The following is a 144179-nucleotide window of genomic DNA, read 5'->3' on the forward strand; positions in this document are numbered from 1 at the left end:
GGCCATTTCTTACCCCTGGAACTTACCCATAACTCCACACTACCTAGATGGTAGACCTGGGAGGCTGACATCCCTCGGTACTGAAAATGTTCAATGACTTGGTTCTACTTTTAGCTGCACCATGTACCACTAGATTACATCACAGGGCATATAAAAAACAAATTTCATGGAACAAAAGTTTGCAAAAGTCACATGCTTTGTCACAAAATTCTCTACCTTGGGTGCCAAGGATGCTGACGCCTCTGTACGTCAGTTGGCTAGCAACTGTCAGGTTCAGTCACTTCCCAAAAGCATGATGTGTCAGGGTGCCATTACTAGTGGGGGAAGCCATGTGGAACTACCCAAGTCATTTAGTGTAAATGAGCAGTACTGTCAGTTGGGGGAAGACTCATCTCAATCCCGGTCACCAAAGTTAACAAGCATCAGATGTATCATTTCAGAACCAGAAAGGCTATTAAAGTGTTTGTGGTTCCCGGACCTTCTCAGTCTATCTGAAAACTGGAAACCAGAGTGCTGTGGGTGAACATCCATCCTCACCTAATGGAACCAGTGTGAGAAACCCACATCCTGACAAGTGCCACCTCTCAGCCAAATACACACTAGACCTAAGAAGGGAGATTTTAAGAGTAGATCTCTGCACAAAAACAACAATAACCAAAAAAAAAAAACTCCAAAACCATAGACAAAACCTAAGAAACAGTGTTTGGGGTAACCATAGTGAGGTTTCCATACAGCATAATAAGGGAACCCCCTCAAATTACATATAATGTCACATCATGTGTACTTAACAGCCCTTAGCCCACCATGCCAGTTAAAATAAGTAATAAAGTCCCTCATATATTTATTGTTTGGGTTTCACAGCTAAAGCTTTTTCTGACTTAATACTAATTTTTTTCAACTTAATAGGGTAAGTCATTTAACTATCCTCATAAAAGCTCTTAACATATCAAAAGGATCTCCCAGAAAAAGTTTTCCTACGAAACAACAACAAAACCAAAGATTATTAATTTGCAGGCACAAAACTGCAACATCTAAGAATGAGAACTGGCATTAGTTTGATAAACAAGTAGTTTTCAAGGACTATTATATAACCCGAACATAAGAAGACATGATAAATGGGCATTTACTAATTAACACTTTGTTTAAACTGTATAAACTTAACCAGAGTGACTATTTTCATGAATCACAAAAGCATCCAAGTAGACAGATTACCCACAGGAAGAGATTCTGAGCCTAAATCACCATCATCACCACCACCATCACCATCATCCTCATCCTCATCACCTTCACTACCCCCACCACCACCATCATCATGACCACCAACATCATCATCACTATCACCACCACCATCATCATCATCACCGTCATCATCATAATCCTCATCACTTTCACCACCTCCACCGTCATCACCACCACCATCATCACCGACACCACTATCACCATCATCATTACCACCATCATCATATCACCACCGTCATCATCACCACCACTGCCATCCTTCTCACCTTATTGAACATTTACTATGTACCAGGAACTCATAGCAGCTCTACTTAGTAGACATTGTTATTATCGCTATTATACAGATGAGGAAACTAAGGCCCAGTGTGGTAAAAATAATTTATATAAGTAGTAGATGGCAAAGCTAAGATCAATCTGACACCAACTCCTATGCTTTCCACCACCAATCTTTAAAGACCAGAACACTCCACTGTCATTTCCACACTTAATCCACCCCCCACCCATCTGATTTCCATCGCCACCCTCTGACCACCAGGCCATCTCTGGTGTCCTCTGTCTCCTTACAGAAGAGTTCAGATGTCCCTCTGCTTACACAGTTCCCATCAACCAGCAAATGTCACCCCAGGTGACAGTAGGGCCCCCAGAGTTGGAGGAACAGTAAGGCGCTCTGGTTGTCAAACCCTGATTGGCACCTCAGAGACGTCTAGGGGTTGCTCTCAGGATGGGTAACCCTAGGAGAAATTTGAAACCCATTCCTCTTGAAGGTCTTCACTGGGCCAGATTAGGAAAGGGTAAATATCTTGCAAGACTAGCTTTCACTTTCACTGCATGGAAATCCAGCTCTAAGTTCTCCTGCTGAGGATGGACCTCTTAGCCAGGCTTCACTTATGCTCTGGGGAGAAATCCACTATATATCCTTGGGGCTACCCTTCATCCTTCTCACCGTGGTTGGAAAGATCTTGACCCAGACAGTCTGGGACACTGTTCTGGGCACTGAGGACACCACAGCAACTAAGTCAAGCACAAGCCATAGAGTCCACTAGACCACTATTGCAGTCTGAGCTGAGATCACCTCTCCACCTGCTTGGAGACCATGTGTGGTCTGAGGCACCTCACCAGGACTGGGGCTCACACAGGGCCTGGGGCTGAAGGGCCCTGGCCTGATTCTCCCTGGGGAGGATACTAGCCCTCAGAAGGCCTTTCAAACACGCATCTCGCCTCATCGCCACTGCAGGCCATATTATGCAGATCTACCTTCCATAGGGAGTCATTGGGGTTCTTGAGAGACATTCCTGATCACCTGCTGGGCATGGAGGCAGAGAAGAGATGGAGAACACTTGAGGACTGTCAATCAAGGTCATGAGCACGGAGTCTGTGCTCAGAATGATCCCCAGCATCCCTCTGCCCAGGACGGGCACCAGGCAGGGTGTGTAGCATTCACACAGAGACCCATTCTTCTGTAAGGAAATGACTACCCTGCCAGGATCGCAAAGAAAACATGTAGCAAAGCCAGGACCAGACCTTTGTCTGTCTGTCTCCAGAGACCATTCCCCACACTGCTTTGAATATGCCTCCTGTCATTTGGTTTAATTAAGCAAACCGAGCATCTTCTTCCCCGTATGCTTTTCTGGGAGGAGAGACAGGCTGAGTCTGATAAAACAGAGTATTTTCCACATTGCTGCTTCTACCGAGCCGATTTAGCTTGTTTCCGCTGTCATTTAACGTTCTCTTAGTTAAACACCAGCGCCCTCATCAACAGGATCTAATCAGCAATGTCCCAAGAGGCATCTGGTAGCAGAACAGCCACCATCACCCCCTGCAGCCAGCAGGAAGCAGCTGATGGCCGGTCAGTTCCGTGACTCCCCGGCAGATGAAGTGAGGGCCGGACGGCTGCCCCAGGTGTGTTTCAAGCTTCCTCCAGCCCCTGCTCATCTCCCAGGAACAGAGCTCGGGCCCGGGAATGACCTCCAGAGACACACAGAGAGCAGCTCAGAAGGCAGCACAGCCCAAATGGGGAGGCCCTTGATACCCTGGATGACCCGTGGACGGAGGCTCATCCTCAGCCCTCAAGGCTGTTCCGGGGCAGAAACGGAGAGTGAAGGGAGGCTCTTCTCTCTCTGGTCCTGCCTCCATGGGGTGCAGGGGCTTTGGTCTGGAGGACACTAAGTACAGTTGGTGCAGGAACCAGCTGTAACCATACTTTCAGTCTCAGGATGAAAAGGTCTGGCAGGTCATGAGTGTGGCCTCTGTAAAGTTAAGGAGATTTCAGAGCTGACGGGAAGCAACTGGGTGGGTGCGGAGATGGGGCGGAGAAAGGGGCAGTGTTCAGAGCTCCACTCGCTTACTTGGGAATTCCACCCATTACGCTAAATGAAGTAAGTCAGAGAAAAACCAATACTGTATCATCTCACTTGTATGAGGAATCTAAGAAAACCAATGAAGAGCAAAAAACCCAGCTCACAGGTACAGAGAACAGCCTGGTGGTTACCAGAGGCAAGACGTGGAGCGGGCTGTGAAACAAGTGAAGGGGTCCAAAGCCACAAACTTCCCGTTATACAATAATAGGTCATGGGATGTAACGGACAGCATGGGGACTTAATAATCCTGTGCTGCGTATTTGAAAGTTGCTAAGGAGAGTAGATCTTAAAAATTCTCATCACAAGAGAAAACATTATAACTATGTGTAGTGATGGATGTGAACTAGACATTGCGGACATTGTTTTGCAATACCTACAAACAGCAAATCATTATGTTGTACACCTGAAACCAATATAATGTTTTATGTCTATTATATCTCAATTATTAAAAAAGAAAAAAAAAGAGCTGTCTGGGCACATTAGGTCTTCAGTGCCTATTCCACACCAGATGGAAACATCCACAACCTGTGGGACTGTCTGGACAGGTGTCAGCAAGCTTTCTCTGTAAAGGTTCAGACAGTCAGTACTTGAGGCTTTGTGAGCATACAGCCTCTGTTACAGCTACTCCACTGTGCCCTGGAGAGTGAAAACCACCATAGACAGTATGTCATTGAGTGAGCAGGGCTGTGTTTCAATACAATTACATTGACAGAAAGAGGCAGTGGCTGGATTTGAACTGTGGGCTGTGGGCCCTTGGTCTAGAGGTGGTGGTCAAGGGCACAGCTGAAGGTCGGCAGCCTCTAGCTGGCATTTAAAGCTGTGAGCTGTAGAGATGGCCCAGGCAGGGGGGCAGAGAAGGGTCCCCAGGATGGAACCGGCTTCTAGCCTTCAGGGGTAGGGTGGGGCCTGGGTCGGGGGGGAGGGATGGTAATGACATGACCCCCGTGGTCAGCAAGGTGGGAGCCCGGCGGGCGTGCAGAGTTAGGGAGGGCACACTCCCAGACTCGCAGCGTCTCTGGCTCAGTAGCTTGGCGTGGTGTTGTAGGTGGAATTGTGTCCCCCAAAAGGTTTTACTCTAAGTCCCTGTGAATGTGACCTGATTTGGAAACAGGGTCTTTGCAGATGTAATTAAGTTAAAACAAGGCCAGACTCGGTTAGGGTGGGCGGGTGTTGATCCAGTGACGGGTGGGCGCTAATCCAATGACTGGTGGCCTTATAAAAAGTGGGAAGTGTGGACACAGACACACAGAAGGAAGCCGGCCATGTGGTGACAGAGGCAGACGGAGGGAGGCTGCCACAAGCCAAGGAACGCCAAGGATTGCTGGCAACCACCAGGAGCTCGGAGAGGTGAGGAAGCACCCTCCCCTGGAGGCTTCAGAGGGGGCGTGGCCCTGCACCCTCCCCTGGAGGCTTCGGAGGGGGCGTGGCCCTGCTGACACAGCGATTTCAAACGTCTGGCCGCCCGAACTGCGAGGGAATACATGTCATTTGCTTGAAGCCATCCAGATAATTTGTTACAGCAATCACATGAAACTAATACAGGTTCAGCCTGAGAAGGTGTATTTCTGAAAATTTTCCAAGTGCTGCTGATGCTCCCTGTCCCGGGAACCCAGGCCCTTCAAGCACCATTGCTTTATGCAACCGCAGAGAGCCATCTGCCAGCTCAGGGAGGACACGAGGGTTGCCCAAATCTCTCTCGAGTCACCTGGCCGGAGTCCAGGACTAGGAATGTATAGAGTTAGAGAACCACAGGCTGGGGCTCAGGACGGGCCCAGCGCCTGCACAGCAGTGGGAGGGAAGGCAGGCAGGGGTGGCTTTTTCGACCCCCAACCTATGGCCTTTCACCCTACAGAGGGCATCAGGCACTTCAACCAGGGGAGGCCCATTCCAATGTAGTTTGGTCAGGAAGGACATCGAGTCTGCACCTTTCAATGATCACTCAGGTTAGAAGGTAAAAACTGGTGCCCCAACCCCCAGGGGCAGGGCGTGAAAGGGCCATGGGATGGCTAAGGGACTCCTTTGCTGGGGAACGGGGACATTCTGCAACCTTCCTCACTGTAGGGTGACAGCTTCCCCATCACAACCCATGTGCCCGAACCCTCTTGTCTCTGATGGCCCAGAGAGGGGCCTTCCTGGTCCAGCTTCTCCACTCAGCTCTTGGCCCTAATAAAGCTTCTAAGAGCTCATGAAAAATTGATGTCATGCCCTTGCAGCTACCTGACTTCTTGATTTTGTGTCATGCTTTTGAAATAGCAAGGTGGATTTGAGTTTCATTTATATACTTACAATTTCTTTTATCCAGGAAAATGTATTAACATCTTGTTAGGTTTGGGGGTTGAGAGAGAGCAGTAATGAGCTTGGGCAGGATGACCAGGCAGATGACGTCGAGTGGGCAGGGGGGCTGCCCCATGCTTGTGATCGGCTGCCCCTGGCACTGGGAGCTGCGGTTGAGCTAACAATTTACCTGAGCGATCCGCACATCAAAGTTGGTTTTGCCGGCAGACTAGGGGTTTTCAGGCCACCTTTCACGTCCCTGGCTGGAAACCAGCCAGGTTATCATCAAGGGAGACAGCCGGAGTGACCTGTTGCGAGCCAGTGACCACGTGAAGGGCTGCTTGCAGAAGCCCTCGAGGTCCTCAAGGGCAACGCTCTTGACCACACGACTGCCCAGTGCAGATGCACTGCTCTTGGGGCCGGGCCGCCGGACGGGAAGATCATCCGTCCATCTGTGCTCCTCAGAGTCTCAGGGCTCTCCATGCAGGTCCAGTCGGGGGAATAAAGACCACCTCCCTCACTTTTCATGTCAATGCTCAGATTTTCTTTCTTTTTTTTGGCCGTACCTCTTGGACTGCAGGATCTCAGCTCCCCAACCAGGGATCGAACCTGGGCCTACTGCTGTGGAAGCGCGGACCGACAGGTACGTCCCTAGTTCTCCGATTTTCTAATAAGGACAGTTCCTTGTATATTACCTTCACATCATTTGTCTTTCACAACAATAAATACAAATAATCTCCAATCTTGGCCTAGAACAAAACTTTATTTAAAATTTGACATCCTATGTAGGTCCTTAATAATTATGATTCTAGATGAGTAGAATTTAATGACTAAAATTATGGTTTTTAACGTGTCAGACTTCAGATTTTTCAAATGCTGAACAAAACTTCCCAAATAAATAGGAGCTGTTTGTCTTCAGTCCCATCAAAGATTACTGAAAAGATGAATTGTGTATGAATGTCTTTTTAAAAAGTAGCCACAAATCATTAGATAAAACTATAGAAGAAAAATGTTGATTTGGGGTAGGAAAGGCCTTCTTAAATAAGAAATGCAAATATAAACTAAAAAGTTTGGCAAGTTTGACTAAATCAAAATTTAAGACTTTTACACACGATACCTTAAAGATAAGTGATAAAATGGGAGAAAAAAATGCAGTATGTGTCAAAGAACTGACTCAAAATTTATAGCAAACTCCGGTAAATCAGCAAAAATGACACCAAAGGGTAATTTTTTAAAAATGAGAAACAGATATATATAGCAAATTTTTAAAACAGGAAATAAAAATGGTCAAAAGACACATGAAAAGATGTTCTACTTCACCAGTAACTCAGGCAATTAAAACGAGATACAATTTCATAACCGTCAGACTGGCAAACAGCAAGTGCTGCTGCAGGGGGAAAGGGGCCTCTTTTGTCCATTGCCGACAGGTGAATATGCAGCAGGCTTTGAAAAGGGCAACACAGCAGTGACTACTGAAATAAAACTCGTCTTCCCTTCTAGCGGCAAGTCCCACTTCTACACGCTTGTCTTAGAGAAACATTCACTTGTGTATACAAATAGGTAAGTCAGATGAAGGCTCTTCATTACGTACAAGTGGTGAGAACTGAAAATACTGTCATAGTCCGTCATGAGGTCATGGTTAAATGTACCACAGTGCAGCTCTCCTGAGGAACACTACACAGCAATCAACAAGAACACTGGGTGAGACTGTATATACCACACTGTACCTCACACGAAGAGGAGAAAACATTAACAATATATTTCATCACACAAAGGGAGAAAACATTAACAATATATTTCTATGTCAAACAGAGAAAAGACAAATATCATGATATCACTTATATATGGAGCCTAAAAAAAATGATACAAATGAACTTATTTACAGAACAGAAATGGACCCACAGACATGGAAGACAAACGTATGGTTACTAAAGGGGAAGGAGGCAGAGGGAGAAGTTAGGAGCTTGGGATTAACGGATACAAACTGCTACATATAAAACAGATGAACAACCAGGACCTACTGTAGAGCCCAGGGAACTGTATCTTGTAATAACCTATAAGGGAAAAGAATCTGAAAAAGTATATGTATATATATATATACTTTATACTGAAAAAGTATATCTATATCTGAATCACTTTGCTGTACACCTGAAACTAATACAACATTGTAAATCAACTAATAAAAGATAAACTAAATGAACAAAAAAATTATATTATATTATATAATGTATATTATATTATAGATTATATAACATTATATATTATATAACATATTATATAATATATATAATAGTAATAAATAAATAACAAAACTAAATTTGTTTCTATGTACACAGGTAAATAAATCCACAAAAACACAGCTGAAGGATGCCTCCCTACCAGTGGGTACTTCTGAGAAGAGGCCGAATGTAAAGAGATTATTTTCACACGTGCAGAGGTATTCACAGATAGCTCATGAGTTTAAAAGTCTTACTTTTGAAATGTGAAAAATAAAAGTGTGTCAGATGAAGGAAGTGCACACCTATTTCGGTCAAAATAAGTAACATTAAAAACACTGGTATCATTGTATCATTTTCTAATTTACACACACTTAGGTTTATCCAAGGATCACACCGTTGTACCATAAGACTTTATTTCACAAGTGATTTTAAATTCCGTAGCCACAACTTCCCCACATTTTTACATGACCCACATCCTTTTTGCTATGTTTTAAACTTTAGATACAGAGTTTGTTAAAAGAGAAGCTAAGAGGGAAAGACACATTCTTTCTGCTGAATAATAAATCCTATTCAACTTAAAGATGATTATTAGCCTTTTGGATATCAAGAATTGAAACTGCTGGGGTCACATTTATTTGTAGGTCCCCAAATAGCCCTGAGGTCTAAATAGAAAAATATCTTTTATAAACTGTAACAAAACTCTCACCTCAAAATAAAACACTATGAAATTTACATAACTATATCCTTATTCAACATTTTTACAATATCCAGAAATCTACGGGAATTTTAGAAATGACAATGAAAATAGTTTTACATTCAGGAAACAAAGCTTATACCAACATGACATAACCTGAAACCTGGCACCTGTGCAGAGTCCATACAGTTCTTAAGTCACCCTTGTTAAAAACACACATTCTCAGACACCCAATACATGTGAGTCAGAACAAGGATCTGAATGAAGAGAATTCCAATGAGATTAGCTTTGCCTGTTTGTCTGAATGGGGTCTATTATGCAAATTCCTTAGGATGGCCGAGAGGCTCACAGGGCTGCTGGTAACATGGCCAGGTTTATAGCATCCTTTTCTGATTTTCATCCTGTTTGACAGAGCTGTGAGGTTCCAAACCAGCTTCTAGAACTTCTGCTCAAAAACTGGTGTTAAAGTGCTTCAATGCGACCTCCCAACATTTCACAAAGCATCAAATCAACACAGGCCACTGCCGTGCCTGCAACTGCTGGCTTCATTTTGTTTCTCGTCTTCATTTTCTTCAAAAACAATATAAAGGTGTCCCATTATGATGAAATGATTCTCTCAAAAACCAAACTGTGTTAGCGTTGATTAATTAGAGCACTGATACTTGGGCAGACTTGGGAACATCTCAGTGCCTCCGCAGGGTAAGATGATGATTCTGTGGTTAGCCTGGTGCCATGGGGTGAATGCCTGGTGGAGCTCCCCAAGCATCCCCTCTGGATTCTGCCCTTCCATGCCAAGGATGCAGCCAACAGCAGAGCGACGGCCCAGGCCCAGCTACACAGCCTCGCCCAGGAGCTCCTATATGAGCCGCCCAGGCCAACACCACCTTTCGACAAGAAGACCTGCTTTATGACACACTGGCTGTGTTCTGTGCCACAGTGGACACACTGGAGTGCTCCCAGTGGGGGTCTTGGGCTGTCCCATCCTCCGCTACATGCCATCAAATCAGGTCACACCAGACATTACCTGGGAGCCACAAGGGCAGTCCCCTTTGTGAGCACAAAACCCGGACCCTTCCTGTGTGTGTGTGTGTGTGTGTGCACTCACATCACATCACATCACATCACACACCTCCACTTGCAGCTGAGGGCCATCAGAGCACTGCAGAGCTGTGCCTTTCACAGGAGCCTTATTTCAGGCTGGGTCAGGGCTAAGGAGAGATTTTGCACGCAGCCCTGGCATTCAACTGAGTCCCTCAAAAATGAGCTAAATCAAACCAGGCAGCGGTGGTTTTTTGTTTTTTTCTATTTCTTTAAAAGAAAACAAAAAAACCTCCAGAGGAATTGTTTTAGCCGCTTATTTTAAATGTTAATGAAGTAACATGTGAATTCAAGGGCACAGCATGAGTAGCTGATTCAAGAGTTACACGGACGTTTGAAACAAAGTCTAAATGCATGGAGAGGACAGCAACCAGCGTTTTCAGGAAGGGCTGTTTTGTTGTAAGTTCTCCATGGCAACAGCCCTCCCTCCCGCTGCCATAATTATGTACCCAATGCCAGTTGTTGTCGCAAAGGGGACTTTGTTTTATAAGGATCAGTCGTGATGGGTCTTCTGCCATTCCTTCCCTAGAAGACCACTGTCCACCAGGCCCAGCTAAAAGGGACCCCACGTGAGCCTGCCGCCAAGGAGACCGAGGACCAGACACAGACCAAGGCCCTGAGGGATCCTGCGAGCCGGGCACCCACAGCCAAATGCAGAATCCAAACAGTTACCCACGTGGAACGAAAAGGCTCGCAAGGGAATACTTGGGTAGCGCGTTAGGATTTCGCCAAATACTGTGAAAAAGAAAAAGTGTCAGCACTTCATCCTATAAAAAAGATGGATTGTGACTAGCAGCTTACAATAGTTCCTGATAAATCTTAGCACTGCAGGGAATCCCTGCATTGTATCAGGATGGGAAATGACTGAGCACAGGTCTCCAAGTGAACCTGGGGGTAAGCACTGCACCTGACATCCGTTAGGGCTAGAACTCATTTCACGGAGCAAGCTCAAGTGAATGATGAAAAGACAGTCTTCCGCCTTAATGCAGCGTGGATAAGGGGGGAATACAGTGATCCTGCCAGAGGCTGCAAGAGCCAAATCGTCCCTACTTCTTAGCCTTAGCTTATTTATTGACCCCTCAGGGGTGCTTTTCTTCATAATAACTCGGTACCCATGATTCTTCCCTGGAGACAGCAGGCTTTGCATCCACTTCAGGACTGGGGTGTGGCCCACCTCACGGAATTGTTTCCCAGCCTCATCTCCACTCAGTGGACTTCCAGAGACCTGGTCACCCACAGCACGGAAGGAAGCAGGCAGAAGCAGCCTGGACTGGCCACCCTGCATCCACGAATCCCACTTTCCAACTGACATCACGAACTCTATCCTCCAGTACAGGGTGAGTGAGTAGCAGTGGTGCCCGAAGTTGAGATGCAATTTCCGATCCTATTTCTGAGGCATCTAGTGCCACCAGGAGCTCGTGGGGAGGTGCTGCAGAAAAAGTCACGAAGGTCCATAATGTCACGTGTTGCATTTCTCAAAGGTAGCCAAAGACATGCAAAGTCTCTGAACGCCGTGGTCATTCCAGCTTTTCCCTCCCCACTCCCAGCGATGAGCCTGGCGCTCGGCTGACTGTAGAACACGATTCACATAAGCAGAGAGAAAACACTGTCACTGTCACACCTGGATCTGATCCCCTGGATCAGATGGGGAGGAAACAGTTGTAGAGGTAAAAGCGATGAATGGTCCATCTGTGTTGTCACAGCCATCTCTGCGTACATAAAGGCTGAATTTTTTTTTTTAATACAAGGGTTCACATCCACAAGAGGCACCTGAGAGGCACTGAAGTGACCTCACATCCACTCCAAAGCCATTTCAGCTGCCAGAGTCCCGAGTTTCTAATAATCAAGAAATCTCAACACGAGGGGTGATTCCCAGGCATCTCCCCAGAAAACAGCAGCACTGACATTGTCTTAGGAATATTTCTTCTATCTAGTTTAATCATAACTCACTCAAATATTAAAAAGTATTAAAATATACTTCAACTTTTCCCCTGTATTTATATATAAATCCCTGAGAGGGTACCTGTCAACTTGAAATTCACTATTTACAGTTAATAGACATGAGGAGTGCGAGCAGACAGCGGATCTACGGCAGGGCGGTGCTATCACCTGCCAGGAGAGCAAACCAAGTCTCTCTCCTTAAAGAAAAAAAAAGGGGGAAGGTGCGGGGTGGAGGTGGGAGAATTGTGCCAACATTCTGCACAGAAGCAGCTGGCGGAATGTGCCGTTCATTCACTCTTGGGTGTTTGGAGGGCACGGCATGATAATTCCACAGGGACACTGTTGATCTCTCAGCATTGCCTTGCTTTTCCGCCCTTTTTGATCTCAGAGTAGTGGTGCCAGGGATGATCAAGGCATTTAGCTAAATCTGGAGCAGAAAACAGGCAAAACAAAGAAAAAGCAAATAATAAGGAAAAAAGGAGGCAAAGGGGTCAGCAGGGAATGTATGTGGTGACGGAGCTCGGGGCGGGGGGACACTGCTCATCAGTGCCCCATCCCTGACCGACACTGGAGGGGAGGGAGGAGGGCTGACCCCTTGGTGAGAAAAATGCAGCCAACCATTCAAAGCAACGAAAATACGTAAACACGAAAATGATCTCAAAGGATATGGACTGGACTGTCAGGGAAACGGGTGTTTCTCTCCACGTCGGGGACCAGCCTCCATCTCATCCAAGGGGACTTGGCCAATCTCAGCTCTTAGGTACGAAAGTGACCCAACAGCCAACTATATCAGTGATGCTCAAAGTGGGTCCAGACCTCTGTGCCATTCTTCTTGTGCCCTTCTGGGATGAGGGAGGAACTCACTAAAATCTGACTTTAAGAGCTGGATTATCGTCACGCCTGTCTCCCACCAGTCTGGGTGCAGCCTGATGGTCTGTTTATTGAGATTTGGGGGAAGGTGAGTGTGAGATGCTCAACTCTGAAGGATGGGGGAGAAGAGGGGGAGCTGGCGCTACCCCACCCGCATAATGAGACAGACAGGTGCTCATTACCGCACAGCCAGGGAGCACGATTTCCCCTGCGAATCTAGAGTTATAATAAAGAGCTTCCAAACTGGTCTGTAATAGTTTACATCTATGGCTTCTGAGCAGAATAATATTTAAATAAAGTGCTGTTGGTAGTGCATATGTGACAGAGACTCTGCAACCCAGATGGCCAGAGATTCATTAGAATTTCTCAGTGCTTTGGAGATAACTCCCTCGGAGAGCTCAGGGCCCGGGGCAAATCACATACATGCTCTGCCAAAGTCCCAACATCTTGGAAATTCTACAAAGTCGGCATAAGGGTAAACTGAAGATCAGGCGCAGTCATCAAAGAAAAAATGAAAGTAATTCCACACCAGGGATTCCTTGGAATTGAGTCAGGAGGAGGAGGCAACCCAGCTCACTCCAGGCAAATTTGCCTAAAACACGTTTGCCTAAGTATTCAATTGTAATCCCTATTTCTCTAAAAATTTATGCCTGCCCCCATTTCAGCAGTCTGCAGAACTCTGGGTGCCTTAGGCTTTTTGCATCTTTTTTACATTTTAAGGAGAACTGAATTCAATGTATCTAAGAGTACATAACTTACTTTTGTATTTCTAGTAATAATTTATTAGATTTGCCCCTATTTTCTTAAATACTTTTTTCTTATGTCAATATCTATTTTTGAATATGTTCAAGACCTTGTATACATTTTATCTAAAATTCCTTGCTTAAAATGAGTTTAGTTCTAGCAATAAATACGTGCTTCTCTACGCAGTCTCATACTTTGACAACTGGGTTTTCATCATTTTTTAGCACTGGATGGACAAGAGAGCTTGAAAAGTAAGAGGCAAGGAAATCTGATTCCTCTGTCTTACTTGATCATTTTGCTGTAAAGTAAATGCCTCCATCAAATGGAAAGAAATATTCTGCATCACTTAATCCAATTAAGAACATGAAGTGCTCATGGGCACCCACATGAGATGGAAAGGCAAAGACCCAAACAAACAGCAAAAGGGGGGGAGAATGCCATAAATTCTGTGTGAAATCATAGAGATACCACAAGTAATCATTGCTAGAAACGGTACTTTAAACAAAGGGTCTTCAGACAAATGCATTAAAAACATTCTAACTACAAAGAGCCCCATCTTTGTATGGGGCTGGTAAAGTGCTGCACATTTGATTGTGATTAAAAAGACAGAATTATACAGAAAACGCCCTTCTGATAAATTGGTCTTAAAAATTTCTTAACTGAGGTTCTAAAGATAAACTTTTAGGTAAAACGCCCACTAAGTGTACTGACTGCTAGGGGAACTGGTTTTAGGCAAATCGATTAGTGCTATGCCCAGTTCACTCTTGGGTGCAGCCTGAACAAACACAAACGTTTTCTAGGGCCAAGGAGGCTGCGGGCACGGGGACGTGTGGTGCGTAAAAGGCAAGGGCCAGGCGGAGGCGCTTCCTTCCCAGGGAGGAGCCCCGCCAGCCTCCCCGACACGCCCCCTCACGTCCTTTTCCTCCAGGACGGCGCCCGCTTCTCCTTGCGCGCCCGGGCCAGCCGCTGCTTCTCCGCCTCTTCCGCCTTCCTTCTTTCCTCCTTGGCCTCCTTGTACCGCCACTTGGGGAGCTGCAGGTGGGTGCTGTCCTTGGTGCTACCCTTCGCCGCCCGCTCGGGCTGGAAGGTGGGCGCGGGCGCCTTGCTGATGCGCACCTTGGGGATGACCACGCCCGGCCGCACGCTGCTCCGCCGAAGCAGCTGCAGGGACAGGAGGCTGGCCTTCCGCGGGGCGGCTGGCAGCTGGGAAGAAGACGTGCAGCTGGCTCTGGGGGCCCCCTCTCTGGAGACCCCCGCGGCCTGGCAGGTCCAGAATCGCCGCTCGGTGCCCTCCGCTTTGTCCCTCTCTTGGGCTTGTGTGTCCGGGTGCCCCCGTGCCGCCAGGATTTCCTGCACCGCCAGCCGCCTCTTCCCCACACAGGGGGGGTTCTCGGGGCACATGGTCCGGCAGACGACGGCCACGGCGGGGCTGTAGAGGCTCGTGGTCATCCTGACCATGTGGTCCAGGACGCCCCCATCCTCCAGGCCTTGGCGCAAGCGGGAGGCCAGCATGGACCGCACAAACTCGGTGAGCCTCTGCAAGCAGTTCTTGGAGCCCGCAGTCCTCGGACCCCCCTCGGGGGCCAGCGGCAGCTCTGGCTTGTACTTTTCCCCAAACTGCTCTGGGCACGGTCGCTCCAGCAGCCTCTGGATGGCGTGGACCGCTTCAAACCGTCCCGTGTAAGTAGCCCACTCCTGAGACGACATCCCGCGGTGAGGGTCCCTGGCGTGGACATCTGCCCCTGAAAACCGCAAAGTAGAAACAGGAATGGGTGGATGCCATAAGACCTCCCTTCCACAGGCAGAAAACGGAAAGACAGTGAAATGGATCAAAGGCAAAACTTCCAAAACCTTCTAACAGACTCTACCCTGGAGCTGGGCCACCGGGATGAACCCACACCTGACCGTCACCTCTTGAGTTTACTATTGTAACACAACCGACCTTTAAGTGCTCCACTTAATGGTTTATCTTTCCTAAATAAAACCCCCTAAACTCAGCACCTAAATCGTGGAATTTTTTTATAGAAATAAGATTTCATGGCTTTCCAGCAATGGAGACACAATCAGACCACAAAGGTGCTTTGTAACACTTGGCAGATGATACTAGAATGTTCTAAAAATACTAACAGTAACTCACGGGCAAAGCATTCAGTGTCCTATTTATTTATCATCTCCCTTTTTCCTCCAAGATCTCTTGTGGGGACGATTATGGTTCTTATCTTACAGGAAACGTGTGGTCCTTCACTTTTTGTGCTGGTGGTTAGTTGGTTGTGGGTCGTGGGCTTCTCCAGGACAGAGGCAGTTTAAGCAAAAACGTAGTCATTTTTGCTTCCTTAACACATATAGTTCTGGCTGGTAGGAGGCATGCATTTAATAAACGTTTCTTACAGAATGGATGGTGGTCCCAGTGGCTCAGGGCACTGCTGGCAACCTCGAAGCTGGTAAGAGAGAAGTGCTCAGACCTGGGTCCTGACCCTCAGCTGCTTGCACTTCCCACCACCCTGCTGGGGGGCTCTTCCTCTGTGACACTTTTCTGTGTCAACAGGGCCAGGGTCTAGTATTCAGGGACTTAATCCAACACTAATCTAGGTGCACTGTGAAGGTGTTTTGTAGGCGCGGTTAGCATCCACAACTGGTTGACTTTAAGTCCAGATTACCACCCAAAATGTGGGCGAGCCTCGTCCAAGGTCTTAGGAGCAAAAGCTGAAGTTTCCTGGAGAAGAAAGAATTCAGCCTGAAGACTGCAGCATCTACTCCTGCCCAAGTCTCCAGCCCGCTGGCCTGTCCTACAGATTCCAGGCTTACCAACCCCCCAGATCACGTGAGCCAATTCCCTAAAATAAATCTCTTAATATATATCTCCCATCGGTTCTGTCTTTCTGCAGGACAGAGGCTGCATCTCCTACATCCTCACGGTCTCCCTTACACTGGTCAGTTCCTTAATAAGTCTCCTCCATACCAGCCACTGCCCCCTCTTAATATTGCAAAGTTAAACTTCAGCTCAACTTGATAAAATGTTCATAAGTTTCAGCTTGGTAGTAAAATAGAAATTAATCAGGGATTGCTGTTCAATTAATCTTGGTCCAATCTCAGCCGAACATACAGTTAAAAATCATTCAGGATTTCAAGTCCCATTAGTCATATGTCCACTGGCAAAGCAATGTGGGAATAGGGCAATTATCTAGTCTACCCAGGGACCAGGCCCGGCAGAGGCTTCTGCATTTACATCCCACACAGACCGGGGTGTCCGACATGCGATGGCTGGTGAATACAAACGAGAGCAGCAGGGGGTCTCAGCGACTTCCCCGCCCCATAGCCCTCAGTGGCCCCATGGCTGAGGCAGACCCAGCTCACCTGAGCTCGCCCGGTAATGCTCTTAATTCTGTGACACGTTAAAGAACATATCAGAAGAGTGGTAATTACTGGGAACTGGAAATCAGGATGGAACTCATTAGCTACAGTACAATTTATAAACGGACTCAAATGAAAAGGGGGCGGTAAAAATGTCATTGCAAAAAACAGACGACATATTAAACCGTAATTCGTGGCACGTTACTTAAAAAAGGAGCAAACTGAAAAATTAAAATCGTAATGAACGCTGCTTGAAAGAGACATTTTTCAAATGCTAATGGAAAACGAAAGGAACAGCTGTCAAAAGTTGAGTGCACCTCTTCCTTTTCAAAATCATCTTGGAAAATACAAACACTGTAAAGAACAGAGGCCGTTCTGACTGTAATGCAGCTCAAGAATCTGCGTCATGCTATAAATGAGGGATTCACTTCCTTAAGAAAGTACTATTAAGGGTAATATTAAAGGCCTGGGCATAGTCATTAAATCATGAAACGCAAGTACTGACGATTAGCACGTTATATCTTTCAGAGAATACGGAGCACCTCTGAAAGGCCAAAGTACCCATCGCCTGCCCAAGAGGCGATCAGCATCCTCATCCCCCACCCCATGTTGTTTCGCCCAGGGCTCCAGCCGTGCAAAGGCTGGCCTCCTGCCAATGAGTCCATTTGCTGCCACGTTGAGTGCTGTGAGCTGTCTATACAGAATCCTCTATTTTATTAAAGGCAGCAACTACTCAGTTCTAGACAATGCATCATGACTGGTCTATCTCTGAGTTCCAAAATTTGGCAATACTGACATTTGGGGCCAGATGACTATTTGTTCTGGGGACTGTAGGGCTTTTAACAGCATCCCTGTTCTCTGTGCACTAGATGCCAGTAGCACTCCACCAGTTGTGACAACCAAAAATGTCCCCTGGGGGATCACACACATCCCCACCCCACTGAGGATTATAGTTCTAGCCTCGATGACCTGCCGTCTTGTTCCCCAGTCTCCCTTACAGCTGGTCAGTGAGCCCCAAAGAGAAGGCTGTTGCACCCTGATCGAAGGGACTGATGAATCTGAGGCCTGGAGCTCTGGTGACCATCGTGCAATCATGAGGTGACCAGTCGACACACTGGCAGGTGGCTGGGGGGCCGTGTGGAGCTGAGTGGACAAGAGGAAGAAACCTGGGTCTGTGATGCCCTCACGAAGTCCAGGGCCATGCTCTGCATGGTGACTTCCAGTAGGTGAGACAGACAGACACTTGCTTTCTTTAAGCCACTGTCAACTCAGGATTTCTGTTACTGGAAGCAGAAAGCATTGTAAAAGGGACTAAAGGAAAACAATCTACCTTCCGTTGCTCATTCTTAGGATGCTTTCCCCCAACAGTCAAGGCCAGGTACATGGGACCAGCAGGAGGCAGGCAGAGCCCAGGGTGCATCACTTCCTTTCCTATTTATCTATAAGCCCCCATCCCCATGTTATTTATAAGCCCCCATCCCCATGTTTTCTTATCTATAAGCCCCCATCCCCATGTTTTCTTATCTATAAGCCCCCATCCCCATGTTATCTTATCTATAAGCCCCCATCCCCATGTTATCTTATCTATAAGCCCCCATCCCCATGTTATCTACCCTTCAGAGCCCCAATCTGGTCCCCCTCCTGCCGAGAGACCCTTCTGGTCATGTTAGATAGTTAGAGGTGAGCAGGTCCCTGCCCCATCCTGGACGGGGTCATCTTTCCCTCCCCCACCTGGACACCGGTGATTAGAACATGCCCAGAGAGCCTCCCTTTTGTGGTCAAGGACCGTTAAGTCTCCAGCCTTATCAAGACCAAACAAGATAAAACCGCCAGCACAGGTTGGTGCAGGCATACCAAGACCTAAAAGGTGACTCAGAGTACCCTGGGGTTCATTACGCTGTGTTTGTAATAAATTAGCATTGCTGTTTCTGCGCCCGTCACCCTTCTGTGGGTTTTGCTCGGGTGCCTGTGGGTAAGCACCTGCGCAGAAGGAAGAAGTTATATAACCTAAAGCTGTCAATCAGCTCAGCGGTCAAATGATCCAGGACCTGAGGGGCTTTCCACCGCTCTGAAAAACCAACCCCAGCCCTACCACGGGGCTGCTTCCAGTTTCCAAACAACCCCGCGTCCCTTCTCTCTCTCCAGTGTACTTTTGCTTTGCTTAATAAAAAACTCTTGCTACTTAAAACTGCTCTATGTCTCTGGACTGAATTCTTTCTCTTCGAGAGGACGAGAACCGACGGAATCGCCATTTTCCGCCGGTGACAGCCACACAAGACCACTGTGGACCGGTCCTTACAGGCCTCCTCCTGTGCTATCTGTGGCCTGTATCTTGGGCACTTGGGGTATACTCAGGATGCAGGGTCACAGGGAAGAGCCCTTGAAGGGGGTGGGGCGGGTGATCCCACCCTACCCTCAGGCATTTCAGTCTTTCAGAGGGTCTCAGCAGGGCTCAAGCCCACAGCCTGCAGGGTAGCCAGCTAACGAGCTCACACTGGTATGTTTTCCAGTCTTCCCAATCTGGCTTCCTTAAGCCTGACCGGCTTCCAAGGGTGACTTTCCAGAACAACCACTTGCCCCCTTGTCTCACGGTTGGCTCTCGTGGGTGCCCAGGCTAAGACAGCGCCCTTGGTGACATGAAATGCCTGATTTTTAGCCCTTTCTCTGCCCAAGAACTTGACACTATTCCAACTTAGTCACAGAAAATGCATGTTTTCCTCTATAAACAGAAAGAAACCTCTCTGGTGATGTCATATCCTTCGGCTTTCCAGACACACATCGTCAGGTCTTGCCTAAGACAAGGGTGAGCACACGAGGTACAGCGGGAGTGCCTCTGCTCTCTGTTCATTAAACGAGCCTCCTACACCCTCCTTTCCGTCTGCTTTGCTGACCGGAATCCCAGGGAGATTCAAGGCTTCTGTTTGCTTGTTTTTGCTACCCAAGTGCCGCAGCAATGACACCAACACCTCAGGTATGAAAGCCAGCTCTCTTAAGCCAGTCTGGAACCTGCCAACCTCCACCGGCTTCTGCTTCTCTTCAGAGGTAATCACGGCTTCCCTCATATGGCTTCTAAGAGCCATTTATTAAATACACCTGTCTCTTGGGGGCATTAATATTCCACTGAATTAACAAGGCTCTGCAGCCCTATCCCCGACCCCTGGGATCTCAGCAGCAGAGCTGACGTTACTCCTTGGGACGCCAAAAACCAAAGAGCCAATATATCAGCTGTTCAGAACTTGGTTATATATATATATTTTTAATTTATTTATTTTATTTATTTATTCTTGGCTGCGTTGGGTCTTCATTGCTGCACGCGGGCTTTCTCTAGTTGCGGCTAGTGGGGGCTACTCTTCGTTGCGGTGTGCAGGCTGCTCGTTGCGATGGCTTCTCTTGTGGAGCACGGGCTCTAGGCGCGCAGGCTTCAGTAGTTGTGGCGCATGGGCTCAGTAGTTGTGGCTCGCGGGCTCTAGAGCACAGGCTCAGTAGTTGTGGCCCACAGGCTTAGTTGCTCCGCGGCATGTGGGATCCTCCAGGACCAGGGCTCGAACCCGTGTCCCCTGCATTGGCAGGTGGATTCTTAACCACTGCGCCACCAGGGAAGCCCGAGAACTTGGTTATATTTTTATCAAAAGCCTGAGTTCTGGGGGCTTCCCTGGTGGCGCAGTGGTTGAGAGTCCGCCTGCCAATGCAGGGGACACGGGTTCGTGCCCCGGTCCGGGAGGATCCCACATGCCGCGGAGCGGCTGGGCCCGTGAGCCATGGCCGCTGAGCCTGCGCGTCCGGAGCCTGTGCTCCGCAATGGGAGAGGCCACAACAGTGAGAGGCCCGCGTACCGCAAAAAAAAAAAAAAAAAAAAAAGCCTGAGTTCTGGTAATTCTGGCACTATTTCGTTCGGCCCAACGAGGTAAGATAAGAGCTGATATGCACCTATAGTTTATGAACTATTGGAAAATCTAAACAGTCTAGGGGGGCATTCAATTCAATGATTCATTATTTCCAAAAGGAAATAGTTCTTATTGAATATTATGAAACTGCAACTCGGAAATTCAACCCAGGTGCAGAAAGACACTCAGGTTCAGAAGAACACGGCACTTGAAAAAATGAGAATGAGATACACAGTTTTATGCTAACTATTAATATGTAGTAATGCTCATGGCCTTTTGCTTTTAAAATGATCACAGGATGACCTGGTTCTGTAAACATCAATCCAAAAGAAATACCCAGATTTTAGGATCTTTACAGCCTTAGTTTTTCTTAGTATTGATGAATTCAAACGGAAATAAGAAGACTTTAAAATACTGTTGCAAAGTGTTTAAACATTTCAACAAGTATTCTATCGCTATGTACCAAACCCAGGAAAGGCATTCAATCACGTATTGTTTTTTCTTTTAAAACATACACACTCATCTGTAAGAAGAAAATGTGACCCACTTTCCTGGGAAAAAGTATAAGGTAACTTAGTGGCAATAGTAAAAAATGAAAATATTCTGTAAGTTAAACAATAAAAGCCTTAGAGGGCAGCTCAAAAGCTCCCTGAAAAAGGTGTCAGATTTTCTTTTCACTTTTCCCTTCATTTCCCATTTACATTAGTTATATCAGTGGTTTTCAACAAGAGGCCACTTTCCCACTAGGGGACGTTTGGCAATGTCTAGAGATATTTTTGGTCATCAAAACTGGGGGGTGCTACAGTCACCTAGTGGGCACAGGCCAGGGATGCTGCTAAACATCCTACAACCCACAGGACAGCCCGACCACGAGGAATTATCTGGCCCCAAACATCAACAGTGCCAAGATTAAGAAACCTGAGTTACCCTCCATAAGAAAGTTTAAGTGTCTGATCACAAGGATATTTTCAAAGGGAAAAATATACCATAGTTTTTCATTCATTTAACACATAATAGTGAACACATAAAGTCACCAATAACCATGACAGCCAACAATAACGGACAGCTTCCTCCATGCCAGGTGAGCCCCCAGAGCTGTCAAGTGTGAACTCACTCAATCCACACCATGACCTCCTGCAGTAACTACTGACATTCACTGAAATTTATAGATGAAACAGGCCCACAGCAGGAGGTGACTGGCCCTGGGTATAGAGGGGCTGAATGGTGGGGCTGGAATTTGAAACCAGGGGTCCTGATTTCCAAGTTGGTTCTATTGGCCATTCTGCTCTGACCAGGTACAGTTCAGGAACAGAGGCACTAGAGGTCTGCACTCGTGTGGATTATTCTAGACTTTGATGGGGTTGTGCTCACGTTGACAGGAACAGAAAAGGTAGGGTAAAACTCAATGCCAAATTTATTATCCAAATAACTAAGGGAAAAGAAAAAAACACATTAGCATTGAACACACTGCCCTTAAGCAGGCCCATCTCTCGCGAGATCTGAAAGGTTCTGTGATCTGTAAATGCCTGAAACCTCTACCAGACTCAGGGGAAAAAATGACAGCAAATTCCATGCACGGTCCAGACTGATTAGAAGGCAATTAATCTGAAAACAAGAGGGTTTGTAATTCAAATTAATTCATTGGGGAAAATGCCTGGATTGACATCGAAAGTTTTTGGTTGTAAAAGTGAATTGCTAATTTACACTCAATTATAACTAGATCCAGAAGCAGTAAAAGCAGATGAAGCTCCCCCCAAAACACAAAAGTATCCTAATCACCATTAAATTAGGGGGAACCATCCCTCCCTGATGTCATTGATAAACCCTGTGGAAACGGCTATCTCACTTTAAAAAAATGAAACTGTCACTGAGTCAAAAGCACAACCAATGAGATTAATTTTAATTAGGATATTTTTTAATTCCAAGAAGGTTTTCATCTTCGAAGCCTCTGTCTTTGCTTACTGAATTTATTTTTCTTACAGCATCCCCTAAAACACTTCAGTTAAAGCAGGAGAAAAAAACAATCCAAAGTAGGTTTGTAACAAATCCTGTAACCCCAATCTAATCACAAGGAAAAAGACAGATGGGCTCAGGTTGGGGGACCAGTGTTCATTGGCCAGTGTCAAGACCAAGTCATGGACAAGGCATGAAGACTGAGCAACTTCCGGGGACCAGAACAGACTGGGGACATGTGACAACTCAGTGTGGGAGCCTGGCTGGGATGCTGGAACAGACAGGGCCCATCTGTGGAAGAACTGGTGACATCTGGATAAAGTCTGGACTTTAGTGACTTGTATTGTGCAGTTTCTGCCTCTCGGTAAGATGCTAACATGGTGGGGGGGTGCGGTGGTGAGTCGGGGCTCTGTGGGTGCTCTCTCTACTATCTCTGTCGCTTTTCCATACACCTAAAATTATCCCCAAATGAAGGTTTATTTACAAAAAGAAGCAAGTTGTCTAAACAGAGCTACTAGCCCAGGCTGATGCCTGGAAGAATTTTAACGTGGTCCTCCAGATACTGAGACTGGAGGGGATGCCACCTCTCTGGGAGCTCGTAGGGCCAAGCAAGACCGGCTGAACCCAGTGCCAAGAACGAAAACAAAATAAACTAAGATAATGAAATTAAATAACGGCGACAACAGCATCTCCCACTGTTTGAGATGCTCCCTCTGCGCCTGACCCTGGGTGTGTGCTTCACATACATTTTCTCATTTTATTGTCAGAATAACCCAATGAGGTTGTGCCCTGACAATGATCATTAATTCCATTTTAGAGTGAGGGGGAAAACAACTAGAGATTAGTCACAAGGAATTCAGCTCAGTAATTCCTTAAATATGTATAGCCCCAGAGAGTTTACAAAGTGATGTATTTCATCCTCAGGGAGGTGGGGAAGAAGTCAGTACTCCCATTTCACAGATGAGGACAGAGAGGCTCAGAGGAGGGGCTTCCCTCAAGATGATGAGGCCAAAAGGGCAAAGGGAGGCCTGCCGTGCTGGCCCAGCCTGAGAACATTCCACTGTGATGCCAGGTAGAAAGAAACTGCCCCACACGGAGACCAAGACCCCTAAAACCAACTCCCACTCCCGCAATGTACGATGAACCTCTCTACCCAAAACTTTAATCCCTTTCTTGTCCCACTCCTATTCTCCTCAGGATCGATGCACATCAAAGAAAAGGGGGGATTGAAACCGAGCAGGACCCTGTGAGGCCTTCCCGGGTGCAAAAGCCCATCCATGTCCCCTGTTTCTTGTTTGTAGAAAAAAAGCTTTAGTCTCCTAGGCCTTCCTCAAGTTCCAAAGAGCAGACTTAAGCAGTTAATGACCAGGACAACAGAGTCACAGGACTCCTAGTTCCTCCTGAAGGGATATAGGTGACAATCTGGTGCATATCTTTGAGTTGTTCTGCAGAAACTAAGACCCCCTCCCAGTGGAGGACGGTGACTCTATGCTGACCACAAGCACTAGATCCCAGACCGGCTGGAACCCTAAGGTTGATGATTGAGACTCCTGAAGCGTCACCCTGTTACCTCACCACCAGCTGATCAGAAGGTCAACAAGCTGGTCAGGCAACCTACAACCCTCTCCCCTAACACTGTCTTTAAAAACCATTGCCTAAAAGCCATCGGGAGGTTCAGGTCTTCTGAGCATAAGCTGCCAGTACTCCTTGCTTGGTGCCCTGCAAATAAACCCTAACTTTGCTGTGAACACCCACCGTCAGAGTATGGCTTTCTGCACTACAGGAACACAAGCCCTTGCTCAGTTACATCATATGACCACGTGACTCCACCCACCAGCAAGCAGACACCCGGGAAGGCTCCTGGGTAGACCCTGCCATCCCTTTGCCCACCTTCAATAGGACCATCTTGCCGGTGTCAAGACCAGAGCACACGTTTGTGAAGAAAAATGCAGGCAGGAGGAGGCTAGGGGGTGAGGAAACAGGAGGGCTGGCCTACGGGGTGACCAGTGCTGTGACCTCCCACTCACCCTGAAAGCAGGAGCTTTTTTTTTTTTTTCTTTTAAAAATTAAGACTGGGGTGATTTATTAATCTTGTTAGGAACTCTGATACAAAGCACAGTAAAAGGCCACAGACCAGTAAATAGACAATGTGGCTTTTGGCTACTTTACAACTGCTTCTACAGCACTAAGAGGAAAACACGCTTTTTCATCACTTAGAATGAAGGAACACAAATGGCAAATAAATGTTTTAATCACATCTCTGATTAAAAAGTTTAATAAAGCTTTAAGTGTCTGCTGGTTTAAATATTACCAACCTAAAAAAATACTTTAAAAATTTTTAGTTAACACGAGATTTATAGAGAAAGTTACTTGGTTTTGAAGGCAATGCAGTTGGTTCCTATATCATAAGAAACGTATCCTCCGGCTTTATGAATTAGTAAAGTAGCAGACTGTACTACAGGCCTTGAGTCACATAAATTTATATAGGTTATTAGCATTATCTTTAAATGTACAATATAAACAAAACTGTACATGTATGGCATATCAACTTTGTTTTCCAAAACAATAGGCAGCTCATTAGCTAAAGACACCATAGTCTGCAAAAACAAAAAGGCATATCTGTATAAGATATATGCCCTTTTTTCCTCTATGATTGGGTTAGGTAGTCTGTTTACACTTTGACAAAACAATAAACATAGTGCATTCTATTATTTTCGTTCTATTTTTCACTTTTGTCTTCAGCAGCAAATTCTGGCTTTTAAGACATGGCATTAAAGAGTTTAAGAACAGTGGGTGTTATTCACGATCTTCCTAAATGTAAAAACTAGACGTAAAAACTAGAAGATGGTCAAAGAGGCTTAAAAATCAGTATCACCACACACCCCCTATATGTGTATAAATTCACTGCCTTAAAAAGTCATGTTACTCAAATTTGAAAAATTCCACAAATGCACTATCCACTTTCAGTGCAATCAATGTCACTTTAAACCATATTTTAGCAGAGTCTACAGTGCAAATATAAATTCTTTATACTGGCCTTTGGGCAGCACTGAGGGTCCAAGCCAAGGCAATGCTACTGATCACCTGAGGATAATGGTAAAGGACTTCTGTATTTTTATTTTTCCAATTTTTAAAAGCTTATTTGATCAGTAGCATTTTTGTAAGAACATTATTTTTAAAAAGTACTAAAATACTATGACTTTTTTGAATAAAATTAAAAAAAAACTGTACAAATACCATTCCAATGTCAATGACTACTACATATGGCTAGGATCACTGAGGAGTTTCTGCATTTTCTAGCAAAGGTCTCTACAATGGGGGGTACGAAAGCTCCTGTTTGTAAGTGTTTGGTGGCAGTTTTGGTAGGTGAGGGCTTGAATTCTGCCTTGGTGGAACAGGGGGAGCTTGAGGATGAGCAAGATTATTTTGACTAGAACTGAGCACATAGCATCGACGTGGTACCCTTGGAGGTGGTGTGCTAGGAGGAGTGTTTGGAGAATTTGGACATGTACTAACGTCTCTGAACCAGTCTGGATCTCTGTGAAGATGTCCCAGTGGAGGTGGCTGAAGAATAAATGGACAGTTTATAAAGTGTTCTGGAGGCCGAAGGGGAACTGGTGGAGGGGTATCGGGAAGAGGATCTCTCAGCGGCGGCGGTGGTGGACTATGCAGAGGCCCGTCAAATGCACCAGTAGGAGCAGGAACTCTGGGTTTTACCTTTGGAGGAGGAGGCTGTCTTGGCAGAATAGCAGGGGGTCATGATCAGATTTCATAGTTCCCTTGGAATTTGAAGCATCATGATCAAATTTTTTTCGAGGAGGAATCAGGGGCTCTTCACTTAGTTTATGTAAACTACCACACGAACTAAAGAAAGACTTTGAATGAGGCAAGCAGACTGGAGCAAAGATGCTATTGCTTCCACAGGAACCGTTGAGATCCACATCTAAAAACACACTAAGGTCTGAAGAAGCAGATACTGGTGGAGTAGATGGTGTATTTGGAGAGCTTGGTGCTGACACTGTTGATTCAAGCTCTGTTTCAGCAATCCGACTAAAGCTTATTTTACATGGTTCTCTTTCTAATGGTGTTGGATGACCTCATAAAGTACCTGAGGTAGAGCCATGTCGGCCCGTATTAGGCCTTATTCCAGGAGAATTTAAAGAGAAAGTTGATTTCCTAGGAAATCGAGGTGGCTGTTTGCAGTTTCAGGGTTCAATTTCTAGTGACTTGTTGAACAAATAATCTGTAAACTCTTTTTCAGAAGCATTTCCCGTGGGGTTAAGGTTTTCAAAGAACCTCCTCATTTCTGGTTCTATCCATAAACGGTAAGGTTGATTCTGATATTGCTGAATTTCTCCAGTAATTTCAGCTATTTTCCTCCTCTTACTGAAATTGATTAAATCTTTCCCTTTCTTTTTAAAAAAATTATTCCCTTCTTCAGTCTTCAGAATATTTGTTAAATATATTCCAAAAAAAGGCACACAAGGTGGATTGATTGACTTAAGTTTCACTAGATATTTTTTTTTAATGATCTTGACTTAATTCCGTAGCTTCATCCAAAATTTTCCTTTTTCTTTCCTCAAAGGTATGATCTAGTCTATAGACTGATACTGAATTTACTGCACTGACGATCTCTAATACACCACTGAAATTATTCAAATCTTGAAAAACTTGCAGAATTTCTATAATTCTACTTAGTACTGCCACCCGTTCCTCAAAATTTTCTGCTTCCACAATGCACTTTTCAAACCAGAGAGTGAGATTTGTGGTGTGGCAAATCATTTTTAATAAATTTGGAGAATTTATTTCTTTATCTTCTTTGGTCCATACACTCCCTACAAGTTCAGAAGGTTGACCTTTCCTGTAGAGATCAGATTCCAAAAGTGTCAGCTGATGTGCAGTTTCTATTGGATGAAGTGTCATGAGATCAAACGTTTCAAACTGTCCTGGTCTGCTGACATGCCATTCAATTGGTGGAGGTGGACTTTCAAAGGTAATATTATGGCTTATTCCATTTGCCTGAGCTTGTTTCTTCCTCTTGATGATCTTAGCAATTGACTCTACCCATTTCTTCATAGCTTTCCCTCTTACACTAGAAATGAAGGATTCTAGTCTTTCAAGCAACTCCAAGTCTCTTTCAAAGTCATAAAAATGGTGTTCAACCCAGTGCCGAAACACATTTAAGATCCTAAATTGTACTGGCTAGACGTATTCCTTGCGAAACATTTTAAGGTCTGCACTGATTGGCTGCTTGCCTTTCTCTACTGCCAATTTACCTGCTTCAGTAGGTTCTGGCTCTGGAATTTCAAATCGTTCAATCAGTAAGCTTAGCAATTCTTGTGGTTTACAAAATGAATGATATGTAGTAAGAAAGTGTGAACAAAATTGGGATCTGCATACATGTGACATGTTAACCTTTCAATTAATTTCACCACAGCTCCTCCTTTAATAATGGGGATTCCACTTCTACTTTGCAAGTTGTCTTCAAAAACAATGTTTTCCTCAGAGTCTTTTACCACAAAACGATACACTTCAGGACTCGGTAATCTAAGTGGTTGCTCATTTTCTTCTTTCAATAATACTGAATCTAGCATTCGATCTAGAGTACTATGATAATGAAGAGAAATAAGTTCTGCCGTCCAATTCTTTTTCTCTTCATCAGACTTAGCAGCAAATATTATGCTGTTTTCATCTTTGGATACTAATTCAAAAGCATGTTTGCACTCACAAGTATCTTCTTTATCACAGATTTGTATTTTCCTCATGACAAATTTTTCTTTTAATCTGTATTCTGTACTACTGTATCCTGGAAGGTGTGACTGGCTATGATTGGGTTTGCGGCTAATCACTAAGCCATCAAAGAGAAAAATATGCCATTCGTGTTTAGCACCAATTCTTGTCAATGGGCCTTCCATAATAAATTCATTACAACACTGTCCAATATCTTTGCCTTCCCACCCATCTATGTTTTTCTGAATTTCATTCATTTTTTTTTAATAGCCAGGTGCTTGCTTCTTAATTGACGATTATAAAAAGGGCAAACAGGATCCCCAGGTCGGCATCTAGGTGAATACTGCTTGTAAATTCGGTCCACAGTACCTTGGAGATTCATGAGAGCAGTAATAGCTTGGTTCAAACATTCTCTGTCTTCATGCTCTTCACTACATGCTTTCAATTGCTTTAATAATTCAAATTAGTGCCAACAATGATATACTGGCACCAGCATAAGGTGTGGAAGGACATAACGAACTGCCTCTTTAAAACCACCAGCAGTGGACTGAAAGTGTAGAGCCACTGCAGGTCTGGCCATCAACTTACTGAAAAGTTCATTAAATTTTGGTGAAAGAATATCCTGTGATAATGTTTCATAAGGATCAAATGCTTGTTCCTCTGCCAAATCTTCAAAACAGCTTCCAGCTAATGGATGAGGGCTGCTTTCATCAGTCATTTCAACTGTGTCTTCAATTAAACCTAAAAGTTTCACGGTCAATTCATGTATATCTAAAATGTTACTGAAAATCTTTTCAGTATCAGAAGGTTTAAACAGCTTTGTGTCAGAAAGAAAAGCTTCTCAAAACACTTTCATGATCATATTTAGTTCCTGTAGATACTGTCGTTCTTCTGCAATTTCAGTTCTGACAAGGTCATAGTAGTTTAATTCACCTGAAGAACTAGGTTCATCTTCACAAAGAGAAACCAAGCCTATAGCATCCTGATCAGATATGTCCATCAAAACCTTATCTGCAGGGCTTCCCTGGTGGCGCAGTGGTTGAGAGTCCGCCTGCCGATGCAGGGGACACGGGTTCATGCCCCAGTCCGGGAAGATCCCACATGCCACGGAGCGGCTGGGTCCCTGAGCCATGGCCGCTGAGCCTGCGCGTCCGGAGCCTGTGCTCCTTAACGGGAGAGGCCACAACAGTGAGAGGCCCGTGTATCGAAAAAAAAAAAAAAAAAAACCTTATCTGCATACATTGACACTTTAATGTCCTGTTGGGATATTAAATACCTAATTACCAGCCAATTTCAAAATATCAGCTGAGATATACTCTAGTACAGCCACAATATATAGGGACACATGGTAGTCCACTTTGTACCCTAAAACTTCCTTCAGTGAAGGATGGATTTTGTTCACAGGCAGTAAGGGAGGATTTCTTCGTTTTCGTTTCTCTATGGCAGACTGTGCATCAGCAATAGCCCATCTATCCATTGGATGAGGAAAGGTCTTTTGAACTCGTTCCTCCACATCTTGAACAGTCCTTGGTTGGGCCATGCATAATTTATTAAGCAGCTGAAAAATCAGCTCTTCAGCATAATAGACTCTTCATTGGCTGAGAGATTGGGATTACTTGCTCCTGCACCTTCCGCACGGCCGAGACCAACAGTCCCCGCCATTTCGGACTGTTCTCTTCGCTGACGAACTCGTACGGCTGCGGCGCCTGCGGCAGGGCCCCGGCGGTAGCGCCTCCGCATCGGGGGCGGCCCGCGGGCCGAAACGGGCCGGGCCGGTGGCCTGACAGGCAGGGCGCGGGCCGCCTCGGCTCGCCGGCCGCCGCCGCCTCCTGCCCGGGCCGCGGCTACGGCCGAGGCGGCTCGGAGGCGGCGCCGGCGGGCGGGGGCTCCGGGGGCGGCTTCCTCGGCCCCGCGGCCTCGCCTAGTGCAGCGTCCGCAGAGGAAGCGCGGCGGCCCGCGAACCCGGACGACCCCCGGCTGCGACCGAAGCGGCGGCCTCTTTTCCCCGCGGCGCTGGCCTGCTTCTCGGGCGGCTCCTCCTCCTCTGTCTGGGTTCGCAACCCGAGGGGGGTACAGCTGGCCTCTCCCCTGCTCGGACTCCCGCTACGGCCGCGGCAGGAAGGGAGCGGCGGCGGCGGCGGCGGCCTGTATCCTCATCGCCTCATCTCCGCCCTCCCAACCGGCAACGCCGCCCTGCCCGGCCCACCCGAGTCACCTCCAGAGGGCCCTGGGGACAGGCCGGGCGCGCGCGTCGGGCGAGAGAGCCACACTGGCGTGCACAGTGCTAGCCGCCGCCGCCGCCGCCGCCGCCGCCGCCGCCGCCGCCGCCGCCGCCGCCGCCGCCGCCGCCGCCGCCGCCGCCGCCGCCGCCGCCGCCGCCGCCGCCGCCGCCGCCGCCGCCGCCGCCGCCGCCCCTTCAGCAGCCGCGCACAGCGCCCCCGGGCCGCCGCCAAGCGCCGGGCCCCAGCCAGCGCGGCTCGCCCAGCCCTTCCGCCCCGCGCTCATTATCCCGTGTAGCTGGAGCAGCCCCGCACGGAGCATGCGCGTCGCGGAGCGGGCCGGAGCTTTTGTTTTTGTTTCAACTCGGATGATGACAGCCATACATCTCAACAAGGAAACGTTTCTTTGCTGCATCCACTAGGCTTGGTTTCTATGGGGGGGGGGCGGGATTCATCCCTTCAACACATATTCTTTAAAGGAGCCAACTCAGCATTTCCCGGGACCCTGGGTCTGCATGGCACAGGTGGGGACGTACCTGCTAGCATCAGGGCTCGGATGCACTCCGTTCGGCCCTGCATGGCGGCTTTCATCAGGGCCGTGAACCCAAACACGTTCCTCCTTTCAAGGTCAAGACCGGGGAAATAGTTCAACAAGTAGTTGGTGATGGTGACGTGTCCTGCAAAGAGAAATGCACACATGTATGGACCACACTCCACAAGAGTGGGCATTCCAGCGGCCTTCCTACACAGACAGAGGGAAACATGGCATGGTCCACCGCTCTGGTGTGTGTGTGTGTGTGTGTGTGTGTGTGTGTGTGCCTCTCAGGCCGCAAAAAATAATTCTCAGGAGTCCAGGAAACGAGAAGACAGCGGGCCCTGCCCCGGCCATGCCGTTGCTGCCTCTGGTTCATTATGCCCTCCTGCCACGCCACTTGGAAGCCCAGCTGTCCCATCAACCTGTTGAGGAGGGAATGTGGGGAGCAGGGACACTGTGGGGGTGGCGTGGGCAAACCCGAGCTGGCCTGACGCAGACGCCGGCTGGTCAGCGGGCAGGCCCTGCACGCTGTCGGCGCCCAGCAGGAGATGCCGAGGTAAAACAGATGAACCTCGGAGCCATTTCCCAGAACTCCAGAGCCTCAGGGAGGAGAAAGTCTTCATCTCATCATCAGAACAACAGGATATGCCAGTGCACACTGCCACCCAATCACCGCTCAGAGGGCTCTCTCTCTCACACACACACACACACACACACACACACACACTCACACACACACAGAGGCAGGGAACCCAGGGAGTATTGCTAACCAGACCCTTATCCATAAACCCAAGCAGGTAAAAATATTCATTTCAGAATATAGATTTCTCCCCTTTATCGTCTCGCACTTCCAAAAAAGGGCCTGATTTTCTGCTCACTCCCAGAGGGTTTTCAAAAAGCCCACGCACTCTTGGATAGCGGTGAATAAGGAGAACATCACGTAACAAGCAGTGTTCCCAGGATGCTCCTGGCTCACCCAGAGAAAGATCCTCAAACGACTCTTGTGCCACATAAAGAGGCTCTGGAGTCAAATGCCCATGCTGCCCGAAGCCCACTGACCACATTTATTAAGTCCTCGAGTGAAATGACACGCCACCCTCCCCCCCCGAGACTCTTTAGTCCCTTAGAGCAGGGTGTCAACCTTGGCACTATTGACCTCTGGGGCCGGATAATTCTTTGTTGTAAGGCTGTTCAGTGCAGTGTGGGACGGGTAGCAGCATCCCTGGGCTCCTCCCACTAGACGCCAGTAGCTACCAGACCCCTCCTCCCTCCCAGGTAGGACAACCAAAAATGTGTCCAGACGTTGTCAGATATCCCCGGGGCAAAATCACCCCTGTTGAGGGCCACTGTCCTAGAGGCTCAGATTTCAGGACCAAGGTGGGAGATGGCTTCCTCTCCTGTTCACCTTCTCCCTGACCCCTGACCCACCAGCCTGCCCCTTGGTTGCCATTTCCATCCTGGCCTAATCGTGACGGCTAACACACCTCGGGAGGGTGGGCAGTCTGCAGAAGCTCTCACCTGAGCCTGGATGGAGGGCCTGGGGACCCAGCCTCCATCCTTACACGCCGAGGACTGGCTCGGAAATCCCGCCGTCATCCCCACCCCATACATGCTCCCCGGAAGCCCCACTGTCAGGGCTGCAGGTGTGACGCCTGGTGGACACTGCACTGCGACTTCTGCTGCTAACTGGGCACCACTAGCTCCTGGCAGGGAGGCCTCTGCACCACGGAGAAGCCAGGACTCCTGAGGCTCCGTCCCGGGCTGCTATCAGGAAGCGCAATGGGTGAGACTGGACACGTGGCAGAGGAGGTGAGGCCTCCTCCGGAGGGCGGGCAGCCATGGGACACAAGGTGCTCCCGAGATGCAGCGCCCCCTTGCCCTGCAGACTGGGAGGCCGAGGGAGCGCAGGAGGCCCCCAGCACAGCAGCGTGGAGACCCCACCCCTCCCCTGCCGCAGCGACGTTCCCTGGGCCTCCATCCGGGTCCTGCCAGTGCTGTGCACGCCCACCAGTAACTCCTCCCACGGCGGGAGCTCCGTCACCCCATCGCACGCCGACCGAGACAGAGTGCAGGCGGGGACCCAGTTACCCTCCTTGAATGGCACACAGACACTGCAGGCTGCTGGCCAAGCAACAGTGCATCCTTCTCCTCAACTTCCACGTTAAAAACGAAACAAGCAACAGAAACTAGAGTGTGGGCTCCTCCAGAAGCAGTGTTGTCCCCTCACCATGGACCTCAGCCCACCTCCTGAACTCATCGCAAAAATCATGTAGCTTTCTGACTTTCTGAGATAAGCACTGACTAATATGATCGCGTCAGGGGGTTAACAAGCCAGAAGCAAATGGGTGGGACCTTCCCGCTCTGTGATTCACAGGTTCCAACCAGCAGCTGACACTTTTTGAGTCATTCACACCACTTTGCTTTCTGCTCTCCTTCACAGAGCACACCCCCGCCAGGGGACGATGCCGGCTGTCAGGTGCCCAAAGCAGCTTAACTGCTCTCAACTGTCGGAGCAGGGGCGGGGGAGGGGAGTCCTTTGATCTCAGTTGGGTTTGTCGTCCAGCTAAACACTTTGCAGCACCTGTCAGTTAGATTTAGCCAGGGTCATAGTGAAACGAATTGCAATTCGTTTGGAGCCGTTTCTTTAAAAACGTGAAAGAGCGTGGCCACTGCATTTTCAGCACGATGTCCTTTGCACTGACATATCCTAAACACTCTGAACAGGCGGGGAGAGAAAAAACTGACAATCCACAAAACAAACGGCCCATTATACAAATCTGTTCTGCATGTTATGTAGAGATCAGAAAAACCAACGTGCAGTCCACTCGTTCTGACTACTGACTACAGGCTCGAGCTGTCAGTGAAATCACTCTCAGCTCCCCACTGGCTTTCCCAGGATGCCAGAACAATACCTGTTATCACGAGACAACCTCGCTCAACTGAAATCAAGGATGGACCCAGTGCTGCTAAGAATGAATAGATATTAACCTGAATAGATACTAACCTTTCTTCTTTAAATCATGACAATTAACCAAAAGGAGCTTTTTTCTTTGTCTTCAGTAAGATAGATAGATAGATGATAGATAGATAGATGATAGGAAGAACACAGCCTTCCTTGCATAACAGAATGTGCCCCATATGGAAATCTAGTTTGAGCCTAGTCCAACTTTGACCGTATGGAATAGGATTTGGTTCCTGAAGTCCTCAGAGTGGACTTAACGAGTGGGCTGACCACACAGAGCTAAAGAACATCCTCCACTGACCCCATGAGCCTTACCCTGCCTAAGAGAAGGGCTTAAGCGGCCCAGGGAATAAGTTAATTCTTGATGACATAGCTTCAGTGGAGTAACTAAATGGCTATGCAGACAGAGAACGGAGTACTTAAGAGAGCTGGCTCTGAGAACATTCCAATTCAAGCTCCCAGCCTGCCACTTAAAATCTGGGTGAGCCTGAGGAGGTAGGTCAACTTCGCTGAGTCTCTGTTTCCACATCTGGAAAATGGGAGATAATATCAACCTCACAATTGTGAAAATGACAGGAGATACGGTGTTGTATAAGAAGGGCCTAACAGACAAATTTCTGGGCAGAAAAACTCCAAAAAACTTATGCATTTGCTCCACTCCCAAGGAGGTGATACATAAGCACCCACTCATTCTCTTGTGGGCTGTGCACAGAGACTCCCCTCCAAAGAGTAGACTATGTTGGGGATGGCGGTGGAGCGGTAATCTCACAAGAGAGAAGTGTGGCCAACATGACCTCAGCCCGGTGATCAGGGTCAACGGTCATGTCCAGAGCCTGTGCCGACAAAGATTCTTTGCCTGATCAAACTTCACTCAGGCCCCTGAAACTTCTCCCCAGGCCCATCTGTGCCCTTCCTTGTAAAATCTCATTTTAGCAATAACCCTGCTAATAAGTCAGTTTAATGAGAACCACCCTCATCCCCACCGTGCTATCTGGTCATTCCTCATCCTCACCAGCCCCCAGGTGATATCCGATCACCCTGGCCTGTCTTCAGCAAGGATCTTGTTAGGTAGGTTTGGCCGGAATCTCCCTGATGTTTCCTGTTAGTCATTTCCCGTCCCCAAACCCCGACCCCTGCTCCTTGGCTATAAACACCCACATATCCGTGCTGCAATCGGAGTTGAGCCTACCCTCTCCCCTGGTGCAAAATGCCATTGTGATGGTCCTCATACCTATCGAGATGATTTTTGAATAAAGTCTGCCTGACCATCTCTAACAGGTGTCATTGAACATTTCTTTTTCTTTAACAAACCCCTTCATATGATGTCATGCAAATGGCACTTTCCTCTGTAGTCCTCCTTTGAAAAACCCGCAACTCCACTCTAATCACGCAGAAAACACCAGACACTTGGGGCTTCCCTGGTGGCGCAGTGGTTGAGAGTCCTCCTGCCGATGCAGGGGACACGGGTTCGTGCCCCGGTCTGGGAGGATCCCACATGCCGCAGAGCAGCTAGGCCCGTGAGCCGTGGCTGCTGGGCCTGCGCATCCAGAGCCTGTGCTCCGCAACGGGAGAGGCCACAACAGTGAGAGGCCCGCCTACCACCAAACAAACAAACAAAAAAAACAGACACATACAAACTGAGGGACACTCTACCTGACAAGTACCTGACAAGCACTCCCCAGACTGCCAAAGTCATGAAGTCTGAGAAACTGCCACAACCAAGAGGAGCACGAGGGGACATGACAAAAAAATGTCACATGCGATCCTAGCTGGGATCTTAGAAAAGAAAAAGGACATTGGGGGAAACTGAGGAAGTCTGAATAAAAAAATGGACTTGAGTTAATAACAAAAATGCATTGAGGAGATTGGTTCAAGATGGCAGAGTACAAGGACATGCACTCACTCCCTCTTGTGAGAGCACTGGAATCACAACTGCTCAACAATCATCGACAGGGAGACACTGGAACTCACCAAAAAAGATACCCCACATCCAAAGACAAAGGAGAAGCCACAATGAGATGGCAGGAGGGGCGCAATCACAATAAAATCAAATCCTGCAACTGCTGGGTGGGTGACTCACAGACTGGAGAACACTTATACCACAGAAGCCCACCCACTGGAGTGAAGGTTCTGAGCCCCACAGCAGGCTTCCCAACCTGGGGTCCAGCAACGGGAGGAGGTATACCTAGAGAATCAGACTTTGAAGGCTAGTGGGATTTGATTGCAGGCTTTTGACAGGACTGGGGGAAACAGAGACTCCACTCTTGGAGGGCACACACAAAGTAGTGTGCGCATCACGATGCAGGGGAAGGAGAGTGACCCCATAGGAGACTGAACCAGACCTACCTGCTAGTGTTGGAGGGTCTCCTGAAGAGGCAAGGGGTGGCTGTGGCTCACCATGGGGACAAGGACACTGGCAGCAGAAGTTTTGGGAATTACTCCTTGGTGTGAGCCCTCCCAGAGTCCACGATTAGTCCCACCAAAGAGCTGGGTAGGCTCCAGTGCTGGGTCACCTCAGGCCAAACAACCAACAGGGAGGGAACTCAGCCCCACGAATCAGCAGACAAGCAGATTAAAGTTTTACTGAGCCCTGCCCACCAGAGCAACACTCAGCTCTACCCACCATGAGTCCCTCCCATCAGGAAGTTTGCACAAGCCTCTTAGGTAGCCTCATCCACCAGAGGGCAGACAGCAGAAGCAAGAACTACAATCCTGCAGCCTGTGGAATGAAAACCACATTCACAGAAAGACAGACAAAATGAAAAGGCAGAGGGCTATGTACCAGATGAAGGAACAAGATAAAACCCCATAAAAACAGCTAAATGAAGTGGAGATAGGCAACCTTCCAGAAAAAGAAGTCAGAATAATGATAGTGAAAATGATCCAGGACCTCAGAAAAAAAATGGAGACAAAGATTGAGAAGGTGCAAGAAATGTTGAACAAAGACCTACAAGAATTAAAGAACAAACACCTAGAAGAATTAAAGGACAAACAAACACAGATGAACAATACAGTAACTGAAATCAAAACTACACTAGAAGGAATCAACAGCAGAATAACTGAGGCAGAAGAACGGATAAGTGACCTGGAAGACAGAATGGTGGAATTCACTGCCACAAAACAGAATAAAGAAAAAAGAAAGAAAAGAAATGAAGACAGCCTAAGAGACCTCTAGGATAACATTAAACACAGCGACATTCGCATTATAGGGGTCCCAGAAGGAGAAGAGAGAGAGAAAGGCCCCAAGAAAATATTTAGAGATTATAGTCGAAAATTTCCCTAGCATGGGAAAAGACATAGCCACTCAAATACAGGAAGCACAGAGTCACAGGCAGGATAAACCCAAGGAGAAACATGCCAAGACACATAGTAGCCAAATTGACAAAAATTAAAGACAAAGAAAAATTATTAAAAGCAACAAGGGAAAAACAACAAGTAACATGCAAGGGAACTCCCATAAGGTTAACAGCTGATTGATTTCTCAACAGAAACTCTACAAGCCAGAAGGGACTGGCAAAATATATTTAAAGTAATGAAAGGGAAGAACCTACAACCAAGATCACTCTACCCAGCAAGGATCTCATTCAGACTTGACGGAGAAATCAAAAGCTTTACAGACAAGCAAAAGCTAATAGAATTCAGCACCACCAAACCAGCTCTACAACAAATGTTAAAGGAAATTCTCTAGGCAGGAAACACAAGAAAAGAAAAAGACCTACAAAAACAAACCCAAAATAATTATGAAAATGGTAATAGGAACATACATATCGATAATTACCTTAAACGTGAACAGATTAAATGCTTCAACCAAAAGACACAGGCTTGCTGAATGGATACGTAAACAAGACCCATATATATGCTGTCTACAAGACACCCACTTCAAACCTAGGGACACATACAGACTGAAAGTGAGGGGATGGAAAAACATTCCATGCAAATGGAAATAAAAAGAAAGCTGGAGTAGCAATTCGCATATCAGATAAAATAGACATTAAAATAAAGAATGTTACAAGAGACAAGGAAGGACACTATGTAATGATCAAGGGATCAGTCCAAGAAGAAGACATAACAGTAATAAATACATATGCACCCAACATAGGAGCACCTCAGTACATAAGGCAAATGCTAACAGCTATGAAGGAGGAAATGGACAGTAACACAATAGTGGGGAACTTTAATACCTCACTTGCACCAATGCACAGATCATCCAGACAGAAAATTAATAAGGAAACACAGGCTTTAAATGACACAATAGACCAGACAGATTTAATTGATATTTATAGGACATTCCATCCAAAAACAACAGATTACATTTTCTTCTCAAGTGCACATGGAACATTCTCCAGAATAGATCACATCTTGGGTCACAAATCAAGCCTCAGTAAATTTAAGAAAATTGAAATCATATCAAGCATCTTTTCCGACCACAACGCTATGAGATTAGAAATCAATTACAGGGGGGAAAAAAGTAAAAAAAACACGAACACATGGAGGCTAAACAACACATTACTAAATAACCAAGAGATCACTGAAGAAATCAAAGAGGAAATCAAAAAATACCTAGAGACAAATGACAATGAAAACACGACAATCCAAAACCTATGGGATGCAGCAAAAGCCATTCTAAGAAGGAAGTTTATAGCAATACAATCCTATCTCAAGAAACAAGAAAAATTTCAAATAAACAATCTAACCTTACACCTAATGGAACTAGAGAAGGTAGAACAAACAAAACCCAAAGTTAGTAGAAGGAAAGAAATCATAAAGATCAGAGCAGAAATAAATGAAATAGAAACAAAGAAAATAGCAAAGATCAATAAAATTAAAACCTGGTTCCTTGAGAAGATAAACAAAATTGATAAACCATTAGCCACACTCATCAAGAAAAAGAGGGAGAAGACTCAAGTCAATAAAATTAGAAATGAAACAGGAGAAGTTACAACACACACTGCACAAATACAAAGCATCCTAAGAGACTACTAAAAGCAACTCTATACCAATAAAGTGGACAACCTGGAAGAAATGGACAAATTCTTAGAAAGCTATAACCTGCCAAGACTGAATCAGGATGAAATAGAAAACATGAACAGACCAATCACAACTAATAAGATTGAACCTGTGGTTAAAAACCTTCCAGCAAACAAAAGTCCAGGACCAGATGGCTTCACAGGAGTATTCTATGAAACATTTAGAGAAGAGCTAACACCCATCCTTCTCAAACTCTTCCAAAAAATTGCAGAGGAAGGAACACTCCCAAACTCATTCTACAAGGCCACCATCACCCTGATGCCAAAACCAGACAAAGATACTACAAAAGAAGAAAATTACAGACCAATATCACTGATGAATATAGACGCAAAAATCCTCAACAAAATACTAGCAAGCAGAATCCAACAACACATTAAAAGGATCATACACCATGATCAAGTGGGATTTATCCCAGGGATGCAAAGATTCTTCAATATATGCAAATCAATCAATGTGATACACCATATTAACAAATTGAAGAAGAAAAACCATATGATCATCTCAGTAGATGGAGAAAAAGCTTTTGACAAAATTCAACACCCATTTATGATGAAAACTCTCCAGAAAGTGGGCATAGAGGGAACCTAACTCAGCATAATAAAGGCTATATATGACAAACCCACAGCAAACATCATTCTCAAGGGTGAAAAACTGAAAGCATTTCCTCTAAGATCAGGAACAAGACAAGGATGTCCACTATCACCACTATTATTCAACATAGTTTTGGAAGTACTAGCCATGGCAATCAGAGAAGAAAACGAAATAAAAGGAATACAAATTGGAAAAGAAGAATTAAAGCTGTCACTGTTTGACATGGTACTATACATAGAGAATCCTAAAGATGTCACCAGAAAGCTACTAGAGCTAATCAATGAATTTGGTAAAGTTGCAGGATACCAAATTAATGCACAGAAATCTCTGGCATTCCTATACACCAACAACAAAAGATCAGAAAGAGAAATTAGGGAAAGAATCCCATTCACCATTGCAACAAAAAGAATAAAATATCTAGGAATAAACCTACCTAAGGAGGTAAAAGACCTGCTCTCAGAAAACTATAAGACACTGATGAAAGAAATCAAAGATGACACAAACAGATGGAGAGATATACCACATTCTTGGATTGGAATAATCAATATTGTGAAAATGACTATACTACCCAAAGCAATCTACAGATTCGATGCAATCACTATCAAATTACCAATGGCATTTTTCACAGAACTAGAACAAAAAATTTTACAATTTGTGTAGAAACACAAAAGACCCCGAATAGCCAAAGCAATCTTGAGAACGAAAAACGGAGCTGGAGGAATCAGGCTCCCTGACTTCAGACTATACTACAAAGCTACAGTAATCAAGACAGTATGGTACTGGCACAAAGACAGAAAGATAGATCAATGGAAGAGGATAGAAAGCCCAGAGATAAACCCACACACCTATGGTCAACTAATCTGACAAAGGAGGCAAGAATATACAATGGAGAAAAGACAGCCTCTTCAATAAGTGGTGCTGGGAAAACTGGACAGCTACATGTAAAAGAATGAAATTAGAACACTCCCTAACACCATACAAAAAAAAAAAAAACTCAAAATGGATTAGAGACCTAAATTTAAGACCGGACACTATAAAACTCTCAGAGGAAAACATAGGAAGAACACTCTTTGACATAAGTCACAGCAAGATCTTTTTCGATCCACCTCCTAGAATAATGGAAATAAAAACAAAAATAAACAAATGGGACCTAATGAAACTTCAAAGCTTTTGCACAGCAAAGGAAACTATAAACAAGATGAAAAGACAACCTTCAGAATGGGAGAAAATATTTGCAAACCAATCAATGGACAAAGGATTAATCTCCAAAAAATATAAACAGCTCATGCAGCTCAATATTAGAAAAACAAACAACCCAATCCAAAAATGGGCAGAAGACCTAAATAGACATTTCTCCAAAGAAGACCTACAGATGGCCAAGAGGCACATGAAAAGCTGCTCAACATCGCTAATTATTAGAAAAATGTAAATCAAAACTACAATGAGGTATCACCTCACACCAGTTAGAATGGGCATCACCAGAAAATCTACAAACAACAGACGCTGGAGAAGGTGTGGAGAAAAGGGAACCCTCTTGCACTGTTGGTGGGAATGTAAATTGATACAGCCACTATGGGGAACAGTATGGAGGTTCCTTAAAAATCGAAAAACAGAACTACCATATGACCCAGCAATCCCACTACTAGGCATAGACCCAGAGAAAACCATAATTCCAGATGACACATGCACCCCAATGTTTGTTGCAGCACTATTTACAATAGCCAGGTCATGGAAGCCACCTTAATGCCCATCAACAGACGAATGGGCAAAGAAGATGTGGTACATATATACAATGGAATATTACTCAGCCATAAAAGGGAACGAAATTGGGTCATTTGTAGAGACATGGATGGACCTAGAGACTGTCATACAGAATGAAGTCAGTCAGAAAGAGAAAAACAAATATCGTATATTAACACATATATGTGGAATCTAGAAAAAAGGTACAGATGAACCAGTCTGCAAGGCAGAAATAGAGACACAGATGTAGAGAGCAAATGTATGGACACCAAGGGGGGAAGCAGAGGTGGGGGTGGGGGTGTGATGAATTGGGAGATTGGAATTGACATGTATACGCTAATATGTATAAAACAGATAACTAATTAGAACCTGCTGTATAAAAAAAATAAAATAAAATTCAAAAAAATGCATCGATATGGGTTTATTTGTTTTGTGCAAGGTATCATCCTAGTGTAAGAGCCTAACGACAGGGGAAACCAGGTGTGGGGTATACGGGAATTCTCTGCACAATCTTTACAGTTTTTCTGTAAGTCTGAACTATTCTAAAATCAAAAGTTCATCTTATGAAAGGGAGATCTAGGCTAGGGCCACTCGGTAAGACTGCAAGGTAGGGACGATGGTTCTTGACTGGCTGCCGGGTGTGGATCCCGTCCACACCGTCCACAAGTCTCACCAGTGGTGGGGGAGGCGGGGTGATCACCGAGTGGGTGTGCAATGGACAGAGGAGATGGTGGCCAGCCCCCAGGGAGAGCCGGAGGGTAGAGAGGAGTTGTTGACTCAGAGCGAAGTGAATGGACAGGTCTTGGTGATTATTGGGCTGAGCCAAGTAACAGCAAGAGAAAAGTCAAAGATGATTCCTGGTACCACCCCAGCCCCAGGGTTCTGGCTTCGCTTTGGATGGCCAATGGCATTTTCTCTGAAAGTGTACGGGGGATAGAAGTCCATGGTAGCCAAGCTGGACTATCTTTCAAGCTATCTGTGTTACCAAAGAAAAGGAAAGCTCCCTTCGGTTCATTGTCATGGTTTTAAAGAAAAAAGGTTAATATCTACGTGTTCTTAGAAGCGTCATATCCACTTTTGATTTCCACTGAGCAACAATCCCCCAAACCCCAAAGGGGGAATTTTAAACTTTCCCACTCTTAAGTCACCTACCTCACAGAAAACCCCTCTCCCAGGAGATGACACACCTACTTCATAGAGGGAACGGAAACCACAAGGGAACCCCCTCAACTTTCCCCCACCACCCCCAGAACTTCCCCACATCCCTCTTAGTGGAAAGGAGGGCGTTTCTTCTCCTATTTAAAGATGCCAATCTCTCCTCCCCTTGCAGTGCTTTAAAGATTCCCCATCTACTTCTGGGGAATATATTTGTGCTACAAACTACTTCCTCTTTCTCTTCAACCCCTCCCGCCTTGCAAATTCATTCCCACCAGATTGTATTAACGGCCTAAATTCCTCACCTTGCCTTCTGCCACGTGGCTTCAAAGTCCTTCTGTCAAGAAGAACGTTGGCTCACAGGACATCTACAGGCATGATGCCAACAGAAGCTTGACACACACTCACTGATGGGACTCCTTCTACACTTGTGCCTCAGCTATCTCCCTAAGAAGAACGTGCCAGGCTGATACAATGGTCCCAGGTAGAGGATGAGAAATGCACGGAGCGGAGCAGACCCGGCTGAATGGTCCAGCTCACCCACAGACACACAGCAAAGTCTAGATCAGCTGATCCCCAGCCCATCCGCAGATGCATCAACTATAAACATATTTTAGACTAGAGTCTGGGGGTTGTCATGCAGCAGTAAGCTGGTATACATGCTCAAGGATCTCCTATCTTAAAATATATATGACTGTCTTAGTCCATTCAAGCTGCTGTAAGAAACTGCCATTGGCTGAGTGGCTTAAACAACAAACATTTATTTCTCACAGTTCTGGAGGCTGGGAAGTTCAAGGTCAAGATGCCAGCAGATGCAGTGTCTGGTGAGAGCCCGCTTCCTGGTTCATAGGGTGTCTTCTCGCTGTGTCCTCACATGGAAGGAGGGTGAGGGAGCTCTCTGGAGTCTATTGTATTAAAGCACTAACTCTGTTCATGAGGGCTCCACCCTCAGGACCTAATTACCTCCCCAAAGCCCCACCTCCTATTACCAACACTTGGGGATTACGATTCAACATATTAATTTGGAGGGAAGACATAAACATCCAGTTCATTGCCGTGACCAACGATAATCCCCATGGACCTGTCTTTGTATTTCCGCCACCCACCACCAATCATCTGACTCCTTTTCAGTCTAACTTCCAGAGACCTCTACTCTCACTCTTGCTACTTATACCCCCCACCAATTCTCCTGAAACCGTCTTCCATCATTCCCCAATGACTGTCTTGTAGCAATATCCAATGGTTACTAGTCAGTTCCCATCTTACTAGGCATCTCTGTAGCATTTACCACTTGCTGGTTCCATTCTTTTGAAACACTTTCTGCAAATGTCCTGATAGCTCACCCTTCTGCTTTTCTTCCTGTCTCTCCAGCCACTCAATTTTCTTTGTGAATTCTTCTGCTCTCTGCTTTCTGAAATGCCACTGTTCCTCAGATGTATGACTAAGCCCTCTTCTCATCCCCTACACTCTCCCTTGGTGATCCTATCCCCTCTCATGGATCAAGTCATCATCCTAAAACTTCTGGATCACTTATTGCTAGCTAATCTTTCTTTCTGAGTTTCTTACCTAAATATCTGTCTACTGGATATTTCATCTTGGGCATCCCACCAACAAAGCAAACTCAACACATCAAACCCAAAACATGTTCCTTCCAAACCTGCTCCTCCCACCCACATTCCTTATTCAATGATGAATACCACCAGTAACTGGCAGAGGTGCCCAAGACAGAAATCTGGGCTTTCTCTTCAACCCTCCCCTACCCCTTCCCCATCCAAGTATCATGGAATTCTGCCAATGCCACCTCTTAAACATCTTCCAAACCTGTCCGTGTTTCTCCATCCCCACTTCTAACCTGGATGAGGGCCACCACATCCTTCCTGGGGTCCACCCCTCTCCTACCTGGACTTTCTGGTCCGATTTCTGCCCCATTCTCCACACTATCAGCAAGAAACTCTTCTGACCAACACAACTACTACTTAAAACCCTTCATGGTTTCTACTCTTTAGATGAAGTCTCAACTCTTTAACCAGCTAGCTCCTTTTTTATATGACCCTGCTCTCTGAAGGGTAGCAGAATATGCCACCTCAAAACATGCAACTTTGACATTTATTTTGAGCTGGAGGCAACAGAGAAGAAGCAATTACAAGAAAAGTTCCCTGCCCTCCCCCATTTGCCTAAAAGCAGGACATAAATTTTCTTATTTTATTCCTTTATGTTTCCCCAGTTTTACTGAGATATAATTAACATATATCACTGTGTTAAATTAAGGTGTACAGCATAATGATTTGATTTACATATATTGTGAAACATTACCATAGTAAGTTTAGTTAACATCCATCATCTCATATAGGTACCAAAAAGGGGGGATGGTTTTTCTTCTTTGTGATGAGAACTCTTCAAAAACTGCTTTCCCTTGTCCCGTCATTTCTCCACAAACGTATTGCTCTTTATGGAAGATGACATATAAGCCAGAGTTCTAAGCCACTTCCTTGAGTCATTCATTTTTCCCTGGGTGTCCCCCATTTATACATGTGTGTTTATAGATGTCTGGTCCTCTCTTGTTAGTCTTTTATTACAGGGGTCTCAGGTGGGAACCCAGAAGGGTAGAGAGAAGGTTATTTTTCCTCTCCTATATCCCCTCTTCATCCTCAGCTCTTGCACCAATGCCCTTCTCCTCGACACTTTAATCATAACTCTCTTTTTAATTCAGCCGTGTACCACACTTTCTCTAATCTGGTGGCCTTTGCACCAGGCTAGCTCCCCCGCCCCCCGGTATACTCTTTCTTTGCTTTCTACCCAGTTACCTGATGAGCCTTCCCTTCCACTGGAAGCTCTGCCCTGGTCCCCCAAGCCTGGATTAGGCACCTGAACCATGATGCCTCATGGTCCACATTTCCATGTGGCCGTGGATTCCCACAGCCACCGCTCTTGCTCATAAGTTCAAAACTTCCAACTGACTGCAAGCTCAATAAATACTTAGTACGTAAAAAGGCGGAAGGATTCCTACTTCTCCCTTGAAAAAATTCACTTATCAAAAAGGTTGCTAATTTTCAAGCCATAACCCACATTAACTAAGATTACATGGCCATCACAATTATTAATTCAACATGTAATTGGGTACCAATGATGGGCTAAACGTCTTGTTTATTCCTTTATTCAAGGAAAGGAAACAGACAATAAACCTGTGCAGACCTAGAAATGGAATTAGGGTTGTCTAAATATTGATTGGTCTGACACCAGGTACTCAAAATATACTTTTCCAAACCAGGCCAGTAGAGGGAACTGTTGATTGGAAATATCAGGTCCCAGCAGCACTGAGGAAGAGAACGGATTCCTCGTCCCCATCCAGAGGAGGGGAAAATGCACAGGGGGAGCACAGGGCGGGCAGCACAGACAGGCTTTCCTCTTGTCTGACTGAGAAGCAGGGCCAGCTGCTGCGAAGGAGGTGGCGTTGCTGTGCTCAATCAGAAAGGCTCCAAAAAATGGAGTTTATGGGAAAAGACGAGGCGATGCTAGGAAACCTCAGAGACGTGCCAAGTTCTAATGTACTTAAAACAGTAGAAACCGAGTAAAAGGAAACCATTTCAAAAATCCATAAAAATCACAATGAAGTCAGACTAGACATCCTGATCGGCTGTAGTGATAATAAGATAAATACAATGAAGAGGCGTTGGCCTGCCTCAGGCCAAGTCATACATTCTCCTCTGAAGTGGGACACTCCCCAAATCCAGTTCACAAGTCAGAACACACACAGGTAGCCTGAGCCTGCCAGCCTGTCCTCAGCAAACAAGTGACATGAATAATGCCAGGCTGGCCCTCAGTGCCTTTCCTCCAAAATCTTAAAGATAAGTTCAAGGAATAACAAGTTTTAAGGATGCACCAGAGGTTACTTGTACTGAACCAGCTTGATATCACCAGTTCAGAAGGACCCCTGCAGTTTTCTCACTTCATCTTACTTCTGCTCTTCTGTTCAAGAAAGGAAGAAGAAAGGGAGAAAGTAAACACCTAACGCCATCCCCCCGGCGTGTAATTCATTTCTTTGGTTATATCCTACTTTATACTTTTGTTAGGGGAAGTAAGGTAGAAGTTGAAATTACTGGCTGAATGAGATTTAGGGATTATTTGAGGCTCTATTTTCATATATCCTCTCCATGGTAAAGGCCTAATTTAGATTCAGCTCTATCTTTATTCTGCATAAGGACCTGAGGAGGTGAGACTTCGCAGAGAACACGGCCAGGCAGACCCAGGCATTCGCACCCTCATTTACACTCCCGACTCTCAGACGAGCTACACAGCTGTGATATCAAATAATAGAAACATGTGATCGCTTTACAGTTTTCCTTAACCACACAGATTCTGCGGGGGCCAAAGTTGACTGAGGTCACTCCACCGCCCTGGCCAGCGATTTGTTCTGCCTGGGGCAGGGTGTGTGATGCAACCCTGGCAGATGTAACTGAAGCTGTGCTGGCGGCTTCTGGAGATGTTTTCCTGTCTTAGAGAACAGAACATGGACAGGGATTTTGTTCCTCCTTCCTGAAGCCTCCTGTGTTGTAACGTGAAGCCACGCTGCTTGGAGCTGCCAGGCCATCTTGGGACCATGAGACAAAAGGTCAAGAGCATTTCTGAGAAGGTCCTGATATCAGGAAGCCATGCAATGAAGCACCCCCCCAACTGTTGACTTCAAACACATCATGTTGCAAGAGAAGACTGTTTCCTCATCGTTGAAGTTTGTTTTGTTGGGTATTCAGTAGATTGCACCCAAAAGCACCATAGCAGATCCTAGGCTCCAATAGGAATCAAGGAAACACAAACAGCAAGCGAAGTCCATTTTGAGTTGACAAACTCTCAGTCCTTGGGAACGTGGTGGGAAATATAAATTGGTACAGCTTTTCCTAAAGGCCACTCGGCAGGGGCAACATAAATGTGCACATTTAAAAGGTGTGCGTCCTTTGATGAAGAGGTTGGGTTCTAAGAATCTATCCGTGCATTTCTTCTCTTTCCTTCTCTGCCCTGCTCTGACCGCCACAGACCACACCTGCCGGGTTCCTTAACCCTGAAGTCTCAGGTGTGACTGAGCAGGGGCCCGGTGGAAGGAGGGCGGGTATGAGACCCTGTCCCCTGCCCACCTCCCTCCTCGAGGGGCTCAGGTGTCCCAGGTCCCAGCTCCTGGGGGCAGCCCGCCCGGGCTCTCTCTGTCTCCAGGGCCTGCCCCTGAGCTCTGCCGCCACCTCTACTCACAGTTCCCTTACCCATTCCTCAGCTTTGACTCTGAGCACATATTGCCGCTCCACCTGTTTCCGGCCGGGATGCTGACAGGTTCGCCCTCCTCAGAGATGCGCCCCTCCTCCCCACCCCGTCAACACAAAGGGCTCCACTCCAGCGTGGTCTGAAACAGCCTCATTCAGAAACCCGTGCGCACTAGACTTTAAATTTGGGAGATGGGGTTACGTGTGCCCTTACCCGCCCTGTAGACCCAGCACTTAGCACAGCCCTTGGACGTGAAGTGACTGCTGAATAAATATTTGTTTTAAAAGAGGATCTTGTATAGAATGGATGACCCATGGCTTACTGAACTGTCTCAGTTACTGGACTCGGGGGACACGGCCCCGAACACACCATCACTCGGGTGTGCTGCTGTAAGAGGCAGGGAAATCTCGTGTGCACAAGTCTACACGGAAAGATCTCCTAGATAGACTGAGTGAAAAAAATTAAAATCACAGTCTCTACAGAATTACCCCATTCACGTAAATAAAAGGTGCGTGCACACCCTTTGTGTTTAAAGGGAGAGAGAGTGAGTTCTGGAAATGTAACCAGCTGGAACGTGGTCAGTCAATGAGAGAATTGGGGAGAGTGAAAACGGACTTCTTTTTTTAATATAATAATACTTCTGTGGTGATTTTTCACTGTAAGCATGTATTACTAGACAACTTTTGGAATTAAGACATCATCAAATAAATAAAGCTGGTTATGGAATTGGATTAAAAAGGGACATCAGGGGCTTCCCTGGTGGCGCAGCGGTTGAGAGTCTGCCTGCCGATGCAGGAGACGCGGGTTCGTGCCCCGGTCTGGGAGGATCCCACATGCCGCGGAGCGACTGGGCCCGTGAGCCAAAATTACTGAGCCTGCGCGTCTGGAGCCTGTGCTCCGCAACAAGAGAGGCCGCGATAGTGAGAGGCCCGCGCACCACGATGAAGAGCGGCCCCCGCTCTCCACAACTAGAGAAAGCCCTCGCACAGAAACGAAGACCCAACACAGCCAAAAATAAATAAATAGATAAAGCAAACTGTCAACAAGTAAAAATAAACACTATTATAAAAAAAAAAAAAAAAAAAAAAAAAGGGACATCATTTGATTCTATCAGCTGAAAGCCCAAACAGCCTCTCTTTGGTCAAACAGTACATGAAAGTCATGAGCAGATGCTCAGTTGCTTTCCTTTATTCTCCCTTTGATTTAGTGACAGCTCTGTGTCCCTCCGACATCTCACCCGGGTCCATGAACTATCCCACCACACCCCCGGCTCTTATACCCACTGACAGGCACCCTGGGTCACCATTCGGTGTAGGAACATTTAAAGCCCCAGTTCTCAGAGTGAGGTCCCCAGACCAGCGGCATCAGCATCACCGGGGAACTCACTGAAAGGCACGCTCTCGAGCCCCACCCCAGACCTACACAATCCAGAACTCCAGAAGCGGGGCCCAGAAATCTGTGTTTTAACCAGATCTGGGTTAAAACATAGATTATCCACTTGTGGGTGATAGCGATCCCGCTTATAACCGAGCAGGACCCTATGAGGCCTTCACGGGACAGGACCACCACCCGCTGTGTCCTCTGCCTGCCTCTTGTTGGTAGAAAAACTTTAGCCTTGTAGGCCTCCCCCGAGTTCCAAAGAACAAATTTAATCAGAGAAGTGAGAAAATGCAGAAACAAAGGAAAACAGGCAAGCAAGACAAATTAATAATGGTTTAGCCATTAAACAAACTCAAGGCCCTTGAGTTCCTCCTCAAGGGCTATAGACGATAGAATCTGAGCCATGTTCTTTAAGCTGTTTTGCAGATACCGAAGTCCCCACCAGGTGGGAGAAGTTAACTGTATGCTGCCCACAGGCATGTAGACCCCCAGACGGGTCGGAACCAGAAGGTTGATGATGCTGATTCCCAGTTACTTCCCACCAGCCAATCAGAAGAGCGTCCACAAGCTGATCACACACCCCACAGCCCCTTCCCTCACCCTGCCTTTAAAAACCTCTCCGTGAAGGCCTCTGGGGAGTTCGGGCCTTTTAAACACTAACTGCCCGGACTCCTTGCTTGGTGCCTGCAATAAACGCTGCCCGCTCCTCCACCACACCTGGTGTCAGGACACTGGCTTTACTGCCTGTGGGCGAGTGGACCCATGTTTGGTTCAGTAACAAGCTCAAGGCTGAGGACCAGGCTGTGCTCTAAGGTCATGGTGCTCTCAGAGAGGGAAGCAGCCCCGTGAGGGCATGACCTCCACCTGCGGCAATAAATTAGGGAAAAATCGCTTCCTTACATGGAAGCAATTAAGAGAAAGAAGGAAATGCTTTTTAATTGGACTTCTTTTAAAGTAGCACAAGAACCATACTCTCCCTCCTTCCCCTACCCCTAAACAATTCAATCCTAAAGCTTTGGTGGGCAGAACCAGGAAGCCTCCCCCACCACCGAAGGCCTGGGTGGGTGTCCCAGGGCTCAGAGGCCCCGTGGGGGGAGCGGAGGCCACGCAGAGGTGAGAGTGGTTAAGAAACAGACACTACAGACAGAACTTGGACGAATCAGTCAATAGGCCGAGGATCATGGAAGCCAGGAAAAAGAGAAAATACGTTACAATATTTTGTTTCTATAAAAGAAGATGGAAAAGAACTTATCTACGCATCCAGTCGTTAACAATGGTTACTACCTCTAGAAAGTAAAATGGGAAAGAACTAAGAGCGCGGAGCTAAGAGATCTTCACCCTTAAGTTTAATTGCTTTATGTGTTTAATTGCTTATGTGTTGTTTTTCTCCAAACATTGTGTATCATTTTTTACAATCAGCTTATAAGAACATCAGCAAGGCTGAGTGGAGAAAGCACCCAGGACGGCCACCACGTTGCCAGCCTCCTGCACGACCCGGTCTGGGTCACCTCCCCGCCCCCCTGCCACACCCTCACCTCTGGTACCCGTATACTTAAACACACCCCAGCCACGTGAGTCCTGCCAACTGCCCTCCAGTCTAACTCTGTCTGGAGGGAAGGCTCCACCGGGGACCACCAGCGCTCTTGAGGTCACAGCAGGAGGGCCATGAACACAGGAGTCTTGTCCCCTGTCCCAGTTTCCTGCCCATGACCAAAGCAATAGGGAGAAGCCTTATCGGTACTAGAAACCACAGAAGGACACCATCCACTGGCCAGAATTCCAGAAAGGAATTTCTGTCGGAGGCAGTGGAGACAGGAGCCAGCTGTAGGGAAGGATGGGGCATTACAGGGTTTTGTTTTTGTTTTTAACTTTTAATTTTATATTAGGGTAGTTGTGAGAGTTTCCAGTGACTCAGCCATGCATATACATGTATCCATTCTCTCCCAAACTCCCCTCCCACCCAAGCTACCACATAACATTGAGCAGAGTTCCCTGTGCTGTACAGTAGGTCCTTGTTGGTTATCCATCTTAAATATAGCAGCGTGTACGTGTCAGTCCCAAACTCCCTAACTATCCCTTCTCCCCACCCTTCCCCCCTGGTAGCTATAAGTTCATTCTTTAAGTCTATGAGTCTGTGCATTACATGTGTTTGAATAGACCTGGGGCAACTCCAGCGGTGCCCCAGGGAAAAACGGGGGCTGCGGGGATGCACGGCGACCCACTGATGCCATTTCCAACGCCCAGGCACACGAGCCAAGCAGGAGACCTGAGGTGCTCCCACGCCCAGCTCCTGCGGCCAGCAGAAACGACACCAGGTAGGGGTGTGTGGGGCTCAACTTGGCCGGCACAGACCGCTGCCCCACCGCACGCCTGCAGCCCAGGGACGGGAGCCGCTGCTGTGACTGCCCTGAGCCCCGCCTGGATTTCTCCCTCTGCACCCTAGGCCTCAGACCCGGAGCCTGGAAAGCACATGGAGCCCTTTCCTTCTCCCTTTGCTGGGCCTCTCTCTAACCTTGAAAGGACCTGTGCCATCCTTGACTTAAATAAACCAGTTCAGGGAAGCACAGGCTCTGCTTAAAGATGAGCATTATGGACTAACCGTTGTATTCCTCCAAATGCCTATGTTGAAGCCCCGAGCCCCCAGCGTGACTGTACTTGGAGATGGAGCCTTTGTGCGGGTAACTTAAGGTTAAATGAGGTCAGAAGAGTGGTGCCTGATCCAACAGGACTGGTGTCCTTATAAGAGGAGACACCAGAGACCTGGATCTTGCTCTCTCCACTGTACAAGGACACAGCAGGAAGATGCCACATGCGTGCCAGGAACCAAATGGCCCAGCACCTTGACCTTGGACTTCCAGCCTCCAAAACTGTAAGAAATAAATTTCTGTTGTTTAAGCTCCCAATTTATGGTATTTTGGTAATAGCAGCCCAAACGGGCTAAGACGTTAGTATGCTCATGAAGAAAAAAATAAATTTAACCCAATGAATAGCATAAAAACAAACTAATGAAGAAATATGAAGCATTTCCACAGATCCTGGAGTAAAAGATAGAAAAGAAAAAAGCAATGATGAGAGAAAGCTGTGACGTGAGGACCTAACTTACACCTAAGAGGGAACCCCAGAAAGCAAAAACAAAGCAAGGTAGATGCAGTGTTCAAAGAGATAACAGAAAAGTGTTGCCTAAAGTAAAAATATGCCTAATATGAGTCAAACACAGAGAGCAGGAATGGAAATATACGATAGTGACAGTTGGGGTTTTTTTTGTGGGTGGTGGTTGGTTGGGTTCTTCTCAAGGATGGGGGGCAGGAGATCTTTATAGGCTGAGAAACAGGGTATCAACAAAGACAAAAATCAGGCTGGATTCAGACTATTCCTCTGCAACACAAAAAAATTTTTTTTAAAAAGCAAAAGACAAGTTGTTATTTTCTGAGTGAAAACAAAATAAAAACATTTTCAAATAGGCAAGAATTCAGAAAGTGCCTCATGGGTATTAAACCACCACTGATATCCCTACACACATAAAGAGCTCTCGCAAATCAATAAGTAACCTTGCCTTCCTGTACTTTCTCATACTCCGGGATGAGACTCGTGCTCTCGTCCATGCCTTGGCCCTACTGCTCAGGAACGCCTGGCCACCCTTCTGTGTTCCGGCAGGGACTGGAGTCTGGCGCTCCACACTTTCCTCCTGCCATGAAGACCTCTTACTTAGATGGCTCAGCATTTCAAAGGCCTGGGGACCGAATGGAGGCAACGTTTCTCCGACCACCACTCCTTTCATGTACACCCCTCTGAGTTGGCGTTCCGAAGGCTGAAAGCCAGCCCAGACCCACCTCTCCCCTATGGCCCACCATCACAACCACCAGGACCTGAGCCTCTGCCACTAGGCTGTGCTCCTTCTCTGCTCTCTGAAACAGCCTCTGTGCCCACCAGGATCATCTTGCCCCTGTCACCACACACCCAGCCTCACGCCATTCAAATGCATTCCCTCGCATTGTATCTAGACCCTTGATGACCTGGTGCCCTGCCTCCTCGTGGGGCCACCCCTCCCCCATCCTAGACGCACATGGTCCTTGGCTATTCCTAAGACATGCCTGGCTCCCTATTGGTCCTGAGGCTCTGTGGTGTATTGGCTGGCATGGCCTCCCTCTGACCTCTGCAATGCCCAGCTCAATGCCTACCCCCTCCACGACCCCTGTCCCAAAACACCAGGCTAGATGGGGTGTTCTCACGCCAAGGCTCTCAGCGCACCTGTTCATCAGAGCCCCATCAGACGGTTATTTAGCTGGACAATTACTCAAGGGCAGAAGTGCCCTTCACTTCACCACCCCTGGTCCCTGGCCAGGTTCTTGGCCAGTGGGGGTAATGAGTGATAAGGTCATGGTCACTGACCGCCTCTCACAATATTCTTTTACTCTTTTGCTGTTCAGGACGTTGTGTACCTGGGCTTTCAAAGTCTGGAGAGCCTCTGTGGAGGGAAAGCTTCACGCCCTGACACCTGATGAGGTGGACGTGTGTGAGCACAGCCATGACACCTGGCTAAGTTTAGGGGGTTTTCTGCCTTAGGCTTCTCGATTGAAAAGCAGGTGAGCACAGACTACTTCCCGTTATGGGGACAAAACTGCAAGATGCTGAGTCTCTGCTTCCCCTGGGCTCCGCAATCAGTCACCCATGCTGGATTAGACACAGGGGCCTGTGATGCAAGACAGGACAGGGAAGTACCCCTTGGGTGGCAGCAGCAGAAATTCCCTTTCCAGAATCAACATGCTGTGTGGTTTGGGGCATTTTCTGCAGCGTCCCGGCCCTGAGTCCGGTTCTCAACAACTCTCAGCAACAGTGACCCACCTTCTTTAATAAACAAACGCCTTTTCTTCCTAACTCAGCCAGAAGTAGCTTCTCTGCTGGAAACTGAGAACCTGAATGATGCAATAAACATAATCTTGACGGCCAAGAATTTTGAAAGTGGTCTATTACAAACCCGGTTAGTACCATGGTTACAAAGGAAGTGCAGTTCTGAAGGGACAAGCAGTTTCATGTTTGTCTCCAAAATGTCCGAGTACAATTCCAGAAGAGGTGAGCTGTGCACAGGGCACTTGTCAGTCCTGGCGTAAGGACCCCCTCTGGAGATGAACATCCCAGGACGAAGTTCACTTACCCTTTACAAGGCGCTCTCACCACCAGCCTCACCTTGTTACACTGATACACTCTCCGCCAGAAGCCCCTGGTTTCCTTTACATCCCCAGGCCAAGTGCAAGGTTACCTCATAAACATGTCCACTTTTATACATTCACTGTCACTAGTGCCTCTTCCACTCATGAGTTCACCAGCATCTCCCGAATCCCGGGACCACAGGGTGGGGTGCAGTGCTCTGGGGTAGGGGACATGGAGCTGGCTTTCTGGTGCAGCTTCATGTTCAAAGATCTCAGGCAGTTTCAGAGCTAGCTCTGCGCCACACTGAGTCCTGCACTAGTGCGTAAACTGCACTTGGAACAGACAGCAGACCTGACGCCCTACTTAGGTCTATTCCTTTTGTTCTCACCGTTGTGCTCTGTCGCCTGTGCTGAGTCATGCTGGCTGTGCACCATTTGTAAAAGAATGTTGCCTACAGCCTGAAATATACAGGACAGCTCATTCTCCAGGCCCTGACCTTTAAAGGTGTAACACGTTTCCATCCACATAGAGATAAAAAGTTGCAAAACAGAAAACAACAACTGTCTGGTTGGAGGTTTATAGGAACATTGTGACCAGACCTGCTCAGACAGCTGCAAGAACAAAGGATTCTGGCAGGAAGAAGTTTCCAACAACCAGCCACACTCCCTCCCCTTTTAGTATAAAAGAAGCCTGAATTCTAACTCACAGAAGACAGTTCTTTGGGACGGGAGTCCGCCTCCACTATCCTCTTGGTTTGCTGGTTTTCTGAATAAAGTCACTGTTCCTCACCCTAACACCTCACCTCTGGGTTGACTGGCCTGTCATGCAGAGGGCAGTATGAGCTTGGACTCAGCAGCACACTGTCCCAAACACACAAAGAGAATGTCACCCACCTTCAGCCCTTTCCTTGTCCCTCTTAGCAGTAAAGCATGACCTCTGATCAACGACATCCATCTGCCGTCAATCTCGGGAGCGAGGTCAAGTGCAGCCCCCAGCACCACTGCCTGGGAGGGAAGGGAAGCTGGGTCTTACCCGCCTGTGCAGCCGTGATGAGGGCCGTGTTGCCTTCGCTGTCCTGCCAGTTGACGTCCACGTGGGGGCAGTCTGCTAAGACCACCACAGTATCCACAAAGCCGTGGTAGCAGGCGACAATGAGGCCGGTCTAGAAATGAAGAGGGAAGCAGGTCAGAGGGCAAGAGCAAGCATCACCACCCCACACCAGCGTGCGTCCCCTGCCCTGCTGGGCACGACGGGCAGGAGGGAGGTGAGGACCCAGTCCCGGTTCTCAGCACCAGGTTAGAGCAGCTGGCCATGGTCCATTCACAGGTGTGTGCTGAGCGCTGAGAAGGGCGAGAGGTGCTGCGCTTGGAAACTTCAGGGACAAAGACCCTGCCCTCGGGGTGTTCGCATTCCACTCTAAGGGGGTGAAGAGGCATCAACTACAGACCTAAGATGTAAATGTGTTATGAAGTAGACTGGGTCAGGGCAGTTGTGAGCCCCGGGGTCCACATGGCTCAGTCTGGAACAGGTGCTGGGGCGGGCTCACTGCGATGGGGTGCTGGGCACAGACTGAGGAGCTGGGGGAAGATGCCAAGGGGACCTGGAGGGGGAGGGGTGGGCAGAAGGCCAGGGCTCGCTGCCCAGGGACCATCCTGGAGGCTGGTGTCCACAGGCGGCCTCAGTGGCCAGGGCAGGACTGGAGTTTGCTCTGAGCGAGATGGGGAACATGTGGGGCGGTCCGCTGTCAACAGTCTGCATCAACTCTGGCTGCTGCGTGGAAAACAGACTCTAAGAGTGGGAGCAGGGAGACCAGGTGGGGCTGTGGTGACCCTCTTTCCTGGCACACAGCCCCTAAAACCCTCAGAGTTTGTTTTTTGGGTGCTCACGAGATGACTCTTGGTGAGGGCGGGTGCTGGGTGGCTTCAGGATGGGGGCTGGTTTCTAGGAGAGCTTATTAGAAGGTTAGATCTTTCAGCTCCACTGCCCCTCCCACCCCTACTTCTACCTCTGGGGCGGGGAGGAGAGGGTGGAAAACTGAGTCCAAGGACTAATGGCCAATGATTTAATAGCTGAGCACATCATGCCTACTTAATGAAACCCCATAACATCCTAAACAACGGGGTTCAGAAAGCTGCTGGGCTGGTGAACACACAGAGGTGCCGGGAGAGAGCGTGGAAGCCCCGCACCCCTCCCCCATGCCTGGTCCCATGCTTCTCTTCCATCTGGCTGTTCCTGAGTTACAGACTTTATAATAAAGCAGCAGCAGGATGTAAAGCACTTTCCCAAGTTCTGTGAGTCGTTCCAGCAAATTACTGAACCCAAGGAGGGGCTGCGGGAAACCCCAAATTTATAGCCAATCAGGCAGAAGGTGGCCCATGGGTCCTGCGACTGGCATCTGAGCTGGGGGCAGTCTTGGGGGACTGAGCCCTTAACCCATGGGGTCCTTGCTGACTCTAGATAGTGTCAGAATTGAATTGAATTGTTAGACACCCTGCTGGTGTCGGAGAACTGGAGAACTGGTGTGGAAAAACAACATGGATTTGGTGTCAGAGAAAACCCCAACGCTTGACATCAGGGAAAAAAAAAAACATCACAGGGTGTTTTTTTCTGCAGATGCTGGACAGGTGATGACAGTGGTCATCATGCACCAGGAAGCAGGACGAGAACCCGACGTGTTGGCACCCTGACCACAGATTTCTAGCCTCCAGAACTGTGAGGAATAAATTTCTGTTGTTAAGCTACCCATTTTACAGTATTTTCTTATAGCATCCCAAGCTGATTAAGTCACCTTGTAACAAAGGATTCAGTGAGATCCTAAAATTCAACCCAGAGTAAGAATTCAAGATCCAGAGTTAATCAAGTGACTCTGAGCCCTGCCAGCTGCACCCAACAGCGCTTGGGGATGCAAACCTTAAGTTTAGGGCAATCCCACAGTGGCCCAGCTCTATTTTTACCAGATTTTTAATAAGAATGTAATTGTTCATGGAACGAGGAGAGGGCATGGGCAACCCCTCACGTTTATCTCAGTAAGGATCCTAGTTGCCCGCCCTATATATTAAATGTCAAATATTAGAATTTTTAAAGTTTTAGAGAATACCATTCATTTTTTAACACTGACATGCATACTTCAGCAAAATGAACTCTATAATTCTGTGACTATAGTAAAGGCTATCTAAATACCTTCCTGCTTGTGCATTCTTTGAAATAGGTCATTCTATCTACAGAATGAAATGTTTCACAATAACTTAATTTTAAGGAGAAACAAGCATGGAGTCAGCCCAGGCAGGTTCTACTTCTAAGCTTTCAGTGTCTCTGATAACCAGAGGTCACTGCCACCAACACCTGCATCCTCCCAGCTAACTTGTCAGCTCACTGTTGCATAAATGGTCCAGAAAACTTGGGATTCCCCACATCGTAAATGCTGCAATCTCACTTTGAGTTTCTTTGGATGACAGTATTTCTCAAGTATTCTACAATCATCTCCTGACTTATAAACGAGGCATGTTGTACAAAATATAGCCACTTCCTTTTTATATAATTCCACAAGGAGCTCATATTTACTACAGAAAAAAAATCCAGAAACATATATTAGAAAAAAATTTTTCAGTCCAGACACACAATCACACACACACACACACACACGCTCACACTTTAAAAAAAAATTTTAAACCAAAACACAGGATTATTTCCTATATGTTTGTCAGGAATATACAGCAACATCTACCAATAAAAGTAATTCTGTGTCAACATTTCCAGTGGCTGGGGGGTATCATACATATTGCAGAATCTTAGTTATTTAATGGATCCCTATTCTTGGACTCTGAGATTTTTTTCCTGTTTTTCTCTATTATGAGTCAAACCTGCAATGAAAATTCCTAGAGCTGAGGCTGTGTGCATATCATTTCTTATTTTCTCAGAGGACATTCTTAGAAGCTGTATTTCTGGATTAAAGGAAAGAGTTATTCTGAAAGTTTTTTAACACATATTTCAAACCCGCCCTTCAGAAACGTCTCAAAGGAAAACCATAATTCAAAAAGAGTCACGTACCAAAATGTTCATTGCAGCTCTATTTACAATAGCCAGGACATGGAAACAACCTAAGTGTCCATCATCGGATGAATGGATAAAGAAGATGTGGCACATATATGCAATGGAATATTACTCAGCCATAAAACGAAACGAAATTGAGCTATTTGTAATGAGGTGGATAGACCTAGAGTCTGTCATACAGAGTGAAGTAAGTCAGAAAGAGAAAGACAAATACCATATGCTAACACATATATATGGAATTTAAGGGAAAAAAATGTCATGAAGAACCTAGGGGTAAGACAGGAATAAAGACACAGACCTACTAAAGAATGGACTTGAGGATATGGGGAGGGGGAAGGGTAAGCTGTGACAAAGCGAGAGAGAGGAATGGACATATATACACTACCAAACATAAGGTAGATAGCTAGTGGGAAGCAGCCGCATAGCACAGGGAGATCAGCTCGGTGCTTTGTGACCACCTGGAGGGGTGGGATAGGGAGGGTGGGAAGGAGGGAGACGCAAGAGGGAAGAGATATGGGAACATATGTATATGTATAACTGATTCACTTCCTCATAAAGCAGAAACTAACACACCACTGTAAAGCAATTATACTCTAATAAAGATTAAAAAAAAAAAGAAACATCTCAAAGGACATCTACTTTCACCAATCCTGCCAACCCAACCATTACTTACGGATTCCAGGGAATTCTCTGGCAGTCCAGTGGTTAGGACTCTGCACTTTCACTGCTGAGGGCCCAGGTTCAATGCCTGGTCAGGAAACTAAGGTTCTGCAAGCTACGTGGTGTAGCCAAAAAAAAAAAAAAAAAAAGGATTCTGGTTGAAAGGAAGACTTCCTTTTGGCAGGTAATAAATAAAGGGATGCTCTCCAGGGCTCCTGAAGTTCCTGGTTCTTTTGGAATCAGCTTCTCCTCCACTTCTTCCTACCCCAATCAAAAGGGGGTCTGTTCTAGAACCACAGCCCCTTCCAGCCCCTAAGGTTAGCCTTCCCTAAATGTGAAGTAAGCCCCTTCTGATGGTGGCCTTGGAAATCTTAGCATAACCTTAGGTCAGAAATGAAGATTATCAGGAAAAAAAATAGATAATGCAATTTAAGGGCTCAGGATAAAATGGTAGTGAACACAGAAGGAGTAGCTCTAGTCTCCACAGAGACTTCCATTACTACTAAAAATCATTACCTTTATCACCTATTTTCTGGGAATCTGTTCCAAACAGCTGACATTTCCATTTTTAAAACTAGTGTTTAGCTATAACTTAAACTCTGTTTTGGCTGGGTCATCTTGGTGCCCCCGACAGGAAGCTGGGAGGGGAGCTACAATCTTTAGCAGCCCCTGACCATGGCCTCCCAAGACCATTCAGCAAAGGACCTGTCACAAAGGAAAGTACTGTCTACCTGCTGAATCGTCAGAAGCCCACTGGCACGTGGTTCCCTGAAACCACAGACAGCTTATTTTTTAAATTACAAACAAAGCATTCATGAGAATAAAATATTATTATTAAGGGGAAAAAAAGTAAGCTACCTACAAGTGGAAGCCCCCATTTAGAGGTCAGCTGGAAACTCTAGGCCCTCGAAATACAGCCTTAATTTTCAAAGCCTACATACAGTGGAAAAGTCAGAGCAATGATAACAGAATAAAGTTGAGATGTTTCTGCTTAAAAATTGTAAGCATTTGTACAGGAAAAACCAAAGATAAACAAACCGAAACCCCATTCCTTGTAGGAAGAAAGGATGATATAACACTAGGATTCTAACAACATCATTTATTACATTAACAGATTAAAGGGAGGGAGAAGAAAGAAGATCATCCTCTAAGTGTGTTAAACCTCTCAACACACAATCACACAGACACACACACTAGCAAATGCACAGAAAACATCTGGAAGGATTGCACCAAAATACTGAATTAGCATCCTCTGTAGAAGAAAGGGGAAGAGAGGTCTGTTAGTTTTATGTGTACCCAGGTATTTGGTCAAACGTTACTCTAGGTGTTTCTGTGACACTATTTTTTGGATGATATTAACATTTAAATCAGTCGATGCTGACTAAAGCAGATTACCCTCCATGACGTGGGTGGGCCTCATCCACTCAGTTGAAGGTCTGAACTGAAAAAGAATGACCCCCCTGGCCCCCGCAAGCAGGAAGGAATTCTCCTGGCAGACTGCCCTTGGACTCAAGGGTCTCCAGCTTGCCAGCCACCCTGCCGATTTTGGACTCACCCAAGCTTCCACAATTGTGTGAACCAATTCCTTAAAATAAATGTCTCTATCCCCCCATATACAGAGATACAGATATAAATGGACAGCTATGGATAAATCTAACTATATAGCTGTGTCTCTCTAAAAATCAATATATGTATATATGTATCTATCTAACCATGTATCTCTCTATATGTCTATAGATACACACACACCACACACACACTCTCTACTGGTTCTAGCTCTCTGGAGAACCTTGATTAATACAGGGTAGTTGGGGAAGGAACACTTCAGAGAACTAATTTCACTTTTCACTCCATTTCGGTACCATTAGAATTCTTTACAGTACGCGGGCCTCTCACTGCTGTGGCCTCTCCCATCGCGGAGCACAGGCTCCGGACGTGCAGGCTCGGTGGCCACAGCTCATGGGCCCAGCCGCTCCACGGCATGTGGGATCCTCCCAGACCGGGGCACGAACCCGTGTCCCCTGCATCGGCAGGCGGACTCTCAACCACTGTGCCACCAGGGAAGCCCTGTTATTGTGTTTTTAACTTGCATTCTCCTGACTGGCAGTCAGATTGCAGATCTAATCAATATGTGTATTGGCCATCCTCACTTCCTCTTCAGGGAATAATTTATGTCCTCTGCCCAGTTCCTATTGGCTTCTTTTTCTTATTGATCAGCCTGAGTTGTTTATATATTCTCAGTCAGCACTATCCAACAGAAATATAACGGGAGCCACAAATGTAAGCCACATATTTAAAATTTTCTGGTGGCCATGTTAAGAAAAGCAAAAAGAAATGGGTGAAATTTATTTTAATAATGTAATATTTTATTTAACCCAACATGGCCAGAATATTATGATTTTAACATGTAATCGACATTAAAATTTTTCATGAGACATTAATGAAACAATAGGTCCTAAGAAGATGCCCTAAGACGTGCTTAAATTGCCAGGAATAGGCTTTTGTCGCCTAGAAAGGGGCAAAGGGAACTGCTGTGGAGAGTTGTGGCCTCAATAATGTCAAGCTATAAATAATAAATGAACTCAGAGTCTAGCAGAAAAATCAATAGTTGGAAGCTCACCACCTAGTGTGTTTTGCTGTCCTGAGTAAGCCTTAGGATTCTTCCAAAATGTCGTTATGGACATTCTCCATTCTCTTTCACTTATGCTATCGTTGGCATGTAGAGGGTGCATACTCACCCAAGTATGTGCTGGGCCAGGATGGAGCTGGTGAAGGCACACAACAAAAACCAGATACACAACAAAAACACAAGGACAATTGGTTGTGGTCGTCGCTAACTGTTCCCACGTTATCTACTCCTCCCGCCACCTGGTAGAATTGCGTTTATCACTCATTTTTGACCTCCGACTGGACTCTCTGATTGGCTGGTGAAATGCAAGCAAAATGGCATGTGTCAGTTCCAGGCAGAAGTTTTAAGGGACAGTGCAGGACCTGCCACATTCCCTTTTCTTTTTCTGCCTTGACTCTCCCTGAAACTGAGAGCCGGAATGTCTCTCTCTGAGCCTGTGTGTGTGCAGGCACGGAGCCCAGAGCCTCACCATCACCTCCAGCCAACACGCAAGAGCGTGAATGAACAAGAAGCAGGACTTGGTTATTTTAAACGCCAGAGATTTGGGGCTGTATGTTATCACAGTAAACATACCCTATCCAAACATAACTTATTATATCATATGCATAGTAGTGTATATTTATAAGTGCGTCAATAGTTACTCTTTATTTTTTCCTTGGAAAGAACTGTTCATTAAGATTATGTCTTTGCTACTTGATTGGGCATAAAACTTACTTTCCTTTATAAAAATGACAGGGATAGGAAGTTTAGGGTTATCTTTTTAATTTCTTTGTTAGCTTGAAAAATAAAAATTTGGTAACCATGTCATGCCACATATTCCAAAAACATCTTACATGAGGCCAGTCTACCAACCGGGGAACCACTGTTCCGTGGGTACCATTTAGTGCCTGAGCGTGGTGCCACCCAGGGCTTCTGAACTAAGTCCCCATGGTTGGGTTCTCCTCAGAGCCATCCCTTGTCCCTACCCCTACCTCAGTTTCCTTGCCTCCGAGCCTCTGCAGGTTGTGCAGGCACCTCTGCCTGGGGTGCCCTTCCTCCCACCCTCCAGCCCCCATCCCCCAGCCTGCCTGTTGCACGTCCGATTCTCCTCCACATCTTGGTTCAGCCCTTTTCTACCCATCTTCTGATGCTCTCATTGGGCTGCCATGCACATTCCACTCCTCACTGGGAGGTAAGCTCCAAGTGGAGAAAGACCACATCCTTTTAACTTTTCCCCAGCGCCCCATGTCTGCAAGACACTCAATAAGCATTTACTGAATGAATGAAATGCTCCTGAGGTGTGTCAGAACCTCCCACCTCGAGCAAGTATTCAACTTACTCTGAACCAAGGTGCTGACACATGATGACATGAGCTCCGGGCTTTTTATCTTACTTCCACCTTCAAGTAAGGAAATGATCTGAGGTCCCAAGAAAACCTCAAAGAAGACACTTGCCTTTAGTGTGGTAAGTATCGCTCTAAGCTGGTGCTTTTGATTCAGGACTGAATAATATAGGCATGAAAACAACAGCCACATTCAAAGAAAACGAAAGCGGTCAGAAGGATTCATTGTAGGGACATCAAAAGTACGTCAGGGGATCTGTACCTGCAAAAGCCTGAAAACAACCCAAATATATTATACATGGAGATGACGGGCTAATGAAACACACACTCTATGTGGCACTATGTCACCCCCAATAGAAATGAGGCTAAAATGAATGAGCTGATGTGGAAAGATCTTCACAGGGTAGCATTAAGTAAAAATAATAATAACCACAGGTCAGAACAGTGTACATTCAGCCTTTTATATCCACGGGTTCCACATCCTTGGATTCAACCAACTGCAGATGGAAAATATTTGGGAAAAAAATTCCAGAAAGTTCCAAAAGGAAAACTTGAATTGCTGTGTTCTGGCAACTATTTACATAGCATTTATGTTGAATTAGATATTATACATAATCTAGAGATGATTTAAAGTATATAGGAGGGGGATTTCCCTGGTGGGACAGTGGTTAAGAATCCGCCTGCCAATGCAGGGGACACAGGTTCGAGCCCTGGTCCAGGAAGATCCCACATGCTGTGGAGCAACTAAGCCCATGCACCACAATTACTGAGCCTGTGCTCTAGAGCCCGCGAGCCACAACTACAGAACCCGCAAACCACAACTACTGAAGCCCACGTGCCTAGAGCCTGCGCTCCACAAGAGAAGCCACCACAATGAGAAGCCCGCGCACCGCAATGAAGAGTAGCCCCGCTTGCTGCAACTAGAGAAAGCCCGCGCTCAGCAACGATGACCCGACGCAGCCATAAGTAAATTAATTAATTAATTAATTTAAAAAAATAATAAAGTATGTAGGAGGATTGTGTAGGTTCTATGCAAATACTACATGATATCATATAAGGGACTTGAGCATCCATGGATTTTGGTATGGCGGGGCAGCCCTGGAACCAATAACCCTCGGATACCAAGGGACAACTGAGTATGATATGACCTCTTTTTGTGTGAACTTCTAAAATGTGTGCATGGCTCCTGCAATGGCACTGTTCATAAAAGATCTTTTATTTTTCTGAAAGAGGATATAAGAAATATAACTGGCCACCTTCAATCCACAAACTGTGAGACAGGAGCCTTCAAAGCTGTATTATGTATTTGGGATCTGTTTCAATGTCCTTTCGAGGCACTCACTTTTTTTCATTATATAAATAAAGTAATATTGGCAGTGAGGTTACAGGGGATATTTAATTTTTATTCATGCTCTCCTGCTTTAAATAAAGAGATGCCTGGACTTCCGGGTAAGATGGCGGAAGAGTAAGACGCGGAGATCACCTTCCTCCCCATGGATACACCAGAAATACAGCTACACGTGGAACAACTCCTACAGAACACATACTGAACGCTGGCAGAAGACCCCAGACCTCCCAAAAGGCAAGAAACTCCCCACATACCTGGGTAGGGCAAAGCGGAGAGATTCCCGCACAGAGGAGCGGTGCCGAGCGGCACTCACCAGCCCGAGAGGCTTGTCTGCTCGCTTGCCGGGGCGGGCGGGGCTGGAAGCTGAGGCTCGGGCTTCGGTCAGAGCGCAGGGAGAGGACTGGGGCTGGCGGCGAGAACTCAGCCTGAAGGGGGCTAATGTGCCACAGCTAGCCGGGAGGGAGTCCGGGAAAACTCTGGAGCTGCCGAAGAGGCAAGAGACTTGTTCTTCCCTCTTGGTTTCCTGGTGCGCGAGGAGAGGGGATTAAGAGCGCTGCTTAAAGGGGCTCCACAGACGGGCGCGAGTCACGACTGAAAGCGCGGACCCCAGAGACGGGCGTGGGACGCTGGGGCTGCTGCTGCCGCCGCCAAGAAGCCTGTGTGTGAGCGCAGGTCACTGTCCACACCGCCCTTCCGGGAGCCTGTTCAGCCCGCCACTGCCGGGGTCCCGGGATCCAGGGGCGGCTTCCCTGGGAGAACGCACGGCGCGCTTCGGGCTAGTGCAACGTCACGCCGACCTCTGCCGCTGCAGGCTCGCCCCGCACTCCGTGCCCCTCCCTCCCACCCGGCCTGAGTGAGCCAGAGTCCCCGAAGAGGCTGCTCCTTTAACCCTGTCCTGTCTGAGCGAAGAACAGACGCCCTCGGGCGACCTACACGCAGAGGCGGGGCCAAATCCAAAGCTGAGACCCAGGAGCTGTGAGAACAAAGAAGAGAAAGGGAAACCTCTCCCAGCAGCCTCAGAAGCAGCGGATTAAAGCTCCATAATCAACTTGATGTACTCTGCATCTGTGGAATACATGAATAGACAACAAATCATCCCAAATTGAGGAGCCAGGAGTCAGTGCTGTGCCTCTGAGGTGGGAGAGCCAACTTCAGGACACTGGTCCACAAGAGACCTCCCAGCTCCACATAATATCGAATGGCAAAAATCTTCCAGAGATCTCCATCTCAACACCAGCACCCAGCTTCACTCAACGACCAGCAAGCTACAGTGCTGGACACCCTATGCCAAACAACTAGCAAGACAGGAACACAACGCCACCCATTAGCAGAGAGGTGGCATAAAATCATAAAAAGTCTGCAGACACCCCAAAACACACCACCAGACGTGGACCTGCCCACCAGAAAGACAAGATCCAGCCTCATCCACCAGAACACAGGCACTAGTCCCCACCACCAGGAAGCCTACACAACCCACTAAACCAACCTTAGCCACTGGGGACAGACACCAAAAACAACGGGAACTACGAACCTGCAGCCTGCAAAAAGGAGACCCCAAACACAGTAAGGTAAGCAAAATGAGAAGACAGAAAAACACACAGCAGGAGAAGGAGCAAGATAAAAACCCACCAGACCTAGCAAATGAAGAGGTAATAGGCAGTCTACCTGAAAAAGAATTCAGAATAATGATGGTAAAGATGATCCAAGATTCTATTTCCAAGATCCAAAATCTTGGAAATAGAATAGACAAAATGCAAGAAACAGTTAACAAGGACCTAGAAGAACTAAAGATGAATCAAGCATCAATTAAAAACACAATAAATGAAATGAAAAATACTCTAGATGGGATCAATAGCAGAATAACTGAGGCAGAAGAACGGATAAGTGAGGTGAAAGATAAAATAGTGGAAATAACTGCTGCAGAGCAAAATAAAAAAGAATGAAAAGAACAGAGGACAGTCTCAGAGACCTCTGGGACAACATTAAACGCACCAACATTCGAATTATAGGGGTTCCAGAAGAAGAAGAGAAAAAGAAAGGGACTGAGAAAATATTTGAAGAGATTATAGTTGAAAACTTCCTAATATGGGAAAGGAAATAGTTAATCAAGTCCAGGAGGCACAGAGAGTCCCATACAGAATAAATCCAAGGAGAAATACGCCAAGACACATATTAATCAAACTGTCAAAAATTAAACACAAAGAAATCATATTAAAAGCAGCAAGGCAAAAACAATAACACACAAGGGAATCCCCATCAGGATAACAGCTGATCTCTCAGCAGAAACTCTACAAGCCAGAAGGGAGTGGCAGGACATAATTAAAGTGATGAAGGAGAAAAACCTGCAACCAAGATTACTCTACCCAGCAAGGATCTCATTCAGATTTGATGGAGAAATTAAAACGTTTACAGACAAGCAAAAGCTGAGAGAGTTCAGCACCACCAAACCAGCTTTACAACAAATGCTAAAGGAACTTCTCTAGGCAAGAAACACAACAGAAGGAAAAGACCTACAATAACGAACCCAAAACAATTAAGAAAATGGGAATAGGAACATACATATCGATAATTACCTTAAATGTAAATGGACTAAATGCTCCCACCAAAAGACACAGATTGGCTGAATGGATACAAAAATAAGACCCATATATATGCTGTCTACAAGAGACACACTTCAGACCTAGAGACACATACAGACTGAAAGTAAGGGGATGGAAAAAGATATTCCATGCAAATGGAAACCAAAAGAAAGCTGGAGTAGCAATTCTCATATCAGACAAAATAGACTTTAAAATAAAGACTACTAGAAGAGACAAAGAAGGACACTACATAATGATCAAGGGATCGATCCAAGAAGAAGATATAACAATTGTAAATATTTATGCACCAAACATAGGAGCACCTCAATACATAAGGCAAATACTAACAGCCATAAAAGGAGAAATCGACAGTAACACAATCATAGTAGGGGACTTTAACACCCCACTTTCACCAATGGACAGATCATCCAAAATGAAAATAAATAAGGAAACACAAGCTTTAAATGATACATTAAACAAGATGGACTTAATTGATATTTATAGGACATTCCATCCAAAAACAACAGAATACACATTTTTCTCAAGTGCTCATGGAACATTCTCCAGGATAGATCATATCTTGGGTCACAAATCAAGCCTTGGTAAATTTAAGAAAATTGAAATTGTATCAAGTATCTTTTCTGACCACAATGCTATGAGACTAGATATCAATTACAGGAAAAGAGCTGTAAAAAATACAAACACATGGAGGCTAAACAATACACTACTCACTAACGAAGTGATCACTGAAGAAATCATAGAGGAAATTAAAAAATACCTAGAAACAAATGACAATGGAGACACGACGACCCAAAACCTATGGGATGCAGCAAAAGCAGTTGTAAGAGGGAAGTTTATAGCAATACAATCCCACCTTAAGAAACAGGAAACATCTCGAATAAACAACCTAACCTTGCACCTAAAGCAATTAGAGAAAGAAGAACAAAAACATCCCAAAGTTAGCAGAAGGAAAGAAATCATAAAAATCAGATCAGAAATAAATGAAAAAGAAATGAAGGAAACGATAGCAAAGATCAATAAAACTAAAAGCTGGTTCTTTGAGAAGATAAACAAAATTGATAAACCATTAGCCAGACTCATCAAGAAAAAAAGGGAGAAGACTCAAATCAATAGAATTAGAAATGAAAAAGGAGAAGTAACAACTGACACTGCAGAAATACAAAAGATCATGAGAGATTACTATAAGCAACTCTATGCCAATAAAATGGACAACCTGGAAGAAATGGACAAATTCTTAGAAATGCACAACCTGCCGAGACTGAATCAGGAAGAAATAGAAAATATGAACAGACCAATCACAAGCACTGAAATTGAAACTGTGATAAAAAATCTTCCAACAAACAAAAGCCCAGGACCAGATGGCTTCACAGGCGAATTCTGTCAAGCATTTAGAGAAGAGCTAACACCTATCCTTCTCAAACTCTTCCAAAATATAGCAGAGGCAGGAACACTCCCAAACTCATTCTACGAGGCCACCATCACCCTGATACCAAAACCAGACAAGGATGTCACAAAGAAAGAAAACTACAGGCCAATATCACTGATGAACATAGATGCAAAAATCCTCAACAAAATACTAGCAAACAGAATCCAACAGCACATTAAAAGGATCATACACCATGATCAAGTGGGGTTTATTCCAGGAATGCAAGGATTCTTCAATATACGCAAATCAATCAACGTGATACACCATATTAACAAATTGAAGGAGAAAAACCATATGATCATCTCAATAGATGCAGAGAAAGCTTTTGACAAAATTCAACACCCATTTATGATAAAAACCCTGCAGAAAGTAGGCATAGAGGGAACTTTCCTCAACATAATAAAGGCCATATATGACAAACCCACAGCCAGCATCGTCCTCAGTGGTGAAAAACTGAAACCATTTCCACTAATATCAGGAAGAAGACAAGGTTGCCCACTCTCACCACTCTTATTCAACATAGTTTTGGAAGTTTTAGCCACAGCAATCAGAGAAGAAAAGGAAATAAAAGGAATCCAAATCAGAAAAGAAGTAAAGCTGTCACTGTTTGCAGATGACATGATACTATACATAGAGAATCCTAAAGATGCTACCAGAAAACTACTAGAGCTAATCAATGAATTTGGTAAAGTTGCAGGATACAAAATTAATGCACAGAAATCTCTGGCATTCCTATATACTAATGATGAAAAATCTGAAAGTGAAATCAAGGAAACACTCCCATTTACCATTGCAACAAAAAGAATAAAATATCTAGGAATAAACCTACCTAAGGAGACAAAAGACCTGTATGCAGAAAATTATAAGACACTGATGAAAGAAATTAAAGATGATACAAATAGATGGAGAGATGTACCATGTTCTTGGATTGGAAGAATCAACATTGTGAAAATGACTCTACTACCCAAAGCAATCTACAGATTCAATGCAATCCCTATCAAACTACCACTGGCATTTTTCACAGAACTAGAACAAAAAATTTCACAATTTGTATGGAAACACAAAAGACCCCGAATAGCCAAAGCAATCTTGAGAACGAAAAATGGAGCTGGAGGAATCAGGCTCCCTGACTTCAGACTATACTACAAAGCTACAGTAATCAAGACAGTATGGTACTGGCACAAAAACAGAAAGATAGATCAATGGAACAGGATAGAAAGCCCAGAGATAAACCCACGGACATATGGTCACCTTATCTTTGATAAAGGAGGCAGGAATGTACAGTGGAGAAAGGACAGTCTCTTCAATAAGTGGTCCTGGGAAAACTGGATAGGGACATGTAAAAGTATGAGATTAGATCACTCCCTAACACCATACACAAAAATAAGCTCAAAATGGATTAAAGACCTAAATGTAAGGCCAGACACTATCAAACTCTTAGAGGAAAACATAGGCAGAACACTCTATGACATAAATCACAGCAAGATCCTTTTTGACCCACCTCCTAGAGAAATGGAAATAAAGACAAAAATAAACACATGGGACCTAATGAAACTTAAAAGCTTTTGCACAGCAAAGGAAACCATAAACAAGACCAAAAGACAACCCTCAGAATGGGAGAAAATATTTGCAAATTAAGCAACTGACAAAGGATTAATCTCAAAAATTTATAAGCAGCTCATGCAGCTCAATAACAAAAAAACAAACAACCCAATCCAAAAATGGGCAGAGGACCTAAATAGACATTTCTCCACAGAAGATATACAGACTGCCAACAAACACATGAAAGGATGCTCAACATCTTTACTCATTAGAGAAATGCAAATCAAAACTACAATGAGGTATCATCTCACACCAGTCAGAATGGCCATCATCAAAAAATCTAGAAACAATAAATGCTGGAGAGGGTGTGGAAAAAAGGGAACCCTCTTGCACTGCTGGTGGGAATGTGAATTGGTACAGCCACTATGGAGAACGGTATGGAGGTTCCTTAAAAAACTACAAATAGAACTACCATATGACCCAGCAATCCCACTACTGGGCATATACCCTGAGAAAACCATAATTCAAAAAGAGACATGTACCAAAATGTTCATAGCAGCCCTATTTACAATAGCCCGGAGATGGAAACAACCTAAGTGTCCATCATCGGATGAATGGATAAAGAAGATGTGGCACATATATACAATGGAATATTACTCAGCCATAAAAAGAAATGAAATTGAGCTATTTGTAATGAGGTGGATGGACCTAGAGTCTGTCATACAGAGTGAAGTAAGTCAGAAAGAGAAAGACAAATACTGTATGCTGACTCATATATATGGAATTTAAGAAAAAAAATGTCATGAAGAACATAGGGGTAAGACAGAAATAAAGACACAGACCTCCTTGAGAATGGACTTGAGGATATGGGGAGGGGGAAGGGTAAGCTGTGACAAAGCGAAAGAGAGGCATGGATATATATACACTACCAAACGTAAGGTAGATAGATAGTGGGAAGCAGCCGCAGAGCACAGGGAGATCAGCTGGGTGCTTTGTGACTGCCTGGAGGGGTGGGATGGGGAGGGTGGGAGGGAGGGAGATGCATGAGGGAAGGGATGTGGGAACAGATGTATATGTATGACTGATTCACTTTGTTATAAAGCAGAAACTAATAAAAAAATAATAATAATTAAAAAAATAATAAATAAATAAATAAATAAATAAATAAATTCAATGCCCGTGCAGGAAAAAAAAAAAAAAAGAGATGCCTAATAAACTGTTTTAAGTAAAGAAATAACAAACGTTACTAAAGATAAAACATATACAATTATATCAGCAGAATTCTTTCAGAAGCAGGGCTTACCTTTAGATTAGAAGTGGATAAATTCAAGGTTGTCATAATTCAAAATAATTTCCCTATGGATTAAATTTTTCATAAAATGCGAATTTTACTATCACTGGATTTATAATCTTAGATTGTTAGTGATTTTAGGAAACTACTTTGTTCAAGTATAGTCTCTTTTCAAATCCAGTTTTTTATATACACACACACACACACACACATATCTCCAAATACTTCTAATTATAATTCATTTATATACTCCTAATGCAAAGGGTATATATCTCAGAAGATTGTCTAATTTTCCCAATAATGACTGTGAGTTTCAGATAGTCCCCTTACAAGTATTCACTGCTGGTTAAGCATACCTGTTGGCTAACAGCTGACCTGAAGGCAGGTCAATTGTCATCAATAATAACATGTTCCTCTCACCATTTATTTACTTAATCTTTTTGAAGTTAGCCTTGGAATTTTTACAATGGATACACAAAGCTCAACAGAGACCTTTAAAGAGAGAGAACAGTTGGAAGAGCAAAATATAGAAAACCAGATGGAGCAGAAAGAACCCTCCCCAATGAGAACGAGCTCCCACGGGGTGTGCTGCCCTAGCACCTATCCACACACCAGGGGCCTGGTCTTCCAACCCTAGTCAAGCCTTCAGCACATACAGCCCCAGCCAACATCTGACAGCAACCTCACATAGAGACCTTGGGTCAAAACTGCCCAGCCAAGCTGCCCCTGAATTCCTGAGCCTCGGGAACTGTGAGTGAAAATAAATGCTAATTGTTCTTTTAAGCCACTATATTTTGGGGTGATGCCATGCTGCATTAGATAAGTTAATACAAACACCAGCAAGTCCTAAGGACAGACTATCCAAAATCCAATCACAGTCTTCTGAAGCCCACAGGTTCTAAGACAATTTATTTATTTATTTATTTAACACCTTTATTGGAGTATACTTGCTTTACAATGCTTTATAACAAAGTGAATCAGTTATACATATAAGTATGTCCCCATATCTCTTCCCTCTTGCATCTCCCTCCCTCCCTATCCCACCCCTCCAGGTGGTCACAAAGCACCGAGCTGATCTCCCTGTGCTATGTGGCTACTTCCCACTAGCTATCTACCTTATGTTTGGTAGTGCATACATGTCCATGACACTCCCTCACTTTGTCCCAGCTTACCCTTCCCCCTCCCCATATCTTCAAGTCAATTCTCTAGTAGGTCTGCGACAATTTATGTTAATAAATTCATCCTGAGAACTGGATCCTTGGATTCAGGTTGAATATATGCTTATATAAAGAAATACATAATTAAATAAAATGTACTAGTATTTCATTAATAATCAGCCATTGAAGAGCTACTACTAGATATTATGCTAGTTACAAGAGAGATATAATTAATGCTACAAACCAGCTAAGAAAATTTTCCTTTTGGGCTTAAATCAAGACTCATTACATTCTCAGAAGACATGGGAACAATGCTATTTTTTCCTTCTTTCAAAAATGTTCTCCTTTTGAAATTTAAAAAAGATAAAGAACATGTTTTTATTATATAATCTTATATGTTATCAAACATTAGTAAAAATGAGGTATATAAAGAATTTCAGTCATGAGGAAAGGCTTAACTTAAAAAATGAAAAATATATATACTTAAATAAACTAGGCTGCAAAATTCTGCATCAACAATGCATGAAAAAAAAAAAAACCTAGTAAGAAATGCACCAAGATTTCAGTAGTGATTGATTCTGGCTGATGACATATAGGTGACATCTTTTTCTTTATACTTTTCTGTAGTAAAAAGTCCCATTTTTCCTATCATGAACTTACTTCTATTTAATAATCAGAAAATTTTAAATTTTTAAGGAAGGAAAGTTCTGATAAAGCTTCCCAATCTCCTGCTTGCAGTAAATGGCAAGTTCATAGGCTGGGAGGAAACAGTACAAACAAGAGAAAGCTGCTGCTTAATCTCCTCCGGAAAGAACTGGGGAGGGTTTAAATAAATTGACCGTCCAGCAAGCAATCAATAAATGAAAAACAAATTGGACCTTTCAGGATCTGTAGGTTATGATCCGCTTTATGAATTTCTTACAAAAACCCTCCATAAAGTTTCAAGAAAGAAATCCAAGTTGTCTATTATGTTGGCCTCAAAGAATTGAAACCCTTGTTGATGTTTAACATACTCCAAGTGCTTCTCAGACAACGGTACATTCTACTCATGATAATAAAACTCTACAACTGTTTTTCAAGGCCATTTCTTCCTCAAATATTAGGTCTGTAATGCACAGATACTGGGTTGGTTCACATAGAAGGTGGCATCACTTAGTACAATCCAATACAATCAATGGAGGATAAACAACCTGGGTAATTATTCCCCCAAACAATCTACCTACTGTGTTCTGATTGGTTCAGGGTCGACCCTGGCCACTCAAAGTGGGGGTCGCTGGACCAGCAGTAGCAGCATCGCCTGGGAGCTTGTTAGGAATGCAGACCCTTGGGCCCCAGCCCAACCTAGTGAATCAGAGCCTACATTTTCACAAGCCCATGGCTGGTCTATAGGACATAAAGTAGGAGGGCCCCTGGGGCACAGGCTGGGGCTCTCAGATGGACAGTGATGGTTGCTATCACTACACCGGGGAGCCTAGGGTACAGACTTCTCGGTCACATCTTCCGGGATCTCAGAAACAGAGCTCAGCTTGCTTTTCCTGTTAATTTTAATTTTGATTGGTTTTTCTTTTCATGGGGAGCTGTGTCCACTTTTTGTCATGCCCAGTCCCTGTCATACATGTATCAAATGCTCACCTGGTCCTGGCCCAGGTGCCAACAGTACCCTCTCAGATGCCCCCTGAGTGGTCCTGTCTGCCACCTGCTCCCTGATCCCTCACCCTGAGTCATACCTGGTCTCACCAGGGCGAATCGCATCCTCTTGTCTGGGCTGGGATGGAGAAGTCACAGAGAGAATGTGAGAGAGCAAGATTTTGTGGTTTGTAACTTGCCTTATAGATTGACTCTTAGCCCTACAATGTATGTAATAGAACGAACGCAATGGAAAGCAGGTTCCCAGGGGAGGGGGGTGGCACTGCTTCCGGAACTCCCTCTCCCCCAACCAGGAGCATTCGGTGCCCATCGACAAGCTGGTACTGATGGTCCACAGGTACCTGGGCTGGGTGTTGAGAAGACAAAGATGAACTTTGGAATCAGACAGTCCTACCCCTTAGGAAATTCAGCTTGAGGAGACAGGAAAGTCAACAGTGATGACAAGCTTTGCCCCAGGGGACAGAGGACAGAGAACTGGAAACAGTTCCAGGCTGGGGGAAGGCACCCACCCAGCTGGGCCTGGTTAGCCAAACAAAGGCAGGAATCCCAGGGTGCCAGGGAGGACGGTGACGGTGGTCCAAGTGTCAGACAAGCAAAGGCTGGGAGCTGACAGCTCATGGGGAATTGGGGAAGTTACAAGTAGATTCACCTGGCTGCCCACACAGGAGGGAAAGGTAGCTCATGAAGTCCTAAGGGTTGACATGGGCTAAGGAGTGTGAATTGCACCTGAAGCTAATGGAGAACCACTCAAGATCTTAAGCAAGATGTGTCATGAGCAGACTTTCCTTCTAAAATCCTGCTTCTCAGGTGAGAGGAGAGGTGGAAGGGGGAGCCTCCCCATTTTCTTCTTTCTATTTCCAAAAGAGTCATTAAATATATGCCCCCCACTCGCCTTTTTAAACTGATTTGGCAACTCCTTTGTGATTTAAGATGTAATTGAAACTGACATCTGTCTGTCTGACTCAGGGCGGACAGCTTCAACAGAACAGTCTGGGCTTAGGGATGTCTGTGCTCCAGGTGTTACTTAATGTCTTGCAACTTGATTTTCTTTTTAATGTAAAAATTTAACTTATAACCTTTCCAAATGTGAAGGTTCTTGATATCATTAGTCATCAGGGAGATGCAAGTTAAACCCACACTGAGATACATCCACCAAAATGACTAAAATTAAAAAGACTGACAATACCCAATGCTGGTGATGGTTCGGGGCTCCCCGCAGGTGGGAGTGTAAAATGGAACAACCATATTGGAAAACTGGCAGTTTCTAATAAAACGTACCACACGCCTACCTTACAATCCAGCAATTCCACTCACAGGTATATTCCCAAGACAGATAAAGTCTATATCCACATAAGTGTGTGTACAAGAATGTTTAGGGAAGCTTTAAATTGCAAACAACCCAAATATTCGTCATCAAGAGACCGGATAAGCAAACTCTGATATATTCAAACTTAGAAATACCACTCAGCAACCAAAAAGAACAAAATCCTGATACAGGCGACAATACAAACAGATCTCAAACTCATTACATGGAACAAAATAAGCCAGACACAAAAAAGCACATGCTATTTGATTCCATTTAATGAAATCCAATGACGGACAAAATTGATCTATGGCAATAAAAAAAAAAAAAGCCAGTGAGGGGGATTACTATAGGTGAGAAATTTCTAGGGTAATGGAAACATCATATATATTGATCTGGGTGATATTTATATGTTTATATTCACCTGTCAAAATTCATTGAGCCGTACCCTTAAGAGTTATGCATTTCTCCGTGTGTAAACTGTATCTCATAAAGCACAACTTAGCCAAAGATATACAAATGGCCAAAACCACCATGAGATACCACTTTACATCCTAGAAGCCTACTAGGATGGTTACAATTAAAAATAAAACAACAACAAACAGAAAATAACAAGTGTTATTTCTCCACAGGGAAAGCCGTGGAGAAACTGGAACCCTTGGGCACTGCTGATAGGAACGTAAAACAGTGCAGTCACTGTGGAAAGCAGTTTGGTCATTACTCAGAGAGCTAAACATAGAATTATCATATGATCCAGCAGTTCCACTCCTAGGTGTACACCCAAAGGAATTTAAAGCGGGGGCTCAAACAGATATTTGTACACCTGTGTTTATGGCAACATTATTCACAATAGCCAAAAGTCAGGAACAACCCAAGTGTCCACTAACAGATGAATGGATAAACAACATGTGGCACGTCCATATAATGGACTATTATTCCTTTAAATTAAGTAATGAAATTCTGAAACATGCTACAACACAGATGAACCTTGAAGACATTATGCTAAGTGAAAGAAGCCAGATATGAAAGGACAAATATTGTATAAGTCCATTTGTGTGAAATATCTAGATTAGGCAAATTCATAAAGACAGAAAGTAGATTAGAGGCTACCAAAATTAGGGGGAGGAGGGCATGGGGAGTTCCTGCTTAATGGTTATAGAGTCTCTGCTTGGGGTGATGACCAAGCTTTGGAAATAGATAGCAGTGACGATTGCACAAGGTCATGAATGTAATTCATGCCACTGAATTGTAAGCGGGTTACAATGGTTAAAACAGGGATTTTACGTTGTATATTTTACACATTGAACTAGTTCATGGTGATAGAAATCTGAAGGGTGGGGCCTGGGGAGAAAGGACTAAGAGGAAATTTAACCATGGTGATACAGATGCTTTTTATCTTGAGCTGGGGGATGATTGCACAAGTGCATGAATTTGTCAAAAATCATCCAGGGGTCCATTTAGAATCTATTATGCGCTTTACTGTATGCAAATTGTATGTCACTAAACAGCTATGACCACAAAATATGGTTAAAAAGCAATAAGGCATTGGTAGCACTGGGAAGGGTGTGGCAAAGGAAAAGCAGGGCCAGAGGTGGGAAACCAATTACAAACATCCTCTCAGTCCCCCAGGTAGACATGGCTCCAGTGAGTAAGGTGAGGGCCTCGGGAGGCTGAGAGGGAAGCCAACCCCGAACTCATGAGGCAGAAGAGACGCGTGGATGTGGGAGGGGACGAAAGGACAGGGGAATGGCTTCTGACTTGGGGCCCTAAGAAAAGGTCAGTCATCTGCCAAGAAAAGAAACACAGCAAGAAAATCCAGGACTCTTGGTAAACAAATGAAGGCCCAGAAATCTGCAGCCAACTAAAAGAAGCATCACAGGGACACACAAGATACATTGAACTTGAATCAGAGGTTCCTAGTAGAAAGTATAATTTCCAAGGGTACTGGTGCCTATGGAGTCGTTTTGTTGGCGTGTTTCAATTTGTTTTCTTCTGCCCAGGAACAAGTGGCCTGACTTATGCCAAAAACAATGTGTTCCCCAGGTACATGCGAAATAGGATCACCGCAAAGTCTCCCATGAGTCAGTGAACACAGTTTCTTCTGTACCAAGGAACAGATCTCGGGACCCTCGTCCCTGCCCTGGCATCCTCCACCGCCTCCATCCTCGTTCCATACCTCATACCTGCGCGTCCAGTAAGAAGGGGAAAAAATGAACAATGGGCAGATTTCCAGCGTCCTAATCATCCGGATGGTGGCAGCTCAAAAAAACGGGACAAAATATCCACTGGAGGTACAGGGATGAGCCCAGAAGGGCGGCATCGCAGGCAATGATGAAGCTCTGAGGATGCCTTTCACCTGCGGAGGGGCCCGTCAGGACGCCCCCGCCCTTGGTGCATCCTGCCTCCCAGAGCCCTCTTCTGAGACGCCTCCCTCCCCTCAGGCGTCTGAGCCATGACTTCTCTCCCTCACCTACTCACTAACCGCCTGCCCTGGGTTGAATTGTGTCCCCTCGAAAAGATATACCCAAGATATACCAAGTGTATCACAGGTCCCAAGTATATCCCCTGGGACCTGTGAATGTGACCTCATTTGGAAATAGAGTCTTTGTAGATGGAATTAGATTAAGAATCTTGAGATGAGATCATTCTGGAGATTTGAGACACAGACACACAGAAGAGAGAGGCCATGTGAAGATGGCCAGAGATAGGAGTGATGCAGCTACAGGCCAAGAATGCCTGGGGCCATCAGAGGCTGGAAGAGGCGAGGAAGGATCCTCCCCTGGAGCCTTCGGAGGGAGCACAGACCTGCTGGCACCTTGATTCTGGATTTCTAGCCTTCGGATCTGGGAGAGGATGAATTTCTGTTGTTTAAAGCACCCAATTTGTGGTAAGTTGTTACGACAGCCCTAGGAAACTGACACATCGATGCTCCAGCACCACAATCACCCTGCATCCTCGGAGCATCTCTTCCACCTGATCTTCCCCCTCCTCTCCCGCTCAGGATGACACCCGTGGGTCCAGCCTCACCCACCTGCAATGGCAGCAAGAAGCCCCCATCAGACCACCTGCCTCACTCTCCTCCACCCTCTACAATCCTGTGTTCTCCCAGCTCAAAAAAGTCAATTTCTGGGCTTCCCTGGTGGCGCAGTGGTTGAGAGTCCGCCTGCCAATGCAGGGGACATGGGTTCGTGCCCCGGTCTGGGAAGATCCCACATGCTGCGGAGCGGCTGGGCCTGTGAGCCACGGCCGCTGAGCCTGCGCGTCCGGAGCCTGTGCTCCGCAACGGGAGAGGCCACAGCAGTGAGAGGCCTGCCTACCGCAAAAAAAAAAAAAAAAAAAGTAAATTCTTGCAAATCCCTGGTTACCCTCAGGAAGAAAAGCCCAGGTTGGCTCCTGCCCCCGTCCCCAGCCTGAACGGGCACCATGAATGTGGGAGAAACCTTTGTGGTAGAGGCAAGTATTGTTTGGTGCATTTGCAAAAAATAAGATCCAACCATGCTGTGCAGTAAAATACTCAAAATGCCTGGTAATTTGCTCAGTTTTTTAATTCCTCCAGCCACTGGTAACCTCAACTTTTAATAAATGGAAAAATATGGCTGATTAGGGAAATGAACGAACAAATACTCTGTAAATAGAGCCCTGTGATATGAATGCTGTTCCTTCAAAGTGGCTGAATGCAAAGAAAACAAACCACCTGGGCCACTGGCACCATCAAAGCGCATCATCCCACATCGACAGCAGGGAGACCCCAGGCCTCGCCTGAGCTTACGGTTCTCTGGAACACGAGTTGTGAGCAGAGCCCGTCAGCTTTCAGCCCACTTACTACACCAAGTTCCTAATTCCCAAGTAAGGAGAATTTTACATTCACAAGAATTATTTACCCACGGGAAGGTGGTGCCCTGGCATGGAACACACCTGTAAGTCACAGACTAATGAACAGCTAACACTGATGCTCCCCGACCGCCTCTAATTCATTCTGGTTTCCGGTCTCTTACTTAGAGTGACATGTGCCTTGGGTCCTTCCAAAATCAGCATGTAAGTTGATCAAATGCTCCAAACACACACTCTCAACATTTTGTCGCTGCTGTTGCAACAGACTTTATTTTTTAGAGCAGTTTTAGGGAATTCCCTGGCGGTCAAATGGTTAGGACTCCATCATCTCACTGCCAAGGGACTGGGTTCCATCTCTGGTCAGAGAACTAAAATCCCACAGGCCATGCCGCATGGCCAAAGAAATAAAAATAGAGCAGTTTTAGGTTCACAGCAAAACTGGATGGAAGGTGCAAAGATTTCCCTGTCTATAATGTTTGTTTTTTGTTTGGTTGGTTCTTTAAATAAATTTATTTATTTTATTATTCATTCTTAAATGCATTGGGTCTTCACTGCTGCACGCGGGCTCCCTCCAGTTGCAGAGAGCAGGGGCTACTCTTCATTGTGGTGCGTGGGCCTCCTGTTGCGGTAGCTTCTCCTGCTGCAGAGCACGGGCTCTAGGTGCGCAGGCTCAGTAGTTGTGGCTCACAGGCCCAGCTGCTCCAAGGCATGTGGGATCCTCCCAGACCAGGGCTCGAACCCGTGTCCCCTGCATTGGCAGGCAGACTCTCAACCACTGCACCGCCAGGGAAGCCCTCCCTGGCTATAAAGTTTTGATACCTGAAATGATGTTCAGAGCAAAGGAAGTCCTATGCTACATTCAAATTTCAACAGTGCAGCTATAAAAGCTAAGACTAGCCTTTTATTTATATTATTATTATTTTTTAAGAGCGTAACAGGTTAACACTAAAGCTTTACAAAAAAAGAAATGAAAAAGAAATATAGAGTAAATACATGCCGTAGTTTAAAATGGGTGATTGCATAGACAAGGAAAGGTGGTCTGAGCACACTCAATTCTTCAATTAACACGAGTTTCATTGTTATAATAGTAATATAAACGTTACTTGTTTCCAACTGTTAGAATCAATCAACAGATAAAATCGAGGTGTACATAGCTTAATTACAGATTAAAGGAAAAAAATGTTATTAATCTCGTCAGTAGAAAGATAAGGAAGGCACAACAAGAGCTGATGGGAACAGAGGAGGTAGGGAAAGGCCAGGAATGTCCTTCCCTAAAGGAGAAATCCAGAAATACTGACTAGAGCTGATGGAAAGGAAATCAAGGGTGAAATAAAATACATGTGTAGGTGCCTGCCGATTAGCTTTTGTGATTTGTAATGTAAGTGCCTGACATTAAGCTTTTGATTGCTGAGGCATCCACTTCAAAGGCACCCATCTCCACTAGCTATCTACCTTACGTTTGGTAGTGTACATACGTCCATGCCTCTCTCTCGCTTTATCACAGCGGGAAGCAGCCACATAGCACAGGGAGATCAGATCGGTGCTTTGTGACCACCTAGAGGGGTGGGATAGGGAGGGTTGGAGGGAGGGAGATGCAAGAGGGAAGAGATATGGGAACATATGTATATGTATAACTGATTCACTTTGTTATAAAGCAGAAACTAACACACCATTGTAAAGCAACTATACTCCAATAAAGTTGTAAAAAAAATAATAAATAAAATAAAGGCGACTCCAATCTACCTCTTAAAAAAAAAAAAGACACCCATCTCGAACAAATACATCGCCAGCTATTAGACTACGAAGAGGCAGGTGGCCCCGCACATAATGTTCCTCTTTTTAGAAACCTCCAGGTGATCCAGATAGCTGTGGACGGACAGCTTCCCTTCCTGCACTTTAACTCCCACTCTTTTGTTTTAAATTCACCCATAAAGAGTGAACCCTAGGCCCTCACCAGGCAGAACCCCAGGTGTTTGTTTTCCCTCTCTCTCCCCCGCCCCCGAAGACCCTCACCCCCTCTACTGTGTGGTCCCAAGCATGCCATGTGCCCTATAGGTCCTGGAAGTAATAAAACTTGTTCTTTCCAAGTTTGCTGCTGGTTGTGGCTGACGTGTGTCTTGCAGTCCTATTAAGAACCACAAGGGCTGGTCCAGGCATGACCCTGGCTCTGGTGGGGAAATATCTGTGGAGGATGCCACAGGTAGAGTGGGCCCAGGCGAGTGCCCCAGGCGGGCCTAGCCTACAGCAACACTGTCAATAGGCTGAGAACACACAAAACAACAAGGCATTAGAACCATAAATATGAAGAATTCTGGGTGGGAGTGTCTGATTAGAGAGAGGGGGAGGTAGGAGTGCAGTTCAGCAAAAACTCCATCTGTCAGTGCAGGGAGTCAATGGTATTCTCCCAAATGGATAAGTCAATATGCCCATTATGAGCAAGCTGTACATCAGCAGGGAGTGGCTGCCAGAAGAAATGGAAGTGGGGATGGTTATCAGTTCTGGGAAGCAGACAGGAGAGGGAACGGTCTGGGGTGAGTAGCTGCGGCTGTTCATACGAGCCCATCTGTAAGAGCCTCTTTTCTACCATGTATGTGCGTGACTTTAACTGAAAAGGAGGAAGATGTTCAAAGGTACAAACATCCGGTTATGAAATAAATGAGCTGCGAGGATGTAATGTACAGCACGGTTACTATAGTTAACAATACTGTATTTTATATTTGAAAGTTGCTAAGAGAGAAGATCTTAAACATTATCATCAGAAGGAAAAAAAATGTGCTAATGTGTGGTGATGGATGTTAACTGGACTTGTTGTGGTGGTCATTTCACAAGACAGTCGGCCCTTGGTATCCCCAGGGAATCGGTTCCAAGACACCCACGGATACTAAAATCAGCAGACTCTCAAGTCCCTTATATAAAATGGCATGGTATTTGCACATAACCCACACACGTTGTCCTATATACTTTAAATCATCTCTAGATTCCTTATAATATCTAATACAACGTAAATGCTATGTTAACAGCTATAAATACAATGTAAATGCTATGGAAATAGCTATAAATACAGTGTAAATGCTATGGAAATAGTTGCCAGCTGGCAACAGGTTCAAGTTTTGCTTTTGGGAACTTTCCGGAATTTTTTTTTCCAAATATGTTTGATCTATGGATGCAGATCTGCAGGTGCTGAACCCGTGGATACAGAAGGGTGACTGTATATACAAATATTTAATCATTAGCTTGTACACCTGAAACTAACAAAATATGTCAATTATACCTCAGTTTTTTAAAAATGGGAAGAGGAGAGCAAAATACTAAGACGGATAAAAAAGTATATTAAATGGGAAAAAATTAAGCAAATGGCCCAAAATAAGACCCTTGTCATTAAAGGTCAAGGTGTGTTTAAGGAAGAATCTGGAAAACGGATGGGTTACTTAACCAACATTGTTGAAAAGTTGACAATTATGCAGGAAAAATACACACACACACACACATTCCATGTATCAAAATACAGATCAAAGAAAATTAAGAGCAAAAATAAATATATACATACATATTTACATCCTAAAACAGTTAACTGATCATGAGACAAGGAAGGGTTTCAGTAGTGTAATAACAATGAATAAAATAACAAATAAAAATTTCACTGTACATGAAAACATAATTTCCATTTATATAAAAAACATAAGCAAAATTAAAAGGAAATTTAAAAGCAGCAACCAAAATTAATGACATATACAGGCTCATTTAAGTAATCACAGAAATATATTAAATATCAGCATAAATATACTAAGAGTACAATATTTTAAATGGATAAATAACAGAAAAATCACTAGTAAACAAATTAAAATAGTAATGAGACACCACATACTTAACAAAAAAGATTGTATTTCAGATATTCACAGAAGATGGATTACTCAGTTAACGGTGTTGGACAAATGCTCTAGCCATTTGGGAAACAGTAAGGTTGGATCTTTACCTCACGTGTTATGCCAAAATGAATAATTAAATAACATACAACCATAAAAATGCTGCAAGAAAATTTAGATAACTATTAAATTTGCTTTAAAAAGGCATTTTGAAGCATGATGGCAAAGCCAGAAACCATAAAGAAAAAGACAGATAAATCTGACTAAACAAAAATCTATTCCTTCTCAGCAAAATAGTATAAAGAAAGTAAAATGGGAAATGACAGGAACTTCCACGTTCAGCCATGAAAAACCAGCTTTGATTGATCCATTCTCCCACTGAGAACAGTGAGTAAGACTGAACCATTTGTTTTTAAAACTATTTGGAGGCATCAGACTTCCCAGACAACCAGGACTTGAGTGCCCAATGTCCAAGAAAGAAGGTGAACGCCCTGAGATAAGCTTCCACTCTCATCTCTTTTCCCATCATGGTATTTGCTGATTCATAAAGGCTGAGACTGAGAAACCAAGCAGAGAGCAGCAGCAATGATCAGAGGCCTCAGGCAGAGTCTATCACAGTCTCAAGGGTTAAGGAGACAGCATGGGAGTTCGTGCCCTGCCAAGGATGACAGGCCTGTTGAACACCCCACATTTTCTGTGGGAAGCCCAAAGGGCTAGGCCCACAAGTAAGGCAAGCCAGAGACAGGACAGACCTTACAAAGATCTATGTAGTCTACTATCATCTGCCCCACTCTGGCTGCGAAAAGCAAATTAAATCTTCTCTGGCGAAAGATAACACTATCTAGAACTACTTCAATTTTTCATATACAGTGTCTATCATTAAAAAGAAAAACAAATTATCAGAGATATCAGGAGAAAAGACCAAGAGAAAAACAGACAGACAATAGAAAACATCTCCAAGAGACACAGATACTGAAGGTATGAGACTATAATTCACATGTAATGACAAAAGGAGAATTTTAGCAGAGAACTGAAATCTAAAGAAGAATCAAATAAAAGTTTTAGAAATAAAGTATATAATAACTAAAACTAAGAATTTTAAAAGGAATTAAGAAGCAGATTAAGCTAAAGAGAGAATTAGTAAACTGAAAGATGGGTTAACCAAAAATGCCCAGACAGGGAAAAAAAGGATGGAAAAGATAGGGGGAAAAAAAACCCATAAGAGATACATGGAGCATGGTTAGAAAGGTCTAATGTATGGGAATGTGGTGTCATAGAATGGCGGGGGCGGGCGGAAAGAATGAGACAAAACAATATTTGACAACATTATAGCAAAGAATCTTCCCAAACTGACAAAAGATATCAAGCCAAAAATTCAAGAAATTCTACAAACCCCAAATAAGACTTAAAAAATACATGCCAACTGGAAAAACAATGTGGAACATGTGCTAGACAAAGAATAATATCTTAAGCATATTTTTTTAAGTTCTTAGAACTCAGGAAGAAAAGACAGATTAACCCCCCCATATAAAGAGAGCAAGGGATATGAAGAAGTAAATCAAAGAAAGAAGAAAGCTAAACGGCTAGTAAACATGTTATAGGAAACATGTTTTAACCTCACTAGTCATCAAAGACACACATGTTAAAGTGAGTTATCATTTTTTGACCATGAGTTAGAAAAGATTAAAAAGAGTTAAAATAACTAGCTTTGGCAAAGTGGAAGGAAAGGCACTCTCTTATCTTGCTGGTGGTGAGCACAAGCAGGTTCACTCTTCCTAAAGGGCAATTTGTTACCATGTATTATAGTCAGTCAGGATAAGCAGGTCATGTGGCAGTAACAAGCAATCCCCAAATTTCAATGGCTTATGACAAAAGTCTACTTTCCCCACATGACATGTCCACTATAAGTGGGCTGCAGCTCTTTCCCATGTTGTTTTCCCTCTACCTGGAATATCACGAGTTTCATCACTGAGGGAAAAGAGGGTATGGCAGATCATATGCTGGGTCTTAAAAATCATGAGCAAAGTTACTCAAGTCACTTCTCACACTGAATCTGCCAGAGCAAGAGGCCCAGCCAAACATGACGCTACAGAGAGAGAAGTCTACTGCTCCAGGGAGAGGCAGAAGTCTTTGTGAAAATAATAGGGCCCACCACATGGATCCACACTCAAGACCCAACAATTCCTTAAAAATAATTAGATCAATGTGCAAAGGTATATGCAAATTGCTGTAGTGCTCATAAATGACAAACTCGAAATAACCTCAGTGTCCATCAGGAAGTCAAAAGTTTAAAAAATGAAAATATCCAAAATACAGAATGTATTGCAGTAATTAAAAATAATGATGTGTATGTGCAGAAATGGAAACATTGCCTCAATAAGTTGCTAAGGAAAAAAGTAGATTACATGTAGCATAAGAAATGACTCAACTTTTATCGAAAAAATTTAATTATCTCTAGATCAGTGATTTTCATATTTGGCATTTTACCTATCTATGTTATCTGAATATTTTAAATAAGCATGTATGAACTTTAATGTTGCAAAGACCAATAAGCCATTTCAACATTTTTAATAATTAATGTGCTACATGATGAGGATACAGCAAAACAGGCAGTTTTATTGCCTGCTGGTGGAAGGAGAAATTAGTACAATCTTCCTAGAAAGTAAAATGGCCTTTAAAAGGCTCATACTCGTAAAGCTAATAATATACGTTCTAAGAATTGATCTGAAAAGGAATGCTCCAAGTGCCAGCAAAAGATATACTAAGACAGCCATTCATCAGAGCATTATTCACAGAGCAAAATCTCAGAAGCAACCAAAATGCCCAAAAATGATTAACTAAACTATGATGTGTACAGAAATGGGTTTTGAAAAAATCAAGATTCTAAAGCACTTTTAATATAGAAATGAGCTCAGAGTATGCTTATAAGTGAAAAAAGCAGGATCCAAAATTATATTTATAAGATAAACTTTAGAGACAGATAAAGAGATGAACAGATCATATCAAATGTTAACTTCATTATCTCCAGGTACTGGTCACTTGTTTTTATTGTCTCCTTTGTACTTTTTTTTTTCCATTTTCCATACCTAAATATTTCTATTGGAAGCAGAAAGAAATATCTAATAAATATTACTGTTAAATGTCAGAGTAAAGGAGCAAGGATCAGAGGGTGGTGTGATCATTCATTCACAGCAAAAAATCAAGCTCTAACCAGAAGGAGTTTCACAAATCACTAACATCAGAAACGTCTGCCCAATGAAACCTTCATGTACCCCAACTTCATTGCCCCTTGAAATTCAGCAAGCAAAAGAGTCTCCCAACCTCTTAGCCAAGCACATACTGCTGTTGAGAGCCAGAAAACACATGATAATGACCAGAGAAATGTAAATGTAGTGGAAAAGGCTCACATTTGCACTTGAAAAATCTTTTTCCGTTTGAATCAGCTCTGACTACAGGAGACCAACAGTAATTTCCTCAATTACGCATTAAGAGAGCACAGACACACACGCACACAAAAGAGAGCACACCAAAAAATTAAGCATGAAAAGACCAGACAAGAACCATTCTGTTGGTCTAATGTCGTAATGAACTAGATGGAAAATAGAGATGAGAAAACATTATACACATATGTAAACACACACACACACAAACACAGTGAATTACAGGAACCCATACACATGGTGTTTTCACAGTGTATCAGATTCAAACAATGACTTCCACCCAGGTAAAGACCCTCTGGCTCTTTCTCCTTCCTGTAGAGTTGCATGATTTCCTATTATCACATAACGGAAAAAAGAAATACAGCCGACCCTCTAACACCATGGGTCTGAACTGTACAGGTCCACTTACACATGTACTTTTTTCAATAAATATAGTACGTATTTTCATTTTACAGATCTTGAAATCAACTAAGTGTGAGGGAAAGTTTCTGTCCAATTAGAGATCACAACATATGAAAGCAAAACAACTAGGGTTTGAGTCCAGACTGTCCAAACTGTTTCTGCTTCCTGCCCCTGGGTGAGTCACTTATCAATTCCTTTGTTTTTCAGGCAGAGATGGCAGTTGTGTGGGTTTTCCACTGCACAGGAGGGTGGAGCCGCTAATCCCCCATTGTTCAACGGTCAGCTGTACTACTCAGCGTGGCACTGAGCTCATGGAGAAACTCTCAAGACCATGTTGCCGTTTGTCGGTTCCTTGCGGACGGGGCCCCAGGACTTGTAGCTCTCTGGGCCTCCAGGCTCCTGCCCAGGGCCTGGCATGCAGAAGGCATCATCCCTGGGCACTGAGAAGGCATCAGGGAAGACCTGGAAAGGGTGGAGGATGGATGGGTGCCTCCATGCAGGTGAGGAAGCAGGTGGGAGGGGCCTAGCAGGTGAGCAGATCATATCAAATGTTAACTTCATTATCTCCAGGTACTGGTCACTTGTTTTTATTTTCTCCTTTGTACTTTTTTTTTTTTCCATTTTCCACACCTAAATATTTCTATTGGAAGCAGAAAGAAATATCTAATAAATATTACTGTTAAATGTCAGAGTAAAGGAGCAAGGGTCAGAGGATGGTGTGATCATTCAGAGGTGCCGTCCTGAATCTCTGACCCCAGAACCTCGCATCTCTCTGTTTGATGCATGCCCCATGTGGTGTTCTCAAACCGGGGTGGAAACCCGACAAACCTCACGGCCCAGCACCTCCTCTTCCGACCGGGCACCCAGCACACCTCTCAGACAGACAGGCCTCTGGGAAGCCAGGCCACGGACCAACAGGGGAAGCCACAAGCCCCCAGGAAGTGTTTTTTAGTTTTAGGGGTTTTTCTCGGGGTTTCCTTTCATAAGAGGGAAGCCTCGTGCTCCACAGACTCACATAATCACATTCTTACATTTCCTGTTCAAGAAATGATCCCCCAGGGCTTCCCTGGTGGCGCAGTGGTTGAGAGTCCGCCTGCCGATGCAGGGGACACGGGTTCGTGCCCCAGTCCGCGCAACGGGAGAGGCCACAACAGTGAGAGGTCCGGCATACCGAAAAAAATAAAAAAAAAGAAAGAAAGAAATGATCCCCCAGACTTGAAGTCAGATCTAAAAAGCCAAAGCTTGGGACTTTGCTGGCAGTCCAGTGGTTAAGACACTGCACTTCCACTGTAAGGAACACAGGTTCAATCCCTGGTCTGGGAACTAAGATCCTGCATGCTGCGCGGCACAGCCAAAAAATATAAATAAATAAACAAACAAACAAATAATAAAAAGCAAAGCTTAAGGACACCGGATGACAAGCCCAAAAACAGATCTGTCCATCTAAGGACAGTGTTTGGGGAGCTCAGTTTCAAATGCCATGTGCATCCGTGAAATAGTTGATGATCTAATTACATGAATACTGAAAAGGCATCAGTCCAGTTAGCTATGAGGCAAGAGGCAAGCTCACCACACAGTCCTAAAAAACCTCTGGCCTGGAACACTCTGTCCTCCTGAAAGAGCACGAAATCTCCGTGAGACATTACTAAAACGTTCACGTCTGAGTGGAAGTGGGTCTTTTTTCTTCTGCTCTAACTGGTTGCCCAAGTCTGTCTCTGAGTGGTATCACTAGACCACTGCTCCTGCCGGCTCCCCCACCTCATTCTGCACTAGTCCCTCTGGCCTCCTGGCTGTTCCAGAACATTCCACCTCACAGCCTTTGTTCTTGCTGCTCCATCTGCCTGGACCCATCTTCCTCTACAACCATGCAGGGAGACTCTCCCCTCCCCAGTGTCTTTACTCGAAGGTTCTCTCCACAGGGAGAATTTCAGCATCCACCCAACACTGCATAACCCGTGCCCTGCCTGGTCTACCTCTCCTCCTCCCCAAAAGCGTGTGAGCCCCATTTGAATGGGAATTTCCCCCTTTGCTCAGAGCTCTCTTCCCTAGAACAGTGCCTGGTGCAGGGTACACATTTTTTTGTGATAGTTCTTTTTAAAGGAGGAACTGCTGCACAGTGTTTGATAGTTTTCCTGGTAGAATGCACCGCACACCATCTTGCTAGGCATGAAATGGTCATCTCTGGCTCCTCATAAGCTTCATTATCAATTAAATGTCCACTGAGCATGTGGGGGCCGCCTCCAAGGTCCTCCTGGGTCTGGATAAAGATGGAGTGATCATCGTGAAAGGCGGACTCAATGAAATTTGGAGTGGATGTGTCATGCCTCCTGGGGCTAATCTCCTCGTATTACATTTTTAAAAGCACAACTTGTCCAATTATGAGTATTTTTCAAAAGGAAAAAACGGTCAAATGTTAAGATTCTAACCAGAAATACTCCAAATAAGAAACTGAGGAGTGTTTACAAGTGCTGGCAATTCTAATCATAGGTTTCTCTCATTTTGTGGACTCGGAGGAGCTGGTGGATATAATTTTTCCGCTAAAGCCATGTAAATTCTTTCACTTTAAACAACACCTGACCAAACTTTCACTGAGAAGAGGGAGGAGAGAGCAACCAGGCTTGACAAATACTCTAGATCCTTCTACAAACTAGGGAATTTCTCCATGTAAAAGGCACTCTTGTCCACAGCTCAAACAGTTTTGCTGCCTTTATTCTCTATTTCAGTAATTTTCAAGCAGGGAGTGGTTTTGCTCCCCCCACCCACTCAGGGACATTTGGCAATGTCTGGGGACATTTTTGGTTGTCACACTGGGGCAGGGCAGGTGTGCTACTGGCATGTAGTGGGTGGAGGCCAGGGCAGCTGCTCAACATCTTACAATGCATGGGACAGCTCCCACAACAAAGAATTATTCAGCCCCAAATGTCAGCAGTGCCAAGGTTGAGAAGTCTCAACACAATAAAGGCCAGTTATAGCAAGCCCACCGCTAACATCATAATCAATGGGGTAAAACTGAAAGTCTTTCCTCTAACTTCTGATACAAGGCAAGGATGACCACTCTCACATCTATTCAACACAGTACTGGAAGTACTAGCCAGAGCTATCAGACAAGAAAAAGAAATAAAAGGCATCCAAATAAGAAAGGAAGAAGTTAAATTATCTGTTTGCAAATGGTATGATGCTATATAGAGAAAACCCTAAAGACACCACCAAAAAAAAAACTGTTAGAATAAACAAGTCCAGTAAAGTTGCAGGATACAAAATCTACACGCAAAAATCAATTGCATTTCTTTACACCAACCAAGATCTATCCAAAAAAGGACATCAAGAAAACAACCCCATTTACAATGGCATCAAAAAGAATACCTAGGAATAAATTTAACCAAGGGGATGAAGATCTTTACACTGAAAACTATAAAACATTGGTAAAAGAAATTGAAGAAGACACAAATAAATGGAAAGATATAGAAGAATTAATATTATTAAAATGTCCATGCTATCCAAAGAGGTATACAGATTCAACACAATCCCCATCAAAATTCTAATGGCATTTTTCACAGAAATAGGAAAAAGAATCCTAAAATCCATATGGAACCACAAAAGACCCCAACTAGCCAAAGCAATCTTGAGAAAGAAGAACAAAGTTGAAAGCATCACACTTCCTGATTTCAAATTATATTACAAAGCTATAGTAATCAAAACAGTATAGTATTGGCACAAAAACAGACACATAGATGAATGGAACAGAAGACAGAGCCCAGAAATAAACCCAACCATGTATGGTCAACTAATTTTAGACAAAGACACCAAGAACACACAATGGAAAAAGATAATCTCTTCAGTAAATGGTATTGGAAAAACTGTATCCATTTGCAAAAGAATGAAATTGGACCCTTATCTTACACCAACCACAAAAATCGACTCAAAATGATTAATGGCTTAAATGTAAGACCTGAAACTATCTTTTTAAGTATTTTCAAATCAAGGTTATATAACTGGCAGCAAGACACAGTAGCCCAATTTTATCCAATAAGCAGATACAAATCACCTACTATGTGCAACAAACTCTGTTTGACTGAAGAGAACACAAGCTGAATGAATGATGCTGAGGACTTTCCCTCATGGAGTTCATCAAGCTCAGAGAAAGCAATTATCAACAAATAGTTATAAAACAAAGCAGAAAGAAAGGAGTTTCATAAACAAATTGCAAATTGTGATGAGATTCCAAAGTCAGAGAGAAACCATCCAGCAAGGGGCACGGGAGTTCACGGGGAAGGTGACACTGCCTTGCAGTAGAGAGAAGGGAACGATGTGTGTCCCAGGGAGAATAAGGATCTACCATGGCTGTGGGGACAGAAAATCACCCGCTTCTGTGACACAAAAGGAAACCAGGCAGGCATTTGAAACACTATGGTCAGGGGCCTTCAAGGAAGGGCTTCTGAAGAGGATGCTGTTGTAACACGAGCCATACAAATGAAAATAAAACCAGTAGTCGCAGAACAGACCAGAAAGTGGTGAGATGCAGTGGGGAGACCGGAGAGGAAGTCCCACATTTGTTAAAGTGAGATGTCTCAAAGCATCAAGTTAGAGAGGTGGTGAGACTCCAGTGAAAAGTGGGGACCATCACTGGAAACTGTGCAGTGCTTAGAACAGGACTGGAAATGGGAGCAGAGAAAGGCTGGGTCACCTCCAGGGTTGCAGATATGAGCAGCCAGCAGCATGGGGCAATCAGAGCCAGCTACGTAATTTGTAGCCCCAGTGCAAAGTGAAAACAAGGGACCCCAGGTTCAAAATCATTAAGAATTTCAAGACAGCAACAGCAGAGCAGCACACCAAACACAGGCCCTCTCAAACACAGAGCGCTGGAGCTGCACAGGTTACATCCCCACAAAGTCTTGGCAACAGAAATGGTGCCTAAAAGTTGGGGCTGGGGTGTTGGGATGAGTTCACAGAAAAGTACAAGATGCTGGGAGGTTGGCGGGAGAAACCCCGCAGTTGATCTTGAATGCAAGTGTGGCTCTTGGGAGAGCAGTCGAGGGCTGAGAGCTGGCATCAGCTGTACAAGCCCGGGGGGCTCTGCCAAGCAGGTGAGATTCCCAAGGAATATGCAAGTCAGCGTTCTGCAGACACAGAGCCAACAGCGGATACAGACACTTAAGGAACTGGCTCACACGATGGTGGGGTTGGCAGGCTGGAAACTCAGGCAGGAGCTGATGCCGCTGTCTGGAGGCAGAATTCCTTCTTCCCAAGAAACCTGCTTTTGCTCTTAAAGCCTTCAACTGATTGGATGAGGCCCACCCAGACTGTCTGTGGTCATCTTAAGTTCATTATGGCTGTTAACCACATGCACAGAATACTTTCATGGCACTAGTCTGGTTGAATAACTAGGTGTTATAGCTTAACCAAGCTGACACTTAAAAATAACCACCACAGGGAGTAAAGAGAGAAGTGGGTTAAGAGAGCCTCAGGGCAAAGAAGTGGCAACCAGAAGGCCCAGGGGAAACCAGAAGTGGGCAATGTGTGGAAGACCTATGGAGTCCCAGGAAGCGGCTTCTGGAGGCGTGATCCCAGCTGCAGGGAACGGATGCTTTCACCCCGAGTCAGGCCACGGTCAAGATCATGCAGACAACAGTGCCCAAAATGCTGGGGGGGAGGGGAGGCAGGCAGCCCTGCCGTGGCCATGAGCAGTTCCAGGGGGTGGGTTGGGAGGGAAGAAATCAGAGCTCAAGAGGGTGAGGCTGGGACCCAGGAAGGGACGCTTGCACAACACCCAACAATGAAGCTGAAGACTGAGCTGCAGGGGCAGCCAGAGGAGGTGTCGGAACAGAGCCAGCTGGGGCAGGAGAGCCCCCCAGCCCCCGGGTCAAGGCTGGGCACCGGGCAGGCACCCGCCAGCCCCGCACACCCTTGGCCTTGGGAAGCAGAAGACTTCAGGAGCCTGCAGGCAAGTGAGTCTTGGGCTTGTTTGATGTGGAGTTTGTGCGCGTGTGTCCTTTTTTATGACACAAGAGATCCGAAGATGGAAGAAGGGAAAGAGATGGAAGAGGCCATGAGAGGCGGCGGTGGACAGTGGCCGGGTCGGGGGCAAGTGGGGACCAAGCCCACTGGGGGAGGGGTTTGCACTCAGAGGGGCAGGGATGGCGGTGACAGTCCATCCACGGCCTTCACTGGGCACTTCCCAAGTCCCCTGCCCCGGAAACCCCATCAAGGGCAAAGCCAGGCTGGCCCTCCATCCTCTCTTCAAACTAGATAGACAGCCAGGCCGTGCCCAGGTGGAGAGAGAGCCTCCTAGGCAGCGCTGGCAGACACATTAAACAGAAGACGGAAACGCAGTCGACCAGTGGTACCCAAAGTGCACATCAGAATCCCCTGGGAGGTTGCTGAACAGAGTGCTGACGCCACCCCAGAGTTCCCGAGTCACGAGGCCCCAGCTGCTACCGACACTGCTGAACAGAGGCCACACTGAGGACCTCAGCGACAGGTCAGCAAGCCCAAGTAGAGGTGAACAAAAGGACAGCTCGGCCCAAGGCTCACCGTGAAATGGTTCAAGTTTGGGGCTTTGCATACTTTGTAAAAAACGTAATTTTTTATCATACACTGTAATTTATAGGAAACTTACAGTTAAGACCCTGAAGGCAGAACCCACACACATCACCCTGTCTGGCAGGCACCTCTTGTGGTGAAGTGCGTTGTATTCCTTTGCTGAGAAAACTGTCAAGATACGTCTGCATATAGTTCATCTTTCATAAAAACCCTTTTATAAGTAATGTAAACAAAGAAAGGAGCTAGTGGTTGCTTAGGGCTGGAGGGAATTTGGAATAGAGGAGTGACTGCCAAAGGGTACAAGGTTTCTTTTTGAAGTGATGAAAATGTCCTAAAATGGACTGCAGTGATACCTGCCCGTATCTGTGAATATACTAAAAAAATCACTGAATTGTACGGTTTTAAATGGGTGAATTGTATAGTATGTGAATTATATATCAATACTGCTTTTTTAAAAAACAATCCATTTTCTTCACTTTCCTTTTTAGATTACTTCCTTTTATTTTGCGTTTTGGGGATTTCCCATCACTTAGAACTTCAAAGGCTCTGTTTGAGAATTTTTTTTTTCTATTTCTAAGCATCTTGTGACTACTTAATTGTCAATGATTTCATTTTATTCATCTGAACTCTTGTTTTAAATCACAGAATAGCAGGATTCCCTATTTTTAGATATGGAGATTCTCTATATGTAAACCCATCCAATTTTCCACATAGAGACTCTGGAATTTTCCGAACAAAAGTCATACACATAGCAAATTTTGAAAAATTATGTACCTCTTCTGCAAGTGGAAAGACACTTTAAATGCTTTTTTTTTTTTTTTTTACTGATTCCTTCAGTATTTGATGTGTTTTGCTATCGACTGAATGTTTGTGTCCCCCCAAAATTCATATGCTGAAATCCTAACCCCCAGGTGTGATGGTCCTAGGAGATGGGGCCTTTGGGAGGTGATTAGGTCATGAGGGTGGATGACTGTCCCTCCAGAGACCCCACAGACCTCCTTCCCCTGCTCTGTCCGGTGAGGACACAGAGAGAAGATGGCCGTCTACGAACCAGGAATCGGGCCCTCACCAGACACTGAATCCGCAGGGCCCTGATCTTTGACTTCGGCCTCCAGAACTGTGAGAAATAAATGTCTGATTTTCATAAGCCCCCTTGTCTGTGGTATTCTGTCACAGCAGCCCAAATGGACTAAAACCTGTTTTAATACTCAACATTCAGGAATATCCACTTCTTTGAAAAACAAGTCTTTTTTCAAAAACAAGTCTTTTTTCTTCTTACTTTGACTTTTTTCTAAAGTATGCATGCTATTGATAAGGAAAGACAGACTCCACGCATTTGCTCCACGCATTATGCTGAAATCAAGCCATTTGCAGATTGATAGATGGAACTTGCCAGATGCAAACAGAATGTTGATGAGTTTTCAGTTATTTTCAAAGGCCCCTCAACCAAATTAACCTTAGGTTATTTTAAAAAAACAATGTAACAGTATCTTAAGTATTCTTGGACCCAGTGGTATTATTAGCAGAATCACTGTAAGTCACTGCCTTTCACAAATGAAATGAGTTAACTCCATACACTTGTACCTCATTCTAAACAAACCCAAAGGATTTAGATTTGCTTACACCAAACTTTTTATTTATTTATTTTTTTTGCGGTACGCGGGCCTCTCACTGTTGTGGCCTCTCCCGTTGCGGAGCACAGGCTCCGGACACACAGGCTCAGCGGCCATGGCTCATGGGCCTCATGTGGGATATTCCCGGACTGGGGCACGAACCCGTGTCCCCTGCATCGGCAGGCGAACTCTCAACCACTGCGCCACCAGGGAAGCCCTACACCAAACATTTTTAAATAATTATTTCTATTAAAAACAAATTCACCAGAGATTCCCTGGTGCATTTTAAGTAGCTGAATTTCTTAGAAAAATGTATTTATTCTACTTTTCATGTATGGCAGTGGAGACTTAACCCCGCTCCAGGCCCTCCCGCCATGGGCCCCCCCGATCAAGGGTTCTGCTGTCTTCCAAAAGCCTCCCAAGATAATGTCCCCGTTGGGAGACAGCTCTGTCCTGTGATCAAAGAACCCAGTCTAAGCGACTGCATTTAGGCAAAAGCTTCCCTCCCAGTGGGCATGCCCCAGATACCATAACTTAATGCAGCAGCTTTCCTCCAAAGTAGGGTTTGCAGATTCTGCTAAGGGAGGAATTCTGCAGTCGGTGGGCCTTTCAGCTTCTCTGAGGTGACACTGTGTGTGGCCCCAACATGGGAGTGGCTTTCCTAGGTAGGGTGACCAACCACCCCAGCTAGCCAGGGGCACAGGGGTTTCCCAGGATGTGAGACTTTCTGTGCCAACATGAGAAAATCCTGGGCAAGTTGATCAGAGCAAGTTGATCCCTCTGTAGGGCCAGTGGATGCCTCCCACCAGCCACAGCACATGGAGGGTGAGCCTGCGGGCCTCAAAAGAGGAGGTCGTGTAGGTGACAAGACACACCTGAGTCACTCTCTCCCCTGCTTCGCAGTGTCTCCTGTGTCCCTTTTCACTGCGGATGAACTGGCTCCCTAAAGAACTGGAGCATCTGAAGCATGACGGTCAGCAGGGAGAAGCGTCGCCAGGTGACACAAGGACTCCTCACCCCCAGCTGGCCATCGGGCCATCCCGGTGCTACTGTACATGGAATTCATTTCCTAGAAGCCCACCCATTTCCTATGACCAAGGAAAGAAGGCCTGACTCACAGCTCCGCAAAACCTTCCCGGCAGCTGTGTCACCACTGTTATTTTTAGCGCACGACTACCGTGTTTCCAAATACAAGAGCTGGAAGGTCTAGAAGGCAGCGATGCAGCCTGGCCCTCCTGATCGGAGTGGGCAGGGCCAGCCCCTTGGGGATGCCTGGCTTGACAAAGTGGAGAAGAAGCAGAAATGGAAGGAAACTTTGGGGACCCACAGCAGCTGCTTGCTCACGGCAGGACATCACGACGGAATCAGGCCCTGAAAGTCCCGGGATGCACGAGGGCTCCCATCAGGGGCTCTGCCCTAACTTGAACTCACAGGAAATGCTGAAGAAAGGAAAAGGGCTCGTGACCGTCCCTGGCACAATGGTTATCCCTGCCGTCCTTGGGGTGTTCTCCTTCCTCATTGGTCAGCAGTCTGGAGCCCGCTCATTCTCCTCCAAGCCTCTGCCTCCACCCACCCGTAATCAAAGGTGCTCCCCAGATGTGCCCAGATGTGGCCCCAGCCCCTGCCCTGCCCTTCCTCCCCCCACCACCCTGCTTCACCTGCACCCATGGCTCCAATTGCCACTTTCCTTGCGGTGTGAACACGTAACACGAGATCGACCCTCTTAACTCATGTCTACATTTACAAAAGGGTCCTTACCCAGCGGACACACCATTTTCTCGACCACTCCTCTTTGGTTAGACGTTTAATTTGCTCCCATCTCTTCCCTTGGCTGAAATTGAAACAGCAGGACTGGAAACCCATCTTGAGGTTAACTCATGCATAGAAACAACAGCCGCACTCACTAGGCGCCTATGATGTGGTACCCGCTGTACGTGTAAGTCACTTTTTTAGGCCCTAGAACCTCTGTGAGGTGTTGTCAGTCTCATAAAAAGCATCCCCGTTTTCTAGACGGGGATCTAGAGGAAACTGAGGATAGAAAGATCATGTGACTTGTCCAGGATCATGTGACCAACCTAAGCCTGCTATCTTTGGCCACCACACTTGTTTTCTACTCTCAGAATAAAGTTCTAGAGCTCTTCCAACAAGCGTACATACCAATCACCAAGACCAGCTTAAAGTGAGTGTCGACTCTGGTTCTATAAGTCTAGGGAGGGCCTGGGATCCTGCATTTGGGAAAAACGCCCAGAGGAAGCCATGCTGCTAACTCGTTTTACCACACTCGAGTAGCAGTGGTTCAAACACCCAATATTCCCAGTCGGTCCCACTTCCCCTGTACTAACCAGCTCTGATCCTGCTTTAGTTTCCAAAATCCAGTCTATTCATGTGATAGGGCTGCAGATTAAAGGTAATGCATGCCCTCCTTCATTTTTACTAAACTTTTGATTTTGAAATAGTGATAGACAGGCAGGAAGTTGCCCCCTTGGGCGTTCTTCCCCAATACCTACATCTTGCATAACTGCAGTACAAGAACATCATGAAATGGCCATGGCTGCAATCCACAGAGCTTGTTCAGGTGTCCCCAGTCACGTGTGTGTGTGTTGCGGGGGGGTTCTCTGCCATTTTAACCCTCGTGCAGCTCCCCATAACCACCACCAACACAATCTAGAAGCAGGCCTGTCCCAGTTACAGTAGCACCCACTCCTCTCCCCAGAGCTCTACCTCAGCAACCTCTCATCCGTTCTCCATTCCTCCAACTGCATTACGTTGCGAAGGTTACCTAAATGGAACCCTACAGCATATAATCCTTAGAGATGGACTTTTTTTCACTCAGCCTGATTTCTCCATCTTCCTTTATTTTTAAACTGACTTCACGTGTCTTCCCTTATTTTGGAAAATGTGCTACTGTGAATTTAACACCCTTTACTGGGCAGGCACTGCCCCTGAGCAGGGCTCGTGCCTCTTCGGCAGCCTCATCTCCACAGCCCCCTCCACTGGATGTCCCTCACCAGGGGTGGCCTCTAACCCAAGAGTCAGTTAAATTTCAGAAACAGAAGCCAGAGGGAAATGCTTGGTTCTCCGCTGTATCACATGCCTACTTTGGATGTGAACTTCCTCAGAGCTGACATAGATGTGCCTTTGTAAGCATATGTTGCTTTTCCGTTGCTTTGAAATTGCTCTCAAATCCCACCACTCCAATCCAATTTTGCCACCAAGCCAACTGTCACTCGGGATTTCACGTCTACCCGAATTTCTGTGTCTCTGACTTAGAAGAAATAAATAAGTAAATGCCACCTTCAACTGTTTTTCAAATTCAGGAACACCATTGAAAACAGTCTCTATTCTTTTTGTACACACACTGAGTGACATCAAGGATTCTTAACTTCCTACTTCATCAGAAAATCTGACCTCATAAGAACACACACACACACACACACACACACACACAGAGCCATATATACACCTTCATTTGACCAGCTGTCTAAAAAAATTACTTCCCAACCATGTGGAATGAAGCATATTTCCTTTGTTCACATATTTTAACAACTTCTCTACATCCTTCTTATTTCCTTTAATTAAAGGGAATTACATATAGTTTTACATATGGAACTGTTTTGAGTTAATTTGGAGAAATCATAAAATGTCACATGGTTATGATTTAGAATTACTGGCCCAATAGGCTGTAAAGCCAGTCTCAAGAAATTTCAAAATGTCATGCAGACCATAGTCTCTGAATCAGGTTTTAAAAATTATTTTAGGGACTTCCCTGGTGGCACAGCGGTTAAGAATCCACCTGCCATTGCAGGCGACACGGGTTCGATCCCTGGTCCAGGAAGATCCCACATGCCACGGAGCAACTAAGCCCACGTGCCACAGCTACTGAGCCTGCGCTCTAGGGCCCACGAGCCAAAACTACTGAGCCTGCGCGCCACAACTACTGAAGCCTGCGTGCCTAGAGCCCGTGCTCTGCAACAAGAGATGCCACCACGATGAGAAGCCCGCGCACCACAACAAAGAGTAGCCCCCGCTCGCTGCAAGTAGAGAAAGCCCGCGTGCAGCAACGAAGATCCAACGCAGCCAAAATAAATAAATACATATTTTAATAAATCTTAACAATATGTATTTTAAAAATTTAAACACCATTCTAAATAACTTCTAGGTCAGAAAAAGAGGAAATCATAACGTAAATGAGAGCACAACAATAATAAAATATTACATATCAAAACTTGTGGGGAAAAAAAAGAAAGTGATACTTTGAAAGTTATATGTAGAACAAACCTGAAGGAAGGAATAAAAAGAAAAGCAGAAATTGATGAAATAGTGAGGAAGGAAACAGATCCAGAACAAAAGTTGATTATCTGAAAAGACTAATAAAATATTTTTGACAATATGTCACAAAAGAGAAACAGCATAAATTCAAAAATGTAGGATATAATAATGTTATAGCAGAGATTAAAAAGAGAACTCTGTAAAAACTTCATACTATTAACCTGTAAAACTTAGGGGGGAAAAAATGAACAGTTTCCTAGAAAAATAGAGGTTACCATAGTGGATTCAGGAAGAAAGAGAAAATCTGAACAATCCTATAACCATTAGTTACTGACCTAAAGGTCTCATTGGAGGAATTGAATTTTAGTAACTTACAATTAGCTAAATAACATTTAAAGCTTTTCCTATACTGTAGCCATATCTACTAGAAGTTGTCATTCAAAATAGCTTTGAATAACAGCTCACATATTATATTGATATGAATGTTAGATGAATAAATAAGATTCCAAAAGAGTCCCTAAGCTCTCTTATTGTTTTAGATTTTTATAACACCTGCATTAGTCTTCCTTTACAAGCATAGGGTGGAAAAGAAATCAAATGTTCAAAATCACCCAAACCACCCCACAGAATTTCTAGGTAGCTCATTCTTCATGGGCAGCCAGGAAGCAAAGGGGGGGAGGTTCAGAAGCCCCTTGGAGAGGCCCATGGCGGGGGTCAAAAGGAGGATCATGAAGAGCTTCCGGGTCATTCTAGAACCCAGCTCTCCTGATACATCTAGCTGCCCTCTTCTCTGAGCCCCACTTTCTTCTACTACAAAATGATGGGGACCACTAGCCTCTAAAATCCATTCCAGCTTCAAAACCCCCTGACAATGGTCCTCCTAGGTTTCTGAAATCTTCCTACACACACACCCCCCAAAAGCGGCATTAAATCCTATAATCCTTTCCATCAAAATTAAAACCGGCCTTCAGGGGCTGACGCTTGTTGATGCTGAATGATTAGGACATGGGAGGGTCTTGATACCCTCTTCTTGGGCACCTATCTGAAATGTTTTTCAATAAAAATAAATTTTAGATAAACAGAAATGCTTAGGGTTAGTGCCTCGCATTCATTACAAACAAAAGCAAATTCACACTTAGAGGGTAAATCTGGGCTTGGCTTTGTTAACTTCCTTCAGCAGAACTGAAGCTGAACCTTATTCGCTCTGCTTGCTTCCTGGGAGCCCTGGCCCTGCCATGGAGAACAAGCCTGGGCCAGCCTGCTGGAGGACAAGAAATCACATGGAGCAGAGACCAGCCACCCCAGCCAAGACCTTCCCAGTCCTGCCATCTGCAGCCAACCCCAGCTAAAAGCAAATCCAGCTGAGACTGGCTGAGCTGGGCCACCCTTAGCAAAATGTGACTGCTATATACACCCATGAGGTCTCACAGTTCTTTGTTATGCAGCATTGCTGTGGCCATAGATAACTGATACACTTACATGAAGAACACAATGGGGCAATATATGACACTACAGTGATGCATAAGCATCATTACGCATTGGTCCAAACCCACAGAATGTCCAACACCAAAGGTGAACCCTAATGTAAACTGTGGACTTTGGCTGATTAGGATGTGTCAGTGTAGGTTCATCAGTTATAACAAATGTACCACTCTGATGGGGGATGTTGACAATGGGGGCACAGGGCAGAATGTGCCTGGGGGGCTGGGTAGGGGGTATATGGGAAATCTCTGTGCCCTCCCCTCAATTTTGCTGTGAACCTAAAACTGCTCTTTAAAAAACTGTGTCCTTTTTTTTAAAAAAAAAATGAAAAAAAACAAAACAAATGAGCCTCTCAACTGCTTCTGGGCCCAGAGCGGCCGCCATCTTGGTCAGTGGAGAAAGGAAGAGGCCAACACCTGTCAGCCTGCCCGTCCCAAGCCCAGGCTTTCCCAGGCTCACTTCAGCTTCTCTGGTCTGGCCCCCTGGGCTCCCAGTCTAATCTGCTCCTTCTCCCTTCTCACCCCGTTTCCCACACTTCAAAATGTGCACATAACACACTAACATACTGATACATCCCCAAACAGCAAAGCCAGGCTCCTGCTCTGCTGGATGACCCTCGACAGACATGTGGAGGCCTGAGGCCGGAATTCACTTTCAGTACCAACCAGCCAGTTCTAAGCGCATGCAGGCCCATGAATACTGAGGCCTGGTAAATGCAGAAGGGGGTGTGAGTTCAAACTTGATTCTCATTTTAGGGAAAGGTGATTCCAAAGTTTATAAATCTTACTATGGTATTCAAAAACCCAACAAAAACAGAAACAAAACATTTCTCACGTATATGTCAAGATAAAGGTCCCAATCACTGCTACAAATCTATGAAACATTTAAGCCCCCCAGGAGCAAAGGGAGACACCCCCATACTGGGTCTGCAGTTTGGACCTTCCTGAGCAAATGAGAGCAAATGGCTGGAGAGGCCTTCGAAAAACTTCAGCAAGAGGCCCTGGAATTTAAACATGCATGAGAAGAATTATATCAAGAAAGGAGTGGGAATTCCCTGGCGGTCCAGTGGTTAGGACTCCGTGCTTCCACTGCCGGGGGCCAAGGTTCAATCCCTGGTCGGGGAAACTAAAATCCTGCAAGCCGCGGGGCATGGCCAAAAACAAATAAATAAAAATAAATAAAAAGTAAAAGAAAGGAGTACAATATTTTAAATTTAGCATAATTGGGCCTAATTTGGTTCAAGAGCTGTCTGACATTCAAACTGCCGCTCTGTAACAGTGAACACAGCACAAACACTTCCTTTGGTTTCAGTACTGTCTGCAGAGCTGTCAGGGCTGTAAGGCTGAACCTTGAGAGAGAAGTGAAGAATTAAGAAGAAGTGTGGTAGCTTCCATTGTCCCAGCGTCAGTGGGAACAAAACACGCATAAATGTACGGGACAGCAGAGCACACTTTGAATGTTGCTGAATAATTGTTTGACAGATATTTATAGGTTGCATATTCAATTACACCATCCTTTTAGAGCAATAACTATTTTAGAAGACTGTGCTGAGCCACACCCGAAATTCTATGAACCTCAGGAGCCAGGAAAGAACATACCTTAAAACAAACATGATCCTTATTTACTCCAACCAAATGAAACCTCTGTCAGCTCAGGAAAACTCTCTTCTTAACTGACCAGAGATCAACAGCTCAACAAAAACAACCCCCCCCAAAAAAAAAAACCTTTAGAGACATTTTTCTTTTGCGAAGCTGCTGCAGGCAGCACCTGTAATTCTATAGTTAATGCAATTAGCCCGCTCCTCCAGCAAAAGCTCTTGGGCTCTCTGTAAGCTTTTTTACTGCTACTAATCATAGACCAGTCCCAAAGGGCTCCTGCCTCAGGGCCTTTGCACATGCTGTGCCCTCTGTCTGGAGTGCTCTTCCCGAGTTATCTTCTCTACATCTTTACTTGAATGTCACATGTCCTCTCAGATGACCACCCTACCTATATACAATTTCAGCCCTTAGTCTCTGAACACCTGGATTGCCCTCCCCAGCTCCCAGTGCCACTGGCTTAGCTAGGCATGGGAGGAAAGGTCTCCCTGAGGAGATGCCCTTAAGACCAGAACCTGAAGGCAGTGAGTGACTGAGTTGAATGGCCATCTGGGGAGGCACACCACAGCCCTAAGGCCGGACCCTGGCACGCTGAAACCACATTGTTTCCCGATTTCCTGTTTCTTAGCCGGCTGCTCCAGGCCAGCCTCTCATCAGCTAGCCCTGGGAGGCCTCTCCGGCTTTAGCACCCACATCGTCCCGCACTGCGACTAATCACACGGCACTTGCCACCACCCGCTTCGTTCCATCTGTCTGGGTAGAACGTCTTCCCACCACCATCTCCAAAAGGCTCCCCTTGCTGGGCTTCCAGAATTGTCCTCAGCTCCCTGCTTCCAAGACATTTGCTCTGCATTTTTATAGGGCCCCTTTCACATCCTGCCTTTGGCTATAAGCACTGAGTACTATTACTCTCTAAGCACTGGGTACTATTACTCTGAGTTCTTCCTCAACTAAAAGGCAGAGACTGTTTGATTCACCTTGGAGTCTCCTGCAGTGCCAAACCGTGCTTTGTACACAGTAGGTCTGCAATAACCACTCAACGGTGACTCATTTTCCCATTCGCTACAGGGTCATGTTTTGGACCTTGAGACACTTTATTCTTTCGAAGTGTTTCAGAATAGACAGAGGCTGTTTGATAACAGCATCAAGAAGCCACTGGGAAGAAGAGAAGCTCTCGCCTCACCCCTTCAAAGCCCAGAACCCAGGACGCTCTCCTTCTGATCAGAAGATAAAAGAACCGGGGGTCTTGCTGTTGGTGGGCCGAGTGCCATTTCTCCATCCTGATTTGGTGGGGAGCAGAGAGGAGACTCAAAGCAGAAAAACAAAGGGAGGCTCTTTAATCAAGGGCAAAAGCAGAGAGAAAAAGAGCTTTGCCTGGCCGAAGGAAAAAAGATAAAAAGCTGGAGGACGGCTCTTCCGAGCAAGGAGAAGGTAGGTGAGTGAAAAACAGGACAAGACAGTAAACACGGCCATGTCAGAGTGCTGTGTGTTAGGGCGTCTCATGCTCACAACCCCGGGAGGCTGGAGCTGCTGTCAGCCCTACATCACAACAGGTAAACTGAGGCAGAGGGGCGCTCAGAGGATGGAGTCAGCCTCCTCTGACTCTGCACTGAGGGAGGGGCTTTGAAAATGGCCCAGAAACTCAGTCCGTCAGACCCAAGCCCCTTGGGGACGGTTTACGCTGTTCTCAGTGGTCTCCAATGAAGCTGTTTTCCAATTTTTATTTTTTTGGCCCCAAAGGAAACAACAAAGCCCAGCCCAGTGGAGCCTCAGAGTGGGGACTGGTGAGCCAGGCCCACCCCTGCCCACTGGAGAACCCAGGCTGCCCGAAACCCGGGAGAGACCTACCCTACCTGTGTTTTTCCTGATGCTTATCGGGCTTCCTTTAAAGCAGCCCTGGTTACCTGCTTCAGGAAAGTGAGGTCTCACATAAGCATCTGTTTGTGAAAAGTCACCTTAGTAAAAGTGAAAGCAGAGCCTGCAGAAACAGCACCCATTGCCTGGCCACCAGAGGGAGGGCTGAGATGCAGTCATTGCCGGGTGTCCCAGCGCCACCAGGGTGATCTGCCCACGAGGACCCCAGGTTAGCTCCCCCAGCCCTAGGGGCCTCAGGGCCGGCACCGCCTGACACATTACACCAAGTGTAGAACCTTCCCCAAGTTCAAATGCTGTGTCAAGTTAGGCCATACGTGTAGCACCAGAAAATGACCCTCCCCCGGGCTCCTGTCTGCCTAAGGGCTCCTGTCTGCCTAAGCCGGGCCCAGGCCACAGTCAGGGGCGAACCAGCCGGCCCCCTGAGATAAACCAAAGGTACAGGGTCCCACCAGTTCCCAAGGAAATGCACCTCTTTCTTATCAGGCGTGGGCTCCCGAGCAAAAGCACTTTCCCTCCCGATTTGTGTGCCAGGCTGAGGCTGCGGAACCCCCGGGGACCGGGGAATGTGACAATCAGGTGAGATCTCTGCCACTATGCACACAGCACAGACCACGGGTACTTGGTCACCGTGGTCACCCTGCGGTTTTTCCCTCCAGCTGCTTTGGTGGGTTGTGTTCTGAGAGCCAGTTCCTCTCAAGCCAACTTTTTCTAAGTGTTTCTCATCGTCTCTGGGTCTCGCCCTGACTGATGCGTACCCCGTGCCTCTCCCGACCTCCACGCCCGCCTGCCTTACCTGCTGGGCGTGCGCCCCTCCGCGGCCCTCCCCGGGGCCTGGCTCTCCGCGGTGACCGTGCAGACAGCCAAGTCGGACAACACGCTGGCAGGTCACCGCGTGGGTCACCAGGAGCGGCCGGGCGTGGGAGGGGGAGGGGTACGGGTAAGCAGGGGGTCCCAGAGGAAACTCCGAACCCGGGGGGCGGGAACAAGCCGATCCGCGCTCGGGCGTGGAAGGGAAAGTGCAGGGGGCAGCGCGCGGGCCGAGGACTGGGGGCAAGTGGGGCTCTGGGCAGAAGGGCTCTCCCCGGCAGGCGAGCAAGGGTGACGGTCAGAGGGGACCGAGGGTGAAGGGAACCGGCGAGGGGCTTCCAACCCGGATCCCGGCGCGGGCCCCAGGCGGGAGTAAGAGGACTCCGGGGGCGGGAAACGAGGGGGCTGCGGCGAGCACGCGGGACTAGCGGCGGCCCCCGCGGCGCTGTGACCTCGGGCAGATCAATCGTGCCGCCCCACCCCAGCCCGGGATGGGCAGGCCACCCAGGGCTCCACACGTGCCCCACGCCCAGAGAGCGAGGAAAAGGGTTCACCGCGGGCGCTGAACAGAGTCAGGATCCGGGTGGCGAGGGCCAATAGGAGGAACGCGGAGGGCACCCGAAACCTGCGGGGACGCCCGCTTACCCGGCCGTTGCGGTCGGTCTCCTGCACCTCCTCGGCGCTGGGCCCCCGCCGCACCAGCGCCCTCAGCAACCCCACATCGTTGGCGCAGGCGGCGCGCAGGAGGGTCGCCGCCTCCGGGACGGCCTCCGGGACGCTCTCCGCGCTCACGGAGCTGTACTCCTCCTCGCCTCCAAAAGGGTAGAAAGAGTCGTCCGAGGCGATGCTGCGGGTGTCGGGCAGACTCGAGAAGTCCTCGTACTCCTCGAAGTCAGCTGGGTCCTCCCCGGCCTGCGCGTCCCGGGGTGGGGACGGCGACTGCGGGGACACGCGGCGCGCCCCACCGCCCTCCGGCCCGGGCCCGGCCAGCAGCACCATGCTGGCGGCCGGGGCGCGGGCCGGGGGCCGGGGAGCTAGCCGGGAGCCGGGGACGCGGGGCGCGCACCGAGGTCACCGCCTCTTGTCTCTTGCGGCCCCAGAAAAGCAAGGCTCTGCGCGCCCCAGCTCGGCGGAAACGCGCGCCCGGCGGCTGCGCTCCAGGACTCCAGTCGCTGGAGGCTGGAGAAAGCCCCTAGGGCGTGGGCGGAGCCGCGGGGGCTTTCTGAGCGCGGTCGGCTGGCGCGGGGGCGGAGGGGCGGGGACCCGGCGGGGGGCGGGCGGGGCGGCCCCGGCGGAGGAGGCGCGCGCCCCGTGTCCCGCGCCCGCAGGCCCGATCCTGGCAAAAGTTAAGAGCGAAGCAGCGGCTTCTCGGCCCCGCGGGGACAGCGCACCCGGCTGCTTTGACGGGGAGCGGAGAAATGCACGCGCGGGAGCACCAGAAGCAATAACTACAGAACCCGAACGCCCTTGTGGCGGGCGGCCCCGCCCCTCCACTCCGGCGGCCCCGGGGATGAGGGCGAAGGTAGGAGTCGGAGGACGCCGCGGGCTGAGCCTGCTCTGACGTCGGGAACGCCCAGATCCCCGAGGCCCGGAGCCGCCCAGGGCGTCAGGCCTCCGGGCTGGGGTGGGGGAAGTTTCTCAGCATCCGAGGCATGGAGCCCGTTTTTGCAACTTCCCAGGAGTCTGGGCTCCGGGGCCAACTTCACTCCCGGCTTCAGACCCGGGCATCCCCGGGGCGCACTGGGCACGGAGGACAAGTGGATGCGTGGGAGGTGGTGTCCACCCTGGTGCCCCTCTGAACTGGGAGCTCCGTGCTGCCACGGGGTTGTCCCAACCCGGGGCGGGGCGTGAGGCGCGGGGGGAGGATTCGCGGAGTCCCCAGGTCACTCAGAACCCGGACCAGCTGTGGCTTTCAGGTTACTCCTAAAAGAGCGTCCCTGGGCAGGTGTCCAGGATCCTCAGGGGGTAACATTTGGGTGCGAAAGGGCGGCTCCAGGCCAGAAGGGTTCCCTCCTCCTTCACCCGTGGCCAATGTCACCGTGCCCTGGATCTGCGGAGTCGAGACGGATTAACTGCGTGAAGCCGAGACGGGGCGCTGACTCCGCGGCTGGCCGCCAAACCCAGAGAGCAGGCCCGCAGGCGACGGCCGTGGTCCCATCCCCGGACTCTCCCTGGCCGGCGCTTGGCCTCTCCCCGTCGGTCCCGGTGCAGGGGTTGAGGATTAGCTGCGCGGAGCCCCTGACCTCCTGGAGGAGGATGCACCGTGGGCCAAATCCTCGTGGAAAAGGCTTTGCGTGGAGGCGCGGCGTGAGGGCGCGCCGAGCCTGGGTTGAAGGTGTTGCATCTTTGACAGAAAGCATCGCAGATCCAGGGGCGGATGCGGAGCCACAAGGCAAACACCACCTCTTTCTCTCTGTCCCCTCTCCCTCCCTTCCTTCTTTTCTTTCCACCGCTCTTGACAGCGTGCCTGCCAGGTGCCAGCGCGTGAGAGGCCCTCGGGGTGCAAAGGTGAACCAAACCGGGCCGCCGCAGGCACTGGGCACAAACTAGAAGACCCCAGGCCCCGGGCGGGCAAGCTGAGGGCCACAGTGGGGAACGCGGTCAGAAATCCCCGGGATGGGCGGTGGAGGCCAGAGTGAGGTTTGAACTGCCCGTCGAAGGCCGCTTGATCTTGAGCCCCTGGTGTTACCCTGCGCTGGGCGGGAACTGCGGTGGTGATCACGCCAGCCTCCGGTGTCCTCGGGGCCGGCTAACGTGGCTTCCTGAGGCAGGGAGGGCCGCGGCCAGAGGACAGCGACTTCTGGTGAAGACAGTTGGACGCCTGAGCGAGCCCTGAGCCAGAAGTGAACTTGCGTGCACTGGCCTCCTTCTGTAGTCCGGGGCTTTCTCTCCGAAGCCCAAAATACCCCAGATCGTTGTTTGCTTTTTACCTTTTTCTGTAACTAGCCGTATTTACGTACATTCCCACTTGGAATTTCCCCCTTTCAAAGTTGATGGCTGTTTCGGTGTTTCCAGAGGCCTGTTAAATGAAGTCAGGGGATTTACAAACTGAAGTGACCAACACCCCCCAAGGCGGGTTGGGTTTGCTGGCCCTCCTCTCCCCCCAGCCAGTGCAGGGTACCATGTGGTATTAAAGAAAGAACCCCAGTGGCCTGTGACAGGGCCCTGGTGGAGTTGGGGCAGTGGCCTTCCTGGCTGCAGTCCTGGAGTGGAGGACCGGGCACCCTCTTCTGGAGTGGGCAGCCCCTAGGTCCTCATCCCTGGTCACTTAGCAACAAAATTCAAGCTCTATCTTTAGAGTTCACCACTTCCTCCTTTCCTTCCTCAGAAATTTGGGTGCAAATAGCACTAAATGGTTTAGCCTTTAAAGGTAAACTTCTGAAACAGCCTGCTCCAAATAAGGACTCGTCATTTGTGAGTGATCGGACTCCAAATCTAAATTGATTATTTTCTCTTTCAAAAATGCACCCCTTGGGGCTTCCCTGGTGGCGCAGTGGTTGAGAATCCGCCTACCAATGCAGAGGACACGGGTTCATCCCTGGTCCGGGAAGATCCCACAAGCCACGGAGCAACTAAGCCCTTGTGCCACAGCTACTGAGCCTGCACTCTAGAACCTGTGAGCCACAACTACTGAGCCCGCATGCCACAACTACTGAAGCCCGCGTGTGTGCCACAATGAGAAGCCACCGCCATGAGAAGCCCGCTCACCACAACAAAGAGAAGCCCCCGCTCGCCGCAACTAGAGAAAGCCCGTGCGCAGCAACGAAGACACAATGCAGCCAAAAATAAATAAATAAATACAATTTTAAAAAATGCACCCCTTTTACCACAAAGACAAGAGATTCTCAGTGTTGTAAAAGAACATAAAATTAGGCATTTAGATTTTTTTGTAAAGTCAACGTTGCATATTATATGTACAAAATCTATATAAGAAGGTGAAAGTAGCTTATCAAAACTGCCAACACACTCAGGATAACTTTTTATTTTTGGAATAACTCTTAAATGAGTAACATTGTGCAAAACGGTATTTTATCCAGACCTGTTCAATTTCAATGAACTATTTTAATTTATGATTTTTAAGTGTTGTATATGTATGGCAATTAAGCAACTTATTAATTTAGTTGAATAATTTGTCTTTGAGCCATTAAAAAAAAGATTCACTACTTTAGTTATAGTTCTCAAAGAGGCCACCTAACTGTAACACCTGTAACACCAGGAAGATCTTTCAAAATTACAAGCAGTGTATTTAAAGCTTGAAAACCAAATGCACCTGTAATGGCCTCCTCCCGCAACTATGTTTAGAAGGCAAAGTGCTGGGGGGCAGGATGGGGGACCTAACGGTGGAGCAAACTCAAACCTTCCCCACTGCTCACCAAATAACACCCCACCCCCAGATCCAATGGCAGAGTGATTTTAAACACTTCACATTGTCTGGAATTTAGCACAAAAATGACTGTTAACTTTCATTATTATTAAATTTAAAGTATCCATCCGACTTATCATATAAACTGCCCTGCAGGAGCTGCTTCTCCAAAATGTGTTGCCCTGTTTGCCAGAGAAGTAGCTCACGTGAGGTGAATGAGTAATGCTTTTTATTTTTTCTTTTGGAAGGCAGTGTAGCTGGGGATAAAGAGCAGATTGTGATATCAGACAGAACTGTCTTCCAATTCCGTCTCCTCCACTGCTGAGTTGCAACCATAATAGTTCTAAATTTTGACTATTACTGGGTATACCAGTGTGTATTTGACCAATCTCCTAGTCTTGATATTTAGGACATTCCCAGCATTTTCTTACTGTATCTGTAAAGAAAAAAAATGTTGCTTGCCATTCCAGTTCTACAAAAATCAAGTCATAAGCCACTGCAGTCACCCACTGACAGGGAAATTCAGGATGGGGGGAAAAAAAAGAGGAAGCATTCTGTGCTTTGGATACCTGCCCCTAGATAGTTAAAATACACATCTAAGGAAAATTTTCAATGATCCCAGGTTCTTGCACCTTCCCATACAGAGAAAAGCACTAAAATCATTAATTTTAGGAGGCGTTCTTTGTGATTAGCAGTGATCTTTTGATGTTCAACTCCATTTCTTTTTCCAGCGAAAAATTCATATATATTCAGGCTCCCCCCTTACCTCTTTCAAAGCAGTACCTTGGAGCTATCTAAGAGGCTGTTTCCCAGACTGTAGTCCTCAGTAAGGTCCCCGAACAAAACTTCACTTGCAACTTTTATGTTGTGTGTTTTTATTTCAGTCAACACATCCAAATGCATCCTTACTTGGTATTTTCTTGAGAGAACCTCCCACATCAGGTGGCTTGAACATCTTAAACTTCAATATTTTCTTAACTGCTGTGTTCAAAATGGTAACCCAAAGTCTAGACTACTGGGGAAAAAATTCAAGAAATGTATAAAAACTGTTCTCAAGGAAAGAGACATGACTCAATGGAGAGCCATACCATGATCTTAGATGGGAAATCTCGAATGAAAAGAAAATTGTTACTGAACAAAGTTCGTGTGCCCAGCACAGAGTGGGGCCAAGTACACTGAAATGTCAGAGTTTGGAGCAGAGAGAGGTTTATGGCAGGGCCAAGCAAGGAGAATGGGTGGCACATGCTCCAAAAACCTGAACTGCCTGATGGTTTTGGAGGAAAAGTTTTTATAGGCAAAACTTGGGGCGAGGGCTGAAGGGTATGTGACTTTCTCTGATCAGCTGGTGGTGAGGTAACAGAGCAGTTATCCAGGAATCTTGCGCTCAGCCTGAAGTTGCCATCCTGCGCCTGGGTGAGGGCCTTGTTCTGCAGAAGAACTCAGAGGTGTTGTTACATACATTCCTTGAGGAGTTCCTAGGACCGTGCTCCAAAGCTGCACTGTTGTTTCTTGACGGCTCCCCCTTGTCTCTGCATCCCCTCCCTTCCCTAATTAGCAGCTGTCTGAACCCGCCCTTTGGGACTCAGGGAAGGTCAGGGAGGCTGAATGAAGCCTATCTCCTACAACCAAGAAGTGGGGGACACAGAAAAGGATTTGTGCCTGGGAGCCTCACAGAGTCCTGCTTGGTTTCAGGACCTGCTTGTCTCCTACTGTTCTAGAAACGACCAAATTCCAGTGGAAATTCATGGGCTGGGGGTGGTGCAGACACAACAAAATTAAAGCAGATCTCATGAGATAATACACATCTAATAATTTCCTTTGTTGTTTAAGCTTCCAGAGCTGGTTTCCATAACAACAAATAAAAGCACTTTAATTCTGCAAAAATAAATTAATAAAGCCTATTTAGAAACAAAAACGGGCGAGAGATAAACGAGGAGTTTGGGACTGACATATACACACTACTATATATAAAGTAGATAACCAACGAGGACCTACTGTATAGCACAGGGAACTCTGCTCAATATTTTGTAATAACCTATGAGGGAAAAGAATCTGAAAAAGAATAGATATATATGTATGTATAACTGAATCACTTTGCTGTACACCTGAAACTAACACAATACTGTAAATCAACTGTACTTCAATTAAAAAAAATAAAAATAAAACAACAAAAAACGCCAAATGGGGCAAAAAATTAACTGTAGGAAAAACATTCATTGTGCCACCTGTTACAAGTGGTTGATGGCTGGACTATAGGGAGATTGCCTGCAAATCAAGAAGAAAGCACTGGGCATATCTATCCATTCTGTTAACCCCGTTGTCCTCTGGTGAGTGGCAATATAGCTTGCCAAAATGAAAAAGGCTGTTTCTTGCTTTGGGTGGTGATGCTGAAAGCTGGGCCTCTGTGCAGCGGTGCCGAATCAAATCTCAGAGACAGAATTTTGGGTGAAGTAGAAAAGAATAGCTTTGCCAGGCAAAGGAGGACACAGCAGGCTCCTGCCCTGAAAAAACTATGTGTCCCAACCCAGAAGGATTTGATGAGGAGTTTTATAGCAAAGGTTCAAGGGTGGGGTTGCTGATAAGGTTAAGGTGTGTGCAGGGCCTGCACTCCTCTAATTACCTGGTCTCAGGTAATCTTCTTGATGAGCTTCTCTGGTTCTTTTAATGTAGCCTCAGTGGGTTTCTTGGCTGCTCTTCCCTTGATTAGCACCTGTTGAGTCTGCCCTTTGGAACTCACGGAAGGTCACGGAGGTTGGGGTCCATTCCCTATAAACGAGAAACAGGGGACAGAAAGACTTCCGTACGTAGGAACCCCACAGGGTCCTGCTCGGTTTCAGTGGCTGTGGACGAGGGCACCCCAGGCAGGCTTGGGATCTGGACTGAGTGATGGCTGCAGTTAAAAGCAAAGAAAACTAGCTCAGTGCCTGGGGTTGGTGTCAAGGAAGAAGATGGGGTCTTGGGGAGACCCTAAGCTTGAAGGCTGAGACACTCTACTTTCTTGCTCTCACCTTCCTCTCATAAATCATCTTCAAGGATGGACTTCAGAGAAGCTCATCACCTCCTGAAGTTGGCAGCAGGCTCCTCCAGCTCTCCCCCTGCCCACGTGAGAAGTAGAAGTGCCTGGGGGATGGCACTTTTCTTAGTCACTCTTTTTTAAAAAACCAATTTAAGCAAACCAAACTTTTTTGGTTGGAAATTTTTGCAAATTTCCATGAGTTTTTTGTAGAAAAGAGAAGTAAATTAAGAGCGTCCTGAAGTCCATCTACAGAGTGGCTGGGCCACATTACCCTTCTGACCTACTTAGAAATACAAGAAAAATTCTCCTGTGTATTTCTAGGTCTCCCTGTTAAAGAGATTAGCTGCCCTTTAGTGCTAACTCGATTCAGTGGACAGCTACAAGATCCCTTCCATTGTAATCTGGATTGGAGTAACCATTTAAGAACTTCATTTTCATTTAGGGAGGATTTCTGCCTTTGTGGTTAAATATTTGGAAAAAGTATATGCATGTGTGCACCTAACTGCCAGTTCTTCTGCCTTTTTCCTGCTCTTGATGGGAATTAGCGATAAAAGAGTATCACTAGGGAAGCCATGTTTACTCCAAGGACAAAAGGCCTTGGATCCTCATCTGAATAAAAGTGGTTGGATTTTTAAGGTCAATTTAGGAAGTATATGTGATGTGAAAAGCTATTAAAGGACCTACTGAACAGAAGGCTTCTCCACAACCCACCCTGGCCTCCCACCCTGGTACAGGGCAAACACTCTTTTTCCCCATCACCGCCCCTTTGTTCATGCACCTATAATAGTTCCTATTACCCTGTTTTCCAACAAATTTTTGCAAAACTATTTTCCTTCACATAAACTGAGAATTCACTAAATTCAAGGACCAGGTCTTATTGGGTTTTGGGTTTTTTTTTTAATTGAGATATAGTTGATTTGCAGTGTTGTGTTAATTTCTACTGTACTACAAAGTGATTCAGTTATACATATATATATACATTATTTTTCATATTATTTTCCATTATGGTTTATCACAGGATATTGAATATAGCTCCCTGTGCTATACAGTAGGACCTTGTTCTTTATTATTAGTTTATTTAATCTCCAGCGTCTAAGAGGGTGTCTCACCATCTTGATTGATGCTCAGTAGATCCCTATTAAATGAAAGAGAAGATATGGCATCCTAAACCAGGCCCCAGCTGTCTGTCAGGACCTTCTGAGTTTTGACAAGATCAAGCACAGATCAGGAAACTGAATTTTCTTTAGCCACTTGCACGTCTAAGTCTTTGGATCTTCAGGAGTTAAAAACAAACAAAAGAAAAGAAAAAAAAACCCCACATTATCAAAGGTAGGAAGACATAGGACCCTGGGGATGTCTGCATTCTGTACCAGCTTCTGACCATCAACGGTTCCCTATAAAGCTGGATTAATATCTTGCCATGTGTAACCACCAATCAGACAGCTGGGGGCACACACTAAGGAGACTCGAGTCTCACCCCGTGCTGGTGGTCCTGCTTCTAGAGGGGCATCTTGTGAAACAGGACGGATGGGGCAACACACACGGCTCTGAGCCTGGACCCACGTGTCCTTAGGGCAGGTCTTCAGGCCCTCTCACTCTCCCTAACTGAGCATAAATTCAGTAATCAAAGCAAAGTCTAAATCAGAATTTTAAAATTACTATGATGAATCATTCAGTTTGGCTTACACCTATTCTTGGCCTAATTCTCTTGGCTGGATTTCATGCCAAAATGTTCTCAGGGTGTCAAAGCTAAGGGCAGAGAGAATTTGGGCTGAACATGCCATGCATGAGGAGAGAATCACTGGGCAAATATTTTAAAAATGAAGTAAAAATTAATTCCCTGCCATATTAGTTTACTAGTACTGTTGTAACAAAACATCACAAGGTGGGTGGCTTAAACACTAGGAATGTGTACTCTCACAATTCAGGAGGCTACAGGTCTGAGATCAAGGTGTCAGCAGGGTTAGTTTCTTTTGGGGCTGTGAGAAAGATTCTGGTCCATGCTCTTTCCCCTGTCTTCTGTTGATTTGCTGGACATCTTTGGCTTTCTTTGGCTTGTAGAAGCATCACCCCATCTCTACCTCCATCTGTGTGTGTCTCTGTATCCAAATCTCCTCTTTTTTTTAGGACAGCAGTCATACTGGATTAGGGCCCACCCTAATGACCTCATCTTAACTAATTACATCTGCCACAACAATATTTTTAAGTAAGGTCACATTCTGAGGTTCTGGGGGATTAAGACTTCAACATATGAATTTTAGGGGTACACATTTCAATCCATAACCCCTGCTCTTGGAGGGCTTCCATTCTATTGGGGATACAAATACATGAAATGCACTGCATGTGAAATAGTATTACATGCCAAGAAACAAAGATAAAGCAGGGAAAGAGAATGGGAGGGATCCTGAGGTTAGAGTTTTAGTTGAGGGGGCTAGAGAAGGTCCCGCTGAGGAAGGGGCTTTGGAACTAAGACTTAAAGGAAGTGGGGGAGTGAGCCATGCAGGTGGTGGGGTCCCCATGCATCCCTGTCTCCTGTCTGCATGTCCTTCCCCTCGGGGAGGGCCCTGTAATCCCTGTCCTACCTGCTCCAGGAGCTTCGAGTCTCATCCTCTCCCCGCCCGAATCCTGGCTCCAGCAATTCGGGCTCCCCAGGGTGCTGGACCCGCCATCCTATCCTTCCTTCAGTCCCCACGGTGGCCTCAGATCGTCCCCGACTTCCCCCAAGACTAAGCCACGACCCTCCTCCAACTCTTTCACCTCCTGCTCTACAGAGAAACGGGAGCAATCTCTTCCAGACGGAGCGCCCCAGACCGCCCCTCTCCCAGCTGAGATTTATCTGCATCCCTGACCTTGGTCACTTCTCAGTTTCCGGTGGAAAAGACCTCTCCCCTACAGCTAAACCTGGAGCCTTCCTCCCTGGGGATTCTGGATACTACCACCACCCACCCCCGACGGTCCTCATGTCATCCTGTGGCAACTGTCCTCTGCAATCCACAACCCCGCTCAGCTCTGCATCTTAAACCAGACTCAGCTTCTTCCCCCAACCCTTCTCCACCCCGCTCAGTCCCACCTGCCTCACCGTCCCAGCCAAGCCTTCTGCAAGAAAGATCTCCTTCAACAAGCTCCACTTTCCATCTTTTATTTACTCATTAAAATATATATATATGTTTCTTTGCAAATTGCAGAAGTAGTATGTGCTTTCTGGAAACACTGCACGCCTCCAGCCCCAACACTCTGGGTGTATAAAGTGAAGACAATGTCTCCCGTCTCTGTTACTATTTGAATCACTGTCATGTGCTTCTGCCCTTCCTCTCCTTCTCTAAGGGTCCTGCAGGGGCTTCTTTTCTTTTAAATTCAATGGACATTCCCAGCCTCACCCAAATCTGACATCAGCACGAGCCCCATACTCTGCCTGAACAGTGACCATCTACAGCAGACACAGACGCCGTCGCTTGGATGCACTCTGGCTGCTCGCACGGTAGTCACCCAGCTCTCCAGTCCAAAGCTGGGAAGTGAGAAGCCTCGCCCGCACCATATTCCAAAACCCCTGTCCTTCCTGAGCCTCCAGGAATGGGAAGGAGGTGGGAGTTTTGCCCATGTGGGACTGCAGAGGGGCAAGGCTCAAGGGGTGTGAACCAGATTGTTAATTTCAAGGACAGAGACCAGTCCAGCTGTATCCTAAAGCAGCACGTGGCCCAGACGATGCTCAGGAAACGTTCCTGACTGAGTCAATAGAAGAGATGGCTGAGCAATCCCAGCTTTCTCGAGATCCTAAACCTAAAGCAACTCACTCACCCTGCCCAACCTGCAGTATCCTACCCAACCCGGAAGACATTAGCTCATCAATTCCAAAGACAAACAACCCGGGTACAAAGATTGTGAGAGCTACACCCACCCCTTACAACATTAACTGTGGTGGAGCCGACAGTTATGACTTTTTTTGGCACATTTTTACACTTGACTACGATTGCCTCTGGTCCCATGGTATAGATTGTCTCAAGAATTCACCAGAACATTTTGGCATTTTATTCTTGGACCAGAAATATCCCCAGTTTACGATGATAAAAATCCCCAAATTCTGTTCTTCCCTCTCTTAATCTGCAGTTATTCAGTCACCTGGTTTCCTGGAGGAAGCAGATGCACTATCCGCATCTCAATTTGCACATTGGACCACAGATTCCTCCACAGAATCCTCCCTGCTGGTGACTCACGCCCACATTCCCAGCAGGAGCAGTTGGCTTCTGAGTCCCCCTTACCAGACTGCAAGGATGCTTTAGGGATCAGCTCCCCTTTGAGACCTGGTTTCTGGTTTCTTCTCTGTTAGCACAGTCCTCTCTCTTCCCCTCCCACCCCTCACAAACATTCTCCTTGACAGAATTTCTTAAGTTAGCATTGATGGAATGGGTGGAACAGAAAACATCTCAGCACGGTCCTGCTCTGCAAGCTTGCAATTGCTCTGGACGATGAGATGCCTGTACCTGCCCGTGTGCTCATGACATATGCAGCTAGGGTCCCCTGACAGCTACCAACAGCTGGGGCTGTAGATGACTCAGATTGGAAGGGCTGAACAATGTCATGAAGAGAGCAGGACCTTAATAAAGTTCTCAAATTTATTATTTTTTTGGCAGGGGGAGGTACCAAATAACTTTATTTGAAGGAATGGTATAAGAAAGGAACTTAAGAAGATTGTTTTGGTGCAAATTCTAGAAAAGGTAAAGGTAACCCCAGCATGAATGCACTTCCTTGGTGACCAGGACATCACCCCCGTGGCTATGGAAGCCAGCCTGAGGCTTAGCTCTTATCGTCACTGTCTCCCAGGATGCGCTTGTCAAAGTGGCAGTCTGCCGGCCAGAGTTGGGACCCCCATCTTGCACAAGTTGGTTATGTGGTCGCCCAGTTCTTTGATGGATTTCACCTGCTCATTCAGGTCATGAGTCTCAATGAAGTCACCCAAACGGGGGTCATTTTGTCAGTGGCCAGTTTGTGCAGTTCTGGTAATAACAGATTCATGTTTTTTTCCAAGTAAAATGCACACTCTGGCAGATTCAGCCTGTTCTCCCAGGTGTCACAGCCCGGTTACTTGATCTCCTCAAGGAAGATTCAGCCACCTCGTTGGTTCTGCAACTTCATCAGTTTCACACTCTCCTCACGAGATCAGCGAAGAAAAGACTTTGCAAAGTTCTTCAAAGCAACCTCATCGGGTCAAGGTTGTCAAGGCACGGATAGGTCGAGGCACAGAGCTCCAGGTTGATCTGGAGGTTGATGGCTGCCCGGAGTCCTGCTGGCTTTGCCGGGAGGATGCAGGTGTCCTGGAGGTGGCAGCGGGGCCTGGGGGGTCTGAGGGCCCGGGGAGCAGGTGGTGGAGATCTGGCTCTGAGGGGTCGGCTGGGGCTGGGGAGGAGGGCCAGATGCTCCAAGCACTACTGCAGAAGGACACCATGGCAAATCTCCTGCAGACCGTCTTGGATTCCGATAGTGGAGCCCAGTGGATACCTGTCTCGAGGGGAGCAGCCCGACCAGAGTCTTTGTGACCCCAACCCAAGGCAGAGTAGACAGACAGTGGCTGCCTTGCCAGTTGATTGAATGTGCAGGCATTAGACCCGGAATAATGTAAAAAAGTCAATACGTCAATACTTCAACCTCAGTGGAGCCTTACCGTGTGTGTGTCTGGGTGCTGGGTGCGTTAAAGGGAACCTGGCTCCTTTTTGTCTTTTTGTCTTGTAGGCTGACGGGCTCCAGTTGTCCCCGCACTCCCTGCCCCAAACCCTCCAGTCTCAACCAGAAGAGCTTTGGCGCTGAACTGGCGGTAACACACGCACTGTAAAGGACAGATCACAGCGGTTTTGACTCCATGCTTCTCTTGCTCTCTGTTGTGGATGATTTGTCACTGCTCATCATGTCAACCTCCACTCTCTCTTTGAGCCCCAGTTCTTGGACCCAGATTACCCTTCACTAGATTGTCAGAGGAATGAAACCAAATTGCTCTCCATCTGGAGAATCTCAGATATTCTAGCCTTTGAAGATGTCTGAACTATATCAGTCTATTTTTTAATTTATTTTTATTTTTAGTTTTGGCTGCACCGTGCAGCTTGTGGGATCTTACTTCCCCAACCAGAGATTGAACCCATGCCCCCTGCAGTGAAAGCGCGGAGTCCTAACCACAGGATCACCAGGGAAGTTCCCAGTCTATTTTTAAAAATGTTTTCCCTGGGGCTTCCCTGGTGGCGCAGTGGTTGAAAGTCCGCCTGCCGATGCAGGGGACACGGGTTCGTGCCCCGGTCTGGGAAGATTCCACATGCCGCGGAGTGGCTGGGCCCGTGAGCCATGGCCGCTGAGCCTGCGCATCCGGAGCCTGTGCTCCGCAACGGGAGAGGCCACAACAAATGAGAGGCCCGCGTACCGAAAAAAAAAAAAAAAAATGTTTTCCCTAAAATCTCCCAAATTTCTCGAACTGAACTTTGTTTCTGTTTGCCCCACACCAGGCCCCCTCGGGCTCTTTGTTCTGGGCATCCTCTCGGTGCCCCTGCCCTACCTCCTGTCTTTATGTCTCTGACTCTCCAGACTTCAGGTGTGCTCACTGGGACACTGTTGATGAAGCATCCACTGAATCCCAGCACATGACCTGGGATCCCTCTTGGCAGCAGGAAATCGGGCTGTACCCGCACAACAGAAAATCAGAACGTGTCCCTCGCCGCAGCCAACGTGTGCTCGGGTCTCAGAGCTCTCAGATGAAGCGGGATCGCCCCCTTGCAAACACTTCTAGTAACATTTACTTCCACGGGTTCTGCCGTGGGGTCGTCTGTGAACACTTGCCCCTCGGCAGAAGCAGACACTAGAGAGTAGAGTTAAAATGTTGTGTAAATGACCCTTGACACTGAGATGGTAGAACTCTACACATCGAGCGGAATTCATTTTCTGTGAATCTGGGAGAGATTCTGCCTCTGTTTTGTTCGCTGCGGACCCTCTGGCAGCCTCACTTCGCACCCCGCCTCTAACCCCACTCTTGGTGCCTCACTTGACCTTGTTGCTAGGCCTTGCCACATCCCAGAACCCGCCAACCACTTCTTCGATCACTCAGCACCACACCCTCATTCCTGCTCTTTCTTCTTTCCCTGTGGCAGGTTAATTCTACAAGGTCTCACCTCAATTCTTCTCATATCAGACTCTGCCTCCAGAACTTACCCTTGACCTTCCACCACCCACAACAAGAGAACCCCTTCCCTGGGGTCATGGCTACCACCCCCCTGCTGGAACATCACCGAGGCTGTTGTGTACCGCACCCATCAGGGGTCCTGACAACGTGGGTGTGGTCTGCACACTGAGTGGGGGCCAGTCTTTGAGCCCCTCAACAATTCTGTGTGCATTCTTGGTTCTTGCCACTCTAGACACTCACCACTTTCTCCCCGGCTTGGTCTTACCAGGCACCCTGACTCTCCAGCATCAGTGGTCCACAAAGCTCTTCACTCCATGCCCATCTTCCCCGGGCAATCGCACCTTCTCCCTGGCTTTCCCCCATACACAGGGCTCCTGAGGTAAGCTTTACAAACACACAGAGCCTGATGTACTCTGGGTAGCACCTCCTGGAGGTCCCTTAGGCGTCTTAGGACTCTTCCTGGGCCAGACTGAACTCACACTCTTCTCCCACAAATTGGCTCTCCTTCTGACATTCTTATGTTTAATGACACCACCACCTGCCCAGAAACCCAAGCCAGAGCCTCAATCCTCCTCCTGACTTCCAGACCTCTCCTAGCATTGCTTGTGCTCCCCACCCCTCTCTCTGTGTCCCCTGCCACATCAGATGTCTCCTCAGGACGCCTGTCTGGGGTTTTAGGTCCATATCCCCAGCCTGGTACTGTCCATTGCACATGGGAGCATATGGCATGGTTGTTACTTTGAGATTTGGCACATCAGTGTTCAAAATCCTACTTAGCATCAACCCTGTGACTCAGTAATTCCACTCCTGGTTACGTACCCAGCACAAATGTGTACATATTTCCAATAAGACAGGGACTGGGCTCTTCAAGGTAGCTTCCTTCATCACGGGAAAGAGGAGGAAGGAGGAGAAGGAGGCAAGAAACAAAACAACAAGAATTAGAAGAAAACAAATGTTCACCAACAGGAGACTGGATACACTTGTTGTGGTGTATTCATACAATGGAACACTATACTGCAGTGAACATGGATGAACTCTGCTGCTCTCAGCAACATGGGTGAATATCACCGACATGATGTTGGCCAAAAGAAGGCAAACACAAAAAAGAGCACATGCCATATGATTCCATTTATAGAAAGCTTAAAATCAGGCAAAACTAATCTCTGTTGTGGATAGTGTTTACCTTTGGGGAGCAGGAGGGGTGGTGGCTGGGAAGGGTACAGAGAGGTGTTTGGGGCCCTTGGAATGTCATGTCCTATTTGTGATCCTGAGAGGTGGCTGAACAGATGGGTTCACTTTGAGGTAATTCATCAATCTATACACTTAGGGTTTTTCCTAAGTGCTATACCTCAATAAATTTTCTAAAAGCTCAGCTCTTTTTGGCTTGGGCAAGTTATTTAAACGCTGTAGGGCTAAATATCCCTCTGTGCAGGTAGTAACACCTCCCTTACAAAGTTGTAAGAGGAGGTTGAGAAAAGCAATACATGGGAAAGGTTTAACATGGAAAGTTCAATTGAATGAGCACTGCATTAATATTAGCTAATATTCTTATTATTAGCACTCAGTAAAGTTTTGTGAAAAGAAGGATAAACCCAGAGCCCCAGCCCTCTCCCCACCCCAGAAAATCCTTTTATTCCTGTAGCTGGAGGCTGTGTCCCTACAGAAGGCCTCCTAGGAACCCTCTGGGGTAGAGCCCACCCTCCTCTAGCCCCCCGCTGAGAATGGAATTCCTGCTTCCACCCCACTCTGTGGTGTGAGGAGGGGCTCTCCCAGCTCCAGATCTTCTGGGGATCTGGAATTCAGGACTGTTTCTAGTACTACTCATGGTTCAGGCATTTCTCTTTGGCTTGGAAGCTTAACCATTACTCATATTATTGTTTACCCCCAACTCCCCACGGCCAGATCAGCGATGGGGGGACGCTCACTCTGTGTGTCCCTTGGACCTACTGCTGCTTGTTTTAACCCCAAACTAACACTGAGGATGAAGAATGTGCCCAGTAGGTACCAATCCCCAACAAGCCCACTAGAAACAAACACTGTTCTTCAAGATCAGCCTTGTTAGGGGGATATTATTAACACCCTACCTAAGGCGGCAACGAGCTTCCCTTGGCAACTAGGATAGTCCTTCAGCTACTGTTTAACCACTTTATGCTCCAGTTTCTCTGTCTGTAAAGATGGGAATAGTAATAGCACCTTCCTCCTAGTTTTGTTAATGGGGAGTAAATGAGCTAATTTATGTAAAATGCTTAAAACAGTACCTGGCACATAATAAGCTTTACATATGTTAGGACTGGGATTGCTGTTGTTGTTCTTTAGAACACAAGCACATGGTTCCTCCAGTTTAACTGTCCTAAAGGGAGAGCTGGGGTCTTCCTCTGCTCCAAATACCTCCAGTTATACCAGATTCCAGAAGAAGGAATTGGAGAAGCAGAGGGGAGCTCGCCGAGGGTACCAGCCACCTGAGACCCAGGTATAATTAGGGAAGATTGAAAATGGAAACAGTGAAAGATGGTACACAGATTAGGCAGGGATGTCATTGTCATACTCTCCAAACCTCCAGTGCCATCAGGGGCCACAAAATCGAGGTGGACCCACCTTGGGCCATCTCTGTTACTGAGTCCAAGCTTGTACTGCTTGCTGCACAACAGGCCAGTAAACCGGGAGACAAGTCATTGGGGCAAGGCATAGTGACTTTATTAGGAAAGCTAGGAAACCAAGAAGATGGTGGACTTATGTCCCAAAGAACCATCTTCCCTGAGTTAGTATAAAAGAATTCAGGCTTCTTTTATACTAAAAGGGGAGGGAACAAAGTCAAACATTTCCTGGTTCTGGTCAGCCTCCAGAGGGGATGTGTTCATTTCTTCCTTCCTGCAGTCATTCACAGGTGGGCCTGGTCATGTGGTTTCCTGTGAGCTAAACAAAGGTATTTTAGCTTAACACTCATTACCTGGGAGGCAGGGTTCCCAGAGATAGGCCATTATGTATAACTTAAGCTTACAGGTAATATCCCTTTAGTGATTAACTTGTAATAGAATACAAAGTTTCTTCCTAGGAATTCCTTGGTGGTCCAGTGGTTAGGACTCTGTGCTTTCACTGCCGAAGGCATGGGTTCAATCCTCGGTTGGGGAACTAAGATCCCACAAGCTGCATGGAGCAGCCAAAAAAAACCCCAAAATCCAAAGATTCTTCCCCATTACATCTCCAGGGAGCCCGTGGCCACCACCCAGCATCCCAGCACCTGTGGCAGCAGCGTCACCTTCTTTAAGCAGTTCCCTCTTTAACACAACCCTAGCTGCCCTTCCACAGCTGTGCAGTGGGACATAGTCACCTCCAGTCTGCCTGCCTTCTCTCCTTGTGGCCCAGGACAGGAGCACAGAAATAACATGGAGAAGCTTCCAGAACCTTACAGACTTCTGCAACCACAGGCCTGATCTGGAGTTACCAGCTCCCTTCAACCGTGAAACCCAGAAGGTCCACTGAATTCCTACTCTTGGCTTTTAGTGGGGCACTTTGGTCTCCTAGAACCTTCCTCCACACCCCCGCCAATCCCTTCCTGGGGCAGACCTCATCTTTCCCGCCAGAGGGGCTGCTTCTCAGCCCTGAAGATGGAAAAGCCACCCAAGGTACAACCACAGATATTCCCCAGTCTCTAGTGAGTATTTACATCTTTGTAACCTTCCAGACCCCAAATCCACCTCTCTGGCTCCCACCATAAATATATTTAGACCAAATCACCTCCCAAAGAGGTAAACAGAAAAATGTATAAATAAGAACAATTCTAAACAAACTGCCCGTTTCCCCCAAAATAACAATTTAAAAATAAAAATAAACGTATCTGAAAACTTCCTCAATTTATAACAGCCGATTTGCTAGCTATCTACTCATTGCTATGCCATAGGACGCAATTGAAAATTTAAAAAAGCAGCAGATTTAGACGTTTTGTGAATTCAGAGGCAAAAGAAGAAGAAACTGGGAAAAGTAGGATCAGAATCTCAATTACATTCTTTGACATCAGGCTGAATATTGGTGAAAATGGGTCAACAAGCACTGTCTTTTTAAAAGGTGGGAGTTCAGTGGGGAAAGGGGATCAGCTTCTCCCAGGTGCAAGTCACAAGGGAGCCGCTGAGGACAGGGCCTTTGGATGGGGCAAGGTGGGTCGGACTCAGGAGGAAGCATTGGTATCAGGCGCTCGGGCTCCAGGTGAGGGCTCCACCCACTTGGGATGCAGGACAGAGGACTTGAGGAGACGTCTCTGGGGGGCTGGAGCAGGTGCTGAGTGGAAGATAGAGGGGGTTCAAGGCAGCCTTGACCTACTTCAGCGTTTGGCTCAGGGCTAGACTAGGGTCCATGGAAGGGGAAGGGAATTCCCTTGTGCTTTCTTTTTCCTCCTCTTTTCACTGTTAAAAAGTAGTTTTCTAGGGCTTCCCTGGTGGCGCAGTGGTTGAGAGTCCACCTGCCGATGCAGCAGACACGGGTTCGTGCCCCGGTCCGGGAGGATCCCGCATGCCACGGAGCGGCTGGGCCCGTGAGCCATGGCCGCTGAGCCTGTGCGCCCGGAGCCTGTGCTCCGCGACGGGAGAGGCCACAGCAGTGAGAGGCCCGCGTACCAAAAAAAAAAAAGTAGTTTTTTAAAAAAGGTAAAATCATGACTCTCACATACGTATAAAAATAAATGCTTGTTAAAGATTTTATTCAACAAATGAAGGAACCAGGCACACATGCCAGTCTGTTTAAAAGAGACTCCAAGCAGCAGACCCACTTACAGATCAGGAATATTTAAATGAACGAGCAGATGAAGGAAACACTGGTTGTTCCAGGTGCCGGGAGAGAGAGAAGGCAATTACCCCTCTCCTGAACAGGACAGATTGTGCATGTCTGTAAACATGAATCCTTTGCATTGCTATTAGTTACCGTACCTGGTTGAATAACGCCCACCGAAAATTCACATCCATCCGAGAACCTCTGAATGGGACCTTGTTTGGAAATACGGTCTTTGCAATGTAATCAAGTTAAGATGAGGTCATCCTGGATGAGGGTGAGCCCCAAATCCAATACGACTGATGTCCTTAGAAGAAGGTGGAAGTTTGGACACAGACACACGCACGGGGAGAACATCATATGAAGACAAGAGTGGAGATTGTAGTGATGCGTCTATGAACCAAGAAGCCCAAGCGTGGCTAGCGGCGGGAATGAGAAGTTGGAAGAGGTGGGGAGGGATCCCCCAGAGCCTTCAGAGAGAGAATGGACCTGCTGACACCTTGACTTCAGACTTCTAGGCTCCAGAGCTGTGAAACAATCCATTTCTGTTTTAAACCACTTAGCTGGCGGCACTTTGTTACGATAGCCCTAAGAAACTAACACAGGTACCTATGACTTACTGAGACAGAAAACAGCTCAAAGACAATGAAAGACTAGAATCAGACAACCTGGAAAGTTGTACTCTTGGTAGACGATGTTTTCCTACACCTCATTAAATCTCCTTGCTCTCAGCATCCAAACCTGTGGAGGGCCCGCTTTCAATCCACCTGAGTCCATATATGTCCTAAGTCCTTGATTATTATAATTCATTTCACATGGATATAGGACACTGGTGAGGCACCCTTTATAACATTTTGTTTAATGGAGACATAATTCTCCATGCCAAAAAAAAAGCCTGACAAATAGCATTTTAATACACATCTCTGTTCCTAACCTGAGGGCTGCCTACTTTAAAATTTGGTTTTATGTCCATATAAAAAAATCAGAGTAGTTGAGACTCACAAAATAACTCTTGCTTCTCTGGGATTCATTGCTGCGTCATTCCATGTTAAGCACTCTTTTTTTCAGCTTCGCCATAAGGCTCATGGGATCTTAGCTCCCCGACCAGGGATCGAACCCGGCCCCCGGCAATGGAGGCACAGAGTCCTAACCACTGGATGGCCGGGGAATTCCCAAGCACTCTTTCTTTGGAAGTATTTAGTAGGAGTGGGGTCCGGCAGAATATGGCTGGCAGGTATGGGAAATTTGGGGAAACATATTAAGCATTTTAATGTTATACTTGGAAAATTAAAAACATATATTTATTTTATAATACAAACTACAGAGGACAAATAAGTCCCCTGAATGGTGCATATAGGCAGAAAATAAAGCAAGAAAGGCTTTAGAGGAAGCTCACGTGTTAACACAATGTGTCCTATTCACCTGGATTATAAAATCCAATTTTTTCTGCTGCTTCCTACTGCACAGTATGTGAGCTTGCTGTTTAAATATAAGTATGCATATATGTTTAAAATAACATTGGATTTTATAGATACTGTAATAAAGTATAAAAGTAGATTCTGGGACCGTCTTTTGTTTGTATAAGTTAGCGCTTATCCGTGAACTTGAGTTGGCAATGTTAGACAACTGTCCAGAAAGATCATTTAAATCTTGCCATGGAACCATTAAATGTGGCGGGCTTAGACCAAGGACACAGTCTTGGAACCTGAAAGTGGTCTTGGCATTCCAAACTTCAGACATGCCTGGGTATCTGGACTGGCCACCACTGGACACCCCTCATCACTCTACAAGTATGGGACCAGGTATTTCCATCAAACCTTTCATTTTTGCTTACTCTTCTTTTTTCTTTGGGTGGCTGAAGATGGCATCAACAATTTGTGGCAATGTTTATTGTCATATATGGATTCACGCAGGATGGAGTACTTTTTTTCCAGTATGTTGGAGTTCCAGAATTGTTGTGTAACTATGACAGGAATTCCTTTTTTTTTAAAGAGATGCCAACACATTTAATATTTTTTAAATTTTATTTATTTAATTTATTTATTTTTGGCTGCATTGGGTCTTCGTTGCTGCGCGTGGGCTTTCTCTAGTTGTGGCGAACGGAAGCTACTCTTCGTTGCAGTGCGCGGGCTTATTGCTGTGGCTTCTCTTGTTGCAGAGCACGGGCTCTAGGCACGTGGGCTTCAGTAGTTGTGGCTCACGGGCTCTAGGGCACAGGCTCTGTAGCTGTGGCTCATGGCCTTAGTTGCTCCGCGGCATGTGGGATCTCCCCAGACCAGGGCTCGAACCCGTGTCCCCTGCATTGGCAGGCAGATTCTTAACCACTGTGCCATCAGGAAAGTCCCTGACAGAAATTATTGATTTAAATGATATTTCAGCCAAAACATTTTAAGAGGACATTTATGTTTATACATTTGCTTTTCCTGCGAAGGAGAATTTTCGGCTGCACATAAGATTGGACGGAACTAGAACATAATATCAGGAATCAGCAAAGTGCAGAAGGTTTTGTATGATTCAGCTTTTTCCATTACTAAGATTAAAGCAACAATAACAACAAAAGCCAGCCTTTCATAGTGGAGAAACTCACGTGAAAATTTGCATTCTAACAGCTGCTCAAGTTTCCTTTGGAGAAGAATCTAAGAAAAAAATTCAGATTGCTGTTCAAGCCAGTCCAATTTTTCAATCAAGTAATCATTAACTGAAGTAGCTTAGGACATCAAACTTCAAGTTTTGCAAAAGACTGATTTAATGCCCTCTTTTCCCTATGTGTGCTTAATAAACCAATAGAGGAAATTGAGCTTGATAATTTCATTAGGCACAATGGCTCAAGATACTGTTGGAAAAGAAATGTGGTTTTCTCAGGCCTTACAGGTAGTCATGAAAGCTGATGACAGTTTTGAAGCCATGTGAAAATTCTTCAAAGTAAATTAGTCAAATAGAACAAAAACATTAATGGTGTTCTGCCCTGGTGGTGCTCCTGAAATGCTGGGATTTGCAGATACCAAGCAAAAATCAAAGGAAAACACTCATTTCTGGAATGTGCTGTATCATGCATCATCAGTGTTACCTTTCAAAATTCTGCCCAGGAATTGATAAGAAAACCTCAACCAACGGTGATCAACTACATGAAAAGCTATGCATCTGAGGGTTGCCTCAGATGATTCACTTTGCTCTGTATGAAGATCTGAATGTCAGTCAGAAAGTTCTCCACTGGGGTTTGATGATTGGCAAAGGGAAATAAACACTTTTACGTGCTGGAGGGGGAGGTGTCGTATTTGTGGAATACTAGGGTAAAAACATACAGCTGTAAACTTCTTAAAATGATTATCTTTCAGCAAATCTTGTCCTATTTGACAATTATACTTGAAAGTTTGAATATAAACTTCCCCTTACGAAAACACTTAGCCCCCAAACCAAGTCATGGATGTTGAGAATCATTGCTAAAACTGTCTTTTTATACTTTTTCAACCTAAAACTTTCAAAGACAAGGTTATTGAAAAGTATTCCATGAAAAAACTAAATGTGTATCTAGTATATATGCTGAATTCAGGATCTGCTTTCTAGATGTCATGGCTGAAAAATCTCATTTCAGAGCTTATCAAGAAACTCCCTTTTCCCCTAATATACCATCTGTGCTGGAAAACATCTCCAAGAAGAAATTTTGAGGTTCCGGCTTTTGCCAAAGGTAATTTCCAGAAAATCACAACAGAGGTACTTGCAGGGGCCCTGCTGAGAGCAGCCGTTGACCTTTCCTCCTTTCTAAGGGCAACAGATTTCATTCGGGTGCACGCCCTCTGCCCTGGGGAAGCCCAGTGTTGGGGAGTGGGGTGTGGGTACCATTTCTAGTTCCAGGGCTTGGGCTGTGGTGGACTTCTGCCCATCAGCACAGCACAGCACCCTGGTCACATTATGGGTCCATCAATGATCATATAATGGAAACTGTCCGATCACGTGACCCTCTGACTTCTTGGGGGTTTGCAGACAGACCCACCCTGTCTCCTACTGGACATGAAGGAGAAAGTAGCTGGCTTTGACTTCTACAGGTCCACAAGGGGGACAGGCCTCAGCATAAAACTGTCTCTACGAGAGGAAGACAGCTGGGGTTCCCACATCACATATCTGAGTCACCACATCAACCTTCAGGGAAATCTGTCCACCTCCGGACTTCCATTATGGGAGCCACAGCATCCCCTTTGTCGCTTGAGTTGGATTTCTAATTACTTGTCACATAAGGAATCTTTGCTAAATCTGAATCTCGTGCCAGGAGGCAGGCGTGGCAAATCAAGAAACCCTAAGACACCAAAACTGCCTGGAGAAGGGTGCAGCGGTCTTTTGCCCAGTTTTGAAACTAGCAGCTCTTGCTCCATGTTTGCAAAATGGTTAAACTGTCTTCATTTACATCTTGGGAAACAGGCCATGTGTCCACCAAGATAGTATCAGGGAACTTGGTAGGGAATGTTCTGGAATGTGTTGGCCAATTTTCGTAGCCTCCTGTAAGGTTTTAAAAGGAAAAACAAAAACAAGAAACACAGCTTGGGTTGAAGGCGGCTGAGGAGGAATGAGAGCCAGTAATCCCTGTTAATCATGACAGTCTTCACTGACATGATGACTTTGAACATTTGGAGGTAAAATACCTCTCCTTAAAATAAGGGAGAGGGCTTCCCTGGTGGCGCAGTGGTTGAGAGTCCGCCTGCCGATGCAGGGGACGTGGGTTCGTGCCCCGGTCCGGGAAGATCCCACATACCGCGGAGCGGCTGGGCCCGTGAGCCATGGCCGCTGAGCCTGCGCGTCCGGAGCCTGTGCTCTGCAATGGGAGAGGCCACAACAGGGAGAGGCCCGCGTACTGAAAAAAAAAAAAAGGGAGAAAACATTCCTATTGAGATCTCATCTTTTACCCACATGTATCTGATTTTTTTTCTTACTATGGACTTTAAAAACAAAACAACACAACAGACCTGATGTCGAAAGGGCCATGCTGAGCCCTGGGCTCCTCCTCTGTACAAGGCACAAAAACTGCAATGTTTAAAAGAGCCGACAATTTTTAAAATGTATCTTTAGAGACAAAAATATCATTTTCGGCTTCCCTGGGGATGCAGTGGTTAAGAATCTGCCTGCCAATGCAGGGGACACGGGGTCGAGCCCTGGTCTGGGAAGATCCCACATGGCATGGAGCAACTAAGCCCGTGCGCCACAACTACTGAGCCTGCGCTCTAGAGCCCACGAGCCACAACTAATGAGCCTGCGTGCCACAATTACTGAAGCCCACGTGCCTACAGCCCGTGCTCTGCAACAAGAGAAGCCACCACTCGCCACAACTAGAGAAAGCCTACGCGCAGCAACAAAGACCCAACACAGCCAAAAATAAATAAATAAAAATAAATTTTTAAAAAATATATCATTTTCTTCTACTATTACCATTGGTATTGGTTGTTTTTTTTTTAGCATGTTATTTGTCTTGAAATTTCCAATAACATTAAAGGAAAGCATATGATTTTTTCCCCTCAAAACAGAGCTAGGTTTTGAAGTTTGAGAATATTCTGCTAGAGAATCTAGAAGCAGAGAAACTCAAGCTGCTTGCATATATTGTCAGAGGGAGCCCAGAACCAAAGATAATTGAAAGATCAGAGAACAGGCAGCAATGTTTGACTGAAGAAGTCAGGAGGAATTTGATTTACCAAAAAAAAAAAAAAATCACTTATCTTTAACTTTTATAGAACTTGTCTATTTTAAAAGGAGAGATTAATTGAACTGATTTCCACTTAGAGCCGCCTCCCTGCCAAAGTTCTCAAAGCTTGTTTTTTTCTCATGATGATAATACCTGTACCTTGCCTTTCAGTAGCTCCAGGGAGCTCAAAGCATCTTGCAAATATGATCTCATTAGTCCTGATTCTATCCCCAGACACTTTATGCACATTAACCTGCCTTTGTAAAATGACTGTCAAACTCAAAATGGAAAATGACACCAAATCTCCTGCAGCTCTTTTCTTAAATGCCATAAGTAGGTAAACATGTGTATTATTCTAGGCTGTTGGTTGCAAACAACCAAACTCCCACTGCAGCTAGTTTAAGCAGAAAAGGGCTTTATTAAAAGATACTGAAGAGCTCACCAAAATGCCTGGACAGCAGAGATCCTGGTTCACAAACTGGCCATCCCAAACCTCATTCCTGCAGGGTTCTTTTTAATAGACTTTATTTCTTTTTCTTTTTTTTTTTTTTTTTTTTTTCCTGCGGTACGCGGGCCTCTCACCGTTGTGGCCTCTCCCATTGCGGAGCACAGGCTCCAGATGCGCAGGCTCAGCGGCCATGGCTCACGGGCCCAGCCGCTCCGCGGCATGTGGGATCTTCCCGGACCAGGGCACGAACCCACGTCCCCTGCATCGGCAGGCGGACTCTCAACCACTGCGCCACCAGGGAAGCCCTAGACTTTATTTTTTAGAACAGTTTTATATCTATAGAAATGCTGAGCAGAAAGTATAGAGTTCCAATAAGCCCAGCACCATTTCCCCTATTAATAAAATCTAACATTAATGTGGTACATTTGTTACAAATAATGAACCGATATTGATACCTTATTATTAACTGATGACTGTAGATTATTCAGATTTCTGAAGTTTTTACCTAATATTCACTTTCTGTTGGCACAGTGATTAAGAATCCACCTGCCAATGTAGGGGACACGGGTTCAATCCCTGGTCCAGGAAGGTCCCACGTGCCGTGGAGCAACTAAGCCCATGCGCCACAACTACTGAGTCCACGTGTTGCAACTGCTGAAGCCCGTGCGACTAGAGCCCGTGCTCCACAACAAGAGAAGCCATCGCGATGAGAAGCCCGCCCACCGCAACAAAGAGTAGCTCTGGCTTGCTGCAACTAGAGAAAGCCCGCACACAGCAAGGAAGACCCAATGCAGCCAAAAAATAAATAAAATTTAAAAATAAAAACTACCTGAAAAAAAAATGAAAAATCCCATCCAGGATCCCACATTGCATTGAGTTGTCACGTCTCCTCAGGCTCCTCTTGGGTCTGACAGTTTCTCAGACTTTCCTTGTTGTTGATGACTTTGACAGTTTTGGGGAATTCATCAGGCACACTGGAGGATGCTCTCCTATCAGCATTTGCCTGATGTTTTCCTCATGATTAGACAGGGAGGATGGGTTTGCGGAAGAAGGCCGTAGAGGTGAATTCCATTTTCATTACATCCAAAGGTCCACACTCTCAACATGATTTATCCCTGTTGATGTGGACCTTGGTTGTTTGGCCAAGGAAGCCTCTGTCAAGTTTTTCTGCTGCAATGTTACTCTTCCCCGTCCCCCTTTCCACTCTGCACCACAGGGTTCTTATTCAGAGGTTCTGCTTCCAGAGATAGAGGACTGTCAGCCATAACGTGCCGTGATCACGAACACAGCCTTCAGGAACCCCCGGCTGCCTGCGTCCCCTGCAGCCTCCTTCCTGCGCTTCTCTGGATGGAAGGTTAGCACCAGAGATCCATCACCCGTGCAGCCCTCACAGGCCCCGCCCAGGGCCCTGCACACAGTAGGCGCTTGATGAATCTTTCAAGGCTTGGAATAGAATTGCGTTTCACTGAGAGTTAAGAAAAACCACTCAGGGGGTGCTGGTAGGCGTGTGAGGGTAAGAGCTGCAGGAGCTGAGATCGGCTTGGCCGGTGAATACGCTTGCACGGGAGTGGCCAGGTGCCGGGGCTCTGATCTTGACTGACCCCGTTCCATTCTGCATTTAAACAACCTACTTGGAAGAGGCTGATTTAGGTACATGGGTTTTACTTATTTTCTTTCCCCAAGGCGTGGAGGCTCTCTCAGGCTCCTCATGTCAGGGGTTGGAGTTTATTGTCATAGAGGTTCTATGTCAATAGGATCTTCTGAAAGTCCAAGGCCAGGGCCTGTGCTGGGCTGGGCCTTGGTTTCACTGGAACTGGACTTGGGGGGTGTCTGGCACAGGTCAGGCCACCTCTGCCCCGTCTCCCCATCGCTGTCCGCAGTGCTGGCTTCCTTACCCTGCACCCACATCCTTCTCTGCTCATCCCATCGCCCCACTCACAGCACTCTGATGGGCCTGGGACCACCGTGGCCCCCGCTCCACCAGCCCATGATGCCTTCAGCTTGACCTTTAACTCCTGCCCGATGGATTCCAGAAACCAGGAAGCTGATGGACCCAGGGCTCCCCTTTTGCAGGCTACCGTGGGGATTCCTCTTGCCCACTCATCCTTGGCCAACTCAGCTGAGGCCCAGAAGGCGGCCAGCAGGGCTTGGGAGGTGGGCAAGTTCCCCAAGACAGGGCTGGGGGCTGCCCAGCAGCCGGGCTTACACGTCATCCAAAGACCTGGAAACAGCCTGGCCTAATTTGCAGCTGAAACCAGGAAGGTTTCAGACTCATCCAGAGAAGTTGGAAGGGTCGGGGGCAACCAGCACGGCGGTCCAGGAGGAGGCCCTGCCCACGAACGCCTCCACTCTGGGCACTATGCCCCCTCAACCTCCCCGTGCAGAGTTAGCCTGGGTTCAACCTATTTCACCAGAACCTGCTTTTGTACAATCCACCTAAGCTGTCAGCCTCGTGCTCCTCCAGACCCGATTTTCTCAGTCTGTTTTTAAAGGAGCCGCTTGGCATGTTTGTGTGTGTTAAGGGGGGGGCGGGGCACACAAGCAATCCTGAAGCTAATGTTTACAGAGACTCCTTGGAACCAGCACGACGTAAACAGTAATAAGCAGCCACATTGATGAAGAGCATGCAGGGCCGTGCGGGACCGCCTTCCCCAGCCGGGCTCGGCCCCGGCGCGGCCTCAGCCCCTTTCGCTGCCGGCAGCCCCGGGGCGCGGGCGGCCGCGTGGGAGCGCCGGTTTGCTCCTTTCCACTCGCACAGCGCGTTCTTCGAGAAAGTACTTTATGCCCGTCTTAGAACCAGCGCTTCCTCGCGGGCGGGGCTGCGAGTCCGTACTCCCTCCACCCCTCCCCCTCCCCCTCCCGAAATCTTCATCCAGTCCTCAGGCGGCCAGGTTGCAAGGAAGGGACGGGAGGCGGGGACACACGGGGTCACCCCCACCAGCGCCTCAGCTGGGCCTCAGACCTCCTCGAACCTGGCCCAGCTACCAGGCCTGCCGCCCCTCCCCCTCCCCATTCACCCCTCCCCTCCCCCTCCCACCCCTCCCCTCTCACCCCTCCTCCTCCCCATTCACCCCTCCCCTCCCCCCTCTCACCCCTCCCCTCTCTCCCCTCCCCTCTCTCCCCTCCCCTCCCCTCCCCCTCCCCTCCCCCTCCCTCTCACCCCTCCCCTCTCTCCCCCTCCCCTCTCTCCCCTCCCCTCCCCTCCCCCTCCCCTCCCCCTCCCTCCCACCTCTCCCCATTCACCCTCCCCTCCCCCTCCCTCTCACCCCTCCCCTCTCTCCCCCTCCCCATTCACCCCTCCCCTCCCCCCTCCCACCCCTCCCCTCTCACCCCTCCTCCTCCCCATTCACCCTCCCCTCCCCCCTCTCACCCCTCCCCTCTCTCCCCCTCCCCTCTCTCCCCTCCCCTCCCCTCCCCTCCCCTCCCCCTCCCCTCCCCCTCCCTCCCACCTCTCCCCATTCACCCTCCCCTCCCCCTCCCTCTCACCCCTCCCCTCTCTCCCCCTCCCCTCCCCCTCCCCTCCCCCTCCCTCCCACCTCTCCCCATTCACCCCTCCCCTCCCCCCCAGCTCTCCCCTCTCACCCCTCCTCCTCCCCATTCACCCCTCCCCTCCCCCCTCCCACCCCTCCCCTCTCTCCCCTCCCCTCCCCTCCCCCTCCCCTCCCCCTCCCTCCCTCCTCTCCCCACCTCTCCCCTCACTCCGTCGCCCCCACTTCCTTCTCCTGACGATGCTGATGCTGCGGCAGCCAAGCTTCCTGAGTCACAAGCATCTGAACGCCTCGTGTCTCTCTTCTTCCCGCCCCGGTGTGTGTCCTTCCTCTCACCTTGACTTTTCTCCTTCTAGGCTCGGCTGCCCCAAAGCCCACCCTCCTCTGAGCCCAGACCACACCGCCCAGGGCGGGCGCCGAGGCGGCAGAGGAAGCTGAGCCCAGCTTTGCACGTGTTTCATTGCAAAGGACAGTAGGACCTCTAGGAGGGATGGGGGTGGCGCTGTGGGAGGGGCTCAGGGACCGTCCCCAGGAGGTGGCTGTCCTCACCTAGAGCAGCAGCACAGAGCCGGAGACCGGGGTCCCCCAGGACCCCCTCTGCACCCTGCTGGCTCCAGCACCCCTGCAAATATAGCCCGGGCTGGGCTCTCCTTAAGGGGAGAGACTTGGCTTCACCCTAAAACTGTTAACTCCCCCAGGCCTGGGGGCAGCGGGAAGGGGGGTGCCCAGGAGGAGACTTCCACTGGACTGAAAGGAGAACTTCCTGCTGGGACCGTTGTAGGGGACCGCAGTGGCTGGTGGCCAGGCGTCCTTCCAGAGATGTTTGCCTCCCTCTGTCACTCATGGAGCCCCAGGGAGCCGTCACCCAGCTCCTCTGATGGGGGCTGTGTGGGAGCAGAGCGGGCACAGAGCCAGTGCTGTGTTATGTAAGTGTTTGCTTAAAAAAGTCAAGGAGAGAGGCACCAGCAGGGATGGATGTGCCAGGCTTTCCGGCTACAGTTCGGTGGAACATGTGAAATCTTTAATTAGCAGTAATGAGAGCCTCATTCCTTTCAGACTCTGAGCATCGGCCACGTGGTTGAGGGGCCCGCGGGCCCTTCTCCGGGGAGGTGAGCCGTTCAGTAATAGTGCTGGTTCCAGGTCAGCTGTAGGATGAAAAGACAATAGACACTGCAGGAATTTTGCTTAGGGTGATCGGGTCTAAATTTGGAAGTGGACGTGGATATTTTTGTTTTGTTTTGTTTTATGTTGTATTTATTCATTTATTTTGTGTTTGTTTTTAACCATGCCAGCCACAGCGAGGTCCTGCAAAGCACATTTCAGAGAGCTGAAGTGAACTAAAAACGATTCAAGATCATCACTAGGTCTTGACTGGGTTTCAAACATGGCAATTCTCCCAGACGAAAACGAGATAAGTTAAGAAGTATATTTTCAAATATTATGGCTGCATTTGCTTCCCTTAAAGTCTGGAAAGCAAAATTAAAATAAAGTCTGGTTTGGGTATAAATCATATATTTAAGCTTCAAAAACCAACAGTGGAGGGGGGTGATAGGATCCCTGAGAAACCTGCACACGGAGTTCCAGTGACTCAGTGCCTGCAACAATGGCTGCGAGGGAAGCCAGGCTTGGGAGGACGTCAGGGTGGGGAAGAAGACAGATGGGGGTTGTGAGGTCCTGAGGGTCAGGGAAGGCCACCCTCCAAAGGGGCATCATTATGCAGGGAGTGAGGGGTCTGTGCTGTATCTTAACTGTGATGGTCGTCACATAATTTTACACGTTTGTCAAAAATCATTGACCAGTATGTTGTATAAATGACCTAATATTATAAATTACATTTTACTCTGTAAAGTACTATATATAGATATGTATTATGTATTTATAAGTTATACTAGATAATTATGACAGCATAGACAATACAGTTATAATGTTATATAATTCTATAAATTATATTCTGTAAAGTAGAAATGGCTTTACACTTCAACGAACTGCCTTAGAAAAAGAAAACATCAGAAGCGGAGGGAGGGTCGCTCAAGGTGGAGCTGCCACCCGTCTACCCACCCACACGATCTGCGTTAGCCCTGGACTTGCCTCTGGACAACTTGACCCGCCCCCCAGTTGGAATGAAACCATACCCTCCAGTGTCTCCCTGGCTAAGGTGTCCATCTGGTTCCGTCCCCTCCTGTTCTCCCCTGGCTGGGGACCCTCCCCGGCCTGTGTCTGAGAGGACAGAGTGGCCTCAAGTCTCCGCTGACCAGGGGCAGGGCTGTCCCGAGGCTGTGTTTCCTCCACAAGGAGGTCTTCAGGCAAAGACGCTCCCCCAGCCCAGGGGTCGCAGCTCCTAATTACGATGTGGCCGGCTCATCATTGCCAGACCTGTGGGCGATTCTGTGCCTCCGCCTCCCTCGCCCTGTCACTGTTTCCTCCTGCCCTAGGGGCTTTTCATAACATCATAATTTTACTCAGCAGCTACACAGCAGATGTTATGCCCCCAAACGAAAGTCCTGGAATTTACCACAGAGAAAGTGGAGGCCTCCTGGCAGTGAGTGAGCTTTCCAGGGAGGACCGGCTTGGCTGATGCATTAAAAGGCTTATGATGGGGCAGAAAAACAAGCTGGGGGTGAATCTCAAAAATAAAAAGCCGGGGCCTCCCTGGTGGCGCAGTGGTTGAGAGTCTGCCTGCCGATGCAGGGGACGCGGGTTCGTGCCCCGGTCCGGGAAGATCCCACATGCCGCGGAGCGGCTGGGCCCGTGAGCCATGGCCGCTGAGCCTGCACGTCCGGAGCCTGTGCTCCGCAACGGGAGAGGCCACAACAGTGAGAGGCCCGCGTACCGCAAAAAAAAAAAAAAAAAAAAAAAGAAAGCCGGTCTTCCCTGGTAGTCCAGTGGTTAAGACTCCGAGCTTCCACTGCACGGGGCGCAGGGTCGATCCTTCTCTGGGGAACTAAGATCCACTAAGATCCTGTATGTCACACAGCGCAGCCAAAAAAAAAAAAAAAAAGAAAGAACTACATATCTTCTGCCCCTAGAGTGGAGCTGAAATTGGTTCACTCAAGACTCCCAGATTCTATATAACTTGCTCACTGTGGAGCTGAGAAAACCAGAAATTTTCTGTTCAGGGTGTGTGTGTGTGTTCACACAGCTGCTTTGCAGTTACTTTGCTTGCCCAGTTGCTCTCTAATGCATAGAGATAAAAAAGTAAGTCAAGTTCCTTTTCCTAGCCAGCCTCAACATTCTTCATTTTTGCAACACCTCGTCTTTAGATTCGGGTGGCAGGCAGAGAGACGAGAGGCTGTCATGGCTCCCTGTCCCCGCTCACCCCGGCATCAGCATGGAGACAGATATGACTTGTGCCAGCCCTGAGCAAGTACTCAGGGCGATTTCCCAGGACCTACAGCTAATCCAGGGGGTCAGGGAAGGCTGCCCCTTCCCCACACGGTTCATCTGGGCTCGACAGGAGCAACTCTTTCCCGAGTGTTCCCCTCCCTGCAGCACTTTTCTGAAATGCAGCCACTCCTGGCAGGGCCTTCATGAGTCACACCGCCCTTGGGACAGTCACCCCCTCTGTCAACTGTCCCCCTACCCCAGCACGGTCGGGGGTCCCCTCCTCCCATCTCTTCCTCTCTGACCCTAGACTCCTGGAAGGATGTGGCGCATCTCTTTAAAGGCGCTGATCCTGTTTGGAGGGGCCTGGGTGTGTGTGGAGAGCAGGGCTTGGGGCAGGGGCCTAGGGGGGATGTAAAGGGGTTGGAGAAGCTAGAAAGAGGCGGGTGCACAGAAGAAGAAGCGGGTGTGGAAAGGGACAAATTCCACTGACTTCATCATTTTTGTGTAGGAAGAGTTTCTAAAATGGCTTACTTTTAAAAAACTAAACAGATCCCAAAGCCTCTGCTTTTTATAGAACATCAGTCCCTGGTTCCAACTTAGCAACCCTTAATCTTCCACCGGTCTAGTTCTGAAGTGACTATTAAGCTGCTGTGCTAGGACGATCATCCCTGATGAGCAGGGGGAGGAAGGGAAGGCGTGGGGTATGGGCGGAGCTTAGGGAGGTGCCACCCAGCCTCTGAGGAGCCCGTGGGAGCCAGAAAGGCACAGCCGAAGGGGGTGACCTGGGCCAGGCACTGCCAGCCACCAGCCCGGGCTCCAGCGTACCCTGCGCCCCATCCTCTCACTGTCCCAGGGAAAGACCTGCTGAGTCAGCGTCGTGGTCCTCACGCTGAGGCATCTTTCCTTCCTCTCTTTCTCTTTTGTGCATCGTTGGCAGATCATCTAAGATCAAGCAGGCAGGGCATCGCGTTGGTCACGAAGGATTCATTTTCCATGCAAAACAGAAGGTTTCTGAAGAAAATGACAATATTCTCAGAAAGCTGCGGTCCACCCCTGCCTGGGCCTCGGGTGCACCCATAGGGCTGCTTCAGGGCAGCCTGGAGCTGGGGCCGCTGCTCTCCAGCACCGCCCTGGGGGCCAGGCCAGGACCAGCGCCCACATGGGAGCTTCCTCGGCCTTGGCCCAGTGTATTCGTTTCCCGAGCGCTGTAACAAAGTGCCACAAACTGGGTGGCTTAAAAGAATAGAAGTGAATTCTCATAGTTCTGGAGGCCAGAAGCCCAAGATGAAGATGTCGGCAGGGCTGATTCCCTTCGGAGGCTCTGAGGGAGAACCTGTTCCCTGACTCTTTCCTGGCCTCTGGTGGCTGCTGGCAATCCTTGGGGTTCCCGGGCTTGCAGCTGCATCACCCCAATCTCGGCCTCCATCATCACATGGCCTTCTCTTCTGTGTGGCTCTGTCTTCACATGGCCATCTTCTTACAAAGACACTGGTCACATTCGGTGAGGGGCCCTCCCTAAGTCAGCATGACCTCCTACGATCTCAACTTAATTACATCTGCAAAGACTCTATTTCCAAATAAGGTAACATTCTGAGGTTCCAAGTGGACATGAATTCGGGTAGGGAGGACATTATTCAACTCCATACACCCACAGCCCCAGACAGAAAGGTGGCTGGTTTCCTTTTTCAGGATGTGTCCCAGAGGCAGGATGTGCCCAGAGAAAGTCTCCCCTTGAGATCCGAGGAGATGGAGGTGTCACGAAAGCTGAGCCGCCTAAGGCCAGTGTCAGGGGCCGGACGCTCCAGCCGCCAAGGTCCCTCACCTTGGGCAGCCCTCCCTCCTCTGACTGGGCCTCCCCAACACCCTCGGGGCTCTATTCCCTGTCCCCCCTCCCAAGAGATGGCATCCGCATCTTCAGAACTCCTCCCACCTTTAAATTAAGTGAAATGATTACATCATTCTATGTGCTCATTGGGCAAAGCTTGCAGAAATTCTCAAACCTCCACACACAGCCACCACTCAGCATTTTGGTGAGCTCCATTTTAGCCACATACATATTTTAAAATTATTTTTTGGTACGACGCAAATGAACCTATCTACAAAACAGAAACAGACTCACAGACATAGAAGACAGACTTGTGGCTGCCAAGGAGGGGAGGGGAGGGAAGGAGTGGGAGTTTGGGATTGGCAGATGCAAACTCGTATACATAGAATGGATAAACGACAGGGTCCTACTGCATAGCACCAGAAACTATATTCAGTATCCTGGGATGAGCCATAATGGAAAAGAACATGAAAAAGAATATACATATATGAGGGCTTCCCTGGCAGTGCAGTGGTTGGGAATCTGCCTGCCAATGCAGGGCACATGGGTTCGAGCCCTGGTTTGGGAAGATCCCACATGCCGTGGAGCAACTAAGCCCGTGCGCCACAACTATGGACAGAGCCTGTGCTCTAGAGCCTGCGCTCCACAGCTACTGAGCCCGTGCGCCGCAACTACTGAGCCCGTGAGCCACAACTACTGAAGCCTGTGCACCTAGAGCCCACGCTCCACAACAAGAGAAGCCACTGCAATGAGAAGCCCGTGCACCACAAGAAAGAGTAACCCCCGCTCACTGCAACTAGAGAAAGCCCGCAAGCAGCAACGAAGACCCAATGCAGCCCAAAATAAATAAATAAATAAATAAAATTTTTAAAAATATATATGTATAACTGAATCACTTTGCTGTACAGCAGAAATTAACAGGACATTATAAATCAACTATACTTCAATAAAATACAAAAATTAAAAATAAAAAAATTATTTTTGGGGCCTTGAATGTACAGATTTGAGTTAATCGTCACCCTTGGTTCATCACACATCATCATCATGCGTTGTTTTTGCTACTTTATTTTTGCCAGGTGTCTCAAAATATAACAGCATGGCAATGATTGCTAATGTTTGTCTTTTGTGTTGGGCATTGCTCCAAGTGTTTTGTGCACATATTCATGTAATCCCCATGGTAACCCCGGCTGTGGTAGTTCGACCAGCACCCCGTCACACCAACTGGCTTGTGAGGGTGATCGTTAAATTCTCAGGAATTTTGTGTCAGTTATTAAACCATCAGGAGCTTGAAATTGGTCATCACAGAAGTATTTACCTCTATGGGAATCAGCAAATGCCACAGATCAGGGCTCCTTGTATCAAGAGCCCCTTAACCTCACGCCACTGCCGGTGGGGTTGGTGATCTGCTGTTCCCACGTTACAGAGGAAGAAACCGAGGTGCCTGCCAAGGTCACACAGCCAGCAAATGGCAAGCCTGAATTTAACCCCAAGAGGGCGGCCAAGCCTCACAACACCACAGCCACTGTTTGCACCCTGGTGTCTCCCACCCATCACAGGCAGCTTCCCCAGGCATTAAAAATTCCTCAGAATGGGCTTCCCTGGTGGCGCAGTGGTTGAGAGTCCGCTTGCCGATGCAGGGGACACGGGTTCGTGCCCCAGTCCGGGAAGATCCCACATGCCGCGGAGCGGTTAGGCCCGTGAGCCATGGCCGCTGAGCCTGCACGTCCGGAGCCTGTGCTCCACAGCAGGAGAGGCCACAGCAGTGAGAGGCCCGCGTACAGCAAAAAAAAAAAAAAAAAAAAAATTCCTCAGAATGGAACTTCTGGTGGCTGCATAATATTCTGTTATATGGACATACAGCGGTTAATTAAATTATCCCCAATTGTGGAACAATGAGGTCATTTTCGATGTTTTTCTTACAGAAATGCATTAACCAGACTCTCTCCTTCCTTCACGGTGCATGTCCCGGGGGGTCCGTCCCCAAGGACCACTCTCGTCAGCAGGCCCCTGGGGTCAGGCTGCAGAGGCCTCAGAAACACTCCACCCTCTGCAGACCCAGACCTTCTCCAGAGAGAACAAGACCCCAGCCCCGGCTGAGCATAGCCCAGAGACCCTTCGGCGAGTTTCTTTTTCTTCAATGGTGAATTCAGCCTCTATTTCTAGAGTGACAGGGACAAAACCTGCGACAGATTCTGTGTGAGAGCTGCCACTCGACTCACTGGCACACATTCCCACACACACACACATACACATTCCCACGGGCACACGTATTCGCACGCATGACACTCTCATGCTCTCACACACACACATGCTAACACACATATTCGCACACTCACACATCATTCCCACTGCTCACACACAGTCACACATATGTGCACAAACACATACAAACGGACACACACTTATACACCTGCATATACTCATCTTCTCCCCCATACACACTTGCACATGTATACGCATAGACACACACACACACACACACACACACTTCTCCAATCACCCAACAATCAGCATGGAGGCAGCCTTAATGGCACATCGGGTCTGGGGGCTCTTTCTCTCCCCAAGAATAAGGACTTCTGGGGGCAGGGAAGCCGTGATCAGTTTCCTCAAGGTCTCAGCAAGGTGCCCGACTTGCACAAAGGGCCCAATGACTGTTCTTCGATGAAGGTGAAGAAATGAGCAAACATATCTCAGACTTAGAAAACTCCTTGTGACATCTTAGTTATCAAGACCTGTTTCCTTGTGGGGTGTGTTAGTTAACTCGTGCTGCTGTAACAAAACACCAGAGACTGGATGACTTGAACAACAGAAATGTATCATCTTCCAGGTCTGGAGGCAGAAGTCCAAGATCCAGCAGTGGGCAGGGCTGGTTCCTTCTGAGGCTGTGAGGGAGAATCTGGTCCATGTCTCTCTCCTGGGTTCTGGAGGTTTGCTGGCCATTTTGGTGTTCCTTGGCTTGTAGACACTTCGCCCCAATATCTGTCTTCACGTTCACCTGACATTCTCCCCATGTGTGTGTCTGTGTCCAGATTTCCCCTTTTCATAAGGGCACTGGTCTTATTGGATTAGGGACCCACCCTACTCCAGTATCACCTCATCCTAACTAATCACATCTGCAACAGCCCTATCTCTGAATAAAGTCACATTCTCAGGTACTGGACGTTAGGACTTCAACGTATGAATTTGGGACGGGGGACACAATTCAGCCCATAGCATGGAACATCTCACCTTCTTTCTCCTCTGCTGTTCCCTCCTGGCTGAGCCATTTGAGACAATGACACAGAAGACGCCTGTGTAGACTTGCTCACCTCTTATCTGTTCACCAACTTTCCTACAAATACCCTAAATCCATTCACTGGGCCACAATACAGCTTTCATGATTCTTTTTTTTTTTTTTTTTTTGGCTGCATTGGGTCTTCGTTGCTGCATATCAGCTCTCTCTAGCTGCAGCGAACGAGGGCCACTCCTCGCTGCAGTGCGTGGGCCTCTCATTGCGGTGGTTTTTTCAGTTGCGGAGCACAGGCTCTAGGCTCGCGGGCCTCAGTAGTTGTAATACGCAGGCTCAGCAGTTGTGGCTCTCGGGCTCCAGAGCACAGGCTCAGTAGTTGTGGCTCACGGGCTCCAGAGCACAGGCTCAGTAGTTGTGGCACACGGGCTTAGTTGCTCCACAGCATGTGGGATCCTCCCGGACCAGGGCTCGAACCCGTGTCCCCTGCATTGGCAGGCAGATTCCCAACCACTGTGCCACCAGGGAAGCCCTTTCATGATTCTTTTGGTAGAAATGAAGCTAATTTTAAAAACTTTAAGGTAATGGATATTTCTATACCATACTTGAGACTCCAACCTTGAGCTATCTTTCCACACACCTGACCTGAGAAAGACTATGCTGTAACTGTCTTTGGGGTTACTTAATCCTAATTCTGCTAAATCCTCTCAAGAAGAGCGGAGGATTAGACAGACGGCCCCTTCAGTCTGTTCCTTATGAACATAGCATTAGTTTAATCATGATAAAAATCTCACATCTATTAATGTGTCTTTCAACAGTTCCTAATTCACATTCTCCATAAATATTCCAGAGAGCAATTTTCTTAAGCTAATACACCAAAGGAGAAATTCAGGAGCCTCTAAAGTTATCAATTTTGCCCCCTGCTCCCCACCCGCCCCCCGCAGAGAAATCGTATGCTTCTGAGGTTGAGACTGGGCTCTTCTCTGATAGATTTCCATCAAAAACTTGTGACTCAAATCTAGCTGGGCATGAGGCATGAGGTTGGGGCTGTGGAAGAGATCTGTTCCACCAGCTGTGTGGCTTCGGGCAAATTACTCAACCTCTCTGAGACTTGTGTTCAGCATGTATAAAAAAGAGGGAATAAGACCTCCTTGTCATGGTGGGTGTGGGAATTAAATGAAGTGGTATAGGTGGAGTCTCTTGCACGGCAATGTGGGCAGAAAATAGGCACGCTCTAAACACCAGATCCCTTTTGTTTGCCCCTCCCCTGAGCAGGGGTCTTAACCAGCATCCGATCCCCTCCCTGTTACGCACAAGAAAAGTACGGCCTCCCAAGCACATGAGTCACTTGCAAATATAAACTGTTAATGTACAACTGCTCTAATGCATTTTAAATGAGAACCTCATAATTATGTTAGAACTATTGATTCCAGAATTCTGTCAAGACAAGAATTACCAGCCTTGAAGATCTGTGGTTCTTCTCACCTTTCCTATAAACAAACAGACTCAGCTCAGGCTTGGCAATGCTTCTGATGCCCATGCCTTCCTACCTCCCTGCCGGCCACACAGCTGTGCTTGCCATGTGTTCCTTAAGTAAAGGAGTGGCCGGTGTGGAGATCGGGCTGTGTCTGCTGCTGGGAGCAGAGAGCCTGACCACCGAAGCAGACGGTCTTGTTGTTCCCGTGTGCTGAGAAGCCCAGATGTCTAAGACTGCTGGTCTTGCTCCTGCTATCGGCCGAAACCATCAGGGACCCAGGCTTATCCTTGTCTTGTCTGGTTCGCTTTTCATCCTCAGTCTTGTTGCCTCTTGGTTTCAAAAGGGCTGCTGCAGCTCTAGACATCATGTCTTCCTTCAAGACAGCA

At 46.7% G+C, this 144179-nt stretch overlaps 1 protein-coding gene and 1 pseudogene across 2 annotated transcripts; both read right to left on the reverse strand.

Moving 5' to 3' along the window:
• Window positions 1-14345: 14345 nt before the first annotated feature.
• ANKRD33B (ankyrin repeat domain 33B) lies at window positions 14346-106049 on the reverse strand (the record flags this gene model as incomplete). Its single annotated transcript, XM_079703848.1, is given in 6 exon segments — window positions 14346-15178; window positions 31110-31250; window positions 55392-55521; window positions 105037-105164; window positions 105167-105212; window positions 105696-106049. Coding segments are annotated over 6 exon segments (1632 nt in total).
• Window positions 26304-30859, reverse strand: LOC307052219 (son of sevenless homolog 2-like; annotated as a pseudogene). The gene is made up of 5 exons: window positions 30749-30859; window positions 30283-30402; window positions 29595-30198; window positions 26602-29373; window positions 26304-26360 (listed from the first exon to the last, which is right to left on the reverse strand). The product of its transcript is annotated as a son of sevenless homolog 2-like (transcript).
• Window positions 106050-144179: the final 38130 nt, after the last annotated feature.

Source organism: Hyperoodon ampullatus (assembly GCF_949752795.1).
Source record: "Hyperoodon ampullatus genome assembly, chromosome: 4".
Taxonomy (NCBI): Eukaryota; Metazoa; Chordata; class Mammalia; order Artiodactyla; family Ziphiidae; genus Hyperoodon; species Hyperoodon ampullatus.